The sequence below is a fragment of the Oncorhynchus mykiss genome, chromosome 10 (assembly GCF_013265735.2).
Source record: "Oncorhynchus mykiss isolate Arlee chromosome 10, USDA_OmykA_1.1, whole genome shotgun sequence".
NCBI classification, from domain to species: Eukaryota; Metazoa; Chordata; class Actinopteri; order Salmoniformes; family Salmonidae; genus Oncorhynchus; species Oncorhynchus mykiss.
Window position 1 is genome coordinate 48,534,518 of NC_048574.1, and position 144,179 is coordinate 48,678,696.

At 43.9% G+C, this 144,179-nt stretch overlaps 6 protein-coding genes and 1 long non-coding RNA gene across 17 annotated transcripts in view; 4 read left to right on the forward strand and 3 right to left on the reverse strand.

Annotated features, from left to right (window-relative positions):
• Positions 1 to 1,895: 1,895 nt before the first annotated feature.
• Positions 1,896 to 10,421, reverse strand: LOC110534163 (cysteine protease ATG4A). The gene is made up of 13 exons (XM_021618869.2): positions 10,311 to 10,421; positions 5,774 to 5,884; positions 5,605 to 5,676; positions 5,418 to 5,516; positions 4,916 to 5,017; positions 4,596 to 4,668; positions 4,357 to 4,436; positions 4,015 to 4,256; positions 3,824 to 3,902; positions 3,556 to 3,701; positions 3,301 to 3,357; positions 3,102 to 3,213; positions 1,896 to 2,818 (listed from the first exon to the last, which is right to left on the reverse strand). The coding sequence occupies exons 1-13, from the start codon at positions 10,318 to 10,320 to the stop codon at positions 2,754 to 2,756; spliced, it is 1,248 nt and encodes a 415-aa protein (XP_021474544.1). The 5' UTR covers positions 10,321 to 10,421; the 3' UTR covers positions 1,896 to 2,753.
• Positions 10,422 to 10,700: 279 nt separating this feature from the next.
• On the forward strand, positions 10,701 to 15,426 carry LOC110534164 (transmembrane protein 185-like). Its single transcript, XM_021618870.2, has 7 exons — positions 10,701 to 11,113; positions 11,583 to 11,759; positions 11,913 to 12,120; positions 12,292 to 12,375; positions 12,491 to 12,667; positions 12,767 to 12,890; positions 13,050 to 15,426. Exons 1-7 carry the CDS (start codon positions 11,076 to 11,078, stop codon positions 13,292 to 13,294), a joined length of 1,053 nt encoding a protein of 350 aa, XP_021474545.1. The 5' UTR covers positions 10,701 to 11,075; the 3' UTR covers positions 13,295 to 15,426.
• A 140-nt stretch (positions 15,427 to 15,566) lies between these two features.
• On the forward strand, positions 15,567 to 16,661 carry LOC110534165 (protein EOLA1). Its single transcript, XM_021618871.2, has 2 exons — positions 15,567 to 16,194; positions 16,325 to 16,661. The coding sequence occupies exons 1-2, from the start codon at positions 15,936 to 15,938 to the stop codon at positions 16,537 to 16,539; spliced, it is 474 nt and encodes a 157-aa protein (XP_021474546.1). The 5' UTR covers positions 15,567 to 15,935; the 3' UTR covers positions 16,540 to 16,661.
• A 16,397-nt stretch (positions 16,662 to 33,058) lies between these two features.
• On the forward strand, positions 33,059 to 33,896 carry LOC118936701. The gene is made up of 3 exons (XR_005034165.1): positions 33,059 to 33,175; positions 33,368 to 33,471; positions 33,744 to 33,896. It is a non-coding gene; the product is annotated as an uncharacterized LOC118936701 (long non-coding RNA).
• An 18,872-nt stretch (positions 33,897 to 52,768) lies between these two features.
• Positions 52,769 to 89,884, forward strand: LOC110534166 (short transient receptor potential channel 5). The gene is made up of 12 exons (XM_021618872.2): positions 52,769 to 53,248; positions 69,286 to 69,720; positions 69,943 to 70,260; positions 70,346 to 70,549; positions 77,399 to 77,735; positions 78,068 to 78,207; positions 78,347 to 78,669; positions 79,259 to 79,454; positions 80,194 to 80,403; positions 81,736 to 81,777; positions 85,797 to 85,886; positions 87,702 to 89,884. Exons 2-12 carry the CDS (start codon positions 69,331 to 69,333, stop codon positions 88,569 to 88,571), a joined length of 3,120 nt encoding a protein of 1,039 aa, XP_021474547.2. The 5' UTR covers positions 52,769 to 53,248; positions 69,286 to 69,330; the 3' UTR covers positions 88,572 to 89,884.
• Positions 89,885 to 91,484: 1,600 nt separating this feature from the next.
• alg13 (ALG13 UDP-N-acetylglucosaminyltransferase subunit) lies at positions 91,485 to 100,085 on the reverse strand. 4 transcript variants are annotated; one of them, XM_036933278.1, is made up of 24 exons: positions 99,814 to 100,085; positions 99,387 to 99,470; positions 99,091 to 99,141; positions 98,935 to 98,981; positions 98,704 to 98,776; positions 98,245 to 98,326; positions 97,894 to 98,062; positions 97,642 to 97,711; positions 97,400 to 97,508; positions 97,089 to 97,153; positions 96,875 to 96,975; positions 96,528 to 96,643; positions 96,165 to 96,396; positions 95,848 to 95,931; positions 95,598 to 95,736; positions 95,351 to 95,495; positions 95,218 to 95,253; positions 94,902 to 94,957; positions 94,619 to 94,690; positions 94,209 to 94,386; positions 94,002 to 94,121; positions 93,855 to 93,895; positions 92,667 to 92,820; positions 91,485 to 92,474 (listed from the first exon to the last, which is right to left on the reverse strand). In XM_036933278.1, the coding sequence occupies exons 1-24, from the start codon at positions 99,931 to 99,933 to the stop codon at positions 92,209 to 92,211; spliced, it is 2,610 nt and encodes an 869-aa protein (XP_036789173.1). In that variant the 5' UTR covers positions 99,934 to 100,085; the 3' UTR covers positions 91,485 to 92,208. The 4 variants fall into 4 exon arrangements, with proteins under 4 accessions (XP_036789173.1, XP_021474549.1, XP_021474548.1 ...); XM_021618874.2 differs by having other exon boundaries at positions 95,598 to 95,745; positions 95,842 to 95,931; XM_021618873.2 differs by having other exon boundaries at positions 95,598 to 95,754; positions 95,842 to 95,931.
• Positions 100,086 to 132,188: 32,103 nt separating this feature from the next.
• Positions 132,189 to 144,179, reverse strand: part of dacha (dachshund a) — a 128,615-nt gene continuing 116,624 nt past the window's right edge. For 4 of the 8 annotated variants that reach the window (XM_036933283.1, XM_036933285.1, XM_036933282.1 and 1 more), the window contains exons 8-12: positions 142,407 to 142,555; positions 141,923 to 142,079; positions 139,556 to 139,702; positions 138,681 to 138,746; positions 132,189 to 133,601 (exon numbers count right to left, since the gene is read on the reverse strand). In XM_036933283.1, coding sequence (XP_036789178.1) covers positions 133,564 to 133,601; positions 138,681 to 138,746; positions 139,556 to 139,702; positions 141,923 to 142,079; positions 142,407 to 142,555 — 557 coding nt within the window. In that variant the 3' untranslated portion in view covers positions 132,189 to 133,563. The remainder of the gene's footprint in view (positions 133,602 to 138,680; positions 138,747 to 139,555; positions 139,703 to 141,922; positions 142,080 to 142,406; positions 142,556 to 144,179) is intronic. The other 4 variants (XM_036933280.1, XM_036933281.1, XM_036933286.1 and 1 more) reach the window with 4 other exon arrangements.

The following is a 144,179-nucleotide window of genomic DNA, read 5'->3' on the forward strand; positions in this document are numbered from 1 at the left end:
CTTGTCGGATTCTTGTTTGTTGTGTTTCATGCCTGAGCCAGACTATCGTCATGTTTGCTGTAACCTTGTCCTGTCCTGTCGGAATCTGCCAGTCTATCTGAGCCTACCTATGTTTGGTTATTAAAGAAGCTCTGTTTAAGTTAGTTCGCTTTTGGGTCCTCATTCACTCACCATAACATCACCACCAACATCTTCCCTCGGGAGCAGTGCTCATCTTTAGCCAGAGGAAAAATCCCTGCACGCTTGGAGTACAATTAATTTCGAAATATCCCAGTGCTGTGAGTTCTCCTAAGAAGGTAATTGATCTGTATCAGTGTTTCACTGTTGGTAAGAGGGGAGATTCTAAACACAAGCACCTGATAGGCCTTGTACACTAAGGATGAGAACTTCATCATGAGAGCGAAGAATGCAGAGGAGCAAGAGGATAGGTACCTGGCTCTGAATGACCTGAGTATCTAGGAGAAAAAAGAGCACCAGGACACTGAGGAGTTGAATTATGGATGCTGGACAATCTCTCCTGGCACCATCTTCAAACCAAGAACCTAACGGGGCTGTGCCTGCTGTGCCTCTGCCAAGAGACGCTGTCTGTGAACCTGCCTACGATGAATGTCTGTCGCTGTGGTCACTCCGAGTGCTTCTTCTTTATCGAGGTGGGACGCTAGTCCTCTACTGGGCCCGCGGAGATCTGGTTGCAGGTAGACTCTAGTGACCCTGTAGTGGCTCAGAACATGCACAAGACCATCCTGGTGGCAGTGAGAGCGCTGACGGCCAACCCTGGTTTCAGGCCGCTGCGCAAGAGTCAATCATTCCCATCAAACCCCGGCTCTGTAGTCACCACATGAACCTGCCACCCAGCCGGACAGGGCTCCAGCGCTCCTCAAGGACTGACAGTTGTACGCAAACTGTCCCCACAGAAAAGTGAAAGAGATGAAGTCCACCGCCCTAACCAATCCTCTAGCCAAGGAGAGGGGACAGGTGAACAACTGATCAGCCCAGGGACTGGCACCTTGGCTCTCCGTAATGTCTGCATCCATAAAAGCCTTGAAGAGAGCCTCCGTCACGGTGCCTGCACCTCCACCACCAGCCCCGTCAGTGTATCCGACAGCAGTGGCAATGTCTCTGATACACACCTCTGGCACCTCCGTCTGTGGTTCTCCCAGTGACGGAGGCTCTGTCTGGGCTGAGGATTTGGGCCCAAAGCCTTTCAGTTCTCCAGCAGTAACACCTCTGACTCCCAGTCATTAAAGAGAACAGCCTGAACATTCCAGACAATTACCACCAAATCACTTCATGCGCTCCATTATGTGAAAAATAACTCTCATCCAAGCCCCCCCTTTCCTTCATGTCAATCATCAGAGTACACATACACCCTCAGTGGCGGGCAGTTATATGCCAATGACTCCTGGCCCAGGGCCACATGATGCAGATTATATCCCTTCAGAAGTCAATGTGACTCCCACTCCTCCTCAAACACCTAGCGCCACCAACGTTCTCCTCAGACCAGGTGGGGCCCCAGGGCCACATGATGATACTTCCACATAGCTGTTCACCAGCAAAGGAGAGCCTTAGTGATGTCGATCATTCACTGTGATGAATACATGGACATGTCTCTTTGGAGCCCAATACACATGGCTCACCCGAGGCTGTTAAGTCCTGCACCTCTTATTCCTCTCTACCAAGCTCCAACCCCCCCCCCCCCCCCCCCCCCATTTACTGGAAAGTTGCTCTGTACCTGTATGGAAGTCATCACTTTTGGGTTCTGAAAAAAATAATAATAATAACTGTTTTGTATTGGATTGCCACGCCCCGGTGATATCACCCTTTTATGCCTGAGATAGGATTATACCATTAAAATAAAGCAAACGCTGTCATCCACAGCTTGTCTTCATTTACTGGGTTAGATGAAAACCAGTAAGACTAGAACCATTATAATTCAGTTGTCACCACAGGCTATCATCTTCAGTACTAATACAGTGGGCTGCAGGGACAATCAATAACCATCATAGAACAACAATTCATCAGTGGAATGGGGTTTGTAGAAAAAGATGGGTTAGGTTCATCACAAGAAAAGAAGCCAGTTTTGCTAATGACCACTCAAGGCTCTATTCTACACATCCCCTTTCCACATGACACTGTGCACAAGGCCATTTTAGCTCCTCAGAAATACCCACGAGGAAGATGGTACTAAAACAGAATATCAACCCTGAGGCTGAATTATCATATATATTTAAATATCTTTATTGTCAGGCATATTTACATGGGGGGGGGGGTATTCCACACCAATACCTTGGGAGACCCCTTATTCCAACCATTGAATAACATACATATATTTAAGAGAGGCACTTTTCTTAAGTTATTTGTTGAATGTTTGTATTTTAACCCTGGGAAAAAAAATGTGTCTGCATATTTGCTGTCTCCTGGCGTCAGGAGGTAGTGTGTAATGAGGAGATATCATCCTCACCCCTGTCTTCACCTACTGTAGGACCCTGGCTTTGTTTCCTAGTTACAACATCAAAATGAGACAGTGCCAGCTTGTATTTACGGTGTACATCACGTTTCTGCCTTCATTTGCTCACTTTGTTATGAGTTATTGTCCAGAATATTTTCTTATCTTTTTTTTTGCAAAGTGGTAAGCAGTTAATGCTTGGTGTTGTTCTGAGGCACTTCTACAGCACAGTATGGAAGGTGGTGGCCAAGGGAATCAACCCAATCGCCATCATCCGCTGGACTGGGCGGAGGGGAGGGGGAGCTGGTCACACGTTAAGGATCTCAAACTCCTCTTCAGACTCAAACAGCTTGTCGGACGATTCGATGAACTCTGTTCAAAAAGAGAACACGACAGTAATCCGTTTGACACGGCACACTCGATTTAGTTTGTAGGTTGCAGTTGAGATTAAACACCACATAGAAGTTTCAATACGGTTCAAGTGATAAGGAGCAGTCATGCACCTAGAAATAAATACACTTCCTGTATACTGTAATCTCAAAACAATATAGAGAAATAAGAGTGGAAGCTGGATACCCGTATCCCTATAATTATTTGCAGCCAGAATTTGTTATTGGTGTAATATTATGGGTCTGTCTGGTGACATAGCTCATACCTGCCCCTGTGGTCTGAACCTCTGGTTTGGTGGGAGGAACGAAGGGGGGCCAGTGGGGCGGGTGATTCTCCACCAGCTCAAACATCCGCAGGTTCCTCTTCATCTGGATCTCCTTAAAAAAGGACAAGAACACGGGTCTCAATCACAAGAGAATAACCTCCATCTGCATTGACGTGTGACTTGAGTGGATGACTCTTACCTGCTGGACCAGGTTACACCAACTGTCAAAGTCACCCTCACTCTTACAAAAAAATCCCTTGGAAAAGAAAAAAAAGAATTGAATTTGGATTTGATTTGGCAAAATCATCACTGTACACAACATTCACATTGGAGCAACACTTTAGAACATGCCACTTAAAAAAATAATCATTTTAACTATGCAAACGAGGCCCGTGAGACAGGAGGCCCGGTAGCAGAGCAGGTGTGGTGGTCGGTGTGTGGGTTCAGCTCTCACCAGGGCCACAGAGGGGTCCAGGTTGGTGATCTTCATGCGGCGTGGACTCCTCAGACAGTGGTAGCTCTGGTCGTCCACTCCGCTGCCAGCCTCTGACTCTACGGCTGACTGGGTGGTGTGGGGGTCCAGGTAGATCAGCTCCTCTCCTAAAGGACACATACAGGCCTGGCTGAACACAGTGGCTTGACAACTCACAGATTTGGCTTATTTATTTATTTTTTTGCTTCCTTTTTGGGAACCTTCACTTACGGCTTCCTCTTAGACTCACCTACAAATCCGATGAAGTAATAGGCCAGATTGGGCTTTCCTCCCAGCACACCACAGGATTGTGGTATTTTAAAACACTCCTAAATGGGAGAACACAGAGTGAGACCAGTATAACTATTTAAAAGGCAACAGTAACTACAGGAATATTCTAGTTTAGTATCAATTGAATAAGAACAGAATAATTAATTGTACCTTGAGGGCCTGGATGTAGACAGGGTTGATGTGGTTGATTCCCAAACGGAGAGGTATGACCAGCAGCAGGGGCCTCCAGTCAGAACGAGACTGGGATTGAGAATGAGGACACATCGTGGCTCTGTTCCCGTGCGTGTGCAAACAGGCTTGCTCTGGTGTTTCTCCAGAGGTGAAGGGTTCCCCCCAGCCACAGGGTCTGGGCCGCAATCTGCTCCCTCTGCTTGCCTGGCGACACTGCTTCTCTGGAGAGGACATGGAAAGAAAACACTTGTGTCCTTTTGGCATCCTATACAGAACTCTCAGATGGTAAGAGTTCAACAAGTGAGGGGAAGAAAAACGTACTGATGTCCTCGATCACCACCGTGTTGTCCATTGACACATACACAGCAAGAGAATTCCAGTCATCAAATAGTGCAAGTTTCCTGAGGAGAGATAACCGGTTTCTTATTCGTGGCCCAAACTTATTTGAACTTGAAGTCTTGAAGTCACTGAGTCCACTAATTACTGATCTTTTCAATGTTCCATAATCAATATTCAGAAATGAATTGATCAGTCGTAAAACATGCTCATAAAATACTTACTTGAGTACTTGTGCAACTGTGTTTGGGCCATACCACTCTCCCACAGACTTCCCTTCACCGACTCCCATCTGAGCTGCAAGCAGGTAAAAGGCAAACGAAGTTCACTGCAAAGGTCTAAGTCATGGCTCCTTTCTAGCCTGTCTAACCTGTCGCCTATTCATCAGGCTATTTGATATTCTTTCTTCAAGTTACACCTTTTTACTATGAGGACCTGTCTTCTTGAAAATTATAGGAATGTGAGAGAATTTTTGTTTTGTTTTTGATCTGCTGATTCATGGTAGGTGTGTTCAGGGCAGGGTTAGCTTATGACTCTGTCTTACCCATTTGGTGTACGGAGTAACAGCTGTCTTTCCTATCCAGGAAACAGTGGAGGATACGATGGTACTCCTCTGGCTGTCCTCCCTCTGCCCTCCAACGCCAGGCTACAACAGGAAGACGAGCCACAATCACTGCGCCATTCTGACATAGCCATGCTACAGATGCTATGGTCAGGGAATACAGGACTAGTAAAGGCCCAGTGCACTACTTTTGTGAAAAAAACAATTTTTCACAACAGCAAAAAATATATATATTCAGATTTTTCAGGGGGTGCTGCAGCACCCTCATCACCCCTAATTCCCACAGCTATGCATTCTGATACCCTTTCTCTTTCTCACTGTTGAATTGATTACATAGTACTATACATATCATGACCTATTTGGGATCCTCAAAATCTCTCCCCCAGATGAATAATTCACACATAAAACACCCCTTTGCTGATGCAGTTCCATAGATCCCCACCCCATACAGCTATGTGCACGACTCCTGAGACATCCTCCTCACCTCGTCCCAGCTGTGAGCATACCAGGGCCTGTGCAAGAATCATCTGCCCACACCGTAGCATGCATCCCCAGCCTGTATCTGAAGAGGGGCCTGTTCCGCCTACAGACCAAGCAAAGATAGACACTTAACCGTTAAAGCAACTAGCCATCAATTGGATGTCACAATAACATCTGACCGTTTCACTCACCTATGGGAGAGAATTTTTTCCTGTAGGTGAACCATAGCCGCGAGTGAACGTCTGATAGGAGTTCTGTCTTTTCTGTGACCACACAACAAGAAGCACCGTCAAGGTCTTTATTCGGCTTCTTTTTCCACATATAAAATCACAATCTGACTGCTGGAAGATGCCGGCCTACCTGTTTTAACACTGTAACACTCTCCTAAAACCCACACAGGTTCATCGGTGTCAGGCAAGTCTTCAAGGAATTCAGAAAACACATTGATCTGGTTTTCATACTTGGCTAATACTGAAACGAGACGTGGAAAATGGGAGACATAAAAGAAGACGTGTCAATAAACATATATGATGTGATACACCAGTTCATAGAGTTTATATACAAGACGTTTGGGGAATATGGGTTGTTATTTAGCTAAAATTTGATATAATAATTTAGGTTTGCTGGAATTATTAGACATGCAGGTTGGTTTGTTGTTCCCAACACTATTTGTAGATGTCTGATAATACACAGTGTAGGCTGTACACCAGATCTCAAAAACCCTTCTCCGTATGAAGCATTTGCCACCATTGCATTTGCCCAGATTTGGCTCTGTGTAAACTACAAATCCATGCTGCGTTTTAACGTTTAGAAACGTCAATAATCATCGCTTTTCGAAACGTTTTTCGAAAACATATGCTCATACGGCCCTTCCATCTTTCATGTCAGCGAGAAAGAATCTTTCGGTGTTGTACAGACCCCATTTACTGACAAACAATACATTGCATCCCCCAGTTAGAGACAATAACACTTGGTCGGAAAATATGGTCGGAGGTGCCGTATGGATGGTGTGACCGCAATCGCGGAGCCTCTGGGGTCACACAGAGGCTGTGCGCCTCTCAAAATGCTCTGTGAAGTGCAAGAAGTATGAATACCCTGCTGAGGCCGTATCACCGTAAATGCTGCACGGCCAATGCAGACGTTGGATTGACCATGCAGCGCCTTTCAGCTTACACACAAGTGTTCAGAGCATGCTAGATAGCTAATTAGGGGGTTTACATGTGGGATGCACTGTTGAGCACTACATTCCGAGGGGTTCGTGCTGATTAGAAAGGAGATTGTGACAGCTGGTTAAATGGCGTATGTCAGGAGAAGTGCAGTATTATCATAAGGAGACTTACACTTGGAATATGGAGGAGGAATGGGGGGGTATCGGAGGTGGTAGGTGTGGTGCCCGGGCTAGCACCGAGGGTCAGGATAAAGATGAGTCTGTGACAGTAGGAGTGAAGTTTTTGGAGAAAGTGGACCCTAGCCTTTTGGCTCATCCACTTGAGATTTCAGGGTGGGTCAATTACAGAGTTGGGTGCTGTGGAATCTGTGAGGGTAATCAGAAGTGGTATTGTGCTAATTACAGTGCCTTGCGAAAGTATTCGGCCCCCTTGAACTTTGCGACCTTTTGCCACATTTCAGGCTTCAAACATAAAGATATAAAACTGTATTTTTTTGTGAAGAATCAACAACAAGTGGGACACAATCATGAAGTGGAACGACATTTATTGGATATTTCAAACTTTTTTAACAATCAAAAACTGAAAAATTGTGCGTGCAAAATTATTCAGCCCCTTTACTTTCAGTGCAGCAAACTCTCTCCATAAGTTCAGTGGGGATCTCTGAATCATCCAATGTTGACCTAAATGACTGATGATGATAAATACAATCCACCTGTGTATAATCAAGTCTCCGTATAAATGCACCTGCACTGTGATAGTCTCAGAGGTCCGTCAAAAGCGCAGAGAGCATCATGAAGAACAAGGAACACACCAGGCAGGTCCGAGATACTGTTGTGAAGAAGTTTAAAGCCGGATTTGGATACAAAAAGATTTCCCAAGCTTTAAACATCCCAAGGAGCACTGTGCAAGCGATAATATTGAAATGGAAGGAGTATCAGACCACTGCAAATCTACCAAGACCTGGCCGTCCCTCTAAACTTTCAGCTCATACAAGGAGAAGACTGATCAGAGATGCAGCCAAGAGGCCCATGATCATTCTAGATTAACTGCAGAGATCTACAGCTGAGGTGGGAGACTCTGTCCATAGGACAACAATCAGTCGTATATTGCACAAATATGGCCTTTATGGAAGAGTGGCAAGAAGAAAGACATTTCTTAAAGATATCCATAAAAAGTGTTGTTTAAACTTTGCCACAAGCCACCTGGGAGACACACCAAACATGTGGAAGAAGGTGCTCTGGTCAGATGAAACCAAAATTGAACTTTTTGGCAACAATGCAAAACGTTATGTTTTGCGTAAAAGCAACACAGCTCATCACCCTGAACACACCATCCCCACTGTCAAACATGGTGGTGGCAGCATCATGGTTTGGGCCTGCTTTTCTTCAGCAGGGACAGGGAAGATGGTTAAAATTGATGGGAAGATGGATGGAGCCAAATACAGGACCATTCTGGAAGAAAACCTGATGGAGTCTGCAAAAGACCTGAGACTGGGACGGAGATTTGTCTTCCAACAAGACAATGATCCAAAACATAAAGCAAAATCTACAATGGAATGGTTCAAAAATAAACATATCCAGGTGTTAGAATTGCCAAGTCAAAGTCCAGACCTGAATCCAATCGAGAATCTGTGGAAAGAACTGAAAACTGCTGTTCACAAATGCTCTCCATCCAACCTCACTGAGCTCGAGCTGTTTTGCAAGGAGGAATGGGAAAGAATTTCAGTCTCTCAATGTGCAAAACTGATAGAGACATACCCCAAGCGACTTACAGCTGTAATCGCAGCAAAAGGTGGCGCTACAAAGTATTAACTTAAGGGGGCTGAATAATTTTGCACGCCCAATTTTTCAGTTTTTGATTTGTTAAAAAAGTTTGAAATATCCAATAAATGTCGTTCCACTTCATGATTGTGTCCCACTTGTTGTTGATTCTTCACAAAAAAATACAGTTTTATATCTTTATGTTTGAAGCCTGAAATGTGGCAAAAGGTCGCAAAGTTCAAGGGGGCCGAATACTTTAGCAAGGCACTGTATATGTGTTTCTGCCAGTCAGAGGGAGTAGGTGCTCCATGTTAAACTAATGAGGGCAAGAGATGTGAATTATTATGCTCTCGAGAAAAGGGTGCCATTGAAAGGAGTGATTACTGGGGTAGCAGTAAATGTGAAAACTGACCAACTGAAGGGGAAGATTCCCAGTGTTTGTGATGCTTGTCGTGAGTGGCACCGAGAGGAGAATCAGAATACATTGTCTGTTCTTGAGTTTTGATGTCGAGTCTGCCCGACAAAGTGATGTTAGGATATATAAGTTATCCTGTACGAGCCTTTGACCCGAATACATTACATTGTTACAGGTGTCAAGCTTATGGGCATGTGGCAGCAGTGTGTTGGGGGAAGGTTCCTAGGTGTGAGAAGTGTGCAGAAGGGCATGAGACAAAGGAATGTGTACCATTGGGGAAAGTAGTGATATGTGTTGATTGTAGGGGTGCCCATGGGGCTGGGGATCAGAAATGTCCCTTGCGAGAGAGTTGAAGTTTCCAGGGTTAGAGTAGTGCAAAAGTTGTTATATGCTGAGGCAGTGAAGAAAGTAGAAGAAGATGGGTCAATGGGGAGGGATCCTGAGAGGAGTGGTGTGAGTAGTAGATCTGTACCAGTACAGAGGGATAAATAAACGTGTAAGTAAAAGTATAAGTAAAAGTGATATGTTTCAGTAAGATTGGATTTTTGGAATGTATAGTAATGGTTATCAACTGTACTGAAGGGATGGAACGTAAGGCCCAGAAAATAGGTTGTGGTGGCAGCTGCAGTGAGGTATTTGGGTGTGCGAGACTTGACATCAGAAGAATTACAGGGTGTGTTAAGGGGTGGTGTCCCATCTTTTCAGGATGTTGGCCTGAAGTAGGACTACGGTATGTATTATTATGGTATTTATTATACTTTTTTTGTGAGTGTAGTGTTAGATGGTAGGGTATTTGTTGTAATTGTTTTTTGTTGAGAAAAAAAATACAATTAAGCAAAGCATAAAGGGAGGTTATACTCCAGTCTAATAGGTGGCGGTAATGCAACATGTATTGGATGCCAAACGCCATTAAACCTCATCGAAGAAGATAGCTAATTAGCACAGTTGGCGGCCCATGTCTTCTGTAAACTAGCGGTGAAGAAATGGCCGTGTGGGAACAATAACCCTATAAAAGGCATGTAGTAATGTACCTTTTTTATTTTTTCACTGATATGAAAGACACGTTCCTAAAACAGTACCGCAAGCCACGCGTGTTAATGTTTTGAGCAAGCGTCGGAGCTCTTATTAACAAAACTCCCCCTGCCAGAATACACTATCGTCAATAGGGCTAAAGTAGCGTCTACGAGTGTAGCTGTACACTACCGACTACAGTACAATACTGTGTGTGACCAAATTACCATAGTATCCTAACACTGAAAAAAAACTACATATCGTACTTCAGAGAAGTACATTTCCACTGACAATGCCTCGCTTTTCAAAATGTTATGAAAGCCGCCGGGTAGACAAGTGAGCGAAACAGGCCACCAAGGAAACAACAATGGCTAAAACTTTCACATCAGCCATAGCTTTTTACAGGGGCAAGTTAATAACGAACAAACATCTTTAGAAAACATGTTTTTGGTTCAATGGCAGGACGATCTGACAACACATGTAAGGGACTAAATGAAAGGCGCATAATACGTGAATAAGGTATTTGTTTTAGTGGCTATTACCTGCCTCCATCCTTCGGCTGTCATTGGCGTTAAAGGGCAGGATACACACATAGTGTAACCTATTGGATAATGTAGTTTAAATGCGTTTGTGATTCGTGACAACTAATAACATTTGAAAACATTATAAACTACATCTACCAAAATGACTTGTTCATAACGAATCAGCGTGAGAGTTTCCAGACTGCAAAACATTACTTGACAGTCTGGTTTTTGTAGTTTTTTCACCCAATTCAAAAAAATGGTTATGGACATACTTAGATATGCCTAATTCCGATATGAAAAATATTAATTTTCATTGTCTCAATTATTAAATGCGTGCCCGCTGCTTTAAAACATAATCCTATTTGATTTATGCGTGCGTTTAGGCTACAATGTATATATCAGTCAAAAAACGTTCATGCTTTGTGCCAGAATGTGGCAGTGTAAGAGAGGATCACAATCGTAGTGTGTATGTATCACGGGTCAATTGTGACTGACTGATCTACAAATAATAATGAGTATTTAGTTACGATGCAGTGTTCTTTGTAGATCAGTCAGTCGGCAGTCTTCTGCAATGTCGAACATGCTCCATTATCATTGTAGCAAGCTGCTTTGACAACATTAGCTACATTGTTGCCAGTGGCAGTAGCCTTACTGTACATGACGCCCCTAGTGGCCTATCTCGCTAGCTAGCGTGAACCGCAATAGCAAGCAGTTTGATAAAAAAAAACATCCTTTTGATACGTAATTTTATTGTTAATCCAAATAAGGATATAAAATATAGTCATGAATCTTCGGGGATTCTTTCAAGACTTCAATCCCAGGTAACGTAAAGAGAAATCTAGCTGTTAAATTAACGTCTCGCGTTCGAGCTTCCAGGAATGTAACTAACTTAACGTTAGCGAACTAGCGAGCTAACTGAACCGGTGAACCATAAGGACTTCTGACACAACTAACGAACTAGCTAACATTAGCAAACTAATTTAGCTATTATATTGGGGAAGGACAGCATTAGCCAAGTTAGCAAACATTGACGTTAGCTAGCCAGCCTTGTTACAGTCGCTATTATTAGCTAGGTAACGTTAATTGTTTTTATGCCAACTAGCTAGATAACAAACCAGCTGAATAGTCGGAATGGCTGACTCCACTGAGCTCAGTTTCCTTGTTCTGGAATTGCACGGGGGGCACATTTTTGTACCAGCCTGCGCTAACATAATCTGATGAGTAGTAAACTCAATTTATTGCTGAGTAGACTCATGGTTGATGAAATTGTTTTTTTTCCTCCCTTCTCAGTAAATTCCTCATCTATGCCTGTCTGTTGCTGTTCTCTGTTCTACTGTCCTTGCGTCTGGATGGCATCATCCATTGGAGCTATTGGGCTGTGTTTGCCCCCATTTGGCTATGGAAGCTAATGGTTATCATCGGTGCCTCAGTTGGCACAGGCGTCTGGTCCCATAACCCACAGTACAGGTGTGCTTTTAATCCCAAATGTTTTTATGTTTTGTTTTGTTTTCCTGTCAGTGTGGCTGTCATTAGCTATCAATATGACGCTGTCTGGTTGCCATACCTATCACTGCTGACTAGTATGCCTTATTTACTGTGCCTGTTATGCTGGCAATGCAGGGCTGAGGGTGAAACCTGTGTGGAGTTCAAGGCCATGCTGATAGCAGTTGGGATCCACCTACTCCTGCTCACCTTTGAGGTTCTGGTGTGTGACCGTGTGGCGAGGGGCACCCACTTCTGGCTGCTGGTCTTCATGCCCCTCTTCTTCGTCTCGCCTGTCTCTGTTGCAGCATGTGTGTGGGGCTTCCGCCATGATCGCTCTCTAGAGGTCAGTCTGACATTTATCAGTTACAAGGATGTTATTTTTCTCAAGTAGAATATTTAGGCTAGATCTTGGTGATTATAATAGATATATGTATCTATCTCCCTCATTTCCCCCCCCCCCCCCCCCCCCCGCCCTCACCCATTTTTTTCTGTTCTTCCTATCTCCTTGTATCAGTTGGAGATCTTGTGCTCGGTCAATATTCTCCAGTTTATCTTCATTGCCCTGCGACTGGATAAAATAATCAGTTGGCCATGGCTGGTAAGAGAACTACCTCCCTAATATTTAGGTCCGAAATATTATGGGAATTGAGTACAATATATAGCGAGTTGGAATGGAAATATGCGTAGACATTCTGTTGATTTTTGTCGTCCAGGTCGTCTGTGTGCCACTGTGGATCCTCATGTCCTTCCTGTGCCTTGTGGTGCTCTACTACATGGTGTGGTCAGTGCTCTTTCTGCGGTCTATGGACGTCATCGCAGAGCAACGGCGTACTCACATCACCATGGCGATCAGCTGGATGACAATCGTTGTACCCTTGCTCACTTTTGAGGTATGTTGTCATGACACCCCCCCCCCCAGTTATTAGTGTGTTCAGAGAGTTAAAGAAGTTGGGACATTGTTATTGTTGTCTCTGTCATTGGCTCTTCAGATCCTGTTGGTCCATAAGTTGGATGGCCACTACAGCTCCAGCTATGTGTCTGTTTTCGTACCTCTCTGGGTGTCCCTGGTGACTCTGATGGCCACAACCTTTGGCCAGAAAGGAGGCAACCACTGTGAGTTATTCCTCAGACAGTGATAGCAGAATGAATTGGCATAAGTCATATTGAGGCAGTGTTATTTTTATTAATCTGAGAATCCAGTCAGTGTAACTCTTTAAATGTTGCTTCAAGCTATATTTGTTTTAACTGGGTTTTCTCTCTCTTTTCTAACAGGGTGGTTTGGCATCCGAAAAGATTTCTGCCAGTTTCTTCTTGAGCTCTTTCCCTTCCTGCGGGAGTATGGGAACGTTTCTTATGACCTGCACCACGAGGACCCTGAGGTGTGCGAGGAGATGCCTGCACACGACCCGCCAAAAATAGCCCCGATGTTCAGCAAAAAAAATGGTGTGGTGATCACACAGAGCCCAGGGAAGTACTTTGTGCCTCCTCCAAAACTGTGCATTGACATGCCTGACTAAATTAAAGCTTTGCAACAACTGCTCTAGAGCTTTGATGGACTTCACATGCACCAGACAGCTGGATAAGTATTTTTTACAACCACATATCTATTTTTTATGGAAATGGAATGTTCTAGAAGGTTAAGTAGACACTTACCCCAAACGGCGAATCACTCCCTCAATATTGTTGTGCAGTATGGGTGCCCTGAAACATGAACAAAGGCTCCAAAAACACCCAAATATGGCCTTTTAGAAACAGCATATAACATTGCGGATAAAGTTTGGGATGATGCGATTTCATGTGTACATATCTAAATACCTGCGTCACTATACTGAGAGCTTTACTGTTTCGAAAGTAACCTATTTTGGTGTTTTTGGAGCATTCATGTTTTTTCTGGGCCCAACGAGGATGAGGAAGTGATTTGCTGTTTGTGGTAAGTTTCTCAAAAACAAGTAAAATCACAAATAAAAATGTAGCTGGACCCTTCTATAACATGCCATTTACATCAGAAATAGAGATTTGATTGTAAAAAACAAACAACTTCTCCTTTAAAGAAGAGGCAGAAGAGCATAGCTTTCCATGTAAGTCACTCCTAGTGAGTGATGGGACCTGGTGGGACCGGAATTTGGACATGTTTTTTTTTCTGAAAACAAAAATCCATGGCAGAGTATGTGGAACAAAAGGCACTCTTATATCAACGTGTGTTTTTCCATTGTATTGGCAGTGGAAATAATTAGTTCCTTTTCATTGATTTTATGTGATATACTGTATAGTACTTTCTATTTTCCTTGTGATGTTCTGGCCACCAACAAAATATCTCCAAAGCGTTCATCCTCTTTTATAATTCAGATATCTTTCACCTTATTCCAGTTGAAGATACATTTTGTTGTATGTTTGTCAAATTACCCAAATCCTGATTTATTTTTTTTGTATCAAAGCTCAAATACTACATGTTAGGATGACAACACAATCATGCTTATTAGTCTAACCTTTTTAAACCTAAGATTAGCTTGCTACTTGGGTATATTTGCTTTTGTTTATTAAATTATTTAACTTCTCTATTGTGAGGAACATTTGTTGTAATATAATAGCGTGTGTGTATATATAGTATTATTCCCTAACACCCATTTTTGTATTTGGATGGTTTGGTTTTGATTTCATAGGGTATTTTCCTGAATTAAGACCCTGATCTATGTCCACTCAATTGTATTAAGGTTTACAACCTTGTTCCTCTAGTGGCCCTTTGCACTGAGTGTATAAAAACATTAGGAACACCTGCTCTTTCCACAACATAGCTTTCACCTGGATAGTCTATGATCCCTTTTATTGATGTCACTTGTTAAATCCACTTTAAATCAGTGTAGATGAAGGGGACTGGTTAAATAATGATTTTTAAGCCTTGAGACATGAATTGTTTGTGTGCCATTCAAAGGGTGAATGGGCAATACAAAATATCTAAGTGCCTTTGAACGGGGTATGTTAGTAGGTGCCAATATTAGGAAGGTGTTCCTAATGTTTGGTATAGTCAGTGTATATGGCAGTATGACAGTCATTGTAGTTGGCTTTTGCTGTTACAATAATGTCAGATTCAGGGTGCACAACTTTGCCTCAAGGTTCCTAGTAGTGTATTCTAGTTTTCAATTAATCTTGAGTATTCTGGGTAAACAGCCTGTTTGCGTCTTCTACCTTGCCAGGTCTACATTGGGTAATGTAAGGGAGAAAACCCGCAGTGCCGCTTCTCTATTATTATATCTGTGAAAAATTCTTTGTTTGTGAAATTGTGACTCTCCTTCATACAAAATGTTCTCCCCACCATCCCATTGAACTTCTAATCGATCCCCTCATGTTTTGTTCGTTTTGTCTATGTTCTGTGACCACTCTCAGCTGGCCTGAGAGATGAGCATTACTCATTTGAAAACATGTTTTTGACCGAGAACGGACCAATGTTATACTTTTCCCCTCTATTGTACCTTGTTTCTAACCTTTCACCATACACATTCTGTTGCAATATAGCTGTTTTTCTTTCTGCTAGCAAGCACTTCAGTACGTGTTAAATGATGATTAACATTTAAATCACTGTTAGTTATCTGGTCGTCATTTTGTTGACTTGTCAAATGCATGAACATTGATTTCAAATTGAAATAATACTTTTCTGTTTCCACATTGTGTTTACTTGATTTGCTGCAATTTACAGTGAATACAAATAATGTAATGAATGGTTTCCATGGACTTGTCAGTCGCTAGATGGCACTATGCGCCTATTTTAAACATTTTGGAACTCCCATTACCTTCTTATCAAGACGTGCTTGTTAACAGGACAAACAGGAAGTGCGTAAGGTTTGGGAGAGTAGTTGAAAAGTATTGTGGCTAATGTAAAAAATTACCTTAACGGTGCGTCGAGGAATTGCCGAGTAAGTTGCCTTTGTTGTAACGAGGTGGTCTATATAAATAGAAGTCAACCATTGCTCCTTTTATAATTACAGTCGGATACATGTAGCCAGCCAGATTTTACGCGTCACAGAGACTACAAAGGCGTTGATTGATTGCGTGATGATGTGTGCAACAGCTCTTTCTTCTTACTAGATCATTATTTTAGGATTGGTTTAGAGTGATAGAGTAGCATAGCACCTGGTTGCAACGTATTCGCGACGTGGAGTGAGGATGACATTACAAGTGGGTTGCCTATCATTCAAGCAGCCGTATGCAGGATTAGTACTGGACGGTGTAAAAAGTATTGAGACACGTTGGCGCCCTCTGCTATCCACAATGGAAAACTGCACTCTAGCTATTCATATTGCGCAGAAGGACTGGGAGGCCGACCAGTGGAGAGACATCCTCACCCATACACTGGGAATGAGCCACATGCAAATAGAGGAACTTCTAGCATCCGGAGACAGATTTGGCCGTGGAGTCGTAGCAGGTAAAACAGACTTTTGCATGATTGAGCAAGTGGTGAGGACTAAAACGCAGCACATCCCATGTTTGTTTTAAACTCGATTTTCAATTGTAAAGTAGATGAATCTCCAACCCCCGTCATGTCTTGTTTTTAGGCTTGGTGGAAGTGGGGGAGACCTGGTGCTGCTCTGACAATGTGCCAGAGAAGGATCTGAGGGAGCTGGAGAAGGCAGCATTGCACACTGGGCTCACAGAGAAACACCTCACACAGCTGTCAAACCCACGCTGGCTCAAGGAACCCCTTTATGCCAGAGGTCACAAAGACATATGGACAGTAGATATCCCAGTGCAATTACTGCCATCTGCGTAGTTGTAATAAAATAATGTATACTCATTTTGTACTGACAGGATCATCTATCAAGTTAGGGAGGCAATATATTTGTAGACTACTCGCATTCGCTTTAAGGTGCAATAAATGACCAATGGACCAAAGTATTGTCAATGTTATTGTATATCCTACATGTCTAAAATTCATATAGACACCATAACTTTGTTGCAATAGGCATTTATTATGAATCTAGATCTGTTTGCAGGGAGAATGGGAGGTCTGAATCATTGGAGAACTGTGGGAGGTGAATCCCTGTGGCAGGGAGGAGGTAAAAGAGGGCAAGGGTGCCATGCCTGCCATCACTAATGGAAGACCGAAGGATATCCAGGTGGTGGTCATGTAGGTCTGGAGCTGGGCTAGACAAGCTGCTTGGGCATTCCTCTTTGAGAACTGGATAGTCAACCAGTGCTTGGGCTGCTGTTGCTGTGTTCTTCAGCCTCTTGGCCTGAAGTGCAAAGGGTCTGGTGCCAACGATATGGCTGAAGTGCTTGGGAGTGGAGCTCTGCAGTTCAGCCCAGTCCGAGTCCCATTGCCTGTATCTGCAACGCTTGGGCTATGCTGGTGACCAGCGCTGGTCTCATTGCTGTTACCTGATTTCTCCCTCCAAATGCCTTTGACCCACACACATCTCTTCATTTGTGACAGGAGATGTTTGAATGCTCGGCCGGAATTCGGGATTGGAGTGGTAGTGCAAAATAGAATAAAAAGTCGGTGTCAAGAAATCACACGTCCCAATTGGAGACGACCGTAACACAATTTGATATTCACGAAACGTGCCTTTGACGTCCATGCGTGGTCTTCCCAAGCCACGAAGGTGCTCAGTGAAAGTCAACCTCGATACCAGGGAAAGCTCTTAAATCCATTAGGCGTTGAGTTGGCGTAGAAAACTCGTCATGCTAGACGTTTCGTGGATTTTTGGATGGTTCAGTACTTTTCATTACCTCCCGTGTGAACAGCTCCTCGTCTATCAGTGCTTTGCATTCCCGTCTGGCCCCATTTTCATAGATTCTAGAATTTCTCTCTCTACAATGGTCCACAGTTGTTTTGAGAATGAAATGTAATAGAAATGGGCATCCACCGGGTTCATTTTTGAGTGAGCGGTATCTTAAGGTTTCTTGGAAATGTTTTTCTGAGACCGAATCTGGAATGCACTCTCTTCCTCTTTTAGTCCTCGACTCCAGAGTGTATACCAGCCCAGAGTGTATACCAGCCCAGAGTGTATACGTGGTGAAGGAGAGGGGTAGGCCCCACCTTGTGACTAGGCTGTCTAGGAAGTCCACTGTGCTGTGACTGTTCCGACAGGAACCACTTCTGGTCACCACACAAGGTCTCGACATCGCTGATTGACCTTCACCCAATTGACCCTCGTGCACCATTGATAGAACAGACCACTCAGGACCACAGTGCAAAACCCTCGAGAGACAGACTTCTTCCCAGCAAGAAAGTTTGTGCTTCACCCTGGCGAAAGTCTCCAGCTCTTCCGGCACACGTGCTGGCCTTCCAGTGCGTATGTAGGTGCGCAGGGTAGACAGCGTGGGATCCTGTTCCGATGCTTGCTTCAGCTCCTCCAATGAGACGGCTGATTGAAGGGGGACGTAGATTATTTATAAGATGGTTGGAATAGGAGCGTCAAAGGGGCGGGTGAGGTCTGCTGTTATCCCTCCCCGGAGTGAACTTCAGCTGATAGTCATACTGTCTGAGGTGGTCTGCCCATCTGTGCAGCTGAAGTGGCTTGTGGCCAGTTCCTGATGCCGACAGTAGCGTTGTGAGGGATTGTTGATCGGTTCTGAGCAGCCGGCCATATAGGTAGAGGTGCCACCTTTCGCACCCCAAGACACAGGCCAGTGCTTCTCATTCGCCCACAGAGTACCGTTGTTCAGTGGGGCTCAGGGCCTTTGAGGGGAAGGCAACGGGCCTCTCAATGCCATTCTGCAGCTGTGAGAGGACAGCTCCTAGTGCTCCAGCTGAGGTGTCACAGTAGACAATGGTGGGGTCAAAGTGAGCCAAGACTGGGGCTGTTGTGAGCTGGCTCTTCAGTGAGTGAACCGTGTCTGAGCAGGCTGCCGTCCATGCCCATGGCTCGTCCGTCTTGAGGAGCTGGCGAAGGGGCGCTGTGGTCTGAGAGTAGTGGGGCAGAAACCGGAGGTACTAGGCTGTCATGCCCAAGAATGTGGCTACCTGAGAGGCTAAGGTCGGTTTTGGGATGCGGAGGACATGAGTGGGGCAATGCCTTTGGCCGACAGGCGGAACCCCACAAATTCGACGGCTGGAGCTGCAAAGGTGCATTTTCCACTGTTGAGGATCAGGTTGTCACGCAGTAGAGTGACAAACTGAATACTCAGTGGAGTCGATGGTCATGGATGTGGAGGTCAGGGCCGTGGACCACGATGTCATCCAGACAGACTGCCACCCCGGGTATTCCAGCGAGGATGGTGCTCATCACCTTCTGGAACCACCTGGGGGCGGAGCTAAGTTCAAAAGGCATGCGTGTGTATCTGAACACAACAGCACATGTGACAAAGGTTGTGAGGTCTCTGCTGGCTGGGTGGAAGGCCACCTGAAGATAACCCTGACGCAGGTCGAGCTTCGTGGAGACCGTGGAGCCATGAAATTGTGCGGTCAGTTCCTCAGCTGTAGGCAAGGTGTACTTATCCGGGACAACAGCCTTGTTCACAGCACGGAGATCCACACAGGTCCGGATTCCACCTGACTTTTTGGTTGTGATGACCAAGTTTGAAATCCAGGGGACCTCGTTGACTGGCTCAATGATGCCTGCCTCCAACTGTGACTGGAGATCTTTTGTGACGTCATCACGCAGTGCAAAGGGAATGCGCCACAGGGGCTGCGGTCACGTCCGGGTTCACTAGGGGCCTGTGAGTAAAATCTGTGAGGCAGCCCAGTCCATCAAACAGAGTTGGCCAGTTCTGTTGCCATGTGCCGGTAACTTGGTGGATAGCTGACCCACTGTCATCTCTGTGTGAACCCCAAGCCTGTGAAGAGGTCGAGGCCCAGGAGGTTGGCACCCCACTTTGCAACGTGAAATGTAAATGATGGTTGGCGCCTGTGCAGCATGCATTGGCGCTGTAGTGCACTGGGACCTGGAGGGTGCCTGCAATGTCCATCTTGGATCTACCATACCCGCAGTGGAGGGCTGTTGGAGTGGTAGGTGACTGAAAAACTTGTGGCAAGCTTGAGCAACGACACTGCAGTGCCAGTATCCAGTAGCAAAGGCTAACCCACCTCGCCCAGCTGCACAGTGCATGTTAGTGGAGATGGTTTGGATTTCAGTGTTCATGTTGAGAGCGAGATTAAAATAAGGTCCTGTTCTGGGTGGAGCTAGTAGCTGGGGTAGAACGACACACTTTTTAGCAAAGTGATTGTATTTTGAACAGTTTTTGCATATTTTCCCACGGGCTGGGCAGTTTGAAGCCCTTGAATTGTGAGAGCTAGTCCCACAGTTGCCACAACTACTTCTGTTTGTTTGTCTGTGCATGCTGCACAGGCATGTCGGTGTCTGTGTCCATGCAGCTATCGACGTGGGAGGGCATGCGCAGTGAGTGATCGTTGTAGTGCGCGTGAAGTTGCTGTGTGAGAATGGCTGGGGGCCGAGTGCATGCTGCAGAGCTGTTTGTTAGCATAGTAGTTAGCAATGCGAGCTGTGGCAAGAAGGTTTGCTGTGTCTGTCAGCGTAGTGTTCAGAGCATGGAGGCGCTACCAGGAGGTGGGGGTTGTGCTTACAGCCCAACACCGTGCAGGATGTTTGGCATTTGCCAGAGAACACCAAGATTGGCAAATTCGCCACTGGCGCCCTGTGCTCTTCACAGATGAAAGCAGGTTCACACTGAGCACATGTGACAGACGTGACATTCTGGAGACGCCGTGGAGAACGTTCTGCTGCCTGCAACATCCTCCAGCATGACCGGTTTGGCGGTGGGTCAGTCATGGTGTGGGGTGGCATTTCTTTGGGGGGCCGCACAGCCCTCCATGTGCTCGCCAGAGGTAGCCTGACTGCCATTAGGTACCGAGATGAGATCCTCAGACCCCTTGTGAGACCATATGCTGGTGCGGTTGGCCCTGGGTTCCTCCTTAAGCAAGACAATGCTAGACCTCATGTGGCTGGAGTGTGTCAGCAGTTCCTGCAAGAGGAAGGCATTTTTTGCCCGCTTTGAGGACAATACAATGCCACTGACACGGCCCGCAACCAAAACATGCAGACTCTCCTTCACTGCAGCCGAGGTGAGTAAAACATTTAAACGTGTTAACCCTCGCAAGGCTGCCGGGCAGACGGCATCCCCAGCCGCGCACTCAGACCAGCTGGCTGGTGTGTTTACAGACATATTCAATCAATCCCTATCCCAGTCTGCTGTTCCCACATGCTTCAAGAGGGCCACCATTGTTCCTGTTCCCAAGAAAGCTAAGGTAACTGAGCTAAACGACTACCGCCCCGTAGCACTCACTCCCGTCATCATGAAGTGCTTTGAGAGACGAGTCAAGGACCATATCACCTCCACCCTACCTGACACCCTAGACCCACTCCAATTTGCTTACCGCCCAAATAGGTCCACAGACGATGCAATCTCAACCACACTGCACACTGCCCTAACCCATCTGGACAAGAGGAATACCTATGTGAGAATGCTGTTCATCGACTACAGCTCAGCATTTAACACCATAGTACCCTCCAAACTCGTCATCAAGCTCGAGACCCTGGGTCTCGACCCCGCCCTGTGCAACTGGGTACTGGACTTCCTGACGGGTCGCCCCCAGGTGGTGAGGGTAGGCAACAACATCTCCACCCCGCTGATCCTCAACACTGGGGCCCCACAAGGGTGTGTTCTGAGCCATCTCCTGTACTCCCTGTTCACCCACGACTGCGTGGCCACGCACGCCTCCAACTCAATCATCAAGTTTGCGGACGACGCAACAGTGGTAGGCTTGATTACCAACAACGACGAGACAGCCTACAGGGAGGAGGTGAGGGCCCTCGGAGTGTGGTGTCAGGAAAATAACCTCACACTCAACGTCAACAAAACTAAGGAGATGATTGTGGACTTTAGGAAACAGCAGAGGGAACACCCCCCTATCCACATCGATGGAACAGTAGTGGAGAGGGTAGTAAGTTTTAAGTTCCTCGGCGTACACATCACAGACAAACTGAATTGGTCCACCCACACAGACAGCATCGTGAAGAAGGCGCAGCAGCGCCTCTTCAACCTCAGGAGGCTGAAGAAATTCGGCTTGTCACCAAAAGTACTCACAAACTTCTACAGATGCACATTCGAGAGCATCCTGTCGGGCTGTATCACCGCCTGGTACGGCAACTGCTCCGCCCACAACCGTAAGGCTCTCCAGAGGGTAGTGAGGTCTGCACAACGGATCAATGGGGGCAAACTACTTGCCCTCCAGGACACCCACACCACCCGATGTCACAGGAAGGCCATAAAGATCATCAAGGACAACAACCACCCGAGCCACTGCCTGTTCACCCCGCTATCGTCCAGAAGGCGAGGTCAGTACAGGTGCATCAAAGCTGGGGCCGAGAGACTGAAAAACAGCTTCTATCTCAAGGCCATCAGACTGTTAAACAGCCACCACTAACATTGAGTGGCTGCTGCCAACACACTGACTCAACTCCAGCCACTTTAATAATGGGAATTGAGGGAAATTATGTAAAATATATCACTACCCACTTTAAACAATGCTACTTAATATGTTTTTTTTTGTTGGAATTTTTACCCCTTTTTCTCCCCAATTTCGTGGTATCCAATTGTTGTAGTAGCTACTATCTTGTCTCATTGCTACAACTCCCGTACGGGCGTCCTCCGATACACAACCCAACCAGCCGTACTGCTTCTTAACACAGCGCTCATCCAACCCGGAAGCCAGCCGCACCAATGTGTCGGAGGCTACACCGTGCACCTGTCCACACACTCAATCAAACAGACTCCAACCTCTCCACAATGGCCAAGACCAGAGAGCTGTGTAAGGACATCAGGGAAAAAAGTGTAGACCTGCACAAGGCTGGAATGGGCTACAGGACAATAGGAAAGCAGCTTGGTGAGAAGGCAACAACTGTTGGTGCAATTATTAGAAAATGGAAGAAGTTCAAGATGACGGTCAATCACCCTCGGTCTGGGGCTCCATGCAAGATCTCACCTCGTGGGTCATCAATGATCATGACGAGGTGAGGGATCAGCCCGAACTACATGGCAGGACCTGGTCAATGACCTGAAGAGAGCTGGGACCACAGTCTCAAAGAAAACCATTAGTAACACACTACGCCGCCATGGATTAAAATCCTGCAGCGCACGCAAGGTCCCCCTCCTCAAGCCAGCGCATGTCCAGGTCCGTCTGAAGTTTACCAATGACCATCTGGATGATCCAGAGGAGGAATAGGAGAAGGTCATGTGGTCTGATGAGACCAAAATAGAGCTTTTTGGTCTAAACTCCACTTGCCGTGTTTGGAGGAAGAAGGATGAGTACAACCCCAAGAACACCATCCCAACTGTGAATTATGGATGTGGAAATATCATTCTTTGGGGATGCTATTCTGCAAAGGGGACAGGACAACTGGACCGTATTAAGGGGAGGATGGATGGGGCCATGTATCGCGAGATCTTGGCCAACAACCTCCTCCCCTCAGTAAGAGCATTGAAGATGGGTCGTGGCTGGGTCTTCCAGCATGAAAACGACCCGAAACACACAGCCAGGGCAACTAAGGAGTGGCTCTGTAAGAAGCATCTCAAGGTTCTGGAGTGGCCTAGCCAGTCTCCAGACCTGAACCCAATAAAAAATCTTTGGAGCTGAAAGTCTGTATTGCCCAGCGACAGCCCTGAAACCTGAAAGATCTGGAGAAGGTTTGTATGGAGGAGTGGGCCAAAATCCCTGCTGCAGTGTTTGCAAACCTGGTCAAGAACTTCAGGAAACATATGATCTCTGTAATTGCAAACAAAGGTTTCTGTACCAAATATTAAGTTCTGCTTTTCTGATGTATCAAATACTTATGTCATGCAATAAAATGCTAATTAATTACTTAAAAGTCATACAATGAGATTTTCATTTTAGATTCCGTCTCTCACAGTTGAAGTGTACCTATGATAAAAATTACAGACCTCTACATGCTTTGTAAGTAGGAAACACTGCAGATTTTGCAGGTTATCAAATACTTGTTCTCCCCACTGTATGTGTGTATGTATTAGAGGTCAACCGAGTAATCGGAATGGCCGATTTCAAGTTTTCATAACAATCGTTAATCAGTATTTTTGGACACCGATTGTGGCTCCTATTATTATTTTTATTTTTTGACACCTTTATTTAACTCGGCAAGTCAGTTAAGAACACATTCTTATTTTCAATGACGGCCTAGGAACGGTGGGTTAACTGCCTTGTTCAGGGGCAGAACAACAGATTTTTACTTTGACAGCTCGGGTATTCGTTTTTGAAACCTTCCAGTTACTAGTCCAATGCTCTAACCACATGCCTTACATTGCACTCCACGAGAAGCCTGCTTGGCAGGCTGACTACCTGTTACGCGAGGGCAGCAAGAAGCCAAGGTAAGTGGCTTGCTAGCATTAAACTTATAACAATCAATCTTAACGTAGTCCCTAGTTAACTACACATGGTTGATGATATTACTAGTTTATCTATAGTGTCCTGCGTTGCATATAATTGATGCGGTGCCTGTTAATTTCTCATCGAATCACAGCCTACTTCGCCAAATGGGTGATGATTTAACAAACGCATTCGCGAAAAAAGCACTGTCGTTACACCAATGTGTAACTAACCATAAACATCAATGCCTTTCTTTAAAATCAATACACCAGTATATATTTTTAAACCTGCATATTTAGTTACTATTGCCTGCTAACATGAATTTCTTATAACTAGGGAAATTGTGTCATTTCTCTTGCGTTCCGTGCAAGTATCCAGGGTATATGCAGCAGTTTGGGCCGCCTGGCTCGTTGCGAACTGTGTCCATTTATTCCTAACAAAGACCGTAATTCATTTGCCAGAATTGTACATAATTATGACATAACATTGAAGGTTGTACAATGTAACAGCAATATTTAGACTTAGGGATGCCATCTGTTAGAGAAAATACGTAACGGTTACGTATTTCACTGAAAGAATAAACGTTTTGTTTTCGAAATGATAGTTTCCATATTCGACCACATTAATGATCAAAGGCTCATATTTGTGTGTTATTATGTTATAATTAAGTCTATGATTTGATATTTGATAGAGCAGTCTGACTGAGCGATGGTAGGCAGCAGCAGGCTCATAAGCATTCATTCAAACAGCACTTTCGTGCGTTTGCCAGCAGCTCTTCGCTATGCTTCAAGCATGAAGCTGTTTATGACTTCAAGCCTATCAACTCCCGAAATTAGGCTGGTGTAACCGATGTGAAATGGCTAGCTAGTTAGCAGGGTACGTGCTGATAGCGTTTCAAACGTCACTCGCTCTGAGACTTGGAGTAGTTGTTCCCCTTGCGCTGCAAGGGCTTTTGTGGAGCGATGGGTAACGATGCTTCGAGGGCTGATGTCGATGTGTTCCTGGTTCGAGCCCAGGTAGGAGCGAGGTGAGGGACGGAAGCTATACTGTTACACTGGCAATACTAAAGTGCCTATAAGAACATCCAATAGTCAAAGGTATATGAAATACAAATGGTATAGAGAGAAATAGTCCAATAATTCCTTTAATAACCTAAAACTTCTTACCTGGGAATATTGAAGACTCATGTTAAAAGTAACCACCAGCTTTCATATGTTCTCATGTTCTGAGCAAGGAACTTAAACGTTAGCTTTTTTACATGGCACATATTGCACTTTTACTTCTCCAACACTTTGTTTTTGCATTATTCAAACCAAATTGAAATTTTTTCATTTTATTTGAGGCTAAATTGATTTGATTGATGTATTATATTATTGTTGTAATTGTCATTATTACAAATAAATACATTGGGGGAAAAAATCGGCAGATTAATCAGTATAGTTTTTTTTTGGTCCTCCAATAATCGGTATCAGCGTTAAAAAATCATAATCGGTCGACCTCTAGTATGTACAGTTGAAGTACACCTTACCCAAATACATTTAAACTCAGTTTTCACAATCCCTTACAGTTAATCCTTGTAAAAATTAATGTTTTAGGTCAGTTAGCAGCACCACTTTATTTTAAGAATGTGAAATGTCAGAATAATAATAGAGAATGATTTATTTCAGATTTTATTAATTTCATCACATTCCCAGTGGGTCAGAAGTTTACATACACTCAATTAGTATTTGGTAGCATTGCCTTTAAGTTGTTTAACCTGGATCAAACATTTCGGGTAGCCTTCCACACGCGTCCCACAATAAGTTGGGTAAATTTTGGCCCATTCCTCCTGACAGAGCTGGTGTAATGAAGTCACGTTTGTAGGCCTCCTTGCTCACACATGCTTTTTCAGTTCTATAGGACTAAGGTCAGGGCTGTGTGATTGCCACTCCAATACATTGACTGTTGTTTTTGCGATTTTTGCTACAACTTTGGAAGTATGCTTGGGGTCATTGTCCATTTGGAAGACCAAGCTTCAACTTCCTGACATGTCTTGAGATGTTGCTTCAATATATTCACATCATTTTCCTGCATAATGATGCCATCTATTTTGTGAAGTGCACCAGTCCATCCTGCAGCGACGAGCCCCCACAACATGATGCTGCCACCCCCATGCTTCATGGTTGGGATGGTGTTCTTCGGCTTGCAAGCATCCCCCTTTTCCCTCCAAATATAATGATGGTCATTATGGTCAAACAGTTCTATTTTTGTTTCATCAGACCAGAGGACATTTCTCCAAAAAGTATGCTCTTTGTCCCTACGTGCAGTTGCAAACCGTAGTCTGTTTTTTTTATGGCGGTTTTATGGCGATTTCAGGTTATGTTGATATAAGACTAGTTTTACTGTGGATATAGATACTTTTGTACTGGTTTCCTCCAGCATCTTCACAAGGTCCTTTGCTGCTGTTCTGGGATTGATATGCACTTTTCGCACCAAAGCACATTCATCTCTAGGAGACAGAACGCGTCTCCTTCCTGAGCGGTATGACGACTGCGTGGTCCCATGGTATTTATACTTGCATACTATTGTTTGTACAGATGAACGTGGTACCTTCAGGCATTTGGAATTTGCTCCCAAGGATGAACCAGACTTGTGGAGGTCTACAATTTATTTTCTGAGGTCTTGGCTGATTTCTTTTGATTTTCCCATGATGTCAAGCAAAGAGGCACTGAATTTGAAGGTAGGCCTTGAAATACATCCACAGGTACACCTCCAATTGACTCAAATTATGTCAATTAGCCTATCAGAAGCATCTAAAGCCATGACATAATTTTCTGGAATTTTTCCAAGCTGTTTAAAGGCACAGTCAACTTAGTGTATGTGAACTTCTGACCCAATGGAATTGTGATACAGTGAAATAATCTGTCTGTAAACAATTGTTGGAGAAATTACTTGCGTCATGCACAAAGTAGATATCCTAACCGACCTTCCAAAACTATAGTATGTTAACAACAAGAAATTTGTGGAGTGGTTAAAAAACACGTTTTTTTCCCACCTTTATTTAACCAGGTAGGCTAGTTGAGAACAAGTTCTCATTTGCAACTGCGACCTGGCCAAGATAAAGCATAGTAATTTGACACAGAGTTACACATGGAATAAACAAGACATACAGTCAATAATACAAAAGAAAACAAAGTCTATATACAGTGAGTGCAAATGCGGTAAGATAAGGGAGTTAAGGCAATAAATAGGCCATGGTGGCGAAGTAATTACTATATAGCTATTAAACACTGGAATGGTAGATGTGCAGAAGATGAATGTGCAAGTAGATATACTGGGGTGCAAAGGAGCAAGATAAAAAAAAAAATACTGTATGGGGATGAGGTAGGTAGATAGATGGGCTGTTTACAGATGGGTTAATGACTCCAACCTAAGTGTATGTAAACTTCCGACTGTATAAACCTATGCACTTTATCATGACCTGTAAGTAAAATATACTAACAACGGTAAGTTAGTGGTTTTACTATACTGAACAAAAACATAAACACAACTTTACAACGTAAAGTGTTGGTCCCATGTTTCATGAGCTGAAATAAAAGATACCAGACATTTTCCATACGCACAAAAAGCTTATTTCTCTCAAATATTGTGCACAAATTGGTTTATATCCCTGTCAGTGAGCAGTTCTCCTTTGCCAAGATAATCCATCCACCTGACAGTTGTGGCATATCAATAAGATGATTAAACAGCATGATCATTGCACATGTGCACCTTGTGCTGGGAATAGTAAGGCCACTCTAAAATGTGCAGTTTTGTCACAACACAATGCCAAATATGTTTTGAGGGAGCATGCAGTTGGCATGCTGACTGCAGGAATGTCCACCAGAGCTGTTGCTTGAAAATGGAATGTTGATTACTCTACCGTAAGCTGCCTCCAACATCGTTTTAGAGGATTTGACAGTACATCCAACCGGCTGTCACAACAGCAGACCACGTGTAACCACGCCATCCCAAGGCCTCCACATTCAGCTTCTTCACTTCTTCTAAGACCAGCCACCCTGACAGCTGATGAAACTGAGGAGTATTTCTGTCTAATAAAGCCCTTTTGTGGGGAAAAACTCATTCTGATTGACTGAGCATGGCTCCCAAGTGGGTTGGCCTATGCCCACCCATATGAAATCCATAGATCAGGGCCTAATGAATGTATTTCAATTGACTGATTTCCTTACATGAACTGTAACTCAGTAAAATCGTTGAAATTGTTGCATGTTACATTTTTATATTTCTGTTCAGTATATTTGATTGTTTTGTAAAGTTTGTTTTAGTGCGGTGAATCAAGCTGCTTAGCTAGAGTGGGAAAAAAGGACTTCACTGGCTTTGTGGTTTTGAAATGTATTTTGTAGCTCCTGTCACTTATTTAATTTCTCTATGGCTCTGTGTGTGTGTGAGATCATTCTTTTGGGATATTTAGAAACATTTTGTTTTTCACCATTGGTTGTCGTAAGGTCAGTAGCATCATGGTGCTGGTGGTGGTTCTTTTGAAGTGGAGGACTGCTGCCCATTGTTACTCAGGGAGTTTTCGTGAATGCATTGCACTGTGTTTCTAGCTATGTATTCTAGTTAAATGAATAGTTTTAAGCTGTGGATAGGCCTGTGTGTGTGTGTGTGCGTGGTCTTGTACTGGGTAATGAGTGCGTGTGAATATGTCCAATGTATTTCCATGTGTTTGTGATGGATGATGTGCACTACATGGCCACAAGTAGGTGGACACCCATTCAAATGAGTGGATTCGGCTATTTAAGCCACACCTGTTGCTGACGGTTGTATAAAATTGAGCACACAGCCATGCAATCTCCATAGACAAACATCAGCAGTAGAATTGCCTAACTGAAGAACTCAGTGACTTCAACGTGGGATGAAACCTTTCCAACAAGTCAGTCCGACAGAGGAATCCTGGTTTGGTGGATGCCAGGAGAACACTACCTGCCCAAATGCAATGCCAACTGTAAAGTTTGGAGGCGGAATAATGGTATGGGGCTGTTTTTCATGGTTCGGCCTAGGCCCCTTAGTTCCAGTGAAGGGAAATCTTAACGCTACAGCATACAATTACATTTTAGACGATTCTATACTTGCAACTTTGTGGCAACAGTTTGGGGGAGGCCCTTTCCTATTTCAGCATGACAATGCCCTCGTGCACAAAGTGAGGTCCATACAGAAATGGTTTGTCAAAATCGGTGTGGAATAACTTGACTAGCCGCTAGAGCCCTGATCTCAACCCCATCGATCACCTTTGGGAAGAATTGGAACGTCGACTGCAAGCCAGGCCTAATCACCCAACATCAGTGCCCAACCTCATTAATGCTCTTGTGGCTGAATGGAAGCAAGTCCTTGCAGCAATGTTCCAACGTCTAGTGGAAAGCCTTCCCAGAAGACTGGAGGCTGTTATAGCGGCAAAGGGTTGACCACGCCATATAAATGCACTTGATTTTTGGAAGGAGATGTTCGACGAGCAGGTGTCCACATACATTTGGCCATGTAGTGTATATGTGAGTGGTTATTTTTGTATGAAATTATTATTTTTGATACCAACAGAAACATACTTGTTTTTTATATGTTCTATCAATTCTGAGTGATGCTGTCCACGAACCAGACACCTTATTTCCAGTCTCATATACATTTTCTCTTGTTTTACAGGATACTATTATCTGCTGATGTGGTCCTAAGCCTGTTAGACCTATATGAGTTGCATCACCAACACACGCACTACAAATCATTTATTCAAATTAGTCTTGGATGTGTGTTTTGGAGGTGGATGAGAACACAATGTCTTTTCTCGAATAAACTGACACATAGTTTCCTAATTTGATTTTAGGAGCAGCATGGAGAGTTGAATAAACCTTTTCAGATGTCGTCATGATAAATGTTTTCAATGAAATACACCGTCTTAACATTTTATTTGGCACACTTCTTTTTTTCCTTCTTTTTTTTGCAGACCATGTCTCCAAAGGAGAAGTCAAAGTTTGAGGACCAGGCGAGGACTAGTGCTCCAAAGAGACCTCCGTAGGTCTATTCCTAAAATACTGTAATCATCTATGCGCAACTCAATATTAGGAAGGTGTTCCTAATGCTTGCTTGGCATTCTCATTGTATATTGGTTTATGCTGATTTATTATAGACAATTCCAGAGTCGGCCCTATGTTTTTGCGGGCCCTAAGTGCAAGATTTGTTGTGGGGGGCCCCCCCACCTCACGGGGCAAACATTTTAGTGGTCCCTCTCTTGACAGCGGAGAAAATGTCAGTTTTAAAGTAAAGTTCATGGCAAAATGCGTAGAGAATTTGGCTGTTTTTAAAACTACACTGAACAAAGATATAAATGTTTCAGTGCTAGTCCCATGTTTCATGAGCTGAAATAAAAGATACCAGAAATGTTCCATACGTACAAAGCTTATTTCTCAAAAATGTTTTGCACAAATTTGTTTACATCCCTGTTAGTGAGCATTTAATATTTTGTCAAAATAATCCATCCACCTGACAGGTGTGGCATATCAAGAAGCTGATTAAACAGCGTGATCATTAAACAGAGACACCTTGTGCTGGGCCAATAAGGCCAATCTAAAATGTGCTGTTTTGCCACACAACACAATGTCACAGATGTCTCAACTTTTGAGGGAGCATGCAATTGGCACGCTGACTGCAGAAATGTCCACCAGAACTGTTGCCAGAGAATTCAATATTTATTTATTTACCATAAGCTGCCTCCAACGTCATTTTAGAGAATTTGGCAGTACGTCCAACTGGCCTCGCAACCGCAGAACACAGCCAGAACACAGGACCTCCACATCTGTCTGCTTCACCTGCGGGATTGTTGGGGGGGGAGCCCCCAACCCAAATTCACATTTTTGCTGAGAGTTAGTCGAATACACAAGCGGCAATTTTGAAATATGGTAGCGCATCAGCAGTATCTCATGTAATGTCAGTCACTGACAGTCACTCAAGTAGCTCATGTCAGCTAAAAATGGGTTTGTATTGGTAAGTTAGTCTAGCCAGCTAATTACTGACCAGGCAAACAAGGCATGTGTCCAGGGGCCCTGACCTCCAGGGGGCCCCCATTGATTATTGTTAGGTACTCTCACTCAGATATCATATGAACATGGCAAAAGGTGTAGAATTACAGGAAATCAGCTTTAAAACTTCTCTCCACCCCATGGCAAAAAATGTGTAGAAATGCATGAAAATATTATGAAGAAAAGAAATGCAACATTGGAGGGCACAGGCCCACCCGCTTGGGAGCCAGGCCAGGCCAATCAGAATGAGTTGTTCCCCACAAAACTTCTTTATTACAGACAGAAAGTATTGTGGTTTGTTAAGACACTGGCCATTTTAGATGTGAGCACACATATCTGTAGGTTTACACCTAGTTCAACTGTCCCAGAAGAAAACATCAAATTGGTTTTGAAACTGGTTTCTCACTGTAGTTTCTTTCTGTCTGTCATTTTGAGTCTTTAACACTTTGCTCTCCAGTGTTTGTCTTGATCCCTTTGCTTTTTTTGAAAAGCTGAACAAACCTATTCACAGTGATAGCACAAGGGTTCATACCCTATACAATGCTTGTATGGTGATGTGTATGCTACTATATGGTTGTTGAAATAGATTTAGATAAAACAAATTATATTTTATATTTCAAGGAATTGTAAGTTTGCTTTTGAGGGAGTTGTATGTGTATCTAGACACAAAATCCATAGACTTGAGGTAGGTGTCCAGTCTGACAATCAGGTATTCAGGTAACATTGCCGTGGCCTATTATGCAAACCACCTGTGTGTTTGAGGCAGGACTGATCCATTTCAATGTGTTATGGCTGAAAGGAATGATGATGAAATGGGTTCTATGTTTTTTGTTCTGTTGTTAATTTGGATAAGTGGAATGACATTTTAGATGTTAACATTTCTCCATCTCTTGACCAGTGGTGACAATACATCTGTTGGACAAGGCGGGAGTTTTTCTTTGCACCTGCACAATGTGTTTTGTATGCCTCTGATCTAAAAAAATAAATAATTATGTTTTTTACGTTCTGTGTGGACCAAATTGATTTATTCCCTCTATGGAAATGACCGATTTTGTATTTTTGTGGCCTTTCTTTAGCGGTAAATGTAATAAACTTTATGCAACATTGTGGTATTTTGATTTTACATTTTAACATATAGCAGATGCTCTTATCCATAGCAACTTGCACTACTGTTGTGACAGGCATGCATATTTTAGTAGCAACGTTAAAACTCATTATTAAACTTAATAGGAACATGTCACAATTCTGAGAATTTAAGAATTTAGCTGCTTAGAAATATTCTTATCTTTAAGAAATTGTATGCTTTGGGCCCTGAAAGTGCTCCCTGGAAAGCCACTATCCTGGATTTAATCTTCAAGGTTAATAATACATTTTTTAAATAGCTCCTCCCATTGAGTTTCGCGAATATAATCTGCAACCCACCTTTCCCCACATGCACTACACCAAATACGCTGCACCGTGTAGTTGAACACGTTCCTCTTTTGTAGGTTATTTATTATCCAACAAAAATTTTGCCCGAAAAGTCAAAAGGTTTCATCATATCCGTCAACGTCAGTGTGCGTGCATCGCTGACTCTCCGGACACAATGGGCGTGGAGGAGGAATGTACATTACATCCCATCACCGACACAATCATAAACCTCATTGCTGGGGCAGCAGGCAAGTAAAACTTTTAAAAAAATCTTTAATTACCTCAATTACCTAAGCCTTGATGACTCTTGACTGACACACGTACAACACAAGGTTGTTTTGTTGTTCAGTGGAAACGTCTAGTGAAGGACAAAGCTGAACAGGAATGGCTGTCATTCAGAAAATGTGAACTTTTTAACCCGTGCACATGACAAAAGAGTGGAAGAAAGGGTTGAGGTCCTTCATGGTGACCCTGGAAATCTCTCCTCTCACATAGGGGGTGTTGCGTGTGTGCTGAGCGGTCAGCCCTTCGAAGCGGTCAAGGTGAAGATGCTACGAGACCTGCCAGCAGCTCACCAGTAGAGTCTTTGGGCTGGGGAAAGGGTCTCACCTCAGGTTGGCAACAGAGGATCTCTGTCTTAGCACTCTCATCTCCTCCCTCTCCCCATTCCCCATGTGTCTGGCTGAGGGCTTATAAAATGCAAAGCGGTCTCTTCGTCTGTTATTGTGTTTTGCTGCTGTTTCTCTTTGCTCTCCTGTAAATCTCTCGCTCGTTGTCTATAACGTCTTTGTCACTGTGACCTGCAGAATGCCCTGTCTGGGTCCCTGGCGTCTGTCTTGTCCTCGCTGGTTTTGTGTCCCACAGACTGTGAGATGAGGATGGTGGGAAAGACCCCCCTTGCGTCACACATGTAAGCATCGCAACTGTTCTGTGGACACCGGGATCATGTTGTCATTGTGGTTCAACACAAAGAGTACACACATGGGTGGCAGGTCATCCCTTTTTGCTTATCTTGCAAAAACACGGTAAACTGGTGAATTAAATATGTCTCAGGAAACCATATTACCTTAGGGTTCTACTCAAAAGCACATTAGGCACAATGTACAATGCACAAGTAAGACGTTGTGTGATGTGATAATAGATGATGTGTTTGGCTGTATTCTGGTGCTCTCCTTCTCCCAGTTCCACCTGGTCGGTGGCGAGGGACATATTGAAGACAGATGGTCCTCAAGGCCTCTTCCAGGGAATGACCAGCACCTGGCTCAGAGAGGTGCCTGGATACTTCCTCTTCTTTGGGGGCTATGAGATCTGCAGAATCCGTTACCATGAGGCCGTCGTCCCCAGTTAAGGTGCCACCAATCTCCTTGTAGTGCCTCGGGCAGTTTGAGCTCCTTTAGATTTCACATGTATGGGCTGTTATGCATCCACCCATGATGTGCTTGATGATGTATTGTCCCTGTTCCAGGGGTTCCTGCTCTGTATTGTGGTCTAACCCCTACCGTCCTGCGGGCCTTCTCCTCCAACGGAGCTCTAATCCTGGCTTATGAGTGGACCAGAAGAACCCTCATCAACCACACATCTACAGCCTGAGTTTGTAGGGCTGGAGCAAGAGGTTTGTGAATTCAAATTCCCCAACATTCATCAGCAGTATAAACAGTATAAACCAGAAGACTGAAAGTTTTAAAAACTGACATTCAACATTTGTGGTAACCTCTGATCTTGTTTTGACCATGTTTTCTATGCTGGGTCAATAGGTTTAATGTCCAGCCACAGAACCTGATGAGTCAGTATTCAATCAATGGACTCCATGCAATCCAACAACATTCCACCCACTTGCCCGAGACATGCATCACACTATTTCAGACAGGATGTGTTGTCAACTAGTGGAACACAATTATAAAAAAATATCCATGTATTTACTGTATATACGTGTACATGAAAGCCTTTCATTATTTGTTTATTTTAATGAACCTTTATTTAACCAGGCAAGTCCGTTAAGAACAAAATATTATTTACAATGACGGCCTACCCAGGCCAAACCATAACCCGGACGACATTGTGCGCCGCCCTGTGGGACTCCCTATCACGGCCGGTTGTGATACAGTCTGCATTTGAACCAGGGTCTGTAGTGACGCCTCTAGCGCTGAGATGCAGTGCCTTAGACTGTTGCGCCACTCAGGATGTGACTACCCCACTGATCAACAACATTGTTTTTTGTTATGTTTGTTATTTTTCTACATGAGATGTACACTGAGTGAACAAAACATTCAAGAACACCTGCTCTTTCCATGACACACACTGACCAGGTGAATCCAGGTGAGAGCTATGAGCCCTTATTGGTGTCACTTGTTAAAGGGTGGGGGGGGGGGGGGGGGGGGGGGGGGGGGGGGGGGGGGGGCAGGTTAAAGAAGGATTTTTAAGCCTTGAGACAATTGAGATGTGGATTGTGTACGTGTTCCATTCAGAGGCTGAATGAGCAAGACAAAAGATGTAAGCGCCTTTGAACGGGGTATGGTAGAAGGTGCGAGGCGCAATGGTTTGTGTCAAGACCTGCAACGCTGCTGGGTTTTTCACACTCAACAGTTTCCCATGTGTACCAGGGTATGGTCCACCACCCAAAGGACATCCAGCCAACTTGGCAACTGTGGGATTGGGAAGCGTTGGCGTCAACATGGGCCAGCATCCTGGCCCATGTTGGCCCATCCTGGCCCATGTTGACGATTTCAACACCGGAGTCCATGCCCTGACGAATTGAGGCTGTTCTGAGCAGCGGAGGCTGTTGAGGGGAGAACGGCTCATAATAATGGGATGGCATCAAACACCTGGAAACCATGTGTTAGATTTTTATTGATCCCATTCCACTGATTCCGATCCAGTGGAATAGGGGGTGCGACTCGATATTAGGAAGGTGTTCCTAATGTTTGGTGTACTTTGTGAATATTACACTCAAGTCAAGTATTATGCCTTCTTTATCATGACGGAGAAGCTACTGTATGTATGAAATGGACAACAATGTGTTCTTTTGAACATCTGAATCTAATCCAAACTCTAAGTAAAGAGATGTTAGGTAATGGGAACACTGTATCGAATTTGTTTTGAAGCTGACTGTTCAAATTCTTCATACCTTTCTAAGCTTTTTTTTCTTCTCCCAGGGCAGCAGACGAACTGGTCATCTGATATTTTCTTTGATGTCAGTGTGAAAGCGGGGAGTCCTACGAAGCAGGTTTGAGGAGTTAGCGAGGTAACTTTGGTCAACTCTGAGTTCATCTCGGGATAACCGGTCAGACGAAAGTGGCTCATCTTTTAGCCAGGTACATTCCTATGGCAGCGAAACCTAACTCAGGCTAACCTGAGTTAGGCTCAGGGGCAGGCGAACTCACGGCTAACTCCACTTACCGTGAATGAAGTGACTGAGCCGCGAGTTGAGGACCAATGAAAGCAGATTCCCATCCCCTTCATTTGAGGAAGATGACTGATTAAATATTTTATTAATCAAATGTTTGAAAAAGGAAACCGCACACTGTTCTTGATAATATCTCTGATCTTTAATGAGCTTACGTGAGCTTTAATACGCTTATTAAAGATCAGTGATACTATCAAGAGCAGTGTGCGGTTTCCTTGTTCATCTGTTGCCATGCACCTGCAAAAAAATTGTTCAGATGTGCGAGTGCCTTTTGAATATTAATCAAATGTTTGTTTTGTGTAAAAAAAAAAACATAACGTACACGTTTGGTGATGTCAGAATGCATTTTAAACGTTTGTATGAGTTAATAACACAAATATTGATAGGAAGGCGCTTGTGCATTGATAAGCACACCAAAGACGGCGTTAACAATAAGTCATAAAATAAAGATGGCACTTCTAAAAGCCTATTTCACACCATAGCCTGCTGAATTGCAAGACAACTTTTATTTTAGACGCAAACGAAAAAGCGCCTCGATAGATTTTTCAGCGTTGTCTCAATAAAGGCATTGGCGTTTGACTAGCCATGTGCGACATGCACGTGCAGTTACAAGCCTGCTAAAGTTAAGAGGCAGGCGGACGAGCAATATTCACCGTCGCAGTAGGCCTACGGATGATGCCTGAGCTGGAATGTAAAGCTAACTGAAGTTGGTTAGCTTTAGAAAACCCTGAGTAGATATAGCTTGCTTCGTACGACACCTCTCTGGACATGTCATCATTTACCTCAGCGCATTCAAAGTACAGTGGGTTCACATCAGCTGTCCACCAAGTTTCAACTTTGGGATAGATCAAAGACAATAGTCTTACACTGTAGTAAGAAAGCATGTTTGTTTCACTCAGTAAACACAGTTTTGTTGAGCACGTGAAAATATACTAAACAAAAATATAAACGCAACAGTTCATATAAGGAAATCAGTCAATTGAAATAAATAAATAAGGCCCTAATCTATGGATTTCACAACTGGGCACGGGAGCAGGCCCAGTCAATCACAATTTTTTCACCACAAAAGATGATCCCGCAGGTGAAGAAGCCAGATGTGGAGAGGTCATGGGCTGGCGTGGTTACACGTGGGCTGCGGGTGTGAGGCAAGTTGGACGTACTGCAAAATTCTTTAAAATTAAGTTGGAGGTGGCTTACTGTAGAGAAATTAACATTGAATTCTCTGGCAACAGCTCTGGTGGACATTCCTGCCGTCATCATGACACTTGCAAACTCCCTCAAAACATGAGACATCTGTGGCATTGTGTTGTGTGACAAAACAGAACATTTTAGAGTGGCTTTTTATTGTTCCCGAGCACAAGATGCACCTGTGTAATGATCATGCTGTTTAATCAGCTTCTTAATATGCCACACCTGTCAGGTGGATGGATTATCTTGACAAAGGCTAACATGCTCACTAACAGGGATGTAAACAAATTTGTGCACAACGTTTTAGAGAAAAAAGCATTTAGTGCATGTGGAAAATTCCAGCTCATGAAACATAGGACCAACACCAGCGCTACGTTTATATTTTTGTTGAGCGTAAGGTTGTCAATGTAGACGTAGAGCACAACGGTTCCACCAGAGGGAGCGCTCTCCTCTCTCTCTCTCTCTCTCTCTCTCTCTCTCTCTCTCTCTCTCTCTCTCTCTCTCTCTCTCTCTCTCTCTCTCTCTCTCTCTCTCTCTCTCTCTCTCTCTCTCTCTCTCTCTCTCTCTCTCTCTCTCTCTCTCTCTCTCTCTCTCTCTCTCTCTCTCTCTCTCTCTCTCTCTCTCTCTCTCTCTCTCTCTCTCTCTCTCTCTCTCTCTCTCTCTCTCTCTCTCTCTCTCTCTCTCTCTCTCTCTCTCTCTCTCTCTCTCTCTCTCTCTCTCTCTCTCTCTCTCTCTCTCTCTCTCTCTCTCTCTCTCTCTCTCTCTCTCTCTCTCTCTCTCTCTCTCTCTCTCTCTCTCTCTCTCTCTCTCTCTCTCTCTCTCTCTCTCTCTCTCTCTCTCTCTCTCTCTCTCTCTCTCTCTCTCTCTCTCTCTCTCTCTCTCTCTCTCTCTCTCTCTCTCTCTCTCTCTCTCTCTCTCTCTCTCTCTCTCTCTCTCTGATGCATTAGCCCATCCTTTTCACAGCATTCACTGCTATACCCCCCTAGAAGCTCCCGTTTATTTGACCACGGCATAAAAGAAAATCAATTCAATGAAAAGGAGATGTTGGTGTGATACTGCAGTATTATCGGCCCTGTTTTCTCATCTGGGTAGAGAGTTGAGGAAGTATACTATAATTATTATTATAAAATGTCGACATGTAGTGGGGTTTTGATTATGCATATAATGGTTTTACCCTGATGTCACCTTTCAGAGTCCAGACCTTCATCAGTCATTGGTACTGTCTATGCGACTTTGACCACTTGGCAAAAGCACTGTGCATTACATACCGTCACTGATAGACAGCTAATGCACCCCAGTCACCTATTGACTGTTTACATGCAGGAAAGGATTTTACGGAGGCGGCTAAAGACAATTGATTTATCTGCCTCTTCGTAGGAAAAGAAGCCTGGCTTTGCTGCTATTTACCATCATATGCCTACATTGTACTGTACAATACACTAACAGGAACTAGTGTATAGTTTCGTCCACGTTGCACAGTAATGTCTTGATGCTGAAAGTAAAGGAGAGCCACCTGGAGGTTTACTCAGAATGTTTATGTTGTAGTAGGTGTAGTATCACATCACTATCCAATGACAATGTCAGCCAGAGGACATTGGAGGATTCAGAGAAGTTGCAGTGGTAATTGTGAAGATGAGACAAGAGGCTCACAATAAACATACGATATACAGGAAGGTCCATAATTATTGGCACCCTTAATAAAGATGAGCAAGGAAATGTAAAAATAATGAATACAAAAATACAGAGCTATATTGTAGGCTGAGAGTAATTGGATGACGTGAAAATAGAGCTCTTTGGCCATTGCACACCAGTGGTTAGGAGGCTTTCCGCAGGGTGTCCGGCCATCTAGGCAGGCTATAGCCAAAGGTCAGAGCCATGCTTCAGTCTGCAGAATACCGCCAATCTGCTACAGTCCTGGAGAAACGGATGAATTATGGAGTGTATTGCATAAGCAGGATGTCATGTACATTCTCTACGTTGCAGGGAGAAGGTCCTCAAACAGACAGGGGGACAGGAATAGTGCCCATAAGCTTCGTGGAGATTTCCCTTATGAAGAGGGTAGACTTCCTTTCTTCATGTCAAGTAAGTCGTTTGACCACATGAAGAGGGAGAAGGGGTGATATTAGTTAGTGGGTGTGTGTTTACTCAATAATTAGGTTATTACTGAAAGCTGACAGAAAGGCTTAAGTATCTGTAAACATTTGGATGCTTCATTTCTAATTTATAGCTGAGTATAAATGGCAATGCATTTTTATACAGGCCTTTTATAGCTGTAACAATGCCATGTATTCACAATAACAAAGACAAGATGGATGCCATCCCTGTAATCATTCCCGATCTCACAGTAAAATTGTTAATTAGTACTTGACAATCAACTTCATAACGATGGGACACAGACTTTTATTTTGCCCTATAAACTACAGATGTGGTTTTATACCCAAGGCCTTTTCTACTTACCACATTAAAAGGACATATTTAATCCAGGCCATCGAATACGACCACGTCAACTAATGGGCTCTCTCCTACTCCTTTGCTCCTCCATACGGTACTGTATATATGTCAGATATGAGTTATTTTGTGCCCCAGCGCAATTTCGGGAAAGTTTCACAATGAACAAGACTTAGAAAAATGTATGAAAATGCCTTTTAAAAGTCTCTCTTCAAAAATAGGCCTCTGGTGTAAATGCTCACCGGGCAGTAAGGGTGGGGCCAGTTGCCTGTCGTTTCTACGTTGTTGGTCGTACGCCTGCTGTTGTTGGGTCGCCTTCCCCACCTTCTCATAGGTCTCCAGGAGGACCTCTTGATGACGCTGAAGCCACTGGTCCGCGGATCCACCTGTCTGGGACAATTTGACTCCAAGAGTACATTCAATAGGCAATCGTGCATGTCCACCAAATATTAGGAAGTGTGGGGTGTACCCGGTCTACCTGTGGACTGTATTGTTGTTGGCTTGAAGAATAGCTGGTAGCTGTTCTTCTCAATGGGCCCGCCCTTCTTCACTCCATGTGTTTAACAGAGTCAACAGCGTCTGGTTCATTCTTTCACAAGCCCCATTACCTAGTGGCCAGCATGGGCTGGGTCTGGTTTTGGTACAACCATACAATGCACACAGCTACATTAAATATCTGCTCTAATTTTTGTCTAGAAGAAACCTCTGCTGTAGGGCAGAAAGGGTCTTCTCTGCCCCATGTGTTGTAGTGGTTCGTGGAAGTGTTTCCATACCTTTTGCCGTTTCCCCTCATGGACAACTATCTGGATGTGATGCTCCCCGTCCGTTCTTTTTGCACCTGTCTGACTATTACCTTCTCTTGTTTTTTTATCAGGTTCCTGTCTTTGAGCAGGTTCCACTCCTGCAGTAAAGTTTTGGTTGGCTGGGGCGGTGCTTGCCGTGCTGCCTTGCCCTGGTCTAACAGTGATCCCATGTGTTTGGGGGTCCCCCTCTACTGAAGTCCCTCCAACAAACTGAGACGGGGGTGTCTCTTCGACTTGTCCTTGCTCTAGAAGTCCTTCTGCTGAAGTCCCTCTAATGAACTGGGTCTGGGGTGTCATTTCATCTCCTTGCTCTGGAAGCCTAGAGAGGACATCGGCGTTGATGTTGTGGGCTCCTGGACACTACTTGATGTTGAACTGTTAGTTTGCCAACTGTGCGGCCCAGAACTGCTTGACTGCCCCTACGTTGGCTGTATGCAGATGGACAAGCGGGTTATTGTCAGTGTACACAGTGAAATTGGAGCCCCACAGGTATGGTTTAAACATCTCTGTTACCACCCATTTCAGTCCCAGCAGTTCCAACTTGAAGGCGCTGTAGTTTTGGTAATTTCACTCAGTTGGGATCAGGCTTCGGCTGCCGTACGTGATGACCCTTTCCAGTCCATCCTGCACTTTAGACAACACAACCGCCAGCCCCCGGTAGCTTGCATCTACATAGAGCCGAAAAGGGAGAGAAAAGTCAGCATATATCCATAACAGGGTGTCGCAAAAGGTTACTTTCAAGGTAACAAAAGCAGTCTGACACTCTAGTGACCACTGTACTGGGACCCTGGTTTTTCGTGAGCTGGACCCCTGGTCCTCCAATAGCCTATTGAGAGGTGCAGCAATCATTGAGAACTTCGGAATAAATCACTGATAATACCCCACAAAGACCAGAAACGATTTTACTTGAGTCACTATGGTATGGGTAACCCATTCCTTTACTGCTTCTACTTTACCAGGGTCCGGCGTGACCCCCTGGGTACCCACAATGTGCCGGTAGTGACCTGCCTCTGGAACAGGTGACACTTCAATGGGTTGTAGTTTCAGTCCATGGCCCCAGAGGTGCTCAAACGCTTCTTCCAAGTAGGTCAGGTGGGTTTTGAAGTCTGGGAAAGAGACAATAACATTGTCAAAGGTAGAAAAGGTAGCAATGGTAGCAATGATTCTCCTACCTGGTACCCCAGACACCTTTCCATCAGTCTCTGCAATGTGGGTGGCACGTTACACAGCCCAAACGGCATCCACTCAATATTCAAACAGTGGTGAAAGCAGTCCTTTCCCAGTCTCCGGGTTCCACCTCCACTTGCCAGTAGCAACTGGTGATGTCAAGAGTGGAGTACCAGGCAGATTTTTTCAGGGTGGTTAAGGACTCCTCGACCCAGGGGAGGGTGTAGGCAACTTTGTAAGTCACTGCGTTGCGCTTTCTGTAGTCAACACAGAAACGCCATGTACCATTCTTCTTCTTGACCAGGACAATAGGTGCAGCCCAAGGGCTAGTGCTCTCACACACCAGTCCTCCATCCTGCATCTGCTTCAAAAAGCTGCACAGTTCCTGGTAGAGTGCTGTAGGTTGGGCTGGAACCATGTTCTGCTGAGTGGTGCGGTGCCTGTATGGCCAAAGTCGTCTTCGTGACATGAAAACACCTGGGCCAATTCTGCAGGTCTGGAAGTTGTTCAGCTTGAGCTGGGGTCAAGTCCTTCCCTTCCATGACATCTGCTGGCAGCGTGTCTGCTAACACAGCTACTTCTGGGGTAGCACTGGTCACTTCAACCTCTATGGTGTGGGGCCCTTTTGGGTTAAGGTTGATGTCCTTTTCCCCTCTGATATCCTCTGGATTGATGGTATTGATGATCTGCCATCCTCCATCCCTTCCACTAGGCCACAAAATGGTTGTATCACAGAGGGGCCACACACCTCAGTCCATACCACCATCTTGAGGACTAGTGATTGCGGCCGGTGGCGGACAGTGCGGCGTACTCCCTCCCCTCGTTCTGCCACTTGGACTTTGTTGCAGAGGGTGAAGGCTTTGTCTCACTCCTTCCAGGTCTCTGGTCTCATAACGGTTTAAAACTGAACATGTTGAATGGGAGGCGCTCCAAAGAGCTCTCGCCAGCAGGCGGTTATCGCATTCATTCCTAGCACATTCATTCTTATTCATCTTGTACCAGAATCACTCCCCGTTTGAGTATCTCTACCCCTCCTACCTCAAAATTCAAGACTGCGTACTGCCCATTAGCAGCCTTCAAAGTCCACCAGTCGATGCCCTTGGTAATACCATTTCTGGTTTTGGATCCACTTCTGAATGAAAGATTCACTGAACAGTGGTACTTGAGATCCCGTGGCTGCTCATACTTCTTTCTCCCATTGCCCCATGTTAGTGGGCACGGGGGTTGCCCTTCTCTGGGTGGTATCCTACCGCAGCACACTGAGCCTCCCCATGGATGTCTGGCCACCTCCTTCCAAGGTATGGCCCTCCTGGGTGGCATCTGAAAATGACATATATGGTTATGACAAAGTTGTTTGTGAAGTTCTTGACTAACCGGATGTCTAAGGACCTAAGGATTCCCTTGTCTTTTGCTCCACTCTTAATGCCAGCTCATTCAGGCGAAATGTGTAGCCTCCATTTCTCCCAAAAACGTTCTACTGGTGAACCTGGTGTACGAGGAACGTAAAAACTAGTGACACATTATGTCTGTCAACAGCGGGCAAGATAAGTAAATTCTCTTTTTGCATCCCTTTTCAATGCACGCGTTAGACACTCCAGCTGTTGTTGTGGAGTCAGCATTAGTGTTTTGGATCATAAACTGAATTTGGCCTTGCCATTCTTCATAAGAATCTTCATTATCTGACCCTTTACATTTAGGAACCCATGGCGTTCCATCATCGATGGCATTAACAGAGTGCTTGTTTGGGGGGGCTGCATTATTTTGTTCACCTCGGTCGTTCATCCAAAAAGTATTGAGCATCCTGCCAACTACGCCACATGTCAGAGATGGGAAAACTTTTTGTGCCCCAGTGCCATTTTGGAGAGGGTGAACAACAACCAGGCAAGAATCATTTTGGAAAATGTATCCGAGTCAGGTAGGTATCACAGTTTCCCCATACGAATTCCCTTTTACTTCTATATCTTCATCACATTGTTAGCTCATATCCTGCATAATCATTACTCCGATGACTTTGATACGCAAATGATAACTCCGAGAGTGAGAGGAAAAGAGTACCTACACTTTAGTTTGATGTATTTGTGTTAGGAGCGAAGGGTGTTCAGAGACCGGAGTGAATGCGGTCTCTGTGGGGGTCCTAACCAGACAGCTGTATGACCGTTCGATACAGGGAGAGAGGCACGCTCACTGGCTACACACTTTCGTCTTTTAGGAGGTCCTGTTCATTTCGTTCACCTGTGCACAATTGAGAGTAGAAAGAGAGGCACGGAGTAATGTCACCTCTCAATTTGGGTTAGAGTATATCATTGGTCGACAAGCTTAATAGATAGTACGTGTGAGAATTTAGCACATGCTTTATTGGTAGCATACGTGTCATGTTGGTATGAGTGATTCGGGAGACAGACGCAGGAATGCGTAATATGGGTTTTATTTCACCTGAATTACGGCGTGCCATGAAAAAGGCACAGGGACGAAGTGCAAACAGACACGTAACAAAAACACAGGGTAGTAAACCCAAAACAAAAGAGCGAGCCGTACCTCGAATAAATAACACACGCGCACAATGATTAATGACACACGGGACGAGACCCGGAATCATCTGCGCAATCCACAATGGCATGAAAGCCAGAATACACAGCACAGGCACTCACACGCACCAACGGACATAGTAACAATAATCGACCGCACCATGGTGAACAAATGGCACATACAGTGGGGCAAAAAAGTATTTAGTCAGCCACCAATTGTGCAAGTTCTCCCACTTAAAAAGATGAGAGAGGCCTGTAATTTTCATCATAGCTACATTTCAACTATGACAGACAAAATGAGGAAAAAAAATCCAGAAAATCACATTGTAGGATTTTAATGAATTTATTTACAAATGATGGTGGAAAAATAAGTATTTGGTCAATAACAAAAGTGTATCTCAATACTTTATTATATACCCTTTGTTGGCAATGACAGAGGTCAAACGTTTTCTGTAAGTCTTCACACATATGCAATCAGTGGGAATAAGGGCCAGGTGTGCGTAATGAAAGTTCCCGAGGGATCTGTGACAATACGTGCGATTTCACACTTCAATTAGTTAAATAAAGGTTACATTTAAAAAAGATCTATTATTGAACACACGAGTCTTGTGAATAGGTTGGCACAGCAGACGTGAAAAAAGGAAGCTGTTCATCCCTAGATGACATACAGTCTGTCTGCCTGGGTATGCTGGATCCATTTGCAGTGAGTCATTGTGAGGTTGGGAATCATTCTAATGTTAGCCCTTGTAGCTACTCTAGATATTGCGGAACTTATTTGCATTCCCGGCGACAGTGATAGCATAGTTTCCATTCTGTGATAAGAACAATCCAACGTAGAAATCTTGGTCTGTGACGCTCAAAAGTCACAGTGCATTAAATATCCTGTTGATGTCATAATCTATCACAGCAGCCTATTAGCATCTGAATTTGAGAAGGGAAACAGGCTGGGGCAGAAACGGCCTCGACCTCAGAATTGATTTTGCTCGGAAGATCACTTGAATCTTCTTTTTCTCACTCTGTGCCTGCAGAATTTTGTTTGTTCTCTGAAAAACCATTTCACTGCAACACCAGAAACACTGGGTCTCTCCCGATGTGAAGTGCAGTACATATATAAATCACAGATGATGAAAGTGTGCAGCATGTTATCGTGTTTGGTGTGATCATTGACTGCGGTGCCTAAAGATACAATGTGTAGCCTACATACTGTTTGGCCTATGGGCCTGTAGAAGGGTTCAAGGGTATGTTCTGATCAATCAACAACCGAGCAGCCGACAGTGTCCAAGTCATTCACTTTACCCGCATTGATTTATGGTAATGATGCTTCAGCATTCAGTATCACTATAGATGCGTCTTTTTCCTCAGATCGTTGTTATGCATCCAAACATCAGTGCAGATGATCAGTGAAACAAGGGGAGGACTTGAGCTATTCACCATGTTGCTGGCTCTGGGAACATTGAGTATGCTGACCTGGTCTTCGTCACTGTAGCTGTCCTAGATTGGGCAAATATTGTATTGGAATACTTTTTTGGTGAATCTCATCTTCCAAGTTCTGCTTATGTTTTATGGTCACTTGTCGTGATGCGAAACTAATGTATTAGCCAACACCAGGGGTCTCCAACTGGCGGGCCGATTCTGTTGTTGGTGTTAGACCTAAAAACACAAGCAAATCATCTACAAGTGATTTTAATTTTGGAAATGTGTTCCAAGGTATTCCCACGCATAATAGAGAGGTATATGTGATCGTATACAGATGTAAACATGGATTGAAGCGATTATGTTTTAGTCAAATATTATTATATCTGTTTGGGTTTCTTGCTGTCCCATTTTTGCAAATCTCCAAATGATTTATAATTATGTTCTGCCCATTGACCATCCACTCAAGAACAAATTGTCCCATGGGCTGAATCTAGTTGATGATCCCTGGCCTGCACTAATGCATGCTGTTGTAACTTACATTATAGAAGCCGCAGGTACGATGAAGTTGTCTAAATGTTGCTACATGCTTCACTCCGTTGATCGGCGTGCATGCATGCGCAAGGGCTGAGTCCGTTTTTTGGGGGGCAGTGCGCACTTTTGTCCATATCGTTGTTGTATTTCCACCCAGAGAGGAAGTCTGCCTAGTGTAGTGTAAATCTACTAGGGGCTCGGGCAGCCAGAGTAGCTGACCAAGCAAGATAGGCCTTGTGTAGTGGATATCAACTAGGGGCAGCCAGAGTAGCTGACCAAGCAAGATAGGCCTTGTGTAGTGGATATCCACTAGGGGCAGCCAGAGTAGCTGACCAAGCAAGATAGGCCTTGTGTAGTGGATATCAACTAGGGGCAGCCAGAGTAGCTGACCAAGCGAGATAGGCCTTGTGTAGTGGATATCAACTAGGGGCAGCCAGAGTAGCTGACCAAGCGAGATAGGCCTTGTGTAGTGGATATCAACTAGGGGCAGCCAGAGTAGCTGACCAAGCAAGATAGGCCTTGTGTAGTGGATATCAACTAGGGGCAGCCAGAGTAGCTGACCAAGCAAGATAGGCCTTGTGTAGTGGATATCAACTAGGGGCAGCCAGAGTAGCTGACCAAGCAAGATAGGCCTTGTGTAGTGGATATCAACTAGGGGCAGCCAGAGTAGCTGACCAAGCAAGATAGGCCTTGTGTAGTGGATATCAACTAGGGGCAGCCAGAGTAGCTGACCAAGCAAGATAGGCCTTGTGTAGTGGATATCAACTAGGGGCAGCCAGAGTAGCTGATCAAGCGAGATAGGCCTTGTGTAGTGGATATCCACTAGGGGCAGCCAGCGTAGCTGACCAAGCAAGATAGGCCTTGTGTAGTGGATATCAACTAGGGGCAGCCAGAGTAGCTGACCAAGCAAGATAGGCCTTGTGTAGTGGATATCAACTAGGGGCAGCCAGAGTAGCTGACCAAGCAAGATAGGCCTTGTGTAGTGGAAATCCACTAGGGGCAGCCAGAGTAGCTGACCAAGCAAGATAGGCCTTGTGTAGTGGAAATCCACTAGGGGCAGCCAGAGTAGCTGACCAAGCAAGATAGGCCTTGTGTAGTGGAAATCCACTAGGGGCAGCCAGAGTAGCTGATCAAGCAAGATAGGCCTTGTGTAGTGGATATCCACTAGGGGCAGCCAGAGTAGCTGACCAAGCAAGACATGCCTTGTGTAGTGGATATCCACTAGGGGCAGTCAGAGTAGCTGATCAAGCAAGATAGGCCTTGTGTAGTGGATATCCTCTAGGGGAGCCAGATTAGCTGATCAAGCAAGATAGGCCTTGTGTAGTGGATATCCTCTAGGGGCAGCCAGAGTAGCTGATCAAGCAAGATAGGCCTTGTGTAGTGGATATCCACTAGGGGCAGTCAGAGTAGCTGATCAAGCAAGATAGGCCTTGTGTAGTGGATATCCTCTAGGGGGAGCTCTTACTACTCAGGAGGTGAAAAATAAATACAACTGAGAAAACTCGCCGACTGAACACTGCAAGAGAGGACAATGGAGAATACACATGTAATCTCCATTATGAACACCAGCTCTGGGCTCCCCCCCATATTCACACCAATTTGTTTTTACTTTACTTTTCGTGTCATTTGCAGGCCATTTAATAGCACACCAATTACCATCCTCAATACATTTTCTGACTTCCAACTTGTCTACTTTCGTGATGCTAGACAAATATCAGGCACTACTTTTCTGTTATCATTTGCTGCATTGTGAACACAAAGGTTTCGAGAAACTTCAATGAACAAAAGCAAACTCAGAAGCTACACGTGTTAATTTCGTACAGATAAGTCTTGTAGCGTTACAATTCATGGCGTATACCGTACGTCTTCACATATAACCCAACGGTTACCACGAATGTTACCACAGGAATGTCCCCGTTGGGGATATTACTGTTACACATGAATGTCTGATACACTTTCTCTTGTCTGTTTGATGATTTCACTTGAAAGAGTATAGACTTTCTTTACTGGTGTAAAGAGCGAGGCCCTAATGTGTGCAGGAGGGAGATGCGTGTATCTTCTCACGAAACAAGTTCGACTCCCAACTCATTGCAGGCCAGCTGCCTCTACCAAGGCGAGTGCTTGCCGGGTACCCAAACATCGAGCCCACATGTCTTTGTGGGAGACGAGGCATTCCCTCTGAGGGTAAACCTGATGCGACCATATCCAGGTAAGATAGCTAAATATTGTACATGTGACTATATCCACATGGTGTAAAAAGTATACCAATATAGATGTTGTAATTATATGCCTGACATAAAAGTGATCTGGCAGGATGGGGGCCTATGTCCAAAACATAGGCTACACAAGTTGTTACAGTACACATTCGATAGCCTTCATGTTCCTGTTCAATACTAATGGAAACGCTTCTTTCATTCAAAAGATTCTTCTGGCCTTGAAGCCGCCAAGAAGATTTACAACTACCGCCATTCACGAGCCAGAATAATTTCAGAGAACTGCTTTGGGATCCTTGCTGCAAGATGGAGGACACTGAGATGAGACCCAGAGGTTGCCCCAGAGAAAGCTGAGACGACGGTGAAGGCCTGCGTGGCCCTCCAAAAATACCTTTGCATCACAGACACTGACAACACAGAGTCATCAACACGGTACATCCGCCCCACATTCTTTTGACCACTCCACATCCACTAGGGACCTGCGTCCAGGAGAATGGAGACAGGTGGTACAATGGGACCGCCCTTTTGTGACAAGAAACTAAATTGTTACACGCTCCCGGAGGGTCCTTTTCTATAGAGCATAATTGGCCTTTACTAGTCTGCAGAAATCCTTGGCGCTGGAAAATTCAGGACCATGGACAGGGATCAGCACGAAGTGAACCAAAGGACTGCTAGCCGATATTAGCGCCACAAGATTTTAATCAATCAACGACAACCTTTTGCCATATGCGAACTCCAGTGGAGGCTGCTGAGGGGAGGACGACTCGTAATAATGGCTGAAATGGAATCAATGGAATGGTATCAAACACCATTCCATTCACTCCATTCCAGCCATTATTATCAAACGTCCTCCTCTCAGCAGCCTCCACTGAACAACTCCCCCCAGTGGCGTGTGGGAGGTTACCAGGACAAGGGCACAGGCAGACCAAAACAAGAGATTAAGACCTGGCCTCACTGATCAATCTTCTCCTCCTCTCTCACATGGCCAAAGTCATCCTGGGCCTAAGACTGTAATTGAAACGTTTGTTTTCCCGCTGATGATCTCAGAAAGCTCTCGGTGGTTTAGGTAGTGCGTGTGCAGAGGGACCGTCAGAGTGAGACTGCTGCTGCTGTCCGATGGCTGCTGTCCACAGCTGAGTGTGTAATGGATTTATTGATCTCTGGGGCCTGTGTCGCTGCCTTACCTCTGTCATTCCAGGCCCACATTGCCTGGGTATCCTTCCGTACTCCCAGGGTCCTATCTGATCAGTGCACACTCACGCATCTACCGAACCTCTTTCTCTCTCTCTCTCTCTCTCACTCACTCACTCACTCACTCACTCACTCACTCACTCACTCACTCACTCACTCACTCACTCACTCACTCACTCACTTACTCACTCACTCACCATATGCATCTCTTGTTTTTTTTTGCACGGAAGTTGCAGCCATTTGGGTTGTATTTGCGTTGTAATTGTGTGTGAAACCTGGTGTGATAACCAGTGCACGTTCCAGGTCAAATGCGATTTCAAGACACTTCCCACAAAGTCTATTGGACTTTGACCTGAAGTGGAACCAGAAGCAGCACTATGGTATTTCATGTTGTTGCCAGGTCATTTACGTGGAGATATAATAGAGTACTAGTGACATCATGTTGAATAAATGATAGGAAGTACTGTATCATGGCACTCAAAGTGCTACAGCGGAGAGTAAGGTGTTACTGAATAGCACCATCGTTGTCCATTTGCTCTACACGTTATCGTGGCCGTTAGGTGGTGCAGAGCACAATTACGTTTACATCATTGCCACCGTTCGGTTTAGATTTATTCTCTCCATTACACTCACCCTCTCCCCCAACACCCAAATGCTCCATCACTCCTCAATTTCCTTTGTAATATCAGCAGGCTCTCAAAGAGGCATGTCATCTGTTGATTATAAATCAACAAGATGGAGGGTTTGGTGGAATTTTCTCACATATATTGAGCCAGGGGCAGCGTTATGACCTACCTAGCAGGTTTATATACAGTGCCTTGCAAAAGTATTCATCCCCCTTGGTGATTTTCCTATTTTGTTACATTATAACCTGTAATTGAAATAGATTTTTATTTGGATTTCATGTAATGGACATACACAAAATAGTCCAAATTGGTGAAGTGAAGCTTATAGAGACATACCCCAAGAGACTTGCATCTGTAATTGCTGCAAAAGGTGGCTCTACAAAGTATTGACTTTGGGGGGGGGGGGAGGGGGTGAATAGTTATGCACGCTCAAATTTTCTGTGTTTTTGTCTTATTTCTTGTTTGTTCCACAATAAAAAATATAAAATATTTTGCATCTTCAAAGTGGTAGGCATGTTGTGTAAATCAAATGACACAACCCCCCCCCCCCCCAAAAAAAAATCAATTTTAATTCCAGGTTGTAAGGCAACAAAATAGGAAAAATGCCAAGGGGGGTGAATACTTTCGCAAGCCACTGTAGTTACATCACACTGCTGATGTCATATATATGCTATTCTCTCTTGTGGTATAGTTCATTGTACAATGGTTATCTAAAAGTCTGTCATTGCATGCTCACGCGTGGATACAGCACACAAACCCAATACTTTCTAATCAGACTTAGCCATGATAGCTCACAATCACCATAGACATTTGTCCGGCATAAGAAGATAATTGATCAATCAAAATAGTGACTGGGGGGGAGGTTGGGATAGAGCTCTCATCTCATCCTCCTAAAATCCGTGTGTGTGTGCTTTGCTCTCTGCCAGAAGCTGCTTAACATTTTCAGATACTCGTGTACAAACCACTCTAAACCAGCGTAGACTAGAGAGAATGCAGGAAAGCTTCTGTGTACCCATGACAGCATAGCCATTTGTCGCAGTATGCCACACTGTGTTAGCATCTCGTGTCTCCACCCTCTTACAATTGAGAAGAGCTCGGGTCTCTTTTCCTTTTCTCTCTCTTCACTCTTTTTGTCCTCCTCCCTAGATCCCTGTCTTTAAAAAAAAAAAAAAAACAGTCAAACTAATAATCTAATAATAAGTCGGAGTTGACAGCATTGAAGAAGCAAAAGATACAAGGGTTATTGATGTTAATGCGTCTGTCGTTTAAATCTCTTTGTTTACCGAAACAAGTCTTTCCTGCGTCAGACAAACAACGAAAGCCATGGAAAAGCCACATCATGCGGGATTTATTTCTACAGGAATAAATTAGAGAACAGACCCATACATTATGAATGTCCAGACCCACAAGCCGTCGAGACGCAGAGGTATTAATGAGGAAACGGCACCATGGGGAAGACAACTCAGCCACAGGCCAGGCTGAATCTTGTTTTGAGGACTAACCCACATCTCCCATTTCTAATTACAGGATTGTCTAATTCATCAAGTAATTCAATTAATCACTCTTGACTGGGTGTGGTTGGCTGGATTGCAGATGAACCAGAGATATATATTTATGCTACCGAATAATCCCCAAGTGTGATGGATATTCGATGATAATTGTTAATATGGGTAATCAATCAGGGGTTTAGGATGGAGTCCTTCAAAGAGCGACAAAATGATTACTTTTCGTTGAACGGCAGCAATGCAATCTTTTCATGTTGAAGAATCCCCGCTGGCAGCACATTTGCATTCTTATTAAAGACAGATAATGTATTTAAACAGCAGAAACTGATAATGGTATGTCAGTGAGATACTGAATCTAAATTGGCCTGTTATTGTTTCTAGCAAGTGTGTGTGTGTGTGTGTGTGTGTGTGTGTGTGTGTGTGTGTGTGTGTGTGTGTGTGTGTGTGTGTGTGTGTGTGTGTGTGTGTGTGTGTGCTTGAGTGTGCGTGCCAAAGCATTTCTAGAGCCCCTTGTCTCCCGTGTGCTTCATCTGCAGTGCCACAAGCCAGCCATCCCTGTACAGGTAACGTCATCTGACTGGGGAAAATGAACACCACAGTGAATCAATGCTAACCCCCGCTCCCCGCACGTCACTCTTGTTTCCCATGAGGCTGAGCACATCGCTGGCACATATCCTCTCTCCTGTTGTCATTCCAAGGGTGCTCCATTCACCCCCGCAATGGGACTGGATCCATGTGGAGAGTCACCAGAACACGTGGGGCCTCCTTTCAATTAACATGATTCGGGTAACAAAATGTGGTTAGTTGCAACTCAAGGTACACTACAACTCCAGACAGGTTCGTGTATTGATTATGCATGAGAACGGGAGACTGCAGCAGTGTAACTCTGCAGGGTTGGTGATAACGGGTGGGGAGGGGTAGGCCATGTCAAATCCCTTGATCCTTGATTAGCCTCGGATGACAAAATAGCACCTGCAATTTGGGGGGCAGGGGAGGAAGGGCTGACATCAACAGCGACGAAACAGGTAGATACTTGAGAAGAATGGGTGCATGGGGAGAGAAGGCTGGTGCTGGAGATAAATGAGGGGAGATTGGGAGGAGGGTGGGAGGGAGAGATGGAGGGAGGGTGCAGAAAGGAGAGAGAGAGAGAGAATGCAAAGAGCCAAAGCAGAGAGTGTGATGTGAAGAGCAGAGGAGCTGGCAGTGTTGACAACGCAGCGAGAGACAGAGAGGGGTTGGAGAAGGGCACCCGCCGCCGCCACCGTGACTACACTCCGTTCGACACCATGACAACCGTAGCAAATGCACGGCGAGCCCCCGGCCCTGCTGCCCCACCAATCAGAGGGGAGAGAGTGGCGCGCGGCAAGCTGTGAGGGGAGAGACGCAGCACAGGATAGCAGAGCAGAGGTAGAACACCCCAGACACTCCTACTTACACAGAGAGAAGATACCCAGTCATTTCTCTGCCTCTTACCTGAACACTGGATGCCAGAGAGAACCTCTTGGATAATCAGCTTTGCTCTTGTTCTTTTCCCCCACAGTGGGGAGGAGTGTAAGGATGGATATACTGATTCTAACAGGACCACCCAATCACTATTACAACCTAGGAGTTACCAGACTGGTGGGGGGGGGGAAACGCAAAGAAAAAGACCATGTCGAAAATCTGCATCAGGTAAGTTTGCCATTATCTTTTCAACGTAAACATTGCACCTCCATAATCAAACTAAGTAGGAGCCGGACTCCAGGGTGGACGGTGGGATTTGTGTGTGCCGTTCTCTCTCTGACACACTGGAGACGATGGCACAGTTGTACATATTTAGTCTGCAGGAGATAAGTCAGCTGTGTTTGAACTAAATGCCCAATTCATGCGGAAAACACTCATCTGCAACGGGGGGTGCAATTCTAGTTTAAATGGAGTGTGTATCTCTGTGGAAATCATCAGCCCCTGTTTTATTGATACATCACATAATTGCTGAGATATACAGTAAAGGGGCGTCATCTATACTCATTTACCAGTAAGCCTTTCCTACCACAGACAGGAATCCCACTCACTGTAAAAACAGCACAATGTGTTGAGGGGTTTTGAAGCAAGCGTTCAGCCAGGCTTCGGCACATTGTGCTTATTTCAACAGGGACACGGTCCCTCCCAAGAACTTTAACATGGCTTGTCCTCCCCCTTTTAAATGGACAGAAACGCAATTCAACAGAGTGCTGGCCTGTGACACAGCGATTGGACCTGCTTGTTATGATTTGTTCAAGGCCACCGAGACACCGCGTAGATTTATGGACAGATGGAAGATATACACAGAGGGGCAGGCAGAAGAGCTGTGTTCCTCATTTCTAATGCACATAACCAAACTAGGAGGTGTGGTAGTGTGCCCTTAGCAAGCCCCAATCTAATATCGCTGCGCAGCACTGAAAAAAAAAAAACAATCCCACATCATGTATTTTTCTTCCCCTAATCTCTTCCTTCAGTGCAGGATATTCAAAGTTCTCAGAACAGATGTAGAATTGTGAATGTATGAATCATCGCTGTGTATTTTAGGGCGGCTAGTAGCCTAGCAATGAGAGTGTTGGGACGGTCACCGAATGGTTGCTGGTTTGAATACCCGAGGAAACAAAGGGACAAATCTGCCGACGTGCCCTTGAGCAAGGCACTTAACCCTCATTTTCTCCAGGGGTGCGGTACTGCTATGGCTGACCAGGCAAAACAACACATTTGACAGTACCTAGCTGATGTGACAATAAAACATAATTAATCTATGTGTAAAATATAATATATATATATATATATATATATATATATATATATCTTCATATGGTTTATTTTCTCAGATTTTTGTGTACCCAATTCCTTCCTGTGTATTGTTAGGACGATGTCTAAATTCGGCTTTAATGATCGCAATGCACGTAAGCCATGGTATCTTCTGGATGATTCCACAGGAAGTGCAGTCATGCACGCACGCCCTCACACTTAGCACGGAGAACAGGTCAGAAAGAGGAGCAGACTAAAACTAAAATATCCACGTCTGTTACCCGTCAAAAGAGACATAACAGCAATGTGCTTCAGGGTTGTGTCACGCAAATTGTACGATCCAATGCTGCAGTCTCCCTCCATCCATCTGTGTGCCTTGGGTGCGCTTTGAAGTCACACCTGTGGTTCCGCACCTGAGACCCACTTTGAATCCTACCCTCAAAACAAGACGCGTGTTAAAAACCCAATAATTATGCCGCGTACTGTAATTAGTCCCTCATTGTGAATACGGTAGGTGGTGCGGGAGGAATCAAATGTTCAGGCTTTAGTGTTACCAAGAAACAATCCTCTGTCATAATTCGCTGTCGGGGTTGGATGCACCACACAGAGTTCTGGGTTTGTGGATGTCAAATGAACCCAACGGTGGGTGACGATTAGAGAAAGGAGTGTTTAGAATAACTCATGTCTGTCTGAGGAGGTGTATTAGCATTGTGGTAATAATAATTAGAGTCTTTGTTGACAGCACAGAGGATATAATCTGGCTAAATAGCAGCTTTGTGTCTCTCACACAGTTGATGGGCTAGGAGACACAACATCCCAGGTGTAGGGAGTGTGGACGAGTCACATGTAGTCAAGTGGGAGATTACAATTTCTCACAGTGCTGCTGGTGGATTCCATCTCTCTCTCTCTCTCTCTCTCTCTCTCTCTCTCTCTCTCTCATCACGTCTGGGCTGTAGTAAACAGTCACCTTCCCTCCAATTAGCATTTCCTCTAAGTGGATGTGTTTTCTGTGTCTGCTTCAGTATTAACAGCACAGTCAGTGTTGGTGCACATCTGCCTGAGGAGACACAAACACACACACAGAGAGAGAACTGATTGCTAGACTTCTGCACTGGCTCCCTATTGTGGAGGTTTACATGTTGTTGCTTAGTGTTGTTGCCTAGTGTTGTTGCCTAGTGTTGTTGCCTAGTGTTGTTGCCTAGTGTTGTTGCCTCTCTCAGACTCTGAGTCAAAGTACAAACACGTCTGTCTTTTGCTCAGCTTTCCAACTAATGGCCATTGAAGCTGCACATTCTGATGTATATGATAGGTCCCTATAACGCTAGTGTTTTTTCTCATATTATTACTGATTTGATCATTTTATGAATGACATTAGGCTAACATCATGAGGATATTTTCATCGTATTGACTTGCTGAATTTAAAATGAATGTCGTTTGGACAGTAGTTGTCAACCTCACTGCCACTCGGGGCACAGACATCGACAACGGATCTCCTTCACTCCCAGATGTATAGTTCTCACCATGGCGATAGAGCCACAAGTCTCACTCTCCAACTGTCCAGTTGACTATCGATTGACAAACTGGAACACAATCGAAGGCAGTACCTGGAAAACAGGTTCGTATTTTTTAAAACTATTTTTAACATTCTTTAACTTGATGTTCACGTCTTTGATTGGCTCGGCTCCTGTGACATATCCTGAATTGTATTTATATTACTGAGGTTAGTGTTGCTGCACCAGACCTGTCCACACCCCCCCTGTGGACTTGCTTTTCTCACCAGCCTCTCCTCTTCAGGCTTAGGTCACTGTTTAAAATGACAGCTTGTGAAGAAATCCTTACATGCAAATAGAGTTGCAGGTGCGTTCTTTGAACAGAAAACCAAACCTCCCTAATTCTGTCACACTCTGCTGGATTTCCAATCAGCCTGAGCCTCCCTACAGCTCTACCGTACTGGTGCAGTGGAGGATGCTCCAGCCTTCAGCAGCTCCAAGGCCTTTGCTCTACGGCAACAGGTTGATGAAGCGCCAGGTATCCAGCCCCCCGACGGAACGAGCTGAACCGGAGTATCTCTGCATTATTCATCCTGTGTGTGTGCATGGCCAGCGGGCTCCCTCCCTCCCTGCTCCCCCTCACCTTGCCTCGCAGAGGAAGACCAAGAGGAGACAGAGAAATAAAGAACTACCGCGGGGTCCAAGTGTTCCTCTTAAGTATGGATGTTAGTTTGAATGTCAGGAGAAGGCTCTTATGCAAGCTAATCAATGAGCGCGATGCTGCTTTTATCACTGGGCATAGCAATGAAGCATCGGCACGAAATATCCATGTCCTCTCCATGGGTTCCCTTCACCCCCCCCCCTCATTGCAGTGGATGGTCCACAGATACCGCCTCAGGCCTTGCACATCATCAGACCATGCTGCACATTTTCATTGAGGTTTCATCGCTCCTCCATCTTCAAATGACTCCATGTTTAGTTCTTATATCACCCAACACGAGTGCACTACCCACATACAGAGCCCCGAGCCCGAGCAGTGAGTGTACGGGCAGGCAGGGCCACTCTAGCAGCTCACAAGACTTCAGAAGCGCACTGAATCCGTGGTGTTAACCATTACATTACAGAGCACCCACAGGTTTGGACGCCCACAGCTTGTTCCATTACACTCCATCATCTCTTTCATCTCCCCCTGCTTCACACATCCTGCACAGCTAATATAATATCCTTTTGGTTTTTTTAAACAATCAAGTCATTTTCATATGGAACTGTGGTGTATAGGTATATAGAGCTCTTAGTGATTAAATATATAGTTGACATGTTTGAAGCAGCACTCCCCTCAGTCTTGTTGTTGGTTGAAAAGCACGAGAGAGTGAAAAAAAACCCAATATAAAACCAATACATTGCAGGCTATTTGTCTTGCGGTGAATAGAATTTATTGTGGTGCAGATGTGTGCAACAGTCAGCAGAGCAATGAGAAGCTGTGCAAATCAGTGACATGAGGTGAGGTCGTTGACTGGATAAGCACCGGCTATTATCAAAGCTCACAAATAAACGTTCACCAAATGTAAACACCAATGTAGCCAAGATAAACAAGTGATAACCTCTGATAGCGGCATATCTCATATCATCTGACAAAATGACACACTGCTAAACTCAGCTCAGCCATAGAACCAATGTAGCATCCACAGTTACGACTGATGTGGCACTAATTAAATCCAAATAATTCGCAACGCAAACGCCATAGCCACTCACAACGGATTTACAATTCTTCCAATGCGTGGCACGCAAACACACACACATAATAATATTATTATGTGAAATATTATTACACACACATATAATAAGGTTCTAACAGAATGTTCACGTTACAGAATTTTGTCTTTTTTTCATCCAACTTTTAACCTATATCCAATGTCATGGTGACGTCTTTTGTTGATTTTCACGTTGCATTCGTGTTAGTTGACAACTCAACCAAATGTAAATCAAAAATAGACTTGTGCCCCAAGTCTGAGTAGAGAGTGTTGATTGGTGGTGACATTTTGGACGGGCGGACAGTCCAGTGCTGGCTGTTTGCCTGCCTGACGGCTGGCAGTGAGGGAGATAGATGGTGGTTACCTTGCCTGTCATGAATAAAGTCACATCTTGTATGCTGTGTGATGCCGCTGTCTGGTCTTGACTTTCATTGTGGTTGACCTTCCATTCTTCGAGCCCTCCAAACAGCTCCTTGCATGATAGTTCCAACTTGGAGAGTTGTTTGGGGTGGAGTATAGTGGTGTCCATTTGTCGGGTTGTTTTTGCTGGCTAGCTGGCTGTATTCGGTCCAAGGGATGCGAGCCCCAATTTAGGAGGATACGCCTTAATCATGTGGACCTTCCCCCAGGCGGTAGACACACAACATGTTTAGTCAATACACATGCACAAAATATGAAATCGGCTCAAGCTACTTCAAGATAGGCAAAGCAGCGACGCCTATACCGACCCTGCCGTTAACAGTGACTGGAGTCAGGAAAGGCTGCATGCGTCAAGGATTTTAATGCATTCGAATGGATGGATGGAAAGAAAGGAATGATTAACCTTTATTTCATATTTTTTTTGGTTACAGGTCCAATATCAATTTCAATTCAAATATGCAGTTATGTAACATGTACACATGGGCTGCACTTCAAAAAGGAAAATAAATATAAGAAATACATACAGAGAACTGATCATACTGATCAAAAATGATTTTGTAAGAGTAAACTTGGTATGTAAAGAAAATAGATACTTGTGTACCTGTTTCCTCCAGCATCTTCACAAGGTCTTTTGCTGTTGTTCTGAGATTGACTTGCACTTTTCGCTCCAAAGTTCTGCCCACACCACCCTTCTCACCACTTATCCCCTATCCCCTTGTTCCTTGACTAGCACCATTCATTCTCGCTGTCGATAATTCTAATGTTACAACTTCTAATAGTAACTGTATCCCCTGGCGAATTGGGAGAGAGTTGGGCCATCTGAGAGCCAACGATTTCATCATAACATTTTTACTTTGTGTTAAATGGATCAATTGATTGCTCGGATTACAGGATGCCAAAGTAATGGCTAGCTCAGGATATGAGCTTTCCAATCTCTTCTCAATTTTTTATGCGATTATACCTTCCGGTAACCTGCCTCACCCAATGTGATACGGAATCACTATTATTTTCAATTTTAGAACACATTCAAGAATCTCCAGAAGCTAACCAGCTAATTAGTTACAAGCTATTTAGTCATTGTTAGCCACTGCTAGCAGCTCTTACCTTCTGCACAGATACCAGCCCTGTTTTTAGCCTGGATAATACTAGCCTGTCTACCAATATCGCTTGTCTACCAATATCGGACTGTCTCTCCACAACAACGCCGGATTCCTGCCATAATCCCTGGACCACTACTTCTGATCTTCACAGCTAGCTTTCACTCACCGTGGCACCTAGTACCGAAGCTATTCCCTGAGGCCCACCTCCCGGCCTACTCAGCTGTTCACCCGAACCCCACTCATACACGGCTAGAGCCCAAAACTCCACCGGATCCTTGCTGTAAACTCTGGACCTTGGCACCGGATCACCGCTGCTACCGATTGGATATAGAGGCTAACACCACTGCCACGAAGCTAGCACCAGTTAGCCGTAAGCCAGGCACATCTCCCGGCTAGCAAACTAAATTCCACAATACCTCTTTCGCCATCTGGCTTGAATCCTCTGTTGACACGGCGCCCCGCCGCACCACCACGACTGGTCTGCCGACGAATACTCCATCCGCTGTACCTTCGTCCGGCCTCCGTCGGAGCAGACACTACTAACTTTAAACGCTGTGTCGCTAGCGTAGTGGGGCTCCCCTGTTCCATCTACTGCTGCCCCCTGGACACTATGATCACTTGGCTACATAGCTGATGCCTACTGGACTGTCCATTAATTAATCACGGTACTCCATTCTGTTTATTTTTTATCTGTCGGCCCCAGTCGCGAACTCAGGCTCTGTATGTAGTTAATCCGACCCTCTCTGCCTTGTCATCGCCATTTTACCTGCTGTTGTTGTGTTAGCTGATTAGCTGTTGTTGTCTCACCTGTTGTTTTAGCTAGCTCTCCCAATCAACACCTGTGATTACTTTATGCCTCGCTGTATGTCTCTGTCAAATGTCAATATGCCTTGTATACTGTTGTTCAGGTTAGTTATCATTGTTTTAGTTTACAATGGACTCCCTAGTTCCACTCTTCATACCTCTGATACCTCCTTTGTCCCACCTCCCACACATGCGGTGACCTCACCCATTACAAACAGCATGTCCAGAGATACAACCTCTCTTATCATCACCCAGTGCCTGGGCTTACCTCCGCTGTACCCGCACCCCACCATATCCCTGTCTGCGCATTATGCCCTGAATATATTCTACCACGCCTAGATATCTGCTCCTTTTATTCTTTGTCCCCAACGCTCTAGGCGACCAGTTTTGATAGCCTTTAGCCGCACCCTCATTCTACTCCTCCTCTGTTCCGCGGGTTGATGTGGAGGTAAACCCAGGCCCTGCATGTACCCAGGCACCCTCATTTGTTGACTTCTGTGATCGAAAAAGCCTTGGTTTCATGCATGTCAACATCAGAAGCCTCCTCCCTAAGTTTGTTTTACTCACTGCTTTAGCACACTCTGCCAACCCTGATGTCCTTGCTGTGTCTGAATCCTGGCTTAGGAAGGCCACCAAACATTCTGAGATTTCCATACCTAACTATAACATTTTCCGTCAAGATAGAACTGCGAAAGGGGGAGGAGTTGCAGTCTACTGCAGAGATACAGTGCCTTGCGAAAGTATTCGGCCCCCTTGAACTTTGCGACCTTTTGCCACATTTCAGGCTTCAAACATAAAGATATAAAACTGCAAGTGGGACACAATCATGAAGTGGAACGACATTTATTGGATATTTCAAACTTTTTTAACAAATCAAAAACTGAAAAATTGGGCGTGCAAAATTATTCAGCCCCCTTAAGTTAATACTTTGTAGTGCCACCTTTTGCTGCGATTACAGCTGTAAGTCGCTTGGGGTATGTCTCTATCAGTTTTGCACATCGAGAGACTGACATTTTTTCCCATTCCTCCTTGCAAAACAGCTCGAGCTCAGTGAGGTTGGATGGAGAGCATTTGTGAACAGCAGTTTTCAGTTCTTTCCACAGATTCTCGATTGGATTCAGGTCTGGACTTTGACTTGGCCATTCTAACACCTGGATATGTTTATTTTTGAACCATTCCATTGTAGATTTTGCTTTATGTTTTGGATCATTGTCTTGTTGGAAGACAAATCTCCGTCCCAGTCTCAAGTCTTTTGCAGACTCCATCAGGTTTTCTTCCAGAATGGTCCTGTATTTGGCTCCATCCATCTTCCCATCAATTTTAACCATCTTCCCTGTCCCTGCTGAAGAATAGCAGGCCCAAACCATGATGGCCCAAACCATGTTTGACAGTGGGGATGGTGTGTTCAGCTGTGTTGCTTTTACGCCAAACATAACGTTTTGCATTGTTGCCAAAAAGTTCAATTTTGGTTTCATCTGACCAGAGCACCTTCTTCCACATGTTTGGTGTGTCTCCCAGGTGGCTTGTGGCAAACTTTAAACAACACTTTTTATGGATATCTTTAAGAAATGTCTTTCTTCTTGCCACTCTTCCATAAAGGCCAGATTTGTGCAATATACGACTGATTGTTGTCCTATGGACAGAGTCTCCCACCTCAGCTGTAGATCTCTGCAGTTCATCCAGAGTGATCATGGGCCTCTTGGCTGCATCTCTGATCAGTCTTCTCCTTGTATGAGCTGAAAGTTTAGAGGGACGGCCAGGTCTTGGTAGATTTGCAGTGGTCTGATACTCCTTCCATTTCAATATTATCGCTTGCACAGTGCTCCTTGGGATGTTTAAAGCTTGGGAAATCTTTTTGTATCCAAATCCGTCTTTAAACTTCTTCACAACAGTATCTCGGACCTGCCTGGTGTGTTCCTTGTTCTTCATGATGCTTTCTGCGCTTTTAACGGACCTCTGAGACTATCACAGTGCAGGTGCATTTATACGGAGACTTGATTACACACAGGTGGATTGTATTTATCATCATTAGTCATTTAGGTCAACATTGGATCATTCAGAGATCCTCACTGAACTTCTGGAGAGAGTTTGCTGCACTGAAAGTAAAGGGGCTGAATAATTTTTCACGCCCAATTTTTCAGTTTTTGATTTGTTAAAAAAGTTTGAAATATCCAATAAATGTCGTTCCACTTCATGATTGTGTCCCACTTGTTGTTGATTCTTCACAAAAAAATACAGTTTTATATCTTTATGTTTGAAGCCTGAAATGCGGCAAAAGGTCGCAAAGTTCAAGAGGGCCGAATACTTTCGCAAGGCACTGTAGCCTGCAAAGTAATGTCATACTTTCCAGGTCCATACCCAAACAGTTCGAACTTCTAATTCTAAAAATGTATCTCTCCAGAAATAAGTCTCTCACTGTTGCCGCCTGCTACCAACCCCCCCTCAGCTCCCAGCTGTGTCCTGGACACCATTTGTGAATTGATCGCCCCCCATCTAGCTTCAGAGTTTGTTCTGTTAGGTGACCTAAACTGGGATATGCTTAACACCCCGGCAGTCCTACAATCTAAGCTAGATGCCCTCAATCTCACACAAATCATCAAGGAACTCACCAGGTACAACCCTAAATCTGTAAACAAGGGCACCCTCATAGACGTTATCCTGACCAACTGGCCCTCCAAATACACCTCCGCTGTCTTCAATCAGGATCTCAGCGATCACTGCCTCATTGCCTGTATCCGCTACGGGTACGCAGTCAAACGACCACCCCTAATCACTGTCAAACGCTCCCTAAACCACTTCTGCGAGCAGGCCTTTCTAATCGACCTGGCCCGGGTATTCTGGAAGGATATTGACCTCATCCTGTCAGTTGAGGATGCTTGGTCATTCTTTAAAAGTAACTTCCTCACCATCTTAGATAAGCATGCTCCGTTCAAAAAATGCAGAACTAAGAACAGATATAGCCCCTGGTTCACTCCAGACCTGACTGCCCTCGACCAGCACAAAAACATTCTGTGGCGGACTGCAATAGCATCGAATAGTCCCAGCGATATGCAACTGTTCAGGGAAGTCAGGAACCAATACACGCAGTCAGTCAGGAAAGCAAAGGCCAGCTTTTTCAAGCAGAAATTTGCATCCTGTAGCTCTAACTCCAAAAAGTTCTGGGACACTCTAAAGTCCATGGAGAAGAAGAGCACCTCCTCCCAGCTGCCCACTGCACTGAGGCTAGGTAACACGGTCAGCACCGATAAATCCATGATAATCAAAAACTTCAACAAGCATTTCTCAACGGCTGGCCATGCCTTCCTCCTGGCTACTCCAACTTCAGCTGCCCACTGCACTGAGGCTAGGTAACACGGTCACCACCGATAAATCCATGATAATCAAAAACTTCAACAAGCATTTCTCAACGGCTGGCCATGCCTTCCTCCTGGCTACTCCAACTTCAGCCAACAGCTCCACCCCCCCCCCCCCCCCCCCCCCCGCACCCAATTCTCCCCAGCTTCTCCTTTACCCAAATTCAGATAGCAGGTGTTCTGAAAGAGCTGCAAAACCTGGACCCGTACAAATCAGCTGGGCTTGACAATCTGGACCCTCTATTTCTGAAACTATCCGCCGCCTTTGTCGCAACCCCTATTACCAGCCTGTTCAACCTCTCTTTCATATCGTCTGAGATCCCCAAGGACTGGAAAGCTGCCGCGGTCATCCCCCTCTTCAAAGGGGGAGACACCCTGGACCCAAACTGTTACAGACCTATATCCATCCTGCCCTGCCTATCTAAGGTCTTCGAAAGCCAAGTCAACAAACAGATCACTGACCATCTCGAATCCCACCGTACCTTCTCCACTGTGCAATCTGGTTTCCGAGCCAGTCACGGGTGCACCTCAGCCACGCTAAAGGTACTAAACGATATCATAACCGCCATCGATAAAAGACAGTACTGTGCAGCCGTCTTCATCGACCTGGCCAAGGCTTTCGACTCTGTCAATCACCATATTCTTATCGGCAGACTCAGTAGCCTCGGTTTTTCTAATGACTGCCTTGCCTGGTTCTCCAACTACTTTGCAGACAGAGTTCAGTGTGTCAAATCGGAGGGCATGTTGTCCGGTTCTCTGGCAGTCTCTATGGGGGTGCCACAGGGTTCAATTCTCGGGCCGACTCTTTTCTCTGTATATATCAATGATGTTGCTCTTGCTGCGGGCGATTCTCTGATCCACCTCTACGCAGACGACACCATTCTGTATACTTCTGGCCCTTCCTTGGACACTGTGCTATCTAACCTCCAAACGAGCTTCAATGCCATACAACACTCCTTCCGTGGCCTCCAACTGCTCTTAAACGCTAGTAAAACCAAATGCATGCTTTTCAACCGTTCGCTGCCTGCACCCGCACGCCCGACTAGCATCACCACCCTGGATGGTTCCGACCTAGAATATGTGGACATCTATAAGTACCTAGGTGTCTGGCTAGACTGTAAACTCTCCTCCCATACTCATATCAAACATCTCCAATCCAAAATCAAATCTAGAATCGGCTTTCTATTTCGCAAAGCCTCCTTCACTCACGTCGCCAAACTTACCCTAGTAAAACTGACTATCCTACCGATCCTCGACTTTGGCGATGTCATCTACAAAATGGCTTCCAATACTCTACTCAGCAAACTGGATGCAGTTTATCACAGTGCCATCCGCTTTGTTACTAAAGCACCTTATACCACTGCGACCTGTATGCTCTAGTCGGCTGGCCCTCGCTACATATTCGTCGCCAGACCCACTGGCTCCAGGTCATCTGCGCTCCAGCAGGTGTATGTCACTGATCATCCCTAAAGCCAACACCTCATTTGGCCGCCTTTCGTTCCAGTTCTCTGCTGCCTGTGACTGGAACGAATTGCAAAAATCGTTCAAGTTGGAGACTTTTATCTCCCTCACCAACTTTAAACATCTGCTATCTGAGCAGCTAACCGATCGCTGCAGCTGTACATAGTAAATAGCCCACCCAATTTACCTACCTCATCCCCATACTGTTTTTATTCATTTACTTTTCTGCTCTTTTGCACACTAGTATCTCTACCTGCACATGACCATCTGATAATTTATCACTCCAGTGTTAATCTTCTAAATTGTAATTATTCGCCTACCTCCTCATGCCTTTTGCACACAATGTATATAGACTCTCTTTTTTTCTTTTTTTCTACTGTGTTCTACTTGTTTATTGTTTACTCCATGTGTAACTCTGTGTTGCTGTCTGTTCACACTGCTATGCTTTATCTTGGCCAGGTCGCAGTTGTAAATGAGAACTTGTTCTCAACTAGCCTACCTGGTTAAATAAAGGTGAAATAAATATATATTTTTTTTAAATATCATTTATTTTGAAATCCCATCGTTGGATTTGTTCGGCGGTTGGGTTTCCCAAGGAACTCCATAGGCCATCACATCTGAAACGAAGTACTAAATATAGAAGTATTTGAGATTTTAAACGCGAAAAGCGCAAGAATCCTTAATTCAAAAAAACATTAAATAACATAAACTTTTCTATATAACAACGTTTTTTATTTGGCTTTTCATAACAGCTTTTTTAAAAATCTGATTATTGCTGGGTAAGCACTGCATACCCTGCCAACCCTGACTTGCATGTCACTGGTGCACATGGACAGGGAGGATCAATAACATACCTCACAGTCTGTAGCCTAATATCACCCATTACTTTACCTCCCTGGTCACAACACTAACCGCAGAGTTGAACATTTACTGTGGACACAATTATCCTTCAAGATGAATGTGGAAGAGTTATGCAAGGTCCACTATGCTATAAGATGACACACAATAGATGATGAGGAGTCATTTGCTTTCGTTTTTACGATGACTAACACTTTTCTTTTGCCTTCAACACTACAATTGATGTAGAGGATAGATTATATAATGCAGACATCATCTAGATTCTTCCCAGGGACGAAAGCATCATGGGCTAAACACAAGGATGCTCACAGCGATGCTCAAGAGGCTCTAAACCAAAGACAATACCTGTATGGGCAACTTGAAAAGGTCCAAATCGTTTGTGTTTTTGTCAGCATATTAACACAGAGCACGTTTTGGTCGCTCCTGGTTGATCTCGAGTGTACAGTGCCTTCAGAAATTATTCACACCCCTTGACTTTTTCCACATTTTGTTGTGTTACCTGAGCCTGTTGTGTAGCCTGAGTCTTAAATGGTTTAAATTTAGATTTGTGTGTCACTGGCCTACACAGCATAATCTCCAAGTGGAATTATGTTTTTGAAATCTTTACAAATGAATAAAAAATGAAAAGCTGAAATGTCTTGAGACAGTAAGCATTCAACCCCTTTGTTATGTCAAGTTGAAATAAGATCAGGAGTAAAAATGTTCTTAAATGTGCAGTCGATGTGCAATAATAGTGTTTAACATGATTGTCGAAGGATTGCCTCATGTCTGTACCCCACACATACAATTATCTGTAAGGTCCCTCAGTCGATCAGTAAATTTCAAACATAGATTCAACCACAAAGCCCAGGGAGGTTGCCTCGAAAAGATGGACACCTATTGGTAGGTGGGTACAAACAAATAAAGCAGCACTTGAATATCCCTTTGAGCATGGTGAAGTTATTAATTACACTTTGTATGGTGTTTCAATACACCCAGTCACTACAAATATATAGGTGTCCTTCCTAACTCAGCTGCCAGAGAGGAAGGAAACCACTCAGGGATTTCATGATAATGACTGTGATAGGTAAAAGATGAGGATGGGTCAACAGCCTTGTAGTTACTCCACAATACTAACCTAAATGACAGAGTGGAAAGAATTAAGCATGAAAAAAATAAAAATATTCCAAAACATGCATTCTGTTTGCAATAAGGCACTAAAGTAAAACTGCAAAACATGTGGCATGGTGGTGGCTGCATCATGTTATCGGTATACTTGTCATCGGTAAGGACTAAGTTTTTTATGATAAAAAGAAAAGGAATATAGCTAAGCACAGGAAAAATCGTAGAGGAAAACCTGGTTCAGTCTGCTTTCTAACAGACACTGGTAGACAAATTCACCTTTCAGCAGGACAATAACTTAAAACACAAGGCCAAATTGTACAAAGCTTTTAGAGACCCAGAAAGAGTCACAGCTCAGGGAGTTGAATACTTACAGTATCTAATCAAGATATTTATTTATTTATGGGAAAAATGTACACGTTACAATTTTTCTTGAACTTTGACATTACAGAGTACTTTGTGTAGATCGGTCCGATTTTTTTTTTTTTTTTTTTAAGTAAACATTTTTTAATCCCACCTTGTAACACAACAAAATCTGGAAAAAGTCAAGGGTTGTGAATACCTTATGAAGGCACTGTATCTGTGTTTGAGTGTGTGCATGTGTGTGTGTGATTGTGTATTCTCTCTCCGACTCCTTCACTCTCCATCACGGTAGTGGTGCGTGGGCAGAATCACTGTGGAAGCCAAGCCCCCCCCCCAAAAAAGCCATGTCTCATTCAAGTTTTTTTTAAATGATGTTGGACACATCATGGACCTGGGAACCCAGAAGTCCCTTCAAAGGCATAACTCTGTTGTTTCTTTGTAACAGCAAGCTCTGGAATAACTATCTGTCAATGGGGAGGGGGGCAATAGACATCATGGACTAAGCAGTTCATATTTTATATGGGATGTTAACTGACATTGTAAAGGGGGCGATTGATGTAATTGTTTCGAGAGGCTTCAGTCCTCTCCGTTGGGACAGATTGGGGATATGTGCTAAAGATGGGCAGAAGGTTGTCTTTGGCTTGGTTTACTCGCATTTAATGCCAATTAGTACTCACATTGAAAAACTGTGCGGTCTGTGCACTGCAGCTGCCAGCTTGGTCCGATGAAGAGATGGAGACCCGCATGGGCGTTTCAGCACAGTAAACAGCCATGCTGGAATGGGTGATATCAATTCTTATCATGAAAGAACAGTGCTTTAGCATTAGATTTGATAGCTGTGTTTTATTGCAATCTCCAGTTTGTGTAAATGGAGGTTGGTGTCTGTTTTCTGCGGCTTGTCTTTGCTAGGTGATACTATACACGTCCCTCCTCATTGACCGGTGACACAGGGACGCATTTCCAAGGGGGCAATTTGTTCGTGAACAAGATCGAACTCTTGCGTGCCTCCTCAAGATGCCTTGACCAAGAATGTCTCTGTCCATGTGGAGTGATCCGGTCCAATACGCAGGGAATTTAATACTGGCGTAACGAGGACAGAGTCAACACCAGCAGGTCAAGCACAGTTGTATTGATTAAGTCAATGGTTGGTTCGATTACCACTTGAAGTGATCAGGGGGCTAACACGCTTGGCTTCTGTGTGGACATATCCACCCCCTCTCTGGCTGACCAATCCCTTTGCTGCGTTTGTCAAATCTAAGTGATTTGAGAAGGTCCCCAGGTATCAGAAGTAGTGACCATCTTGCCAAGGCCATCCCCAGGAGATTAAGCTCCCACCAGCAGCACTTAAACCCAGCCATCCACACACTGCAGAAAATACAGTGGGAGAGTGTTTTATCACCCGTGACTCAGCATGGAGTGGACCCATATCTCCTGCAGAGCCCCTGAAGCAGAGGGCTCACTCGTGCAAGACAGGCTGAGGGAAAAGCAAGCACAGTCCTCATGTGCTCTAACTTCCCTTCCATCCATGGTGTTTTTTATTTATTTATTTTACCTTTATTTAACTAGGCAAGTCAGTTAAGAACAAATTCTTATTTTCAATGATGGCCTAGGAACAGTGGGTTAACTGCCTGTTCAGGGGCAGAACGACAGATTTGTACCTTGTCAGCTCGGGGGTTTGAAACTTGCAACCTTCCGGTTACAAGACCAACGCTCTAACCAGTAGGCTACCCTGCCGCAGTGCCTCCATTCCCTCCCCATGGTGCCATGAATATGGATGTGTCTCAGAAATGGCAGGCCCTGCAGGGCCGTGTGGGACTACAGCAATGGCTCTGGCTGGGTGGGTGGTTAATGAGAACCAGGGTGATGAGGTTTGGCAGAGGGGCTAAACTAGATCTGCCACATATGGGCTTCTTACCCTCGGCTGTCAGTTTCCTGAAGGGAAAAAAAACACTGCTTGCAATGATCAAACAGAGAACCCCGTACAATGTTTATCCTACTAATACATTCAGCTGTGTGGAGTGACATCAAAGGAGGAGGCTGAAGAAATGACATAATTACTATGGGTCCAATAGCCTGCTTGGAACAGGAGTGGAACCCTCTATTGTCATTTTAATAGAATAGAAGTTCAACACAGGAATAAAAACATTGCTCACTGTGCTGTTAATTTGGCAATTCAACACCATTTGTCTATCAACACTAGATTCAGGTGTAATTTGTGGAGAACGAAACTATGCTGTTTTTCTTTCGCCCCAGATTCCAATTCCCCAGTAGGCCGTGAGTGACGCCGACCGTGTGCACATGATGAATCCCATGGCCCAGCTGTACTACAAGAAGGCGAGCTACTCGCCGTACCGCGACCGCATCCCGCTGCAGATCGTGCGGGCGGAAGCGGAGCTGTCAGCGGAGGAGCGGGCGTACCTGACGGCGGTTGAGAAGGGTGACTATGCCGGGGTGAAGCTGGCCCTGCAGGAGGCGGAGATCTACTACAACATCAACGTGAACTGCCTGGACCCGCTGGGGCGCAGCGCGCTGCTCATTGCCATCGAGAACGAGAACCTGGAGGTGATGGAGCTGCTGCTCAACCACGGCGTGCACGTGGGCGACGCACTGCTCTACGCCATCCGCAAGGAGGTGGTGGGCGCCGTGGAGCTGCTGCTGTCCCATCGCAGGTCCAGCAGAGAGAAACAGGTATGTAAAGACATTAGTTATAGCACAGGCATATTTCAGCTAGGGGGCCTACACAGTCCTTATTGTAGCTCAATAAGCATGATTTGACAGACAGGCTATGTACATGTTATGTATAGGTTAGCACAGTTATGTACATGTGATGTAAAGTTGTACAGGTTATGCTCTTCTCTGGGCCCACTCAGTAATCCCTCTCCTCCCCAACCCCCCTGTTCTCTTCTCCAGGTGCCCAACCTGATGATGGATACCCAGTTCTCAGAGTTTACCCCTGACATCACACCCATCATGCTGGCAGCTCACACCAACAACTATGAGATCATCAAGCTGCTGGTCCAGCGCAAGGTGACCATCCCCCGGCCCCACCAGATCCGCTGCGACTGCGTGGCCTGTGTGTCCAGCTCCGAGGTGGACAGCCTGCGTCACTCACGCTCCCGCCTCAACGTCTACAAGACCCTGGCCAGCCCATCCCTCATCGCCCTGTCCAGCGAAGACCCCATCCTGACTGCCTTCCGCCTGGGCTGGGAGCTGAAGGAGCTAAGCAAGGTGGAGAACGAGTTCCGTCAGGAGTACCAGGAGCTGTCCCAGCAGGGTTTATAAAGGGCTTATAACAAGTTTATTGCTCTTCCAGGTGGAGAACGAGTTCCGTCAGGAGTACGAGGAGCTGTCCCAGCAGTGTAAGCTGTTTGCCAAGGACCTGCTGGACCAGGCCAGGAGCTCTAGAGAGCTGGAGACCATCCTCAACCACCGCGATGACCTCAGTGATGAGCTAGACCCACAGGACTGCCGTGACCTGGCCAAGCTCAAACTAGCTATCAAGTACCACCAGAAAGAGGTGAGCTGAGAGGGCTGAGCAGAAGGGGTCTAGTATAGTGAACACTGGTAAACCCCCCAGCCCCCCCCCCCTAGGCAGGTGGGCCCACGGGTCTCCAAAAATGAATAATAATAACATTTTACAGCTAATAACCTGTCATTCCCCCCACTCCCCAGATAGCATATGAACACAGAGGAAGCCATGGCTAAAGGTGACTTATAGTTTTATCTACAAAAGGTATTGCACAACTAACTTCATTTGTTTTTAGCACTTTACACGTTTATTTTTGGGATCCCATCCCTGTAAACGTAATTTACCTCTCCTCGCCGCCTCTTCTCGATTTCCTTTGAGCTTTTTCGAAAGGAGGCAAGAGAGGATGGAGGAGAGAGGATGCAGGATTTGAGCAAACCAATTGAGAAAAGGCCCCCCTCAATTTTCCAGAGCAGGAAATGCACAGCTCTTTTAAACTCCAGGTAGAGGCACACCTGAAACCAATCAAAGCAATGGACAATTAGCAACAGAAATCACAGTTCAAACCAAAGATGGTGGATAAATGAAGATAGTTCATTCAGGCCGTTTACGATTGAAAAAAATCTTCTTAACGGGGTGGGTCTGCCATAGACACCAATGAGATAGCAGCTTGGTCTGGTCTGCTTAGTTAATTGACTTCCATTGAACCAGAAGAAATTAGGGATTAGGATGCCTTGCTTCCTCTATCGTCTCTGGGTCAAACAAAACCAATAGAAACGTCACAAGCCATGACTCAAATGAACCCCTTGTCTCCCAGTCCAGAAGTGAGTCACAACTGGTATTAGTGGTGTTGAGATTTTTCTGAGAGGGTTAGAGGTGAACTGAGGGCAGCATTTAGTGTCAATGAAGTGCGAGACACAGGCAGGTCAAAGGCTTGGGTGATCAGGTGGTGTAACGGTCGTCGTATGAAGGAGAAGAGGAGGACCAATGTGCAGCGTGGTAAGTGTCCATATTTATTAGAACAAACTGAACACGACAAAATGCAAAAATAACAAAGTGAAATAACAAACCGAAACTGTTCCGTGTGGAACACACAGACACAGAAAATAATCACCCACAACTCAAAAGTGAAACCAGGCTACCTAAGTATGGTTCTCAATCAGGGACAATGATATAAAGCTGCCTCTGATTGAGAACCATACCGGGCCAAACACAGAAATCCCAAATCATAGAAAAAAGAACATAGACAACCCACCCAACTTACGCCCTGACCATACTAAAACAAAGACATAACAAAATAACTAAGGTCAGAACGTGACAGGTGGCTTGTGTTCTCTCTCATTGCCACCTAAAAGGGGTTAATTCACAGTCTACTGTCCTACTGAGAATTCTTCCATTCCATTGCTCCTTTTCGCTCATATAAAATACATGTTTCTTGCTGTTTTTCTTTATTCTCTCCTTGTTCTCCCTCTGGAGAGGTCTGACGCATGCATGCACACTCTCACAAACACATACTCTGTACGTGTGCTCACGCACAATAGCACACACACACACACACCTTTCATCTTCGTCTTGATTTGAACACTGGCATTCTGCTGCTCCTTTGTTGTGAGCTGCACTGTAATTAACTCAGTCTTCTTGAGCTCTGCGGAGCTGTTCAGACAACCTAACCAACCGAACCTGGGAAAAGGCCAGGTAGAATACTCATGGCTCGGTCAGCAAGTGCAGACGTTTCATCCTTCATCCTCAGACCACTACAGTCAACAATCAGTTCAGTCAGCCTTCTGACATTTTATGATTGGCTAAATTTACCTTGTTCAAAACAGCAATCGTTCCAGAGATAGTAGGTTTGTAGAGATGCATAGATATTCTGTGCAGAACAGGACAGCACAGTCACGTGGGAGTTGAGGGCCTGGTTGTCAGAGAGCGAGCGGGGGACATGGCGGCCGGGGACATGGCGGCCGGGGACACGGGGGAGAGGACAGTAGGTTTAAACTAGTCTAATTCAGCATATGCATCAAATATTCACACATCAGGAAGGAGGGGGAACTACTGTTTGGGCTATTATAATCAGCTTTTCTGCTGGGACTGATTACCTAATTGCATGCTACAGTAGGTAAAGTAATTAAAAGCCTGTTCTTGGTCCCTCATCCGTATGCATCCACAATCGCACAGGCATTTATGCATAGAACCACCTTTAATTTATTTATTTTCCGGAAAGTAAGAATAGGGCTCATGTAATTTATTCATACCCTTTACCTTCAGAAATGGCAGAGGGGAAGCGCTCTTCACAAAGAGTTCCCGTGTTATCTTTTCAGTGGTCCCTCAGGATCCCCTCTCCAGGGATTTCAACGTCTATGTCAACCCTTTTTTTTTTGTTGGTGGTCTGACAGGAGACTCCATGGTAATATTCGATTATTTCATCCCAAGTGACATACATCTAGATGGAAAGAGGAACACAGAACAATGGAACAATAGGAGGAGTTAAACAAAACATCATTCTTATTTTGTCAATAGGGATATTTTCATACTTTCGAAGTAAGTTGAGGTTCTTCATTCTTAAATCTGACAGACAGAGCGGTTATAGGCCATAGATGGGTTATTAATGAGTTATGTATGAGTTTATAGATGGTTTATGTAGATGGGTAATATTTTAGTTTATAGATGGGTTATAGATGAGTTTATATATGGGTTATAGATGGTTTATATATGCATTTATAGATGGTTATAGATGGTTATAGATGGGTTATATATCAGTTTATAGATGGGTTATATATGAGTTCATAGATGGTTATAGATGAGTTCATAGATGTTTATAGATGGTTATAGATGAGTTAATGTAGATGGGTTATAGATAAGTTATTAATGTAGATGGGTTATAGATTAGTTAATGTAGATGGTTATAGATGAGTTTATCGCTGGTTATAGATGGTTATAGATGAGTTTATAGATGTTATAGATTAGTTATAGATGGTTATATGAGTTAATATAGATGGCTTATAAATTCATTTATAGATGTTTAATATGAGTTAATGTAGATGGGTTATAGATTTGTTTATATTTGTATTATAGATGAGTTAATGTAGATGGGTTATAGATGAGTTTATACATGGGTTATAGATGCGTTTATACAGGGGTTATAGATGAGTTTATAGTTGGTTATAGATGAGTTTATATTTGTGTTATAGATGAGTTAATGTAGATGGGTTATATATGAGTTAATATAGATGGGTTATAGATGAGTTTATACATGGGTTATAGATGAGTTTATAGTTGGTTATAGATGAGTTTATATTTGTGTTATAGATGAGTTAATATAGATGGGTATAGATGGGTTATATATGCATTTATAGATGGTTATAGATGGGTTGTTTAAGACTTTATAGATGTTATAGATGGGGTATATATGAGTTTATAAATGGGTTATATATGAGTTTATAGATGGTAATATATGAGTTTATAGAGGGGCTATAGATGGGTTTATAGGGGGGTTATAGATGAGTTTATAGATGGTTATAGATGGGTTTATAGATGAGTTTATAGAGGGGTTATATATGAGTTTATAGACGTTATAGGTGAGTTTATAGATGTTATAGGTGAGTTTATAGATTCGTTTATAGAGGGGTTATAGATGAGTTTATAGATGGTTATAGATGAGTTTATAGATGGTTATAGAGGGGCTATAGATGGGTTTATAGAGTGGTTATAGATGAGTTTATAGATGGTAATAGATGGGTTTATAGATGAGTTTATAGAGGGGTTATAGATGAGTTTATAGATGTTATAGGTGAGTTTATAGATTAGTTTATAGAGGGGTTATAGATGAGTTTATAGATGGTTATAGGTGAGTTATAGATGGTTTTATAGAGGGGTTATATATGAGTTTATAGATGGTTATAGGTGAGTATATAGATGAGTTTATAGACGTTATAGGTGAGTTTATAGATGAGTTTATAGACGTTTATGGATGGTTATAGATGAGGTTATAGATTGTTATAGATTAGTTTATAGATGGTTATAGGTGGGTTATAGATACGTTTGTAGATGGTTATAGATGAGTTTATAGATGTTATCTATGAGTTATTGTAGATGGGTTATAGATGAGTTTATAGATGGGTTATAGATAAGTTATAGATGAGTTTATAGATGGGATGTAGATGGGTTATAGAGGGGTTATAGATGAGTTTATAGAGAGGTTATATGTGAGTTTATAGAGGTTATTGATGAGTTTGTAGACGTTATAGGGGAGTTTATGGATGGTTATAGGTGAGTTTATAGATGAGTTTATAGAGGGGTTATAGATGAGTTTATAAATGGTTCTAGATGAGTTTATAGATGGTTATAGATGGGTTATAGATACGTTTGTAGATGGTTATAGATGAGTTTATAGATGTTATATATGAGTTATTGTAGCTGGGTTATAGATGCGATATAGATAAGTTATAGATGGGTTTATAGAGGGGTTATAGATGAGTTTATAGATGAGTTTATAGAGGGGTTATTGATGAGTTTATAGACGTTATAGGTGAGTTTATGGATGTTATAGAGGGGTTATATATGAGTTTATAGAGGGGTTATAGATGAGTTTATAGATGGTTACTGATGAGTTTATAGATGGTTATAGATGAGTTTGTAGATGGTTATAGAGGGGTTATAGATGAGTTTATAGATGTTATATATGAGTTATTGTAGACGGGTTATAGATGAGTTTATAGTTGGGTTATAGATGAGTTATAGATGAGTTATAGATGGGTTATAGATGGGGTTATAGATGCGTTTATAGCTGGGGTTTGTTGGGGATAAATCAGAATTACTTGGGTAACATAGATAAGATGTTTTATTTTCATTTTATGCTTGTAAGTTACATCTCATCAGAATGTATCTTGTTGTACTATAGTGGTGGCCATTTGCAGTTATGTTCTCTGTCAGGGTTCAGTTACTTGGGCCGCAGAGAGGGGAGAGGTCAAGCTTGTCGTCATGTGTAAACGTATATTTTAAACCATGTACCAAGAACGAGATAAGAGCATTGTTTAGGAGACCAAACTGAACGATAATTTATAGCCAATGCTGTCTGGCTATGGGATACTCCTCTCTGAAGTAAAGTCTTTCTTTGTGTAAGTTCCTAAGACCTGTGGTTTGTCATGTCGACTAGGGGGAGTGGATCTTTGCTATAAAAGATCTCAGTTGCCATTATGTTGACCACTCTCAACTTTTCATTATAGATACTGAAATGTTGAATGTCAAAATGCTATTGCAAAAGCTTAATTATTATTAAAGGTGAACATTAAGCATAACTCTGACTGGTGTGTAATTTGCTCTCTCATCGTTTGGTAATTAAGAAAATTTCCACGACAGGTTATAGATGAGTTAATGTAGATGGGTTATATGAGTTTATATATGGGGTTATAGATGAGTTAATGTAGATGGGTTATATGAGTTTATATATGGGGTTATAGATGAGTTAATGTAGATGGGTTATAGATTAGTTTATTGTTGTGGATAAGTTTATAGATGGGCTATATATGAGTTTATAGATGGGATATAGATGGGTTATAGATGAGTTTATAGATGGGTTGTAGATTAATTATAGATGGATTATAGATGGGTTATAGATGGGTTATAGATGGGTTATAGATGAGGTATAGATGGGTTTATAGATGAGCCAATATAGATGGGTTATAGATGAGTTATAGCTGGGTTATAGATGAGGTATAGATGGGTTATAGATGAGTTTATAGATGAGTTATAGATGGGATATAGATCCGTTTATAGACGGTTATAGATGAGTTTATAGATTGTTATAGGTGAGTTTATAGATGAGTTAATGTAGATGGTTATAGATGGGTTTAGATGTTATAAATGGGTTATATATGAGTTTATAGATGGTTATAGATGAGTTAATGTAGATGGTTATATATGAGTTAATGTAGATGGGTTATAGATGAGTTTATAGATGGGCTACATATGAGTTTATAGATGGTTATAGATAAGTTAATGTAGATGGCTTATAAATGAGTTTATCGATGTTATATGTGAGTTAAGGTAAATGGGTTATGGATGAGTTTATAGATGGGCTATATATGAGTTTATAGATGGGTTATAGATGGGTTATAGATGAGTCATAGATTCGTTTATAGATGGGGTTATAGAAGGTTATGTAGATGGGTTATAGATGAGTTTATAGATGAGTTAATGTAGATGGGTTATAGATGAGTTAATGTAGATGGGTTATAGATTAGTTTATAGATGGGTTATAGATTCATCTTGTCCTGATGAATTTGTGATACAGTAAACTATCCGAAACAAGCCTGTTTCCAGTACTACTGAATGAGCAAGCCAATGCTGCTTATAACATACCAGATATCAGAAATACGAACTACAGCATGCAGTTCTGCACACGGCTTCATTCCATGTGCAACTGGCAGGGCTGTTTGTTTGGGTATTGTTCATTTTTATTCCATGTGCAGCTTGCAGGGATGTTTGTTTGGGTATTTGGGGGGATATAAGCTGCAGTGCCAACCTCAGGGGTCATCAGTGGGAGGATAGCGCCGGGGACTAACACTGGGAAGTTAGTTTTACTGCACGGAAGCAGGCAAGAGCCAGGAACTTTATGATCTGTAGCACACATCAACTTTATATCCGAAGCACTGGAAGAAGCCTATTTGAGATGTGTACAATATCCATCGTGGTATTCTTACCCCAGGCACTTCTATTCTATTTGTTGACCTAATCATTTGACCCGTGTTGGCTGGCGTTTAACTGTTATCTATTACCAATGAAGGAGAGTTGTGGCATAGGTTGAGTCTCACCCTGTATAGCACTTGCCAAGGGTGATACTGACGTTTCGATTTGCCTTACCGATGTTCTTCCCTCCATCTCTGATACTCTCTTCCTCTCCAGTTTGTGTCCCAGCCAAACTGTCAGCAGCTTCTGGCCACCCTGTGGTACGACGGTTTCCCCGGGTGGCGCAGACGCCACTGGGCGGTCAAGCTGGTCACCTGCTTCACCATCGGCCTGCTCTTCCCCATCTTCTCCCTGGTCTACCTGCTGGCTCCTAGGAGTGCCCTGGGCCTCTTCATCAAGAAGCCCTTCATCAAGTTCATCTGCCACACAGCCTCCTACCTGACTTTTCTTTTCCTCCTCCTCCTGGCCTCCCAGCACATTGTGAGAACAGACCTGCACGTCCAGGGCCCGCCACCCACCGTGGTGGAGTGGATGATCCTTCCCTGGGTGCTGGGTGAGCAGGGGGTGGGGTGGCAGCCAGTGACGGGGGAGGTTTTATAGCGTCCAGCACTGTAAAGAGGAGTAGGGCTCGAGAGATATCCTTAACGGTCAGTGTCGTGCCTTTTTACCTGATCACACACAGGCCTTATCATTATAATCCATCTCGAACAGGATCTAACTGGTAACTGGGTGGATATTTGAGAAATAGGATGCTGTATTTGCTGCCATTAATCTGTTTCTGATTTGGACTAGTTGTGTGAAAAAAATATATATCATGGCAGGTGACATTAATTGTAGTGTGCAGTGCCATGTGTCTTACTGACTTGACACCTGTCTGCCCTTCAGGCTTCATCTGGGCTGAGATAAAGGAGATGTGGGACGGCGGCTTCACTGAGTACGTCCATGACTGGTGGAACCTGATGGACTTTGCCATGAACTCTCTCTACTTGGCCACCATCTCACTCAAAATAGTTGCTTACTTCAAGGTAAGTCACACGTTTATCTTTTCAAGATGAGGGCTACGGAATCCCTGTCTGTTTCTCTTTTGCCCGCTTTACACATTGCAATATGATAACCGTGGCCTTCTGGCAGGTAGCTAACAGCCTCTCTCCATTTCAACAACAGTACAACAGCTCTCGGCCGCGGGAGGAGTGGGAGATGTGGCACCCGACGCTGATCGCCGAGGGCCTGTTTGCTATCGCCAACATCTTCAGCTCCCTGCGCCTCATCTCCCTGTTCACAGCCAACTCCCACCTGGGGCCTCTGCAGATCTCCCTGGGACGCATGTTGCTGGACATCCTCAAGTTCCTCTTCATCTACTGCCTGGTGCTGCTGGCCTTCGCCAACGGGCTCAACCAGCTGTACTTCTACTACGAGACCAAGGCCTCGGACGAGCCCAACAACTGCAAGGGCATCCGCTGTGAGAAGCAGAACAACGCCTTCTCTACGTGAGTCGTCTGAGGGCCCTTTTCCTAGAAAGAGTGTGTCATTACAAAAGGAGGGGTTTGGATAGACAGAGAAAGAAGAGCACATGGAGAAATGAATGAGACAAGCACTTTCTGAGACAAGGAGGGGAGTGAAGAGGTAGAGGGCAGGGTAAAGGAAGGAGCTTGAAAGATATTGGGAGGGGAGCAGAGACGGAACATGAGGAGATACGAATTGTTCGGGAAGAGGGTGGCAGGTTTGGAATAGGTGTCAGGTTCCACACAGGGTCTGATACTCCAATGCCTATTGTAATTGAAAAGCTCTTTTTCATGTGTTCCCCGAGGTTTCACACAGAGACCAGCAGTATGCATATCATCCTCTCCCTGTCCCGTAATGAATAAAAGATACTGCTGTGTACTAAATCTCACCTGCTTCCTCCAGCCCCTGAGTCATTTTGGAGATTGAGTAGTTTGCATCGCTTGCCTCCATCTGTTTTCTAGGTTTTAATATTACATTGAGTAACTGTAATGCAAAACATCTGTTTAGGATTCAAAGGCTTCTGCTGTTTGGCTTTAAAAAATAAATACATCGGTATATCTTGTTCTTTCCCAGGCTGTTTGAGACGTTACAGTCCCTGTTCTGGTCGATATTCGGCCTGCTCAACCTGTACGTGACCAACGTGAAGGCACGCCATGAGTTCACAGAGTTTGTGGGAGCCACCATGTTCGGTACCTACAACGTTATCTCCCTGGTGGTGCTGCTCAACATGCTCATCGCCATGATGAACAACTCCTATCAGCTCATCGCTGTGAGTCACGTGGCGTCGTTTCTCTCTGTCCAGCTCTCTCTCAGCTGTCTGCTAGCTCCTTTATCAGGGGAAGTCACATGGCCCTTCCATCTTTTTCGTGGAGCTCTTGCTGGTGCTTAATGATCAAGCGGCGCTTGCAGTTGATCTCAAGAAGTTATGCAAAGTGTCTCTCAATCTCAGCAGGAATAAGAACCAGAATGAGTCATTGCGATAAAATGTATTGTAGATCATGAAAGGCAGGTCACACATCTCTGAGAGTTTGTAGTTATGGGGCTGCAGGCATCACACAGAGACGTATTTATATCAGTTTATTTTCCTCCAACTAACCTTTCTGCGAGAGCTTATTTAAGCCGATGGTAGAGGGCCTCCCGCCCATGTTTCACTCTCCCTGGGAGCTGTGTGAAAATGCACAGCTCCCAGGGACAAAACACACACACACACACACACACACACACACACACACACACACACACACACACACACACACAGATCCTACAATCCACCAACCAAACCCCATCCCTCCCATCAGAGAACAGCGCATTGCCTAAGACACATCTAGGGAAAGGGAAGACAGGATGTAACTACATGTTAAGGAAACAATTTATTTCAAGCAGATCAAATGTTATTTAAGTGGGTTTTTCATCACACTCAGTGATAGTAAATGTGATCGCATAGGATGTGAGAGATATTTAATTCTGATGGTGTAGCCCTCCTTTAATATCTAAAAACCCTTGTACAGGATCATGCGGACATTGAATGGAAGTTTGCCCGCACCAAGCTGTGGATGAGTTATTTTGACGAGGGAGGAACTCTCCCTCCGCCCTTCAACATCGTCCCCAGCCCCAAGTCAGTGTGGTACCTGTGTGTGTGGACGCACAACCGCCTGTGTGGACGGGACCATCCCAGTCCTGACAACCCGAGGAAACAGGAGAACTTAAAGGAGTTCACGGTACAACATTTACAAACCTGTACAGTCAATATAGTATGCAGTGTACACACACACTCACTAAATTCTCACCTGTCAGTTTCCCTTTTGCTGTGTCAGATCAGTGAAAGACATGAGATTGCTTTACTACAATCATCGCCTTGCTCCTCTATTTCTATATAATAACACAACCGTACACGTTTTATGGGATCCTTGCCCTGTAAATGTTATGGAGAGCTTGAGAATAGTGTTAGGGCTATCAGTTTCCCCCAGCTGTGAAGTTACTGACAAGGGGCTGTATATCCTGGTTGTCCAGCTGCAGTGGGCAGGCACATGTTGCCAAGCAACCCTTCCTCAGGCTCCAAATTCACTGGATGTCTCCCAGTCAGCTAAACTTCTCTCCTCTACCAGCTGCAATCGCCTGTTCTACCGCTCTACTGTTCTACTCCACACTCCGGCTTTACACAGAGGCTTTTCGCGTTACCTTCACCCACTCACCAAACACAACAGACACATGTTTTGGGATATAACGTTGGATAATAATGGATATGCACCCTTTTGAATCAGAGGTTTGGTTTGAAGAGGAGAAAATATAGTGGAACAAAGTCTGAAATGATTGTTATATGGGTGCAATATTTTTGCCTCTAACTTTCTCACTCATCATTATTCAAGATTCATACATGACTATCTGTGATCATGGTAGCATCCACATTACTGCAGAAGTGTTTAGAGACATATTCTATTCTTATTTACAATAAAAAGGGACTGCAGAATGACACAATACATTATTTATCATTCACTTCAATTGGTCACAAAATCATCTCAAACACGACCAAAACAAACAGCCAATGCATCCAACAAGTTCGTAGAGTCACCAACTTGATGTAGTCATTGCGCTAGGAATATGGGACCAAATACTACACTTTGGACTACTTTAATACACATAAGTGAATTTGTCCAAATACTTTTGGTTCCCTAAAATGAGGGGGACTATATACAAAAAGTGCAGCAATGTCTAAACGGTTCACCCATTATGGGTGAAAATATCCTCAAATTAAAGCTAACAGTCTGCACTTCAACCCCAGAGTTATTGTATCATTTCAAATCCAAAATACTGGAGGACAGATCCAAAACAAAAACGAAACGTTACTGTCCAAATACTTCTGGACCTTAATAAATTCCTTATCTCTTCAACCACTGTTTAGAACATGTGCGTTGCGTCACTCTCACAGTACAAATGTAACAGGCTGCAGCAGAGACACCGCAAGAGTGATACCAATACATTTGTGCGGCTAATATAAATGCAGCGCACGAACAAAAGTAGTTCCATTCTTCTGCTTTTTCATTTTGTTCTAGGAGCGGCATGCTGACAACCTGATTCAGAACCAGCATTATCAGGTAAAAAAAAGCTGCTATCATTAAAAACTATGGACAAGAGTGTATGCATGTCTACACACACAGACACACACACCCGCACGCACACACAAACACACCCTCTTGACGCCTCATTGTTGAGCTGCATGAAGGACATTTGCACTGCACACTGTGTATTAGAATCTATTACTACGCTGTTGACATTTGAGCAAAGTGGGGAACAGGCGTCAGTTACTGGATGTGTCGTCGTTATGGTGGTGGTGAGCTTGGCGGTAGGTTTCATTTTGATCCCAGGCATGTCCCTATTGGCACACGCTGGTTGAATCAATGTTGTTTTAACATCATTTCTCAACCAATTGTGATGTGGAATCTACATGGAAAAACACATTTGGATTTGAAAAAAAAGTCATCAACCAGTACTGTTTTCATCTAATTTAAGCATTGAAATTTAGGGTCAAATTTCAACACAATAACTTTGCATGACTAACAGGTTGTGACAATCAAATTTCAACATAATCACAGAACTATGTACAGTATATGTTTAAATTAAAATTAAATTAAAATTCCACACAGAAATGTTTAAAATCTTTTTCATCCCATATTCAATATACAGTAGTTGGTTGAAATTGTTGTATTTTACATTTCATTAGATCTTGTTTCAATGTTGATAGTAAATGGAATGTTTGAATCAACGTCATTGTTTCAATGGCATGCCTTCAACCTAAATAAAGAGGTATCTTGAAATAAAATACGAAGCCACAGTCCAACGATTCCTGCCTGAACAGTGACTCCTGCAGGTTTATGAGGGGTAATGCGCATCAGTGAGAACAAGTCTACCATCCAGATACCTACCTCTATGTACCCTGCTGAGCTACTACGTCAACACATTTAACCACTTATCAGCTTCCATACTCAGTTGCGTAGACACCCTAAGTAACAGAATAGTTGAAAGTAAATCACTTTTTTATTTTACACATGCTGTATGTGAGTGTACATTTGGAGTGAGGTTGGGTTTATGTAAGCTACATTGACATCTGATTTGCCCAAAGGACACCATCAATTTCAACATGTATGTTATACTATATATGGTATTCAAACATGGTTAAATGAGATCTTTGGAAGTTTATAAGTATCATTAGGCCTGTAAAAAGAATGCCAAATTCATTATATTAATAATACACTTTTACCTTTGGATATTGTCTTCTATATGAAGGATGATTGGTTGGTTTCAAATGTCTAAAGTTAATCATTAATATGTTGTAATCACGTCTCCGTCTCAGCCAAACATCTAAGTTGAAGAATAGGACTAAATCAAATCCAAATGTATTTGAAGTGCATTTAAAGTTTGATTCGATATGGTGCTACTCTTTAACTTAGATTGTTGGTTGAGACGGAGACGTGAATCCGACATATCAATAACTAATTTGTAGACAAACTGGATATTTTAAATTGTGAACGCAACCAAAATATCAACATTTTGAAGGAGAGGTATCTTCTGTTTGGATAGTATATACAGTAGGTATTATGAATAACACATATAGAAGACAATATCCAAAAGGTAAACGTGTTATTGATATCGTGTATTTAGCGTAACATTTAAAAGGCTAACGTTCACAACTTCTAAACTTCAAAAGATCCCAATCAGCAATGGAGGAATGATAATATTCCTAGCTTCACATTGAAATGATGGTGTCCTTTGGGCAAATCAGATGTCAAAGTAGCCTACTTAAACCCAAGCACATACAGCATGTTGTTGAAACAATGACGTCGATCTGAACGTACCATTTTACTATCGACATTGAAATACAGTCAAAATATGTCTAATCAAATATGAAATTCAACAATTTGGTTGAATGTTTACTTTTTTTTTTTTTTTTTTTTTACAAATGTATGTAACCTTTATTTAACTAGGCAATGATGATAGGATGAAAAAAGATTTGAACGTTTCTATGCGGAATTTAACACAATTTCAACGTTTTACACAGTTCTGATAATCATGTTGTTATCACTTGTTAGTCAGGTTAAGTCATCGTCTTTAAGATGAAGATTCCACGTTACAGTAGGTTGACAGATGATGTTGATTCAACCAGTGTGTGCCCAGTGGGATGTTCATTTGTGTATTAGTCCGTGCTCACCATAGTAATTGCAATTAGCTCAACCTTTTGGCGGCCCTCCTCTCCCCCCCCTCCCCTTCATTTCCCCCAGTTAAGGCCTTGTGCTGCTGGGGCTCCTCAGCTGACTTGTAAAACCGAATGCATTGACTGGAGCCTGCGCTGTCTAATGAAACTGCTGTATCAAAAAATACAGCTGCCGCTCCAAATGAAGGAGTTTGGGGAATAGGGCAGAAAGGGATGCACGGAGGCAACTCTTAGTGCATGTGGTGAGGTGAGTGGTATGCCTACATACATTACTTGATCCAAAGTATGTGGACACCTGCTCGTCAAACATCTTATTCCAAAATCATGGGCATTAATGTGGAGTTGGTCCCCCATTTGCTGCTATAACAGCCTCCACTCTTCTGGGAAGGCTTTCCACTAGATGTTGGAACATCGCTGCAAGGACTAGCTTCCATTCAGCCACAAGAGTATTAGTGAGGTCGGGCACCGATGTTGGGCGATTAGGCCTGGCTCGCAGTCGGCGTTCCAATTCATCCTAAATGTGTTTTGATGGGGTTGAGGTCAGGGCTCTGTGCAGCCCAGTCAAGTTGTTCCACACCAATCTCGACAAACCATTTCTGTATGGACCTCGCTTTGTGCACAGAGACATTGTCACGCTGAAACAGGAAAGGGCCTTCCCCAATCTGTTGCCACAAAGTTGGAAGCACAGAATTGCCTACAATGTCATTGTATCCTGTAGCGTTAAGATTTCCCTTCACTGGAACTAAGGGGCCTAGCCCAAACCATGAACAATAGTCCCAGACCATTATTCCCCTCCACCAAACTTCACAGTTGGCACTATGCATTGGGGCAGGTAGCGTTCTCCTGGCATCCGCCAAACCCAGATGATGAAGCATGATTCATCCCTCCAGAGAATGCGTTTCCACTGAGTCCAATGGCGGCAAACTTTACACCACTCCGGCTGACGCTTGGCATTGCACATGGTGATCTTAGGCTTGTGTGCGGCTGCTCGGCCATGGAAAAAAAAATCATGAAGCTCCCGGCGAACAGTTATTGTGCGGATGTTGCTTCCAGAGACAGTTTGGAAATTGGCAGTAAGTGTTGCAACTGAGGACATACAATTTTTTACGTGCTTCAGCACTCGGCGGTCCCGTTCTGTGAGCTTGTGTGGCCTACCACTTCGCAGCTGAGCCATTGTTGCTCCTAGACGTTTCCACTTCACAATAACAGCACTTACAGTTGACCGGGGCAGCTCTAGCAGGGCAGAAATTTGACAAACTGACTTGTTGGAAAGCTGGCATCCTATGATGGTGCCACGTTGAAAGTCACTGAGCTCTTCAGTAAGACCATTCTACTGCCTTTGTTTGTCTACGGAGATTGCACTGGCTGTGTTCTTGATTTTATACACCTGTCAGCAACGGGTGTAGCCGAACCAACTAATCTGAATGGGTGTCCACATACTTTTGTATAGTGTATCTCTTACCCTTCCAGTACACACTATTAGATGCGATCTACAAACACCTCCACAATTCATTAAATTGTTATTTTTACACCAAATTATTGTCCTGTAAAAGAAAAAGTCTGGTTTGATTTCAACCATTGGTCCATTGTGTCCTAAACATGCAAATTAATGCAAAGTTATGTACGTCCAGATTTTCAACTCAAGCGAATACAAATGTCATGAATATGCCTAAACAGTTTTCCCTTATTAAACACAACATGCAAATATGTGCGTGCGTGGAAGGAAGAGCCTTTTCCCCCAAATCTCAGATCATTTCCTACTTAAGGAGGTACAAGTATAAAAAAATAGCTTACCAAGAAAAAATATGCTTGTTTCTAGAATGTGCCCAGGACTTCACCACTCATTTCATACTGTAGTGGTGTATCTCATGTGATTGTTTCTCTTGTGTGTGTCTTTGTGTACAGGAGGTGATCAGGAACCTGGTGAAGAGGTATGTAGCAGCCATGATCCGCAGTGCTAAGACAGACGAGGGTCTGACAGAGGAGAATTTTAAGGTAGGTATCTCAGAGGTTGTGCACTTAAGCTTTCATCCCCAAAATGTGCCTGTATGTATGTATGTATGTACAGTGCCTTGCGAAAGTATTCGGCCCCCTTGAACTTTGCGACCTTTTGGCACATTTCAGGCTTCAAACATAAAGATATAAAACTGTATTTTTTTTGTGAAGAATCAACAACAAGTGGGACACAATCATGAAGTGGAACAACATTTATTGGATATTTCAAACTTTTTTAACAAATCAAAAACTGAAAAATTGGGCGTGCAAAATTATTCAGCCCCCTTAAGTTAATACTTTGTAGCGCCACCTTTTGCTGCGATTACTGCTGTAAGTCGCTTGGGGTATGTCTCTATCAGTTTTGCACATCGAGAGACTGACATTTTTTCCCATTCCTCCTTGCAAAACAGCTCGAGCTCAGTGAGGTTGGATGGAGAGCATTTGTGAACAGCAGTTTTCAGTTCTTTCCACAGATTCTCAATTGGATTCAGGTCTGGACTTTGACTTGGCCATTCTAACACCTGGATATTTTTGAACCATTCCATTGTAGAATTTGCTTTATGTTTTGGATCATTGTCTTGTTGGAAGACAAATCTCCGTCCCAGTCTCAGGTCTTTTGCAGACTCCATCAGGTTTTCTTCCAGAATGGTCCTGTATTTGGCTCCATCCATCTTCCCATCAATTTTAACCATCTTCCCTGTCCCTGCTGAAGAAAAGCAGGCCCAAACCATGATGCTGCCACCACCATGTTTGACAGTGGGGATGGTGTGTTCAGCTGTGTTGCTTTTACGCCAAACATAACGTTTTGCATTGTTGCCAAAAAGTTGAATTTTGGTTTCATCTGACCAGAGCACCTTCTTCCACATGTTTGGTGTGTCTCCCAGGTGGCTTGTGGCAAACTTTAAATGACACTTTTTATGGATATCTTTAATAAATGGCTTTCTTCTTGCCACTCTTCCATAAAGGCCAGATTTGTGCAATATACGACTGATTGTTGTCCTATGGACAGAGTCTCCCACCTCAGCTGTAGATCTCTGCAGTTCATCCAGAGTGATCATGGGCCTCTTGGCTGCATCTCTGATCAGTCTTCTCCTTGTATGAGCTGAAAGTTTAGAGGGACGGCCAGGTCTTGGTAGATTTGCAGTGGTCTGATCCTCCTTCCATTTCAATATTATCGCTTGCACAGTGCTCCTTGGGATGTTTAAAGCTTGGGAAATCTTTTTGTATCCAAATCCGGCTTTAAACTTCTTCACAACAGTATCTCGGACCTGCCTGGTGTGTTCCTTGTTCTTCATGATGCTCTCTGCGCTTTTAACGGACCTCTGAGACTATCACAGTGCAGGTGCATTTATACGGAGACTTGATTCCACACAGGTGGATTGTATTTATCATCATTAGTAATTTAGGTCAACATTGGATCATTCAGAGATCCTCACTGAACTTCTGGAGAGAGTTTGCTGCACTGAAAGTAAAGGGGCTGAATAATTTTGCACGCCCAATTTTTCAGTTTTTGATTTGTTAAGTTTGAAATATCCAATAAATGTCGTTCCACTTCATGATTGTGTCCCACTTGTTGTTGATTCTTCACAAAAAAATACAGTTTTATATCTTTATGTTTGAAGCCTGAAATGTGGCAAAAGGTCGCAAAGTTCAAGGGGGCCGAATACTTTCGCAAGGCACTGTATGTATGTATGTATGTATGTGTGTATATATATATATATATATATATATATATCATAGTCATTGAGCAATATCTAACTGTCCCTTGTTGTGGATCTGTCCTTCGCCTCTATCCCCCTCTTAACTGATCCATAGGAGCTCAAGCAGGACATCTCCAGTTTCCGCTACGAGGTGTTAGACCTGTTGGGGGACAGGAAGCCTCCGCGGAGGACCTACTCATCCAGCAGTGAGGCTACCCAGCAGGACGAGGCCAACGAGGAAGAAGGGGCTGGACAGGCCCAGGGTCAGTCCAGGGACCAAGGGGCTAAGGGGGTATCCTTCAGCACGTCTATCGCTGAGAGGAAGAGCAAGGACTCTGGGTTCAGCGTCTCCGCCCTCTTTAAGTCCATGTCAGGGGCAGAGGGGGCAGTGGACAACAAACCAAAGTGCAACGGGCTCAGGTTCTCTTCCTCCCCCCCGCCCACTGCTGCGTTAACCCGCAGTAGTGGCCGGCTGCAACGCTTCTCCAAGTCCAAAAGAGACTCCATCAGGCGGCTGGGCCTGCTCTTCTCCCGCATGAACGGACACGTCCCAGAGCCCATGTCCCCTCCTCCCAGGATGCACCAGCCCACCTACAGCATCTCAGGCGGTCTTCTTCGGCAGCCCACAACCTGGCCGGACATCCAGATCCCCCCCAATCCCCCGGTTACACACAGCCTGTTCCACCTGGGGGTGAACCTGAACGAGCTACCACATGCCCCTCCCCAGGCCCTGCCATTGGGGTCACCCCAGCAGGCTAACGGAAGTGACAGTCTTCTCCTGCGACCCGCGGGCCACTCCTTACCACCGCCAGCCCACTCCCTGCCACCCCTGCACTGTGCTTCCAGCATCACGGCCTCCAGCTCCCGGGCTGTCCTCTTGGGCTCTAGTGAGGACATGTTTGAGGGCTGGATAGGACCTTGTGACGAGCTGGACTCCTCTGAGGGGGGGGCTGAGCAGGAGGACTCCATCACAACACAGCTTTAGAGATCCCTCCCCCCAGGAATAATGACAGTATGTTCAGGTCACTCTGCTGAAAGGACAGAAAGGATAAGTGGCTGACCCAATTATACAAAACCCAGGACTCATTTTCACAAAGATATCATAGCAAAGTAGGAAGATTCTAAACATATAATGAAAAAAAAGAAGCTTTTATCTATTGCAATATAACTACGTTTGCATACTGCCACCTACCTGTGATCCTTAGATCATTGGGTCTGTAAGCTCACCATCCTCTCAACATTTGTTTTCATACAGTTCAGACCCAGTTATTTATATTTTACTCATCAAAATATCACTGAGATTAAAATGGGTTCATATACACAGCCGAGGTATCACCGTTGTCCAAACTTCTACTCTCTTACACATATGTTTAATCTCATTGCAAGTTTGTCTTTTACCAGACTGTTTTGCAGTGTTGTTCCATATGCACATGTTTTCCTCACGTGCCAAATTTCCCCTACAGGGTGTTCTGTTTGGTAAGTCAAATAACCTAAACATGAACGGTTATTATCATGGTAGACAAGGTCATTTATTTCAGGCTTGCAGGTTGAATCTTTACAAGTTGTTTCTGGACAATTAACTAATAATACTGTTCTCTTTTTTTCTATGAAAGTTGTATTTTTCTATATTTTCTTGGAAATAAGACACTACCAGTTTTGGGCTATTGAGACAGGTAATGCACGATATTAGCAGAGTAACATTTATCCATGTTTTATGTTTACTCTTAATCTAATTTATTTTTCAAGATGGCTGTGAATTATAATACTCAAGATCAAGTTGAGAGAACCTACGAAAACAATGTTTAATTGCTGTCAAAAACAAGCTTGTATACAAATACATTTATTTGATAATGCGAATGATCTAAAATACATTACATTTGACTGATTCTTAGAACTAGGATTCCAAGATTGGGCCATGTAATATGATGGTGTCTGTGGTCACACAAAACGCCACTGAAATGTCCAAAAATAGCTATACTCTGGGCAATTGTGACAGCGCAATGCATTCGCTAGTTGCAGTATTCATGGTTTACCTTAATGTGCCGTCTCATCATTTAAAAATTAACACTTTTACGAGTTCGGATTCTTGTCATCGATAAAAGTTTGGTATTTTGGCGTGGACTGTGTTCGGGGAAGCCAGCCCCCGGTCATGGATCCGGACCTGATCAACTCTATGCGACGGAGATGTGTCCACTATTTGCCTCATGCAGTGGGTCACACCAGATACTAACTGGTTTTCTGATCCACGCCCCTACCTTTTTTAAAGGGATCTATCCCTGACCAACAGATGCATATCTGTATTCCCAGTTATGTGGAATCCATAGATTAGGGCCTAATGCATTTCTTTCGACTGATTTCCTTATATGAACTGTAACTCTGTAAAATATTTGAAATTGTTGAACGTTGCGTTTATATTTTTATTCAGTATGTGTTCCAATCGGTTCGTTCTGAACAGAACCATAATTATTTTCGTTCCGTTTTCACTTTTCTGACCAGCAAAAATAAAGTCAAGAACAGCGTGGAACGTAATATAACGTTAACCTGTTCCCATGCTTTTATTAAATACTATGAGGGTGGTTGATTAAGCCATGGAGTTCAGGTGGGTAACAGCGCTAAATCCATATACGGCTCTAGTTCCTTGCTGATAGGCCGCATTACGATATAGGTGTCTGGGCCCATACAGAGTTCCAGAGCATTCCAATGCAGAAAAGACCATTCCTATACAGTATAATGAAGTGCATGCTGTGGATTAGACTAGTCCTTTGAAGCTTAAAAGATGACTGCCATTACAAAGTGTAAATAGGATAAAGTCAGTCGTCCCAAAATTGAGATTTGCGAGATGATAGGAAAATACTGTATGTAACGGAATTAAATGTACCGTAACAGTTTTCATTGGGTTGTGTTTTCACGCCTGCCCACAGCACCAAAGTAATCATCAATTCGGAGCGCAGCTGCACAAGACCCAATCGTAATGCCCATGGTCAATTTGATTTGACATTGGATATCCCTATGGGGCTAGTTAGGGACAATCAGTAAATTACACAAAGTACACAGGCAATATTTTAAAATGTCAATCGCGCCACAACTCAATGACTTAAGCCTCTAACTAAAAATTGTAGAAATACATAAAAGTAGTCCCATTTACATTGTTAATATAATGACGGTCCCTAACTAGCACCACAGACTGGATAGCCTATGTCAAACCAAATCTGCCAGGGTTGCACACCAGCCAAGTGAAGCTAATTGGCGAAATAAATTGGCTAGCCTGGGCAACTTCAAGACCTGTTAAATTATCTAGGATACAGTAGGTGACACTATACTGCAGAGGTGTCAAACTCAATCCACGGAAGTTCGAGTGTCTGCAGGTTTAGTTTTTCCCTTCCAATTAAGAGCTAGACAACCAAGTGAGGGAAGTTAATTACTACTTCCTGAACATTATTCGATCAAATGCAAGGGTGGAGTGAAACCCCCCCACGGTGGAATGAGTGACACGTGGTGTACTGTTTTTGCAGGATGAATGTACACACGAGACACCCAAATTAAATCACCCGCATTTCTTAAAGGCCTAATTCAGCAGTTCAATCAAAATGGTCAACAATAAACAAATAGCGTCTTAGCAAGTGAAACTTCTCAATTAAGAATTTTGCTAGGACTGCCTGGGAGTGGTCTGAGTCATAAGGGGCAAACTGAAAACTAGATGTATTTGGCAGAGGTTTGGAACTCTTTATTTGTCTATTAACTAATATCTGGTAATATCACCAGGCAGGCCAAAACCACATACCACCAAAACAGGCTGAAATTTCATGCGGTCTTTTCCGACAGCTCTTACACTAAAAGCGCATTATAATGTTCACAGTATTCCAACCTTAGTGTGAAAATATAACACAGGAAAATCACAGACTGCGCTGGGCCTTTAATGACAAAGCTGAAAAACAAGACACTCAGTTCAGCCTTGCCAGCTCTCCTCCCAAAACTGAGTTATAAACTACACATGTTAACACTGCCGAGTACCAGTGAGCGCTTTCCATGGTGCTGATCATGACAAAGGGTAGCAACATATGCCTTGTGCTGGCCAGGGTTCTGGAACCCCAGATACCACCATCATACCAAATGACTTCTCTAAAGCAGGGCTCTCCAACCCTAATCTAGCACACACACACGATTCTAATAACCAGCTCATAGATAAGATGAAATCAGGTTAGTTACAACAGGGGTTGGAGCAAAAACCTAGACTGAGTGTAGCTCTCTAGGAACAAATTGGGGAGCCCTGCTCTAAAAAAGGTACAGTTCAAATGACAAATTGTTACAACTTCTGGGAAACATAACTTTTTTTTAATTAAGCAAAAAAAATAAAACATTAATATTAACATAAACATCCCTGAACAATGTGGGGATGGAACCGCGACTGTGTCTGAAATTGCACCCCATTCCCAACGTAGTGCACTACTTTTGACTAGCCCTATGGATGCCATTTCAGACACAGCCACTGACTAGTAAAGTGCAACAGAGGAACAATGGAATAAACTTGACACAAGGCAACATTTACAGGCATAGGGTGAATGTGAGTGGGTGAATAGTAGAGGGACCCTGCCTCCCTCCCTGCATCCCCAGTGAGTGCTTGGTTACATGCTGGGAGGGATAAAGTGCCCTTGGTGTGTGGGTGCAGTGACATAGTTGACTGGGTGATTGGAGGGGCAGTAGGATGCGAGCACACGGGGTTGGGCAGGGCCTGAGTTCCAGGGTGTGAGGTAGTGGTAGGTGGCAGAAAGCATCGGAACATAAGGCTCGTAGGTGTGGAGGGGGGGTTGGCTGCACTGGTCCTGAACCAAGGGGTAGAACACTATGCCTGGGGCTCCTGCTGAGGGAGGGTCCATGACCAGGGGGTTGCCTGGTAGGGAGGAAAAGGTTGGGGGTGAGGATTAAGAAAAAAATACAAAATAATTTATGGATCACAGAGTCACGTTTGATACTTGAGGTCTTAACATCCTCGTAACAAAATCTAACACTGAAGTCAGATCTTATTCAATGCAGATGTGCCATTTCATAATGCAGAGGTTTGAGGCAGAGGGGTGGCACTGACCGTTGGCAGGAATGTCTCCCTGGCCATTAGGCCCAGTTCTCCCAGGCTCTGGGTAGGACTGGGGGACCGTGTGATCAGAGGGAGGGGAGGCAGCGGGCTGCTGATACACCTGCTGCATCTGCACCACGGAGTGCCAGTAGCTCTGCTGGTACCACTGTTTCAACACAGAGAAATATAGGCACACTGTTTTCATTCAAAATACATGTCTTGTCTCATGACCAGTTACCCATACTACACTGAAAAATATAAAAATGCAACAACGGTGTTGGTACCATGTTTCATGACCTGAAATAAAAGATCCCAGAAGTTTTCCATATGCACAAAAAGCTTATTTTGCTCAAATTTGTTTTCATGCCATTCAGTGATAATTTATCCAAGATATGCCACACCTGTCAGGAAGCTGATTAAACAGCATGGTCATTACACAGGTGCACCTTGTGCTGGGGAAAAAGGCCACTAAAATGTGTCACAACACAATTCCACAGATGTCTCAAGTTGAGGGAGCGTGCAATTGGCATGCTGACTGCAGGATTGTCCACCAGAACTGTTGCCAGAGAATTTAATGTTCATTTCTCTACCATAAGCCACCGCTATCATTTTAGAGTATTTTGCAATACATCCAACCAGCCTCACAATAGCAGACCACGTGTAATGGTGTAGTGGGCAAGCGGTTTTCTGATGTCAACATTGTGAATAAAAAGTAGCCCAAGGTGGCGGTGGGGCAGGCATAAGCCACGGACAACGAACCCAATTGCATCGATGGCCCATTTTATTTAAGGTATGTGTGACCAACATACACATATCAGCATTCCCAGTCATGTGAAAATCATAGATTAGGGCATAATGAGTTTATTTCAATTGACTGATTTCCTTATATGAACTGTAACTCAGTAAAAATCAATGAAATTGTTGCATGTTGAGTTTATATTTTTGTTCAGTAAATGATACAGGGCTCTCCAACCCTGTTCCTGGAGAGCTACCCTCCTGTAGGTTCACTCCAACCTGATACAGTTTACTAACCAGATAATTATTAGAGTCAGGTGTGCTAGATTAGGGTTGGAGAAAAAAAACCTACAGGACTTAAGGACCGGGGTTGGAGAACCCTGCTATATATTAGGACGTCATTCTAAATAAGAATTTGTTAACTGACTTGCCTAGTTAAATATTAATTTGATCCCCTTTACTTACTTGGACTCCTAAATTAAAGTAATATTGGATGACCTTGCAATCTATAAAAAGAAATACATTTAGTTACAATTACTGTCACATTTTCAAATTCAACCATTGTGTTCAAGTTGTAAACTTCTAAAGGTCATGGGGCAGCGTTTCTCTGACCTCGTGGAAGGTCATTGCCGTTGGGGTCATAGGAGTATGGTGGAGGGGGTGAGGCGCTGACTGCTTCCCCCATGTCATTCACAAACCAGGGAGAGGAAGGAGGAAACTGCATGGATAAAACTAAAAACAAGCTAGATATAAATAGATATCCGTTAGACAACTCATAACCAATTCATTATGTCTAACCATAACTTATAGAGCGGGTACCTGGTCTGCCCATAGTGTGTGGGGGCATGGGAGCCCCCTCTGGATGGCTTGAGGGTGGAGCCATTGGTGCTGGGGGGATCTGAGAGCTGCTAGCGGAAGAGGAGTTGGTGGTGAAGATAGCTGCTGGAGCTGTGCTTACAGCCTGTGAAGAGGTGATAACTGCGGACTTCACCACCACCTGAGGAAACAAAACATTAAATAACCCTCAGACTACATCACAGACAATTCATGCTTAAATTCAATGTCATGTTTAAAAAAATAATAATTTAAGAATAGTTTTGCCTAATCCAAAGACGAACATTCTACAGTATATAAAAATGTTTTAAAGCAGCTGCGTATAAATTAAACACCTGTTCTCCCGCCAAAATGTGACAACAGTTCTATATAGTGGATGGTGAGGGATCCAGTACCTGCTGTGAGTAGCTGTAGGTAGCTACGCCCTCTTGTGGAGAGCCGGCACGAGATCCTCCCTCTTCAATGGTCTAGAAAGGCAGGCAGGCAAAAAATACATGTAAAGACAGGAACGCAGTCAAAACAGATCAGCCCCAATAAGCACATTAATTGGAAATGAACCAATACGTATAATCATCCCACGTGTGAAATAAACTTTTATTAACCTTAGTTTCAACCCCCACAAAAAAAGTGAAGGGCAATTTGAGAAAAGATATATATATATATATATATTTTGAGTACCAGGTTGGCAGTGGACTCTGCCGCAGCATACATCGACGGGCTCTGGAACCCTGGGTCTGCAAGATGAAGAGACTTCAAAAGATAATTGTTCACTTTTATCCACATTGTACGAGGGGTCTCCATATCATGAGCCTTTACTGCTGCCAAATGACATCAGTTGGGAAATGGAATAGCCTAATCTGTCTCTACATAACCAGTTAAAATAATGCATCTACAGATCATAATGAAAATGGTAAACAAGGACTGTCCTACCAATTCTTCCTAAGGGCTCTCCAAGTACTTCATGGAAATCTCCACAGCAGGTGAAGTCACTCACCTTGAGCAGTATAGATGTACTCCTCCGAATATTCACCTGAGACAGAAACATCGATTTTCTCCATTTACATTCAAATTCGGGCTCAAGTTGAACAAATACATTTGATCAAGACAGCATCACCGGACAGGCCTACCCTGGTCGCCACCATTGCTCCTCTCATCAGCGTCTTCCTCTGATGAGTTCATGGCCTGTTTGCCAGACATGGGAATGGGGCTCGGCCCCCGCTGCATCCAGTAGGTAGGGGGTGCTGGAACCATGGGGTTTGCTACAGCCTGTCCCTAAAGAGAAGGTTACAAAGCAGACAGCAGGTTGACTGTGGAATACACATGCTCCCAACTATCAAAGTCCGAACCCTGAGGGCTTATGTGCTACTTCGTTACCGGCAAGGGAGGGAAAGGGGTCTCATCGCCCTCCTCAATCTCGTAGAAGGTGATTGTTCCTTCCATGTCCTGTGCCTCCTCGTCAGCCTCGGGGACATAGCTGAACTGGCACTCTTTGTTGACAGCATGCATCTGGCGCCTGCTTCGGCTGCAAGAGCTCAAGTGAATACACATACATTTGTAACAACAAACACTCAGTCACTGCTCAGCATTGCTTAGGAGATGATTAAAATAAGTCTATTACCGTGACCTGAATGAGTAGTTGTCGAAGCTCTGGTAGCAGCGTTTTCCTGGGTGAGGGTAGTATGCCGCCTCTGGCCCAATAAAGTGATGCCTGTTCAAGAAAGACAACACTTTTGAACAGAACCCAGATTGGCAACATCATTCAGTAGATACCAAAATTATATAAATCAATGGCAAGGAACATGGCCTTATTTCCCAAAAAGCATATATGGAATCAAAATCAGTAATGGTGCACTACAGGAACTTTCAATTGTGTATAACAGCAGCCGTGTGAATGAGTTCTCAAACCTGCTGTTTTACTATTTAAGTAGCAAGCACACATACCTGGGTGGGCCATATCCTCGCGGGGGCCTAGGTGGAGGATGTGGGTGATACTGTTCATAGGGCAGTGTCCCTGGTGGTGGTGCGGGGGCATACATGCCAGGGGCGCGCCCAGGGGGTATGCCGCCAGGGCCTGGCCGAAAGCGGGGAGGCTGGGATCGATTGTAAGACACCATCAGCATCTCCTTCCCTCTGGGCTTCTTAAAGAAGCGCCGCCGGCCTCTCACCTCGGAGTCTGAGAGAGGGGAGAAGAGGTAACAGACAAAGTTGTACAAGTCAACTTTAATGGTCTAACGCCAATACATGTCACTGCTATTAGAAGCTAACCAGCTAAAACCATCTAAAAAGGTTAAAGGGTATACAGACCCATCTCTCCAGGATACTGCTCAGGCCTGCTGTATGATGGTCCCTTGCGGCTTGGGGTGATGTTCCAGGCAGGGACAGGGTTCACAGGCTTCAAGTTAGTCAGAGACACAAGATGTCTGAAAGTGGTGGGGTAGAGAGGTCTCAAATCAAATATTAAAAACAGCACTGTGTAGAAGGTAATTTACCATATATACACAATACTGTATGATTGACAATAGGATGATGCAAGGCCAGGTGCAATCATTCATGTACCAGAATACTAAAATAAGTACACATTGATGAGTGCTGTGCAGTAGTGCCTGTTTGTAAGTCAATGTGGGGTGTTTTAAAAGAGACAGGCATCTCACTTTTCTCCAAGCTCTTCGATGAACACTGTCACAGCACTGGGGTGAGTGCCCACCTCCTGAATGAAGGCATTGTAATACTTCCCTTTGGGGTCGAGACGAACCTGCAAGGGAGACATGGGCTAACCTTACGGTCATGGAGTATGTTCGGAGTACGGTCTGCACAAAAAAAAAAAAACTCACTAAGAATCTTAAATGAGTGGATAAATTAGATTACCTGACACTTATCTCCCAAGAAGTACTGTCTTCCAGCAAACACCATGTAATCAGTCTTCTGCATTTCTGTTTCAGAGACAAGACATTATATGCCATTCCAGAATGCCCAATTATACAACTATTATATGTGGGGGAAAAAACGTGTGGTATGAGCATGTCAACCCCATGTGAATATTCAGCACAGATAAGTTCTGCACTGCATGGATCTTGAAACATGTTCTTTATAACTAAAGTTTCACAGTCACCTTAACAGTTCCACTTTATCACAAGAATTCCAACTCAAGTTTTCCCAAAAGGGGCAACATGGCATACCTTTGCGACTGTCATGCCATACATCGAACTCTACATTTCTGTACATCTCAGAATCCAGTGCTTTGAGCACCTTATACGGGAGAGAAAGTTTTATTGGTCCATCTGGAGTCTTGGGAAGAGAAAGAGAGGAGAGACTGTATGTGCTCCTAGAATGTAGTCTGTCTATCTCAGTAATGTTATAAACTACAACACCTCAGAGGTGGTAACCAGACCGCTTCCTAAAACATAGAAAACCTTGTCACCTTTGCTTCCTCTGCTCCAGGCCTGGCTTTGTCCTCTGTGCGATTGTACCCATTGAGCTCCCAATCGTCCCTACAAGAATAAACAATTATACTTGACAAAAAAATGCAAGAAAAATACAAATTCAATGACTATTCCAATATATAGATGCAGGGGCAATTTATACATACTGTAGGTAACTGGAAGACCATAAGGCAGGTTTAGTCAGGAGGACTTTCTGTAATTCAAAAGGATTGTGCAGAACAAGACTTCACCTCTGAGTCTGACCCCTGTCCTCGGGGGTGTCATAGCCTGCGTCCTCACTGCACACTGATAGGCTGTTCCTATAGCGACGACCTCCTCCACGGAACCCCTCCAAAGCTCCCTGCAGCTCCACCTCCTCAACACCAAGGACTTGCGTGTACAGCAGTTCATACAACAGAGCTGGATTCAATTGAAAAAATGAAAAAAAAGTACACTTCCTTTAGACCACACATGGAACTATTGCTCATTACAATTTTGACTAACTACAATCAATGAGTAGCTAACTAGCTTTGTTCAAATAAGACTTAAGAGTGAAGACATCCACTGCTTCCTCAGAATTCTGATGGACTGAGAGTACTGACCCTGACACAGCGCTGCATTGATGGGGTAGTTCCTGGGATACACAATGTCATAGTGGCCATTGTTGGAGCAACACAGCAAAATCTGTAATACAGTCAAGAAGAGCAGAGTCCAGGAGTGTAATGCATTTTATCCCCATCACTCGTTTAACCATTCAATGGTGAAAATAATAGACACAAATTGTCTACATAGAGATGGAAGCAAGAAAAGATAGAAGCTGGTAAACTGAAAATGTAGAAATATTGGACGTTTTGAAATGACGGTAGTCATCTCAAAGGATAAAATGACAGCAGCACCCTCTAGCGGACAAACCAAAGTCTCACACGGCATCTCACCTTTCCACACACCTGCTTTAATTAGCAATGTGATTCAGTTTCTGGTAATTACTTCACTAGTCAGGCATTTGAGATGCTTCAGGGCCTGTGTTCAAGTGGGCTGTGCTGAACCACACACATTCTTACCTTCTCCACGTACTCTTTCTCAGTTATCTCAGTTGGTGGCTTCCCAGGGTACCTGTATATGAGGAAGCACCGCCTTCCACACAGTGAAAATGTTAGAACACACTCATGTCAGGTTCCATTACAAGCAAAAAAATGCAATTCACATAAATCTAATTTTACAATGTTCTGTCAGCCAACAAAGGTAGTACAACCTGGGAGTGTATAACTCTGAACACATTGTGGAGCACGTACCTGTACAACAACGACAATGCCTTTATCTCAACTTGTCCAGCGGTTTCCTTTAGAAAAATATATTTAAACCCTTTTCACACAGTCCATGGTCTGAATCTGCCCCATGTATTGTGCAATGAACTTGTATAGTAGTTTTAAACGTAGTTTTAAACATACCGTGGGGTCCTCCAGACGCTCGAGATACTTCTCAAATGACCCTTCAACAAACTGAGAGAAAGCATGTCATTTAGCAGAAGCCCTTATCCAGCGCGACTTAAGAGTATAGTGAGTGAATACATTTTCGTACTGGTCTCCCGTGGGAATCGAACCCACAACCCTGGCTTTGCAAGTACCATGTGCTACCAACTAAGCCACAACCCAGGCCTACTGACAAAGCATGTCACGATAATGTAATTATAGACTGATTTTTTAAACTAGACTTGCTCTGTACTGTGATTGTGCTTGCAACTTACAGGTTCAAAATCGCATCGGTTTGCCCTCATGAAGGTGACACAATCTTTCCTTATCTTTTGTTGAAAATTCTGTGAGTAATAAAGCTTGAGGAAAGGAAAGAAATACCGGTACATTATCATCACATGTTTTTGTATTTGGTCACTTAGCGCCCTGTGAAGCATTATTGTGTGCATTCCATGTTTCAACTCTGGCCACTTCATCAGTATCAATAATTTAGCCGTCAACCAAATGAACCCATGAGTTCCCAAACGACACATTCCAACAACAACAAAAAATACATTTTCTATTTTCACACCATGAATTGGGTCGAAGTTAAGAACAGTAATATTTTCTCTTTATTTTCAAAACGTTGGACGTGAAATGCAATGCAATTGTTGTTGTTTTTTAAAGTGTACAGTAACGTTTGCGAAATTGGCTTTAGCCTACCTGCTCAGAGACAGCTCGAAATAGACAGGACGCGTCTCTTGCCATCATTTTCCGGTAGAGACCGATGCTGGCTAGATACTCGTCCATGTTGACAAAATACTTCTTCAGAGCTTTCTGCATCTTTTTAAAGAGATTGCAAATAAAAAACGATAGCTATGCAAAGCTTCATAACTTCACGCGTAGACGATAAAGAACACGACGGTCGAAAGTTTCCTTTCGAATCGCAATAAGGAAACAGCTGCTACAAATGAGCCCTGATTGCCGAAGTCATTTCGCCGTCACTCGGCCAAACCGTTGAAAAACGTATTGAACATTCTTGTATTTGATTGGTTACACTAAACTTATATATATATATAACTGGGAGACTACAAGTATATAGACACAATGGGCAATCATAATTGAATGTAGGGTACTATTTCGAGGATAAAGTATATATATATACATATATATATGAAATAGTACCCTACATTCAATTATGATTGCCCATTGTGTCTATATACTTGTAGTCAGTCTCCCATGAGTAAAAAAAAAGGCTACTCCACAGTAGGAAGAGAATTATGAACCTGATTTAGAGGAAACACAATTGTAAACGATTTCTACATGTTGTCAAACTGGCAACATGTGGCTGCGGTACAACATAGTAAAGCAAAGTTTTCTTGATTTAATCACTAGTCAAGGTAAATTTGAAGAACAACAGTTTACAGTCTGAAAACAATATGCTGTCACATTAGACGGTGTCTTGCCTCAAATGTATTTCCCTTCATTCTCCCCCCCTCTCTAATTCCTATTTTTTCCCAGCCTTGGATTGGAACCTACAGCCCCCATCTGGAGTGGAGACAGATTATAGGCTACATCAATATTGTGAGTTAAAATGTTGTTGCCTACTGTTAATAATACAGTGCATTCGGAAAGTATTCAGACCCCTTGACTTTTTCATCATTTTGTTATGTTACAGCCTTATTCTAAAATGGATTGAATTGTTTCTCCCCTTATCAATCTACACACAATACCCCATAATGACAAAGCAAAAACAGGTGTTTAGACATTTGTTCAAATGTATACAACCCCCCTCCCCCAGAAATATCACATTAACATAAGTATTCAGACCCTTTACTCAGTACTTTGTTGAAGCACCTTTGGCAGCGATTACAGCCTACAGCCTTGAATCTCGCACCTGTATTTGGGGAGTTTCTCCCATTCTTCGCTGCAGATCCTTTCAAGCTCTGTCAGGTTGAATGGGGAGTGTCGCTTAACAGCTATTTTCAGGTCTCTCCAGGGACGTTCGATCGGGTTCAAGTCCGTGCTCTGGCTGGGCCACTAAAGGACAGTCAGAGACTTGTCCCAAAGCAACTTCTGCGTGTTCTTGGCTGTGTGCTTAAGGGTCGTTGTCCTGTTGGACGGTGATATCAGGAAGTGGTTTGGGACCACTGTCGCTGGGAGACTAGAATTGTTGAAGACGCATGTGGTGCATAGATGCATATGGAGTGGTGTGGGTGTGAATAACTAGGTATAGTTATATAGGGAAAATAATGGATAACCCAACCAGTTCTTTGTGAGCTGAGTTTTTCCATCTATTACGTTATCTAGGATTCTGTCCACCACAGCCCATCGGTCTACAGGTAGTGAGCACTGACAGGAAAAGCCATTGAAAAGTTTCAAAGGGTAACAGCTGAGATGGATAAGGTCTGAGATGCCCCCGGACACTGAGACTTCCTTAATAAGAGCATGATATGTGTACCTCTCGGGCTCCTGCGCTGTGATCGTTGCTGCGGTGTGGAGGTGAAAACCTAAAGATGTATAATGCTATAAAGGGATTCTGTATGGAGATATGAAAAAAGAGAGTATTATTCCCGAATATGCTGTTAAATAGAACATTAGCGTGAATATTCAAACCCCTGTGTGAATAGAACACTGGTGTAGAGGAGGAATTTGTGATGTAACACAAGTGTATAATGGGTTACTAGAGATAAAGTAACATAATATGGAGTATAATGTGTTACTATGGCGATCTGATGAAGTAAGACGAGAAAAATAATAATAATACCACGACAAAGTATGGTGGTGACAAAGTATTCTGAGGATTGTTCAGAGTGGTCCCTTTACGGATAATTTCTATGATAAGGTTAAAGCATTGTACGGGACTTGACTTACCCCTAACCAATAAAACTATAAATAGAACCAATGAATGTTGAACATGGTTTTCTGTTAACTAAACTTAAGGCTACAATTTATTGTACTCCTGATGTAGTTTTTATTGATATCCCAAACGATGAGATATTAAACCAATGAGTAAGCAGGCAAATTGAACCACTCCAGGAGGAGTGGGGGTCTGACACTGCCTCCCAGTTTATTTTGTCTCAGGCACCAGAAATATTATGGATAGAACATTCCAATGACAGTGGACTGATAGGCAGTGCTAGCCCAGTTATAATAACTGTTTATCTCTCCCCTTCTGAATTGACCAATGAATTTGATAAATTTGGCACGTTACATATTCATCTTTTTATTATTATTATTTTTTTTACATTTAATAAGTGTGAAGCAGAAAGTGAATATCCAACAGAAATTTGAAATAAATATATCGAGTAACATTGTGTAACGGATCTCGTCCTCCTCTTCTGAGGAGGAGTAGCGAGAAGGATCGGAGGACCAAAACACTGCGTGGTAAGTGTTCATGATGAAATATTTAATGAATCACACTGAACACTGAAAAAACAAAAACAGTAAAGTGAACGAATGAAAACCGAAACAGTCCTGTCTGGCGACATACACAAAGACAGAAAATAAACACCCACGAAACCCAGGTGGAAAAAGGCTACCTAAGTATGATTCTCAATCAGAGACAACTAACGACACTTGCCTCTGATTGAGAACCATACTAGGCCGAACACAAAAACCAACATAGACTGCCCACACCAACTCACGCCCTGACCATACTAAAACAAAGACAAAACAAAGGAACTAAGGTCAGAACGTGACACATGTAATATTTGTGTTGTGGAGAAATGACCAGGCAGGAGACGGGACAGATAGTTTTCGTTTAGTCCAAACCCCTCGTGCTCTACAGTTCCCGGCACCCTAGTGTGCATGCGCATTTCCTATTAGGTGTAGTAACGTAACACTGCCGTAATACATTACTGCTTAGTAACAGCATAGTAACTAATATAAACAGATGTAGATCCCAGATACTACAACACATTGTTAGAGTAGGCTAAAATTTTAACAATGCCTTCCAATATGGAGCAAGTTATCATGTTTGTTTTGCTGTGTTTTAAACCTTGCAATAGGGGTAAAGCAGAACATTGTTTGAGAGTGATCCCTGTATATTAGGAGTAGGGATTAGAATGTTTTTTTTCTACTGGAAAGAGTTGACGGGTCTTAGTTGAAGGAAACAGATTATGGAGACTAGTGAAAGTAACAAAGTGAATGGTTATTGGCTTTCAGATAGCATTCTAATAATGACATATTTTAGTAATTTGAAGAAGATTGAGCATTCTACAGTTGAAGTCGGATGTTTACATACACTTAGATTGGAGTCATTAAAACAATTTTTTCAACCACTCCACAAATTTCTTGTTAACAAACTATAGTTTTGGCAAGTCAGTTAGGACATTTACTTTGTGCATGACACAAGTAATTTTTCCAACAATTGTTTACAGACAGATTATTTCACTTATAATTCACTGTATCACAATTCCAGTGGGTCAGAAGTTCACATACACTAAATTGACTGTGCCTTTAAACAGCTTGGAAAATTCCAGAAAATTATGTCATGGCTTTAGAAGCTTCTGATAGGCTAATTGACATAATTTGAGTCAATTGGAGGTGTACCTGACCTCAGAAAATAATTGTAGACCTCCACAAGTCTGGTTCATCCTTGAGAGCAATTTCCAAACGCCTGAAGGTACCACATTCATCTGTAAAAACAATAGTACGCAAGTATAAACACCATGGACTACGCAGCCGTCATACCCCTCAGGAAGGAGACGCGTTCTGTCTCCTAGAGATGAACGTACTTTGGTGCAAAAAGTGCAAATCAATCTCAGAACAACAGCAAAGGACCTTGTGAAGATGCTGGAGGAAACCGGTACAAAAGTATCTATATCCACAGTAAAATGAGTCCTATATCGACATAACCGCTCAGCAAGGAAGAAGCCACTGCTCAAAAACCGCCATAAAAAAGCCTGTCTACGGTTTGCAACTGCACATGGGGACAAATATCGTACTTTTTGGAGAAATGTCCTCTGGTCTGCTGAAACAAAAATAGAACTGTTTGGCCATAATGACCATCGTTATGTTTAGAGGAAAAATGGGGAGTCTTGCAAGTCGAAGAACACCATCCCAACCGTGAAGCACGGGGGTGGCAGCATCATGTTGTGGGGATGCTTTGCTGCAGGAGGGCCTTCACAAAATTGATGGCATCACGAGGCAGGAAAATGATGTGGATATATTGAAGCAACATCTCAAGACATCAGTCAGAAAGTTAAAGCTTGGTTGCAAATGGGTCTTCAAAATGGACAATGACCCCAAGCATACTTCCAAAGGTTTGGCAAAATGGCTTAAGGACAACAAAGTCAAGGTATTGGAGTGGCTATCACAAAGCTCTGACCTCAACCCCATAGAAAATTTGTGGGCAGAACTGAAAAAGCATGTACGAGCAAGAAGGCCTACAAACCTGACTCAGTTACACCAACTCTGTCAGGAGGAATGGGCCAAAATTCACCCAACTTATTGTGGGAAGCTTGTGGAAGGCTACCTGAAACATTTGACCCAAGTTAAACAATTTAAAGGCAATTAATAAGGTATTTCTGTTCTGTCATTATGGGTTACTGTGTGTAGATTGATGAGGAAAATGTTTTATTTAATCAATTTTGGAATAAGCCTGTAGCATAACAAAATGTGGAACAAGTGAAGGGTTCTGAGTACTTTACGAATGCACTGTATGTATAAAATATTAATAGATCATTGTAGCCTACCAGTGTGTAGGCCTTAGATTGCGTGTTTAACTCGGGGTTAAAGCCACAATCCTGAGTTTGTGTGTCAACCCAATGGCAGCCCCACCACTTCATTTGGTAACCTAAAGCCGAGGGATGGGGCTGGGTATCACTTAGCCTAAACATCAGATTGTTACCATGGTTATTCCATGGATTTTCAGTCCGACCGAAGTCGCCCTAAAAAATATGGCTAAAATGATATTTACACTTACTTCACCGGTTGCACATGCTGTTGGTCTTTTTGCCGGTAGGAGGTGGAGATACGGTGTCTTCAGCAAGTATTCACACCCCTGGACTTTTTACACATTTTGTTGTGTTACAGCCTGAATTTAACATGAATTCAATTGAGATTTTCTGTCACTGATCTACAGACAATACCTATGATGTCAAAGTTGAATTATTTAAAAATGAAAAGTTGATGAGTATTCAACCGCTTTATTATGGCAAGCCTAAATCTGTTAAGGAGTGAAAATGTAGTTCCATGGACTCTGTGTGCAATAACTGTTACGGTGCGTGAATGAGGACCCAAAAGCGAATTAACGTAAACAGAGCTTCTTTAATAACAAAACAAAACGTAGGCTCAGATGGACCGGCAGGTTCCGACAGGACAGGACAAGGTTGCAGCAAACATGACGATAGTCTGGTTCAGGCATGAACAACACAAACAAGAATCCGACAAAGACAGGAGCAGAAACAGAGAGAGATATAGAGGACTAATCAGAGGGAAAAAGGGAACAGGTGGGAAAAGGGGTGACGAGGTAGTTAGGAGGAGACAAGGCACAGCTGGGGAAAAGAGGGGGAGAAAAGGTAACCTAACAACGACCAGCAGAGGGAGACAGGGTGAAGGGAAAGGACAGAAACAAGACACAACATGACAGTACATGACAGTACCCCCCCACTCACCGAGCGCCTCCTGGCGCACTCGAGGAGGAAACCTGGCGGCAACGGAGGAAATCATCGATCAGCGCACGGTCCAGCACGTCCCGAGAGGGAACCCAACTCCTCTCCTCAGGACCGTACCCCTCCCAATCTACTAGGTACTGATGACCACGGCCCCGAGGACGCATGTCCAAAATCCTACGGACCCTGTAGATGGGTGCGCCCTCGACAAGGATGGGGGGGGGGGGGGGGGGGGGGGGGGGGGGGGGGAGGAGACGAGCGGGGGCGCGAAGAACGGGCTTGATACAGGAGACATGGAAGACCGGGTGGACGCGACGAAGGTATCGCGGAAGAAGAAGTCGAACTGCGACAGGATTAATGACCTGAGAAATACGGAACGGACCAATGAACCGCGGGGTCAACTTGCGAGAAGTGGTCTTAAGGGGAAGGTTCTGAGTGGAGAGCCAAACTCTCTGACCGCGACAATATCTAGGACTCTTAGTTCTACACTTATTAGCAGCCCTCACAGTCTGCGCCCTATAACGGCAAAGTGCAGACCTGACCCTCTTCCAGGTGCGCTCGCAACGTTGGACAAAAGCCTGAGCGGAGGGGACGCTGGACTCGGCGAACTGAGATGAGAACAGCGGAGGCTGGTACCCGAGGCTACTCTGAAAAGGAGATAGCCCGGTCGCAGACGAAGGAAGCGAGTTGTGGGCGTATTCTGCCCAGGGGAGCTGTTCTGACCAAGACGCAGGGTTGCGAAAAGAAAGACTGCGTAAGATGCGACCAATAGTCTGATTGGCCCGTTCTGCTTGACCGTTAGACTGGGGGTGAAAGCCGGAAGAGAGACTGACGGAAGCCCCAATCAAACGGCAAAACTCCCTCCAAAATTGAGACGTGAATTGCGGACCTCTGTCCGAAACGACGTCTGACGGAAGGCCATGAATTCTGAAAACATTCTCGATGATGATTTGTGCCGTCTCTTTAGCAGAAGGAAGCTTAGCAAGGGGAATAAAATGAGCCGCCTTAGAGAACCTGTCGACAACCGTAAGAATAACAGTCTTCCCCGCTGACGAAGGCAGTCCGGTGACAAAATCTAAGGCGATGTGAGACCACGGTCGAGAGGGAATGGGAAGCAGCCTGAGACGGCCGGCAGGAGGAGAGTTACCGGACTTAGTCTGCGCGCAGACCGAACAAGCAGCCACGAAGTGACGCGTGTCATGCTCCCGGGTGGGCCACCAAAAGCGCTGGCGAATGGAAGCAAGCGTACCCCGAACGCCAGGGTGGCCGGCTAACTTGGCAGAGTGAGCCCACTGAAGAACGGCCAGACGAGTAGGAACGGGAACGAAAAGAAGGTTCCTGGGACAAGCGCGCGGCGACGGAGTTTGAGTGAGTGCTTGCTTTACCTGCCTCTCAATTCCCCAGACAGTCAACCCGACAACACGCCCCTCAGGGAGAATCCCCTCGGGGTCAGTGGAGGCTACTGAAGAACTGAAGAGACGAGATAAAGCATCAGGCTTGGTGTTCTTAGAGCCCGGACGATAAGAAATCACGAACTCGAAACGAGCGAAAAACAGCGCCCAGCGCGCCTGACGCGCATTAAGTCGTTTGGTAGAACGGATGTACTCAAGGTTCCTATGGTCAGTCCAAACGACAAAAGGAACGGTCGCCCCCTCCAACCACTGTCGCCATTCGCCTAGGGCTAAGCGGATGGCGAGCAGTTCGCGGTTTCCCACATCATAGTTACGTTCCGACGGCGACAGGCGATGAGAAAAATACGCGCAAGGGTGGACCTTGTCGTCAGAGAAGGAGCGCTGAGAAAGAATGGCTCCCACGCCCACCTCTGACGCGTCAACCTCGACAATGAACTGTCTAGAGACGTCAGGTGTAACAAGGATAGGTGCGGATGTAAAACGATTCTTGAGGAGATCATAAGCTCCCTGGGCGGAAACGGACCACTTAAAGCACGTCTTGACAGAAGTAAGGGCTGTGAGAGGGGCTGCCACCTGACCGAAATTACGGATGAAACGACGATAGAAGTTCGCGAAGCCGAGAAAGCGCTGCAACTCGACGCGTGACTTAGGGACGGGCCAATCAATGACAGCTTGGACCTTAGCGGGATCCATCTTAATGCCTTCAGCGGAAATAACAGAACCGAGAAATGTGACGGAGGAGGCATGAAAAGAGCACTTCTCAGCCTTCACAAAAAGACAATTCTCTAAAAGGCGCTGGAGGACACGTCGAACGTGCTGAACATGAATCTGGAGTGACGGTGAAAAAATCAGGATATCGTCAAGGTAAACGAAAACAAAGATGTTCAGCATGTCTCTCAGGACATCATTGACTAATGCCTGAAAGACAGCTGGAGCGTTAGCGAGGCCGAAAGGAAGAACCCGGTATTCAAAGTGCCCTAACGGAGTGTTAAACGCCGTCTTCCACTCGTCCCCCTCCCTGATGCGCACGAGATGGTAAGCGTTACGAAGGTCCAATTTAGTGAAAAACCTGGCTCCCTGCAGGATCTCGAAGGCTGAAGACATAAGAGGAAGCGGATAACGATTCTTCACTGTTATGTCATTCAGCCCTCGATAATCTATGCAGGGGCGCAGGGACCCGTCCTTCTTCTTAACAAAAAAAAAACCCCGCTCCGGCGGGAGAGGAGGAGGGGACTATGGTACCGGCGGCAAGAGCTACAGACAAATAATCTTCGAGAGCCCTACGTTCGGGAGCCGACAGAGAGTATAGTCTACCCGGGGGGGAGTGGTTCCCGGAAGGAGATCAATACTACAATCATACGACCGGTGTGGAGGAAGAGAGGTGGCCCTGGACCGACTGAACACCGTGCGCAGATCGTGATATTCCTCCGGCACCCCTGTCAAATCACCAGGCTCCTCCTGTGAAGAAGAGACAGAGGAAACAGGAGGGATAGCAGACATTAAACATTTCACATGACAAGAGACGTTCCAGGAGAGGATAGAATTACTAGACCAATTAATGGAAGGATTATGACAAACTAGCCAGGGATGGCCCAAAACAACAGGTGTAAAAGGTGAACGAAAAATTAAAAAAGAAATGGTTTCGCTATGATTACCAGAAACAGTGAGGGTTAAAGGTAGCGTCTCACGCTGAATCCTGGGGAGAGGACTACCATCCAGGGCGAACAAGGCCGTGGACTCCCTTAACTGTCTGAGAGGAATGTCATGTTCCCGAGCCCAGGTCTCGTCCATAAAACAGCCCTCCGCCCCAGAGTCTATTAAGGCACTGCAGGAAGCTGACGAACCGGTCCAGCGTAGATGGACCGACAAGGTAGTGCAGGATCTTGAAGGAGAGACAGGAGTAGTAGCGCTCACCAGTAGCCCTCCGCTTACTGATGAGCTCTGGCTTTTACTGGACATGAAGTGACAAAATGACCAGCAGAACCGCAATAGAGACAGAGGCGGTTGGTGATTCTCCGTTCCCTCTCCTTAGTCGAGATGCGGATACCTCCCAGCTGCATAGGCTCAGCACCCGAGCCGGCAGAGGAAGATGGTAGTGATGCGGAGAGGGGGGCAACGGAGAACGCGAGCTCCTTTCCACGAGCTCGGTGACGAAGATCAACCCGTCGCTCAATGCGAATAGCGAGTTCAATCAAGGAATCCACGCTGGAAGGAACCTCCCGAGAGAGAATCTCATCCTTTACCTCTGCGCGGAGACCCTCCAGAAAACGAGCGAGCAAAGCCGGCTCGTTCCAGCCACTGGAGGCAGCAAGAGTGCGAAACTCAATAGAGTAGTCTGTTATGGATCGATTACCCTGACATAGGGAAGACAGGGCCCTGGAAGCCTCCTCCCCAAAAACAGATCGATCAAAAACCTGTATCATCTCCTCCTTAAAGTCCTGATACTGGTTAGTACACTCAGCCCTTGCCTCCCAGATTGCCGTGCCCCACTCACGAGCCCGTCCAGTAAGGAGCGATATGACGTAGGCGACACGAGCAGTGCTCCTGGAGTAAGTGTTGGGCTGGAGAGAAAACACAATATCACACTGGGTGAGGAACGAGCGGCATTCAGTGGGCTCCCCAGAGTAACACGGCGGGTTATTGATTCTGGGCTCCGGAGATTCGAAAGCCCTGGAAGTGGCCGGTGGATCGAGGCGGAGATGGTGAACCTGTTCTGTGAGGTTGGAGACTTGGGTGGCCAGGGTCTCAACGGCATGCCGAGCAGCAGACAATTCCTGCTTGTGTCTGCCTAGCATCGCTCCCTGGATCTCGACGGCTGAGTGGAGAGGATCCGAAGTCGCTGGGTCCATTCTTGGTCGGATTCTTCTGTTACGGTGCGTGAATGAGGACCCAAAAGCGAATTAACGTAAACAGAGCTTCTTTAATAACAAAACAAAACGTAGGCTCAGATGGACCGGCAGGTTCCGACAGGACAGGACAAGGTTGCAGCAAACATGACGATAGTCTGGTTCAGGCATGAACAACACAAACAAGAATCCGACAAAGACAGGAGCAGAAACAGAGAGAGATATAGAGGACTAATCAGAGGGAAAAAGGGAACAGGTGGGAAAAGGGGTGACGAGGTAGTTAGGAGGAGACAAGGCACAGCTGGGGAAAAGAGGGGGAGAAAAGGTAACCTAACAACGACCAGCAGAGGGAGACAGGGTGAAGGGAAAGGACAGAAACAAGACACAACATGACAGTACATGACAATAACATTGTTTAACATGATTTTTAAACGACTACCTCATCTCTGTACCCCACACATACAATTATCTGTAAGGTCCCTCAGTCCAGCAGTGAATGTCAAGTACAGATTCAACCATAAAGACCAGGGAGGTTTTACGATGGTTCGCAAAGAAGGGCACCCATTGGTAGATGGGGTAAAAAAAGAAGCAGACATTGAATATCCCTTTGAGCATGGAGCGGTTAGAATTTACATTTTGGATGGTGTATCAATACACACAGTCACGACAAAGATACAGGCACTGAAGGAAACCACTCAGGGATTTCACTGTGCAGTCACCACCATGTGTGAAAATATGAAGAGTGGTACTCAGTTATGTGTTATGTTGGATTTGCCCCAAACATAACTCTTTGTATTCAGGACAAAAAGTTAATTTCTTTGCCACATTTGCTGCAAAGAACAAATGTGTCAAATTCACCATTGGCCTCATGCATAATGTTATTGGTATGCGTGTCATCAGCAAGGACTAAGGAGTATCTTTTTAGTATAAAAATGAACTAAACTGTGCTAAGCACAGGCACAACCATAGAGGAAAACCAGGTTCAGTCTTCTTTACAATAGACACTGGGAGACAAATTCACCTTTCAGCCGGACAATAATCTCAAACACAAGGACAAATCTACACTGGAGTTGCTTACCAAGATGACATTGAATATTCCTGGGTGGCCTAGTTACAGTTTTGACTTAAATTGTCTCGAAAATCTATGGCAAGACTTGAAAATGGCTTTCTAGCAATGATCAACAACCAACTTGACAGTGCTTGACAAATATTTTTAAAAACAATAATGTGCAAATATTATACAATTCAGGTGTGCAAAGCTCTTAGAGACTTACCCAGAAAGACTCACAGCTGTAATCGCCACCAAAGGTGTTTCTAACATGTATTATCTCAGGGGAGTGAATACTTATCTAATCAAGATGTATTAGTGTATATTTTTCAAATTTTCTTAAATGTTAGATTTTTCCCCGCCATTTTTACGTTCCAGAGTATTTTGTGTAGATTGTTGACAAAAATTACAATTAAATCCATTTTAACACCACTTTGTAACACAACAGAATTTGGAAAAACTCAAGGGGTGTGAATACTTTCTGAAGGCACTATAGGGTATCCACAGGAAAGGGTTGTTTCCCTGACATTTTGCGACTCCTTTAGGTTCTGTCGCCTGTATTTTCAATGTCTTGATGCATTGCATGTGATTCACAATATGTTAACAATAGCTGAATGTAACCAAACGTAGTCGACCGAAGCAGGTTTCCAGGTAATCAGCTGGAAGTGTTTGCTGTTCAGTCTGTGGTTTGTGGTTTGTTCGGTCTGTGGTATTGTGGGTACGGATTGTATCAGTATTGAAAATAAAAACGGAAATACAAACCAATATACAAACCAGCATACTGAATGTCGGGTTGATAACACTTCCATGTGGATATTTTGTATCAGATTACCTCCGACATAGGGACAAAATCAGTGGCCAACAGGTAAAGTAAGTTGAAATTAAGTTTGTTCGACATGTAATTTGGAATGGGAATGTTCTGGAATGCTGAGCCTACATGTTAGAAACTAATGTGTAATTATTTCACTCTCAGATTCTAAAAGTGGCTAGGTGTCACTCAAATTCATGGACAAATCACTGGACAATCAAATTACTGAAATTCTTCACAGTGCTCTGGGTGCAAGGACAGACAGTACAGGTATTTTGAAGCTATACATTGATTGTTTACAAAGACTGAAATGACGATAAAAACAAGCAATTGAGTAATACAACCTCATATTTTGGATTATTATAAAGATAAAACAAGTGTACCATGGTTACTAAACTCAGATTGTATGCCTTTTTCGTTTTCATGAATTTCCTTCACCTTAAGATGGGAGATCATTGAACATTGAAAAGAAAGCAGTGTCTCCACAACACCGTCTAGAGACGATTAAGGCAAATTAAGGCCTACAAATTTAGCCAACAAACATTAACATGCATCTAAAAGGGACTTACTAAAAGTTTTTGGAATTAGCTTATAACATAGGCTTTTGTTTTTGTAAGGGGCTACCTTAGGGGACGGAAGCTGCATTAGATAAGAACAGAGAACGAATACAGGCAAAGAGAATGAGAGAGTAAGATGATCTGCAGAATATTTAGGTTGGTGCCTGTAGTTAAAAGCAGAGCCATTAATTAAACTTGTTTGTGTACCATATATCAAGTACTAATTTGTGTGCTTCATCATACTTAGCAATATTAAAAGGGAGCTGAGAAGGCTCATTAAAGATCAAACATTTTTATTTTAAAGGTTCTTGCAAAATATAGTTTGTAATTATTGTGTTTATTATGGGACCTACATTGCAGACCAATTTACTGTGCTGCATGAATTTGTTTTACATGAGTTAAAGGGCTCAAAATATGGCTTATTAACAACTGCTATCTAATTAAAGGCAACAAGCTGATGAGAATGAAAGGCAAAATATTGTGTTTTGTACAGTCCTTTGAACTGCAACTTCTGAATACCTCACAAACTTTATGTGGCCTCCATACACATAAATTCAGCTTAAAAATGTTCAGGCCTAAATCCTGTTTTGCGCGAGTGATTTTTTTAGAACATGGCTCCCCTTTATCAAAACCAAAATACTTTGGATATACATTATGTTTGAACTTTCATAAAAAATCATCACTTTTTAAACAATGTTATAATGTCTGCCGTGGCCAGTCTGTGACAGTTTTGTTTTTGCTGGGTCATTGGGTCCATCCAAAGCATAGTGGATTGCTGTGTGAAGATTGTGTCGCCAGTAAATATAGTTTGATGTTCATTTAACAGAACATTAGAATCACTGTCAATATGTTTTATTTTGAGTTGAAGTAGCGCTTTTTGTAAGTTTGTGTTAAATAATATGTTATTAGAAAGAGACCGTGAAGATTAGAATAATAATATGTGGTAGTTGCTTGAAATTTCCACACGGTGGCGGGAAAGCTCAAGACAACCTCGAAGTGCGTCTCGTGAGGGTTCAGCATCCTTTTCGCGGGCTCGTCCGTTTTTTTTTTTCTTAGGGAACGCCATACGGTTTTATAAAAACAGACATTTTGAGAAAGGTGCAACATTTTGCACTCGTAAAAATGTAACCCAGAAATCAATTGTTACTCAAATCCAGTGAAAACCTCATCTAAATGTACAACGTAAGTATGTTTTACATTTGTGTGTGTATAGCCCTAATTATACACAATGTAGGCCTATTGCCAGAGAACTGATTTGTTTGGCCTACTGCTGTACAAACGTTGAGGAAATTAATGTATAGCCTACATTTTTGGAAAAACGACATTATTAGTGCCATACTTTATATTCAAATGTAGCAGTCATTGGTGACTATTTGCCCCCCCCCCCCCCCCCCCCCCCAAAAAAAAAAAACACACAAAAAACCAACAACTGTGAGGACACTAATAACACAAATCTTGTAGCCTAGCCCACTGGTCAAAGGAGCATGTGTTCCAAGAAGTTGGCTTAATGGTAGTTTTCTGTACTTCCACTACGTATTTCTTTCATAAACGTGGTCTCTTATTAAGCATTAGGTTAGGTATTGGATTATGCATACATCCGTCTCTCGATTCCAAAAAAACAGGCCTTGTTGAGAGTGAATTGCCTAATCTTTTTTCTTCTTCTTCTGTGCCATGATAATGAACATCTGGCAACAAGGTGCTCAAATTGAAAGAGAAAAGAAAATGAGGGAGGGAAAAAAAGCTCAATAAAACTTATGCCCCTTATTTTTTATGACTTTAATATTGAGCCGTTCTATTTGAATATAGCCTATAGCGCTTCATATTCATAAAAAAAAATGTATCTCATGATGAAGTACAGTTAAACTGTGGTATAGACCGGTGCGTTTCCTTTTATCAAATAATTATTTTGGCTTAATTAAAACTCCTGCTTTGATGTCGAGGTAAAAGGCTTAATCAGTCTGATTATGAGGTTAAATGGTTTGTTTGTGAATTCAATTGTAGGAGTATCAAGATGGTTTGGTTCCCTTGTGCACATAGTATGCATACTTGGTAAATATAATAAAGAGAAAATATTTTACCATCTGAAAGAGGTTGATTAAAAACCATTCACAAATTAAAGCTTTTTCCAGCCCTTTATCTGGAACTGCAATGAGAGGTGCTTGTGACTGTATTTATTAAAACTACTTAATCGTAGACTATGTTAATGGGGCCGGCTGTTCTCTATTGAAGACGTTTCAAATCAAAGCTTTTCAGATGCAACTGTGTTTCTGATATACTTTAGGTGAACAGCAGCCTTCCAGTGCATTTCCGTATAAGACGATCATTCGGATAGCCACGATAGCTTCACCCTCGTGAGTGCTAGCAAGCAGGCTAGGTAGGTAGTGCTAGGTATCAACAGCCAATCCAGTAGGGGATGGAAGCTATAGTGAGCTTCCATTGGTCAATAGCGTCGCAAATAGGGGATTTGAATAAAGTTCCGCTTTCCCCAACTTTGGTCCCACCCTGTTCTGCTCCCTCGTTCATGCTCTCATCGCCCAATGGTCTCTCCATCCACTTCACTTTCATCCATTGGAAAGGAATGGGGCTCCGTTGTTTCATCGCCCTCATTGAGTTGTGCACTGTTAGTTTTGGAGAAGTTGGGAGGGGTACGACCCAGTACATCACCGGGGCCATGCTTCCTGCCAACCAGGACGTCTATGCCAGGTGGTGTCAGAGGAAGGTCCTAAAAAGTTTCAAAGACTCCGGACACCCTAGTCATAGACTGTTCTCTCTGTTACCGCATGGCAAGCGGTACCGGAGCGCCAAGTCTAGGTCCAAGAGACTTCTAAACAGCTACTGCCAAGCCATAAGACTCCTGAACATCTAATCAAATGGCTACCCAGACTATTTGAATTTCCCCCCTCCCCCCTTTCTGTTATTATCTCAGTATATCCCTCTCGCTGTTGTTATTTTACTGCTGCCCTTTAATTATTTGTAACTTTTATAACTTTTTTTTTTTAAGGTATTTTTCTTAAAACTGCATTGTTGGTTAAGTGCTTGTAAGTAAGCATTTCACTGTAAGGTGACACCTGTTGTATTCGGCGCATGTGACAAATATGATTTGATTTGATCTGCTACCTGTGCCCTTTGAAAAGTAGCTCACTTTGACAACAAAATAAAATCCAAATTGGAGGTTGCAATATTCCCAAAATTCTATCCTGAACTGTAGCCTATATAAAAATTTAGCGTAGAATCTTCCATAAAATAGGTCTACATTATACGGTTGTTTCTTTTTCCTGTGGCAAACTTACAGATTACATTAATCTTACTGTATTTGTGAACTCAAGTCAATTGTAGCATATTAGTTGGATAACTGAATTATTCTTTCGGCAGCTCCAACACTTTTCCCCAGATTCCCACATTGGTATGCAGCTTCACCATCCCCTCGGCGAGGGAAGTGTGATTGAATTGCACGGGGCCGCGGTGTGATGCTGTGTATTTGCCTAAAAGCCGTACCCGACACAAGCATCATGGTACTTTCTCGTGTTCCCCTACCCCCTTATCTAATGGATAGTGAAACACTCCAAGACTCAATTCTTTTAATGAAAATACTGCATTAATTTTATTTTGTGGCGTTTCATTGTAATTCAAGAGATGTTTTTAATCTTCAGATTGCCTCCGTACAACAAGCCATCTAAAAAATGTTTGGCAACCGCCCATCTTTTTCTCTCAGTCAACTGCTCCTTTATTGAATAGGCCTACAGTAAAGTACACTGTTTAAAATAGGAAGGAGAGTATTTGAAGATACATCATTAAGTTGTCTTTAGTCGCAATATAGTTTTTCTAGTTTATCTTTAATTATAGTATACATTTTAGGCTGGTAGGCCTACACTCCAACCTTGTTAAACATTATGATACACCGCCTGTAAAAGGAAAAAATAAATTGAGCACACTTGATTTGAAGGAATGAACGTCTCTTGGCTATATAGGCAGTGCATCTCCCACAGTGAAAAAGAAACACCTCAAAATCACTGCAGCATTGGAGCCCCGTGTCTGATCATTGATCCCTGACAATGACAATATTTGAACTTATACTGTAGGCAGAGCATGGACGTTCAGTAGTGCTCCTATTCTCAGTCCAGAGGTCTCGTATTCCAATAGAAACTCAGAGTGAATTTTACAGGTGATATGTGAGATTGTTACACAAATGATTCTATTGGATATGATAGGCCTAATTGAACCACAGTGATGTATGCTGGTTGACTTGAGCCTAAAGGGTGCTGTGGAGAGAGCGCAGCCTGACCGGCAATCCAACGCTCTCTCTGCTCAGAATCACTCTAGACAGTGGTCTTTCAAGCACTCTGCGTTTATTTCCCCTTTTGACATCAGACACACTAGAACCACTCCATGCTCTCCAATGGAGGGGAATTAATAATTTAGAGAACAAACATCTCTTAGCCAAAGTGAAAACCTTTATTTCCTCCTCAGAAGTAAATAAAATGACAGTGAGTGGTTGTATTGTATTTGAAATCGTTTTCATTGCATAAAAGAAAAGGGGAATATTGCTGAAAGAAAAAAAGTGTGGCATAAAAAGAACATTCGGTTTTTGATGGGCAGTTTTAATCAGCATGAAATATTCACATTCGGTGAAGTACGGCAGGAAGTTTTAAAAAAACTTTTTCAAACAGGTTTTCCCACGCATGCATAGTTCTGGGGGTGGCACCGAGTGTGCCGGTTTGTTGGTTTTAGATGGTGTCACAAGGCAGTGAAGAGAATAAATTGTACATATATTAAAAATACATTCTTGACAAAACAAAAGGATGTTTTTAGCTTTTTTGAATTATTCACATCCACAAGCACACACACACACACACACACACACACACACACACACACACACACACACACACACACACACTATAATCCCAGGCACAGTTCACCGAGCTGACATTCTCACAGCTATCCCCTCCCTCTCTCTGTCTTCTCACACACATACCCACTGAGTGTTCTGTATTTATATCACACTCAATGTGTTCATTCTTTTTTACAATAATAGCTCTAACTTGCAGTATCCATGTTTGTCCATTTCGGGAAATGTTGTTCGCTTGGCATTTTCTCACAGACTGTACAAAACTTATTTAAGGCAAATTCATCATTGCCAACACAATTTAGCAGCCTTTCAATGTGCACTGGTGACATGTGTTCATATTGCTTTTATCCGGTCCCCAACTCTTTGCTGAACAGACACGTTCCCTTTCTGGCTAGTGAATTTTTTAACAGTTGCATTCTCCTTTACAAACGTGTGGTTTAACAGAATTGTATTGGTATTTACACAGCCACTGAATGATTCTTAGACTTTTCACTTTAAATGTATGTCGAACAACAACCAATGATTGCAAAGTTAAACAAGGACTAATTTTAACAATTTCCACAGAAAATGTTACTAAGATAAATTTACTTGAAGAACAGTGCAGTGCAAAGTTTGGTAACAGAATAACGGTTCGTGCTGTTGCTGCCGTCATTCTGTTACCAAACGTTGCATCCGCACTGTTCTTCAAGTAAATGTGTTTTTGTAAAATGTTCAGTGGAAATTGTTAAAAGTTGTCCTTGTGCATAGAGTTGTATGGTGTGTTTGACTTCGCAATCATTGTTTTCCGTTTGACATATACATTTTAAAGTGAAAAATCTGAGTCTCAACATCATTCTATTTCCGTGGAATTGCCCATGTACAAAAGGAATGAGCTGAAGCACTAAGGCCAGAGAAATGAACAATTAAACTGAAGCCACTTTGATTTTAGAGAAAGAAGTGTGACATAGACAGACATAGAGATGCAAGCTTCAATAGTACCGTAAAAAGATACATTCACATTTGTTCTGAGATGAAAAGAAAACAAGGACTTCATCATGTGTTTCACATTGCATTAATTTTCATTTCAAATACAGGCTGCACTTGCCCTACATAAAATAACCATTGTACTATGCAAGCAGATGGTGTTGACAATGTTGAAAGACATTATTACACAGAAAATACATGTAATATACTGTACATATAATGAAAACACAAATGTACGTGTTCTATATCCACTCAAGAGGAAGATCAGCATGGTGAGGATGTCAGCATTTCCAGAGCTAAGCCAGAGCCTTTGGAGTAGGCTGTGGAGAGCAGGGCATCGTGGGTAATTAGCAGAGATAACAAAGGAGCAGGTCAGTGAGACATGGTGTAATATATTGTTGGGCCTGGGACAGGCATGTGCCCCACAGTCCTATCCCATTATTAATGGATGACCTTTGCAGATATTTAGTGGTCGCCGAGCAAAATTAACATCTCCCTTTGTTGGTGTCATTTCCCCAAAAATGATTGAGCTGGTTGATAAAGTTGGAATATTCATTTTTTTCATGAGAGCCTTTATCGAAAGGAAAGAAAAGTAGAACAAAATGTGTTGTTTTACTTCCTGGATTTGCCACTTGTGCTGGCACTGTCCTATAGGTCAATAGTGTAGCCTACAGGTGAAGGCAATGGCAAAATAAACTCCAGTTCGTTGGCCCTGCCTAGCGACTCCTCTGTTATTGTTGTTGTTGTGTTGTTTATGGAGAGTAAATGATTCTGGCTGTATAAACAAAATGTTCATAGCTACGGATTGTCTCCAGAACTGGCCAGACACCATTTGCTCACATCCACTTCAAAAGGCTGAGAAAAAAAAAAGCTCTCTCCACGTGGTTTACTACAGAGTCTTGTTAAGGGAATGTGTACAGTAAAATGGCACTTCAAAGGTGCACCACTGCTGACTGTCTTGAAAGCGGCAGGATTGTTTTGAGTTTTACTGCCCTGTTGTAGGTTATTAATCCTCAGCGCACCTCACTAAATCTTAATTAGTCTGATGATAAAAAAAGAAGAAAAAGCTAAACAAGATCACAAGGGGCACTCTCGTCAAGAAACCTGCCAAATTATTCCCTGTTAAACGCTCATGCAGTGTAGTTTAGCACTCCGTTCCTTTACTTACTGGCTACACTTGGACTTCTGTGGTTCAGCTCTACTATAGAGGCTGCTGAGGGGAGGACGGGCTCATAATAATGGCTGGAATGGAGTCAATGGAATCAAATCCCAAAAATCTAATCAAATGTATTTATATAGCCCGTCGTACATCAGCTGATATCTCAAAGTGCTGTACAGAAACCCAGGCTAAAACCCCAAACCGCAAGCAATGCAGGTGTTGAAGCACGTTGGCTAGGAAAAACTCCCTAGAAAGGCCAAAACCTAGGAAGAAACCTAGAGAGGAACCAGGCTATGAGGGGTGGCCAGTCCTCTTCTGGCTGTGCCGGGTGGAGATTATAACAGAATATGGCTAAGATGTTCAAATGTTCATAAATGACCAGCATGGTCAAATAATAGTAATCACAGTGAACAGGTCAGGGTTCCATAGCCGCAGGCAGAACAGTTGAAACTGGAGCAGCAGCACGGCCAGGTGGACTGGGGACAACAAGGAGTCATCATACCAGGTAGTCCTGAGGCATGGTCCTAGGGCTCAGGTCCTCCGAGAGAATGGTATCAAACACATGAAAACCAGATGTTTTATGAGTTCGATACCATTCCATTGATTCCATTCCAGCCATTACTATGAGCCCGTCCTCCCCAATTAAGGTGCCACCAACCTCCTGTGATGAAAATAGACTCACCTTGGTTCCCACTCTCCAACTGGGACAGAGTATGTCAAATCCCTGCTTTTTGACTTATGATCATGTATAACGCTAAAACTTACATCTGAGACACTTCTTTGTACTCCTGGCATGCCCTTTTAAATCCACTTCCTTCTTCTGTTATCTAGAAGAAGGAAGTCATCTGAATAAACTAAGGACAATATTTTGTCATGGGTTTGGCACCGTGCTAAAAATAGGAGACAGAGGCACTTATTGGAGGCACAGCGTCTGCTCCTCGTTTTGTCATCAAACGCTTGTTTTGGAAAGCCCCACCCCATCCACTCCCATACTCCAGTCAAACGGATGGTGTGGACGTAGTCAAAGCAGAAACTGAGCATCCAAGAACAATAGCCTGGAATATGTACACCTCCTCAAATGGCCCTAAAGATAACATGTCATTGCATTGGGTGCCCTGCACTGTTTTCTTGAGCACCGGTCACAAAGATGATGACTGAGTTGTAATATCTTCCAAGTTGTAATATCGCCCAAGAATCAGAAATAGAGGTGGATGTGCCATTCAACCATCATCATCCTTCCATACTCATGGCCCATATGAGAAAGGTGAGAGTATGATGCGGATATTAGTAGTAGTGGCGTTACCTTGGACAGAACACAAACTGTCCCTTGCTACTTTGCTGCTGGTACTCTCAAGGGACAGCTGTCACATGTCCTTCTCTCAGACATCACGTTGTTGACTGAAGATTTTCCCCCCCTTCAAATAGCCTTCTCTCCAAATATATTTTTATATATTTGGAATGGCTGCACATGAAATCATCTCGTGTGCCTCCGGAGAGGAAGTGTTCTTGGGCCAAATCAGTGCGCTCAGCATCGTCCTCCTCCCCCGTCTCTGTAACATGTATTTTTATACATCTCGTGAGAAAGCTGCTTGAGAGCTCTTAATGCATTTTCCATGATTAGTTTGAGGGCGGGAAAGTCTTTGGAAACAGTCCTGCGTTGGAGTCGATCGGGAAGGTGGAGTGGAGTTCATGGAAATGTGACGGTGGGCTAATGCGTTGTCTGTGTCATTAGCAAGCCAAATACATGGCTCCAGAACTATTATCAAGGAACCATATTGTTTCTTATCATTTTGTTGTTTCGTAAAACCCCAAATATAGATGAACTGGGGTGAGAAAGCATCACCTTCCGGTCTGATAGACCTTACGGCAGATCAACGGTGCAACGCAGAGTATGGGAAATGATTTGGGAACATATTTGTTCGTTTCTAAAGTCCCTTGGCGTTAAACAAGTAATATTTGAACTGTACAGCTCATCATAGTTAGGGGACCTGGAGGCGTCCTCAGCCAAGTTGTGGTGGGGGCGACGGCCGGGCGGGGCAGACGCTGTCCACCGCTCCTCAGGGACAGATGGCAGATAGGCGTTAATGCGCTGCTGAAACACTGCCTGACAGCCCTGGCATATGCCACCCGCTAATTATGGGGGTTCCCACCCCCACATGCTGTTTACTCATCACTCATTGACTTCTGTATGTTCTGTGGACATGCCATTGCATGTTTTCATCTCTGAGATCACAGGACAGAGCAATGAGATCAGAACCTTGCTCATACCCCTGTCCTCCTTTCATTCGACTCTGAGGGGACGGAGGAAGAGGGAGAGAGAGGGAGGTTGTGGTTAGGTGGTCCATATTAGGTTGTCTCCTCTGTATTGTACTCATTGTAGTTGATGGCCGCTCTCTCTTGGTCCTGCAAACTGAGTCTCAATGAGCGATGAGTAAGGAGGAGGCGAGGGAGAGTTCCAATAGCAGGGATGAGGAGCGGACATGGGCCTCTGTGGCCATTCTAGTTGGGACCTGTTCCACTGGGCAAGCAGCCTCCTCAGGAGCTGATCAATAATAGATGAAGTCTGCCAGACACACAGCATCAGCAGATGGGGGGGAAAGCACAATGCTGGGTTGTCGGGGAGACATATGTGCAGACGCCAATCCCCATTCCACATCCAGAGTGGGACCCACCGTCAAGCTGCTTCCCCATGTAGCTCCCTCACTAAGTAGGGACAGACTGCAATTCCACCACTGATCAAATAGGAGCCCATGTATTCCAATGCATGATCCAAGTGGTCCTATTTCATCATCATCCCTCAATAACTTCAAGCGAAGACTGGGGCTCAGCCTGATGAACCAAACTACTCAGTAATCTCCTCCATATGGACTAACTCTCACACACACATTTAAACAAAACAAATATATGTATTTTTGTGATTGCTGATCAATTCATGTATACATTTATAATTAGTAGGTTTTGTTATCTGTTTTAACAAACATTTTTTAATTTGTGCACTTATGTATTGTATATCGTTTTTTTGTGGTGTGGTTTTCATATAAGCCCTTCGGCTTCAAACCACACTTTAAAAATATATATATATATATTATTTTCTTCTGTGCAATAAATTGAACTTAAACAAAAACTGTGTTTTAATTGATCTTGCACAGCCTCCCTAAAGGTATGGACACTAATCAGTATTGATACAAAAATGTAAAAATGCTGCGAAGTGGATAGGTGATGAGTTTAATACATAGACATGAGGAGGAAGGCAACACTGCAAGGCTATGTGGGCTTTGCTTGTGAAAGTGTCAGCTATCTCCTTATTGTCCACTGTTTAATCTCTCGAACCAACCAGTTCGTCTCCACAGTGAATGCAAACCAAGACCATCCGTCAATTGTCAGGACTGAATCAGTTCTGGAAAAACGTGTGGACTGGGCAGGATTAGTGTCCTCCTTGACACCATATTTCGACTGACGCTACGTCTCATAGTTGATTGCGATTTCGTCTGATGATGCGGTCATGCAAATCAGTTTCGATTTGAAAAAATATCTTTGGGTTCTCGTGCATGCCGGAGGGCGAAAGTCACTGTCTCCCGCTGAACTGACTGACAGACAGACTGACAGAAAGACAGACAGCTCTCTCCTCGTAATGATCATACTTCCTGCCAAAAAAGCCTTGCCTGGAAGAAAAAGTTGCAGGATGTCTGGAAAGACGTTTAGATAAAGCAGGAAAGGTCCACAGAGACAAAAGATAGACAAAATGTGGTGAACCGGTTAACATAATTTTGAATACACACACTTACAGTAGCTATGTACCTGAACCGTATAGCATGGTGGTCAATGTTGAATCCTCATCAGTTACCCACTCTGAGGTCTACAATATGCTGATGATATCAAGAAAGCAAGTGTAGTCCATAACCAAGGTGTTTAGGTGTGACAGCTAAATAGTTGGCCATCTGAAGAAGAGTCCCTCACTGGCTAAATCTCAAGGGTCTAGCGCTGCCTCTCTCCCAGTAAAAACACTCCAGGCAGGATATCCAGCCAGGCCTTAGAGGAGTGAACAGAGCGGAGAGAGGAAAGCCCTCTCTTCTCCAGAGCTGCTGACCAGAGCGTTATCGCCTGCAGACATCTCCGCCGGGCCAGCAGGCTTGTTCAAACCATTCCCATCTACTGAGTGGGAGAGCAGGAATAAACACGTGTTAATATGGTGGGAAGGCTGGTTGGAGAGTGTTGGTGCTGTTTGGTTTTGTGGTGATGATGTCATTTATCACAGGGTGACAGCCGCATACAACGCACTGGGAACCAGGGGCCGTTCCAACCCACTGTCCCGCCATATCAGCTCTTTGTGAGAATGTATAACGGAGAAGTGCAGGCCAAGTCGTTCTTCACGCTCCCAGATCGCTCCGGTGTACAGAGACCTACACACACGTACACACACCTGCACGTACACACTCTATAGAACACGAATAAAATGTGCAACATAAACTTGCGAAAATAAATATTTTACTTGGACACTTCATACATGCACCCGTGCATGCACGCACGCACACACACACACGAGAGAGACTAAAACAAGAGGGCAACATCATACATACTGTAGATGTACTGTCATAGGCCCATGTCTGGAGTGTAATCTCTTTTTTTTTTTTGCAAGCAAAGGTAAAAATAAAAAAAAAAGCATAGAAAGGTCAAACTCTTCTCCCCTGTCCCTTTTCCAACTCGGTGTGTAAAGGTGTGTGTGCGTGTGTGTTCTCTGGGAAATAGTAGGCCTACAGTGTGTGATTCATGCTTCTGAGAGCAGCGGGATGCGACTTGACATTTTCCTGCTGTGGTGTAGCCCAATTCTGGCTCCATGCTTCATTACATGGCGTTCCCCATACGAGGGCCGACCCAGTAAAAATAGCCTGGACTGGTTCAAGTGAGAGAAAAATAAAGTGAACATTAGCACACTTCAGGTGCCCTTTGCCATCCTCGACCTCACCTCTCATAACTGAAACTTGAATTCAGTCGTTCTCAACACACAACATGTACAGGCAAAGACACACACACACAAAGGAATGACCTAAACACGTCGTTATTTTACAAATTCCCATCCAACCATCTTGACAGTCTCTAAGAGACATTTCTATCAACAGCTTTATTATAATGCAGTCACCCTCCCGTTTGTAGTTGAGATCTAATCTGTAAATCATTAACGTGGGGATGTTTGTCTGCTCCAAATGGATAAACAAACTACAGTAAACAGTTCCTCCATTACCTCATCTACTCACTTATTGGGATGGGGGGTGGGGGGGTAACTAGAGAGGAAACATTTCTAGACTGCTTTCTCTTCAAAACCCACACACCTATTATTCACTATTCCGTCTAGTAATGAAATTTACTGGCTGTTTTTTAATGGGGCCTGAAGGTAATCATTAGTTCCAAAGACACCCTGTAGACAGGCCCTTCAGTGGGCTGCTTTTCAAAGCTTTATCTGCTTGTGTTTATTTAAAGTTAAATGGCCTCAATTTAGTGCTAAAAAATATTTTCAATGGCATGACAAAAACAACGGGTGGTTTGGTATTGTTTTACCTGTATGTCTATAGTGTGTGTGTGTGTGTGTGTGTGTGTGTGTGTGTGTGTGTGTGTGTGTGTGTGTGTGTACATGTCTGTTGGTTTGTGTGTGAGAAGAAAATATAAGGAACACATGACATTATATGTGTGGGGAAACAATCTGCCCGCTGTAAATATCACACCACAAACCAGCCACAGACACTTGTGCTGAATTGTTGTACAGTCTCTGAATGGTGAAGTCTCATGGGACTTATTTCTCCCCAAGCAATGACTGAAGACCATCTGATCCCTTCTCTGTCTCCCAGGCCTCCTCCCAGGCCTCCGTACACCAGACCAGTAGGGAGACAGCTGAGACAGCTGTGGTGTGGCGCTGGCTGGTTGGAGGATATAACATGTGCCAATGCATCCAATTAAACCATTTCCCTTTGCCAAAGTCCATCTCTCTCATTCCACTATGAACCATTATCTCGTGGTGGAGACTGGGTAGGCATGGCACCAATGGGAGGAGAATTAGTGAGGCGAAACATGTTCTTGATCATTATTTACGCATGCTTTATCTTGTTTTGAGGACGGATTGACAAGTTATATAATTAAATTGAAATTCCAATGCTGCCTCTGCCATAATTTCAATCTAATTTAAGAATTTGTCAATAAGGCTGGGATTTTGGTCAACAATAAAGTAGATATGACCCACTGGGCACAATCTGGTTGAATTAATGTTGTTTCAATGTACACTGAACAAAAATATAAACGCAACATGTAAAGTGTTGGTCACATGTTTCATGAGCTGAAATAAAAGATACCTGAAATTTTCCATATGCACCAAAAGCTTATTTCTCTCACATTTTGTGCACAAATTTGTTTACATCCCAGTTAGTGAGCATTTCTCCTTTGCTAAGATAATACCTGACGTGTGGCATATCAAGAAGTTGATTAAACAGCATGATCATTACACAGATGCACCTTGTTTTGGGGACCACAAAAGGCCACTCTAAAATGTGCAGTTTTGTCACACAACATAATGCCATACATAGATGTCTCAAGTTTTAAGGGATCGTGCAATTGGCATGCTGACTGCAGGAATGTCCACCAGAGCTGTTGCCAGATAATTTTATGTTCCTTTCTCTACCATAAGCCACCTCCAACGTTGTTTTAGAGAATTTGGCAGTTCGTACAATCAGCCTCACTATCGCAGACCACGTGTAACAGCACCAGCCCAGGACCTCCACATCTGGCCACTTCACCTGCCTGATCGGCTGAGACCAGCCACCCGGACAGCTGAAGAAATTGTGGGTTTACACAACCAAAGAATTTCTGTCAGAAATCGTCTCAGGGAAGCTAATCTGCGTGCTCGTCATCCTCACCAGCGTCTTGACCTGACTGCAGTTTGGCTTCGAAAAGTTCTGTGGGCAAATGCTCACCTTTGATGGCCACTGGCATGTTGGAGAAGTGTGCCCTTCACGGATGAATCCCGGTTTCAGCTGTACCGGGCATATGGCGTCGTGTGGGCGAGCGTTTTGCTGATGTCAACGTTGTGAACAGAGTGTCCCATGGTGGTGGTGGCGTTATGGTATGGGCAGGCATAAGCTATGGACAATGAACACACTTGCATTTTATCTATGGCAATTTGAATGCACAGAGATACCGTGACGAGATCCTGAGGCCCAATGTCGTGCCATTCATCCCCCACCATCACCTCATGTTTCAGCATGATAGTGCACGGCTCCATGTCTCAAGGATCTGTACACAATTTCTGGAAGCTGAACATGTCCCAGTTCTTCCAAGGCCTGCATACTCACCAGACGTGCCTGTTACGTTCCCCAGTTTATGTGTTGTAGTTTGTGTATTTGCATGTGTTTTATTTCAGGAAATGGCTTCCTGAAATCCCTCAAGCAGCTGATTGGTCGACTCCAGGGCTAATTGTAGAGCTAACCCCGCCCCCTCGTCAAGACACAGCTGTCTCCAATTACCCATTCCTTCTGAAGCTATATAAAAGCCAGTGTTCTGTTCAGGAGAGATAGATTTGGAGGTAGGGATTGTGATAGAGATTTGCTGAGGTCATTGCAGAGGTCATTGCAGAGATTTTGCTAGATAATTTTGATGGGAGTTCATTGCTGGGAAGTTGGTATGTTCTGTGAGTTTGTTGCTCAGGTAGAGCTTAGTTGATGTCCTTTGTTTCTTAGTTTGTTTGTAAAATTGTTTAATATTCTGTTTCATTTGTTCCCAGGGGGGAAGGGGAAGGCACCTTGGGAGTGCTTAGACAAGAGGCCCGCGGGCATACATATACCCGTAGTATATTCACTGTCTATGCACAATAGGTAAGACCTGGGCGGACCGCCCCCTGTATTTTGGTTAGGGCACTAGGAGGTGCTAAATTAGGTAAGTAGGGGGTAGGCAGGTAAGATAGGAGAGGGGGGGCTTTGAGATTTACTTTCTTTGCTTTGGTTCCGTCCAGCCCCTTTTCCCCATATTACCGCGTAAAGGAATAAAGTCCTTAGAATGTGGTACCGTTTACGTCTGTCATCCTTACTCGCACCTACAGTCCATACCTCTTTCACTTCACAGAGAGTTTAGTTGTAGCAGGGTGTCGCGTTCCCTCTTCATAGAGGCGTGCGTAACAGTGCCACCGATTGAACATGTTTGGGATGCTCTGGATCGTCGTATACGACAGCGTGTTCCAGTTCCCACCAATATCCAGAAACTTTGCACAGTTATTGAAGAGAAGTGGGACAACATTCCACAGGCCACGATCAACAGCCTGATCAACTCTATGTGAAGGAGAGAGGTTGCGCTGCATGAAGAAAATGGTGGTCACACCAGATACTGACTGGTTTTCTGAGCCACGAACTACCTTGTTTTTAAGGGATATGTGACCAACAGAGAAATCTGTATTCCTAGTCATGTGAAATCCATAGATGAGGGCCTAATTTATTTAAATTGACTGATTCCCTTATATGAACTGTAACTCTTAATTGTTGCTTTTATATTTTTCTTCAGTGTAATTTGTCAAGGTATTGTGACGTGGAAGCTATGCAGAAAATACCTTGGATTTGCAAGAAGTCACACACTGTTGTTTTAGAGGTGACATTTCAACCACAGGTTTATGTCATGGTAACCAATTTTCAACATACACAAACCTTGTATAAAATGTTGAATTTGTACCTTTTGAAACAGCATCAGATCTTTAACGTTATATCCACTATCATAAAAAAAATATAGGATGTGTAGCATCTCCTACTGGAGAGTTGATCTATTCACAGTTATCCATTTGGTCTCTCATCCAAGGTTTTAACCATGCCCAGCTTAGATATGACTTCTACCAATGACTTCTACCAATATGCTATTGTGACAATGATTATTGAGAGATCTCTTAATACCCAAATAGATTCACTGTTGCTATCGAAGTCATTCCAAAGGGTAGGATTAACAAATTAAATGTAACCATACTAAGTCCTATATGATAAATTATACTATTTAGGCGACAGTTGAAGTCGGAAGTTTACATACACTTAGGTTGGAGTCATGAAAACTAGTTTTTCAACCACTCCTCAAATTTCTTGTTAACAAACTATAGTTTTGGCAAGTCGGTTAGGACATCTCCTTTCTGCATGACACAAGTAATTTCTCAAAAAATTGTTTACGGACAGATTATTTCACTTATAATTCACTGTATCACAATTCCAGTGGGTCAGAAGTTTACATACATTTAGTTGACTGTGCCTTTAAACAGCTTGGAAAATTCCAGAAAAGGATGTCATGGCTAGAAGCTGCTGATAGGCTAATTGACATCATTTGAGTCAATTGGAGGTGTACCTGTGGATGTATTTCAAGGCCTAACTACAAACTCAGTGCCTCTTTGCTTGACATCATGGGAAAATCAAAAGAAATCGGCCAAGATCACAGAAAAAAAATTGTATACCTCCAAGTCTGGTTCATCCTTGGGAACATTTTCCAAATGCCTGAAGGTACCACGTTCATCTGTACAAACAATAGTACGCAAGTATAAACACCATGGGACCACGCAGTTGTCATACCTCTCAGGAAAGAGACGCGTTCTGTCTCCTAGAGATGATTGTACTTTGGTGCGAAAAGTGCAAATCAATCCCAGAACAACAGCAAAGGACCTTGTGAAGATGCTGGAGGAAACAGGTACAAAAGTATCTATATCAACAGTAAAACAAGTCCTATATCGACATAACCTGAAAGACTACTCAGCAAGAAAGAAGTCACTGCTCAAAAACCGCTATAAAAAAGCCAGACTACGGTTTGCAATTGCACATAGGGACAAAGATCGTACTTTTTGGAGAAATGTCCTCTGGTCTGATGAAACAAAATAGAACTCTTTGGCCATAATGACCATCGTTATGTTTTGAGGAAAAAGGGGGATGCTTGCAAGCCGGAGAACACCATGCCAACTGTGAAGCACGGGGGTGGCAGCATCATGTTGTAGGGATGCTTTGCTGCAGGAGGGACTGGTGCACTTCACAAAATAGATGTCGTCATGAGGAGGAAAATTATGTGGATATATTGAAGCAACATCTCAAGACATCAGTCAGGAAGTTAAAGCGTGGTGGCAAATGGGTCTTCCAAATGGGCAATGACCCCGAGCATACTTCCAAAGTTGTGGCAAAATGGCTTAAGAACAACAAAGTCAAGGTATTGAAGTGGCCATCACAAAGCCCTGACCTCAATCCCATAGAAAATTTGTGGGCAGAACTGAAAAAGCGTGTGCGAGCAAGGAGGCCTACAAACCTGACTCAGTTAGTTACACCAGCTCGGTCAGGAGGAATGGGCCAAAATTCACCCAACTTTTTTGTGGGAAGCTCGTGGAAGGCTACCTGAAACATTTGACCCAAGTTAAACAATTTAAAGGCAATGCAACCAAATGCTAATTGAGTGTATGTAAACTTCTGACCCACTTGGAATGTGATGAAAGAAATAAAAGCTGAAATAAATCATTCTCTCTGCTATTATTCTGACATTTCACATTCTTAAAATAAAGTGGTGAACCTAATTGACCTAAGACAGGGAATTTTTACTTGGATTAAATGTCAGGAATTGTGAAACTGAGTTTAAATGTAGTTGGCTAAGGTGTATGTAAACTTCTGACTTCAACTGTATATGTAGTATTTGTGAAGTCATCAACAATTCAAACCAGGGTTCAACTTAAAATAGACAATACATATAGGTCTATAGGGTTTCAAGCTTTAGTTTGGTCTCCATCTCAACCCAAAAAATCAAAGTTAAAGAATTAATCAAATCAAAATTAATTTAAATCCGTAACACGGAAAAGATACACGTTCAAATGTGAAGGTCATTTCTGATTTAGCCGACATATGCATCGTTTACCGTGAATGCAGTCTCCGCAACTGCGGGAACATTGCCTTTAACTGTCAATCGCACTTTAAAGTGGATTTTCTGCGCTACGGATTGAATAGAGCCCTAAGTCAGTGGCACAAAATATATGTCTCCTTCAAATGTTGATATTTGGTTGCATTGACAACCATACACAATTCAACATCACTTTTGCAATACAGTGCATAGCCTAGTAGCATCTCGATAAGTTAACAGTTTATATGTTGGATTCACGTCTCCAACTAAACCAACAATAACCGTTAAACAACAGGACTAAGCCAGTGTCTCAGGTGAAACTATCCAAGCATTAGATCTTCTTCAAATGTGGATATTTGGTTGTGTTATCAACCAAACATAATTCAATATGACTTTTGTAATACAGTTAAGGCTATCTTACAAACTTATGTTACACATTTTAAAGTTAAATAAATACTGTAAACACTTCCATGGCCACATTTTGAGTGTACTGTACCTATGTATGTGTTCTTATGTAATCATAGAAAGTGTTGATGTTCACGATAGCATGCAAAGGTCTGTGGAGATCTTCACAATTGCCAGAATCATGAACTTTTGTACTTTTAATGTAATCTCAACCACAATCCAGGCCAGTTGGTTCGGCTATTAGATGAAGCAAACTGATAACACATTAAGCTGTTGTATAAAATGCAGAATATCTGACATTGTGTTCCCATTTGAACTTTGTTGTGCTTTCAAATGGTTTTAAATCGCGGTGATAACACATTGGGAATTCCAAAAACTTCTGGCTGTCTTTTTGAGTGTGTAAATAAAGGCTGAAATATTACCCAAATGTCCATGTTGAAATGACTGGGTGTACCAAGTGGGGAGTGCTTGCCAATTCCCGTATCGTCAGTCGACCGCTGCTGACAACTGTGGTGCATACACCGTGTATCTCAGCTAATTTCAATGCATTTGATTATTGATTTCTACTGTATTGATTTGAAGATGTCAGGTGGGAACAGGCTTTTGTATTTCTCCCCGTTTGTGTTTCCGTCACAGCCTCATCACCATCTCTTCACACGCGGGCCGGTGACCCTGAGGAACGACATCTGAGAGATGGTGAACATGCGAAAACAGCTTTGGTTCACTTGTCAATACTGGAGTAGAGCGCTAACCCAAGGAGAGCCTTGTGCAAGTAGAAACCAGGCTGTGTTCCAACACCGTGTATTGATGACAGGCAATCGTTCAGGGCTACAGTGGCAAGATCTGTCCAAACAATTCCTCTGCAGAGAGGTTAAGTGACATCGATCCAGGTTTCCGCTCATATTTCATCCCAGAGACCAATATTCTTAATTGACATGGATCTGCTGTTATGGATTACGCTCGAAGAAAAATAGTGAGCGTGGAAGGGAAAAAAAATGCACCTGCCCCACAAGTCAAGGTCGCAACTCCTTGTTTGATTCCCCTCTCCTTGTTAGTGTTAATCAAATCCTATGTTTTATAATGAAAATAATGCAAATTTTCCATTTTAATTCCACTGATCAAATAGCCCTCTACAGCAATTGTCTTTTCATTAAAGAAATCACTGATCATTAATTAAGCATTTTGACTACTTTACATAAAGCTTTAAGTGAGGAAGGGCAATCAGAAGCAGATCAAACGACCTGTCTCTAATTGAAGTGCAAAGCACCCCCTCTTCCCTCCTCCTCGTCCTTCCAGTAAGGCTCTCTGCCGGAAAGTCGACAGGACTCCCCCAGGGCTCCTTCACTCCTCACACCATGGGACTATAGCTGGCCGCTCTCCATCGCTCTCTCTTTGCCTCACCCTCCCAAAAGGTTCTCACTCAACGCACTAGAAGAAATACGCTTTAGTGCGGCACTCACTCACGCAGGGAGAATCATTTCTTTGGAGTTGTGGTGTTATTGCTACCTCAGACAGACCCCCAGAAAGCAGTGAAACAGAGGACACAGAAAACGTCAACAAAACACCTCTGAATCTAGAACTTTATTACTAAAAACCAAACCAAACCAACAAAAAAAACTAACAAATCGACCACGATGTCCAGAAGTATGTTTTATTGTTTTTGTGTTATGTGCAAGGCTGTGATGTGATACTATTATCATTAAAACAAGGTCAACAATTTTAGATAGCTGCCTGGTTGTGATCATGGTAATAATGAAATTCCCCAAAATTCTTTAAAAATATATTTAAATTGGCAGCTTTTTTAAACCAGCAAGTGTAACTTTTTACCAGTGTCGTATCTACATGCATGCTTGCATCGGATGTGCATTGGGGTATTTCATTTTACTTTCGTTTTTTTTTTCTCACTAAAAATGTATCCACTTTATTACGACGTCAGAATAGCAAACGCTAAAGCATTTTTTTTTTTACATGTCTAAAAACGAAGGGGGGGGGGGGGGGGGTAAACAGAACAGGGGTTACTGTAATACTGTATTTATAACAGCAATAGAACCTTTGAACTGAACACAGCAACAGAGAAACCTTTACAGGAGGAAGGGCTCTATAGGATAGAACTCAATATCTCTTTCTTTGTATCCAGACTGAGCTTTGAGTAAAAACACACAAAATAAACACTGGAACAATGCAGTTCAGGGAGCGGACACATTTCTAAGTCAACAGACAGTAGTGACATTTTTCAACAATAACCCCCCCCCCCCCCCCCCTCCCCCATCCACCCCGGAAAAAAGAGGGGGAAAAGCGTAGAAATTCAGAAACCGTTTGAGTCCCTTTTACTTGATGATGAACGGGATAGAAGAAGAGAAGCACATCTTTGTCTTGAATTTGACATTTCATATCCTCCTTCAGACTTTTGAGCTTTAGGAAGATATGATCCTATATATGCGCTGCAAGACTTGTGCTATTGGGGCATTGGAGGAATCAACAACTAATAACGAGAATAATAATAGCAATAATAATTCATAACAATAATAATAATAATAACCAGAGGAAAATCGGCTTGGAGAGAAATAGGATAGAGAAGGAGGATAGGCTTCTGTATGTGCTTCACAGGGAGTAGAGAGAAATCCAAGACAGTTTTATTTTCAATGGTCCTTACTTTTTTCTCTCAAAGAGGGTAGAACAAAAGTAGTCAAAACAAGTCAAATAGAGAGATTTTTTTTTACAAGTAGCTGAAGTGAGATGATGGGGCAGCAATAAGTGGCACTCCAGTGTTGCCTCTCGCCCCACCACACCCTCTCTGCAGTCCTGTACATGAGTTTCAGGGGATCCATTCCTCCCTCCAGTCATCCCTCTTCTCCACTCGTCCTCTCCCAGCCAAGGGCTCTGTCTCTGGGGAAGCCTGCAGCGACAGCCCTGGGCCAGGTCTAGAGAAGCTGGAGGTCTCTCTCAGTACATTATGGGAGGCTTGGTGTAGGGTCTGTTCTCTGTTACGGAAACAAAGAAACATCAGTTAATCAAGTGCTCCATCCACCCATATTTACTCAGTGTCATACCGCCATTTTATAGCTAATCTCAAGCTATTCTACACCTTTTGCCATAAGGCGGAGAGAAAATGTTGCTGTTTTAAAGCTAATTTCGTGCAATTCTACACATTTTGCCATAACCCAAAACACAACCAAAACAATCGCAAATGCATCCAACAAGATTGTATAATCAATCACAAGCTTGATGTAGTCAATAACTAAACTTTTGACTACTTTAATACACTATAAATATAGATACAGTACATGAAGTGCTTTCATTTCTAAACAGTAAAACGGATATGTATGAAAATACCCTCAAATAAAAGCTGACATTCTGTAGTGTTGTCTCATATGAAACATTTCATATCAAATCCAAAATGCTGGAGTATAAAACCAAAAGTACAACTTTTAACTTCACTGTTCAAAGGGGAGTGTAAATAAAGATGTTTCTCTAGGAAGGTTGTTTACTCTCCAGAGTGTGTATATATTTCAAATCATGTGAAACTGAGTTTGTGATTTCCCAACTTTTCCACAAGCACGAGAACAAAAGTTCAAGAGCAACCAATGGATTTAGTATCTCCTTTAATCAAATGTGCATCAGGAATAATATGGGTGATTAATCATTTAGTGTTAGTTGTCAACAGGAGGGGACAGCTGAAAGAAAAACAGCTGGATAACGAAGTGACTGGAGTCGGCAGCTGCATGTTAATCTCTACATGGGGTAGTAAACCCCCGTCAGCTCCTCTCACTGGAGACAGAGACAGAGAGAGAGACAGAATGGGCAATCGCTGTGCTGTGCTAAGGAGAGTGGTTCTGCATGTTTGAAATGGGTTCTGGGAAAATAGAAAATACGACGGACCATCATCAAGAAGTGTGGGGGGGGGGGGGGGGAGCAATGTTCGGTGGTGTTGGAGGACGAGGCCCAGAAAGAGAGAAAAGGATGGTGATTGGCTGTCTGTACTGTCAAGACGAGAAGAGAAAACCTTCCTGGTTCTCTAATTGTATTCCAATGTCAATATGTGACATTCGTTCTATCTGTTATGTTTAACCCTTCGCAGGGCAGTGTGAATCGAATAGATGTGTGGAGGGAGAATGGGTGGTTTGTGTATGTTGCAACACCTCTGGGAGCCCTCCTCAGCAGCTCAATCCATATTTAACACGGCTTTGGCCCTCTGGCCCCATTCTTTTCTGCATAGACTGCAAACTGGCTAATTACAACAGATCTGGGACTGCCATAAAGCTTCACCTTGATAGTTCCTGCTTGCTCTTTTTTCATTGGGTTGCCAATTAGTGAGTTGCAAACTTTGGAAATGAATGGTACCTAAGGGTCTCATTTGCTGTATGTACAGCACGTGTTTGGAACTAAAGCAGGTTATGAGATTTCGAGTTATTTGGGGGTAGATTATTCATGTAGCTGAAGATGCTGAGCCATTTGTTTGAGGAACAAGTGGTTGTGATAGGAGCCAGAGTGAAGCCAGGAGTGTGTTGGTGTAATAACACCTTGAGTGTTGAGGTCCTCATCTATCCTTTCTGGGTCCTTGCCTTTGATTACTTTCTCCTGCCCCCCCCTATCTCTCTTACTCTCCCCCTCTTCTCTTAATCGGCTTGCAAAATGATGTCACCTCCTTTTGTATTCAGCAGTTTCTGTTACCTCCACTCATCTTGATTAATAAAACAGACGCAGGTCGGCGTAATAGGCCGTAACACACAGAGGAACCTGAGAAAGCGTAAAAAGCTTTTAGGCCCAGAAGTGGGATCTCAGCAAGGACAATCAAACCTAATGAAATCAGTTGTCAGTGCTAAGCTTGCAAAACTGTGAAGTCCAACTTGGGAGTGAAGCGAGGTGTAATTAGATTCCTTCCAGTGTAATGGATAAATGCGGTGGGCTGCGGGGGTGGAGGGGCCGGACAACACACTCCTGACTGGAGCTCTTAAGCCCCTGTGGGAGAGAGTCAGTCGGCTCCCTGTCCCCAAACAGCCAGGAGCTCCAGGAGAGGCCTCACGTGCCCAGCCACAGCATCCCCACAGACAGACACCTCTGCTGGGCATGGCGGTAGTGGGGCGATGGACAGGCTGGTGGACTGGGACTGGACGAACACACCACATCAGCATGGGATTCCAAGCTGGCACAGTTGAAACAGAGCTTATTTTAATAGCACTGTAACTCAGATTGATTGCAACATAGTGAATGCAATCATTGATAGGTAGGAGGGGGATACGATCTAACGATGCTTTCATAATGGTACCTCAGATCTAATCAGCCAGTCGTGATGAGGCTTGAATGCAATATTACTAAGATAATTATCCTTTAAAACTTTGGCCAAAGGAAAGTCCTTCAATGCAAACAGACGAAGCATAGGAATAGGATAGATGTACCCGACCCGTTTTAAGCAGTAACACAGGAATTCATGGTTTTTGGGAAAAGGACTCCAAATGTAATTGAAAACTCCTGTTGCTGCCTGTTGCTGTGGACGGTGCCTGACCGCTCCAGAGCATGACTGAAGGTAGGGAATGATTATAGTGTGACAGTGTCACCCATGCCTCTCTCTCTCTCTTCCTGTGCCCTGTGGAGGGCAGTGGAGCGTGAGGGAAAGGTGCGCCGCCTGTCCCTCACATGGCCGTTGGCAGTTCTCCCTGCTGCCCTAAAGGTCAGGAACGCCATGGCCCCATAATCCCCTTCTCCACACTATCATTAGTAACGGACAAATACGTGGATTTACAAGGCTGAATGTCAGATAATTATGTGTTGCGATAGGAAAACACAACAGTAAGTGGGATTAACAATGAAATCCTAAAGTGCTGGCTAGCACATAGCCAGCCTTGAACCATGTCTGTGAACCAGTATGTCTGCGCCCTTGGCGTTATGGTTAGGACTTGAGGTTTTAGCTCTGAGAGGGGTTCCACATTGCGATAATCCTGACCAAGAACCGCAGATTTCAACTCAGACGACCCTCTCACCTCACCCTACAGACGACCCCCTCACACTGATAATGAACCCTGTCCTTAGAAAAGCAACCCCCCCCCCCCCCCCCCCCCCCCCCCCCGAGCGGAGTAGCCTATTGATACGAGGAGAGGAGGGCCTTAACATTCCGCTGCGTGGCGATGCTGTCAGAAGCAAGAAAAATGGAGAGCCCTTTATTTGCAGACTGTGAAATTGGCTCTGAGAAAAACAATCTCCACCTTCTCATCTCCACTGAAACACTTTGCAGCACACTCACCGGATGTTCTGTAAACATATGTATTTATTCACCTATCGCAGCCCACATTTCAATAAGACGTAGGGCAGAGTGTCTTTAATTCGCCTTCAGACATGTTGATAATAGGTTCCATTTATCAAGCAGAGCTTCAGCTGCGTTTTAGGGGGATCGGATGGGAGGGCGGAGGTGGAGAGGCAGGGGGTTCCACAAACAAAACTCGGAGAGAATGGAAGCGTGAAACGCATATGCAACAACATCAGTTTGTAATCTTATTCCGAGGGGTGGGAGTCTTCAAAGAGGCCCAGGCGGAGAGCGGACTGCTGACGGAGAGAGACTCTGGTTTGTGTTTGCTGTTGTGTCACATGGTACTATGAAGAGGCACTAAGGCCCATGTGTGGAGCATGTGGAGGCCACAACGTCCCCCCAACCTCATCAATCCTCTAACGTTGACCTCCACATGTGAGGGTACTTTCCGACATTAACAAGTTCATCTGAACGGTACTTTGTGGCGCACATATTGTGGTTTTATGACAATATTAGGAAATGGAGAGATATACCAAGCCCCTGTACCTTCACCATGCTACCTCGCCCCCTAGCTCTGGTGATATCCATGTATGAATATCTTCCATCCAGGGTTCCAACGTGATGCTCCCAGAGGAGTGCACCGCCAACTACACCGGGGTCACCTTTTACTTGTAAAAATGTCCATTCTTCAATGTCTTACCTTACCTATGTTTGTCTTGTGTAACTGCCAGCTTTTCTATGAGCGCTGGAAATCTCTCGTTTTTTTAATTTTTATTTTTTATATGATGCACCCCGCAATCCACTGTTTTAAAATGGAGTATGAAGTAGGAGATGTCAAACGTGAACTACCACTCGGTCACTTTATAAATATGCAATCTTTAATGCTTACCTGTGCTTGTCCTGATTGCGTCCCCTGCCAAACCCCCCCCAAAAAAATGGTCCGTGAAATGACGGGCTGCTCCTTCTCCGTTCACAAACAACGTCGCGTAAAAATGCTACTTTTATTTTTTTTTAAACGCAGGATATCAGCACCCAAATGAAAGCTCTCTGCTACACAGGACAAATATAGGTACAAGGTAAGCATTAAAGAATGGACACTTTTTTTACAAGTGTCGACTGATAGTGACTTGATGTAGTTGGCGGTACACACTTCTTGGAGCATCACAACTTAACTCCGTAGATGACGTTATACACTGAGTGTACAAAACATTAGGAACACCTTCCTAACGTTGAGTTGCACCCCCCTTTCCCCTCAGAACAGCCTCAATTCGTCGGGGCATGGACTCTACAAGGTGTCGAAAGTGTTCCACAGGGATGCTGGCCCATGTTGACTCCAATGCTTCCCTCAGTTGTGTCAAATTGGCTGGATGTCCTTTGGGTGGTGGAACATCCTTAATACACACAGGAAACTGTTCAGTGTGAAAGACCCAGCAGCGTTGCATGTCTTGACACACTCAAACCGGTGCGCCGGGCACTTACTACCATAACCTGTTCAAAGGCACTTAAATATTTTGTCTTGCCCGTTCACTATCTGAACGGCACACATACGCAATCCATGTCTCAAGGCTTAAAAATCTTGATTTATTTAACCAGCCTCCTCCCCTTCATCTACACTGACCGAAGTGGATTTAACAAATGACATCAACAAGGGCTTTCACCTGGATTCACCTGGTCAGTCTATGTCATGGAAAGAGCAGGTGTTCCTAATGTCTAGTACACTCAGGTGTATCAAACGCAGGAGCTAAGTCATAGCTACCTGACCCCCCCTAGATCCCAGAGACTGAGAGGGAGCTTGAACCAAGGGCGTGCTAATGCTTACCCTGTACAGCCGAGTTCTCCTGCTGGCTGCCGTTATGCTCCGGCTCAACCTCTGGTATCACTGCCTCTGAAATGGAACACAACCGTCAGTTAGGACTGCTACATCTTACCTATCTAGCCTACATCTTACCTATCTAGACAGTCTCCGGTGTAAGAACATATACCAGGTGGAGGAGAAATTCTATCCAAGAGACAAATGATGTTTTAAGTGTGTGTGGGGGGGGGGGGGGGCTTATCTGAGATCGTACGGAAACGGGGATAAGATTGAGATAGGTTTTCTGCAAATAGCATGAGAAGTAGCCTGATTGTTCACACAATAATGTATTAGCCCCAACAACGTCAGATGAAAGAAAACCCAATGCATTTCTTCTAATAAATGCATGTTTAATCAGCCTTGGAAATAATTGCTCTGCCCTCTGAAATGTTTGCAGATGTGTGCCGTGCTCTTGATTCCGTCCCCCCCCCCCCCCCCCCCACCCCCCTTCTCTGCTCCTGGTACGATATTCAGAAATAAACAACTGAAAATGAGGAGCTATCAAAACAATTTGCCGTTTTAAGCGTTTGCATTTACAGCGTTTATGATAAGTATCTGTATCCATTTCCTCCCAGGGCAACAATGCTAATACGCTGGAAGTGATAAGCGCTAGGACCGCTGCGCTGTAGACATGAATGAAAATATCTGCGTTGCTTTACAGAGAAGAATGAGGAAGACAAGTACTGGATTTAAGAAAAAGAGTTTGGGGGGGGGGGATGAGAGAGGGAGATGGAAAGGGCAGGGGGAAAGAACTTAAGAACAGGATGAGAGAGTGAAAAAATATAATAAAACTAGATGAAAGGAGAGTTAAAGAGGCGAGGAGCAGGAGTATTGAGGCCTACCGTTGAGACTCATGCAGAGGTTCTCTGGGGAGGTGGCCGTTTTGAGGGCCTGCTCCACCTGCTCCCGACGCTTGGACTCAAACTCCAGAGCCTCCTGCAGTTTCCTCTTAGCCTTCTTCTCCTTCTTCAGGCGCTTCTGGATGGTGGCTGCACAGGGACAGAGGGACGGAGAGGGGGAAGATAGCCAGTGAGTTGACAGGCTCACCTCGACTGAGTCAAACTGAGAAAAAAAAACATTGCATCGGTGAATCCTTAGTGCTGCCTCACCAGTACTACAACAGCTAGCCTAGCTGCGCCAGCCTAGCTTAGCCTAGCCCAGAGCTAACCGCTAGGCTGTCTCCAGTTGGCAGCTCTTGGGGGTGCCGATTCTTCCCAAATTAACAGCCAAATAAAAAGCGTGTTCGCCAGTAAAGAGGAACGAACGGCACCATGCAGAAGCACCAGCTCTGCCCTGTCTAACTCAGAGCTGCTAACACCTCTAATTACACACAGCTGATTGGACAAATCATCACTTTACTGCCTCTCTATTAAAATACACATTTGAATAACAGGCAATGAAATAACAGCCATGGTTAATAGATAATCAGTGTCTGTACATATTGTTGGAGTTGTTACCGAGACGACTAATTGCCTTAATTTCTTGGCCGGGGTTGAAGATGCACAACTCAAATCTAAATCAGACACGGGTGTGTGCCAAGTCCAGTATAGACGCAAGCCCATATTCCTTTGACTGGATTTTGATTTACTGTATGTATATATTCATGTATTCATTCCCACTGCCAGATCTCTTTCTCTCACTCAATTCAATGGGGCTTTATTGGCATGGGAAACGTGTTTACATTGCCAAAGCACGTGAGAAGGGGGAGAAAAAAAACAATAGGCAAAAGTGAGAAGACACGAAACAACATTTACGACAAACCACCAGACAATGGACAGTAAACAAAGGTTTAAAAATGCGATGTTATAGCTGACAATGTTATATTATCAGCTACGTACAGTGTTTTAGCAATGTGCAAATAGCTGTGGTACGAATAGTAGTGGAGGATGAATAAACAGATGAATATGTGGTTTGTGTTCCACTGGTTGCCCTTTTCTCATGGCAACGGGCAACACATCTTTCTGCTGTGACGGCACACTGCGGTATTTCTCCTGACAGATATGGGAGTTTATCAATGTTTGATTTGTGTTCAACCTCTTCGTGGGTCTGTGTGATCTGGGGGAAATGTGTGTCTCTAATGTGGCCACACATTTGGGCAGGAGGTCAGGAAGTGCAGCTCAGTTTCCACCTCATTTTGTGGGCAGTGTGCACATAGCCTGTCTTCTCTCGAGAGCCAGGTCTGCCCACGGCGGCACCGAGTCTGTACATAGTTAAGGATTTTCTTGATTTTTGGTTCAGTCACAGTGGTCAGGTATTCTTCCACTGTGTACTCTCGGGTTTAGGGTCAGAGAGCATTCCAATTTACTATGTTTTTTGGTTGACTCTTTCCAGTGTGTCAAATACTGTAGTTCTCTTTTCGCTTTCTCAAAATCTGGTTGGGTCTAATGTTGTTGCTGTCCTGGGGCTCTGTTTGTGTTTGTGAACAAAGCCCCCAGAACCAGCTTGCTGAAGCTGCTCTTCACTAGGTTAATTTCTCTGTAGGTGAGGGCTTTGTGGTGGAATGTGTGGGCATCGCTTCCTTTGAGGTGGTTACAGAATTGAATCTCTTTTCTGGATGTTGATGACTAGTACAGTGATAACTAGCGGGTAAAGTCCTCATTCTGCTCTGCAGGCATTGATTGGGGTTTTGCGTTGTACACAAAGTATATATTTTCTGAATTTTGCAATTGAGTGTGTGTCCCATTCTGTGAATTCTTGGTTGGTGAGTGCACCCCAGACCTCACAACCATAAGGGGCAATGGGTTCTATAACTGATTGAAGTATTTTTAGCCAGATATGAATTGGTATGTTGAGTTTTATGTTCCTTTTCATTGCGTAGAAGGCCCTTCTGGCCTTGTCTCTTAGTTCATTCACAGCTTTGTGGAATTTACCTGTGGTGTTGATGTTTAGGCCGAGGTAGGTAGCATTATTTGTGTCCAAAGGGCAACGATGTCTGGATAGAATTTGCATTTATTTTTTTTAAATCTTGGCTTCTAAACCTTTTTTGAAACACCTGACAGCAACTATGCAGAAGATCTAGGTGCTGCCCCTCCTTGGTTTGGTGACATAAGCACCAGATCATCTGCAAACAGTAGACATTTGATTCTCCCGAGTCCATTAGGGTCAGGCCGGGTGCTGAAGACTGTTCTAGTGTCCTCGCCAATTCATTGATATGTATTCATTGATATACGGTATATGCATCTCTCTCTCTCTCTCTCTCTCTCGCTTACCTCGGCTGTGCAGTTCGGAGGTGAGCTGTCTCTCCAGACTCTCTCTCATCTCTCTCTCCCTGTAGAGCTCCATCTTGAGCTCCTTCCTCTCCTGCTGGACTTGTTTCTCCTGGACACGAGCATTGTCCACCGCTACCTTCAGCAGGCCCTGCGCCGCCCGAGGGACAGAGAAAGGAGCGCAGCACTTTAACCTTCAACTCCACCACTAACCACCAGCACACCATAACACACACACACACACACACACATACACACACACACACACACACACACACACACACACACACACACACACACACACACACACACACACACACACACACACACACACACACACACACACAAACACACACACACACACACACACACACACACACACACACACACACACACTCACACACACACACATTCACACAGAACACCACACAGCAGCACCCACTTCCACCAGTGCCACTATTCCATGACATAAAGAGTGCGTCTCTACCTGGATGTTGGTGAGCAGAGTCTCCACAGAGTTGAGTCCGTCGGCGAAGAGGAAGGGGGCAGGGAAGCCTGGAGGCAGGGTCTGTCCTCCCAGGGGCATCTTCTCAAAGCCTGGCTTCATCATGGGCAGGGCCAGCTGCGCCTCATCTGCTTAACACGACACACAATGGACCTGGGCTTTACAACCAGCTTTATCACACGTCACGGGGCTGTTCAAATAAAACTGATGCACAAACACACATTCCCTCCCCTTCACAGGACCATATGAACAGTTTAATAAAGCTAAACGCATTGCTGATGGGAGCCAGTGGAAGCAGCAGAGAGGGAAGCGGCGTGCGATGGTGTGTGAGGAGGACGCCTGTATGTCCTGCACAGCCTCTCTCTGAAGAGTGGTTCATCTATAAGGAGCAGAGCGCAAACCCCAGATCAGAGCAGAGTATCACCACGGAGACAGCTACCGAACAGCAAAGAGCATCATATTTTACCTTCCCACAGCCCCTCTCTATCCTCCCACCCTCTCCTTCCATCCCTCCCTCCCCCACCCACAGAGGGAACGACAGGCCCGCGGTCCAGGGGAGAATAGATAGAAGCCTGAGAGTGGCTCGAGCCATGATTCACCCGGATAATCTGGCTCGGCGAGATGACACCAGCCATCCCGGCTTCCCGGGGCAAGACAAATAGGACAGCCAGGGTGGGAATTGTGATGACAGTGTATCACGGGTCACATCGATTTCCCGCTGCGCTCCCAGGCTGGCCAGATAACCCTGCACTCCATTCTGCCCATTGTTCATATTCCACCTGTCCCACAAGCAATACATTTCCCCCTGTACTGGAAAGGGCATTAAAGTAAAGAGAGGGAGAGAGAACGAGAGAGGTGGAGAGAGAGAGAGGTGGAAAAAAAGAGAAGAACCCCCCCCCCCCGCCCCCCAACGGTTTGACAGTCTGTGATTAAGTTTTTCGTACCGACTGAAAGTGGTTCGCAGATCAAGGTCACACAGATATAGTGTGAAGCGGAGAGGGTTGTGTGTGTGTGTGTGTGTGTGTGTTAAGAGAGACAGAGATAGAGAGTGATAGGGAAAGAAAGGGGGAAAAGAGAGAAGAAAAACAGTGAGAGAGGTGCGAGGTGAATCCTTAGATAAACTGAGAATCAGTGGGAAGATTTTCAGAGTTCAAAAATGGCATCTGCCAAACAGAGCATCAGTTCCCATCTTTGGCTTTTGTAATGGACCTGGTCAAAGACTTTGTCTCCCCCTGCCTCCTCACCCCTCCTCACCCCTCCTCACCCCCACACCTGGCCCTCTATAGGACTGCTTAGCAGCTCATCTGCACCCCTGTCACAGAGCCTCTCTGGTCCCTTGCATTAAGGGGAAACTCCACCCCAAAACGACTGTATCTTTTGGTATTGCATTCAGTAGTCAATTGTTGATATAGACCCAATTAATGTTTTGCATGTCAGCAATCAGGTTTTCAGGATATGTAACTTTCAAAATACAGAAATCTGGCCAGATGTTTTTATTTTCAAAGTTACATATCTCGAAAACTTGATTGCTGACATGCAAAACATTAATTGGGTTACTCCTAAAAGCAGCTCTGTACTCTACTGTGTGCCCCAGCACCTCCCTCCCTCCCTCCAGTAGGCTCTCTACACCTAATTACTACTCTCTTTTAAACGACAGATTTATCTTGCTGCTGCTGCTGATAGCACACAATTCAATTCATTTTATTCCGTGGGCAAAGAGGGGGAGAGGGCTGGCCCGTGACATTTACAAAGTGC

Excerpts from the sequence above, each read along its gene's own strand:
- LOC110534165 (XM_021618871.2), top strand. The coding sequence starts at position 15,936 with ATGACATTACAAGTGGGTTGCCTATCATTCAAGCAGCCGTATGCAGGA. Across the intron at positions 16,195-16,324 it reads TGGCCGTGGAGTCGTAGCAG|GCTTGGTGGAAGTGGGGGAG; the intron begins GTAAAACAGACT and ends TCTTGTTTTTAG.
- LOC110534164 (XM_021618870.2), top strand. The coding sequence starts at position 11,076 with ATGAATCTTCGGGGATTCTTTCAAGACTTCAATCCCAG. Across the intron at positions 11,114-11,582 it reads TTTCAAGACTTCAATCCCAG|TAAATTCCTCATCTATGCCT; the intron begins GTAACGTAAAGA and ends CTCCCTTCTCAG. Across the intron at positions 12,668-12,766 it reads TACCCTTGCTCACTTTTGAG|ATCCTGTTGGTCCATAAGTT; the intron begins GTATGTTGTCAT and ends TTGGCTCTTCAG.
- alg13 (XM_021618873.2), bottom strand. The coding sequence starts at position 99,933 with ATGCAGAAAGCTCTGAAGAAGTATTTTGTCAACATGGACGAGTATCTA. Across the intron at positions 98,982-99,090 it reads AGCGTCTGGAGGACCCCACG|GAAACCGCTGGACAAGTTGA; the intron begins GTATGTTTAAAA and ends ATTTTTCTAAAG. Across the intron at positions 98,063-98,244 it reads CAATGCAGCGCTGTGTCAGG|CTCTGTTGTATGAACTGCTG; the intron begins GTCAGTACTCTC and ends AATTGAATCCAG.
- LOC110534166 (XM_021618872.2), top strand. The coding sequence starts at position 69,331 with ATGATGAATCCCATGGCCCAGCTGTACTACAAGAAGGCGAGCTACTCG. Across the intron at positions 69,721-69,942 it reads GGTCCAGCAGAGAGAAACAG|GTGCCCAACCTGATGATGGA; the intron begins GTATGTAAAGAC and ends TCTCTTCTCCAG. Across the intron at positions 70,261-70,345 it reads AGCTGAAGGAGCTAAGCAAG|GTGGAGAACGAGTTCCGTCA; the intron begins GTGGAGAACGAG and ends TTGCTCTTCCAG.
- LOC110534163 (XM_021618869.2), bottom strand. Across the intron at positions 5,018-5,417 it reads ATGCTCACAGCTGGGACGAG|CCTGGCGTTGGAGGGCAGAG; the intron begins GTGAGGAGGATG and ends TTCCTGTTGTAG. Across the intron at positions 3,702-3,823 it reads TTACTTCATCGGATTTGTAG|GAGAGGAGCTGATCTACCTG; the intron begins GTGAGTCTAAGA and ends TGTGTCCTTTAG.